General features: G+C 41.5%; 4 protein-coding genes across 13 annotated transcripts in view; 2 read left to right on the plus strand and 2 right to left on the minus strand.

The window, feature by feature from the left end:
* LOC111861735 overlaps window positions 1-3,705 on the plus strand; it is a 22,170-nt gene extending 18,465 nt beyond the window's left edge. For all 10 annotated transcript variants that reach the window (XM_023846555.2, XM_023846554.2, XM_023846557.2 and 7 more), the window contains 3 exons: window positions 237-278; window positions 1,464-1,574; window positions 3,471-3,705. In XM_023846555.2, coding sequence (XP_023702323.1) covers window positions 237-278; window positions 1,464-1,574; window positions 3,471-3,566 — 249 coding nt within the window. In that variant the 3' untranslated portion in view covers window positions 3,567-3,705. The remainder of the gene's footprint in view (window positions 1-236; window positions 279-1,463; window positions 1,575-3,470) is intronic.
* Window positions 3,706-20,214: 16,509 nt separating this feature from the next.
* Window positions 20,215-83,423, plus strand: LOC111861736 (myophilin). Its single transcript, XM_023846563.1, has 4 exons — window positions 20,215-20,369; window positions 77,224-77,360; window positions 79,076-79,280; window positions 82,503-83,423. Exons 1-4 carry the CDS (start codon window positions 20,316-20,318, stop codon window positions 82,671-82,673), a joined length of 567 nt encoding a protein of 188 aa, XP_023702331.1. The 5' UTR covers window positions 20,215-20,315; the 3' UTR covers window positions 82,674-83,423.
* An 8,465-nt stretch (window positions 83,424-91,888) lies between these two features.
* Window positions 91,889-108,007, minus strand: LOC111861728 (pentatricopeptide repeat-containing protein 2, mitochondrial). The gene is made up of 8 exons (XM_023846530.2): window positions 107,855-108,007; window positions 106,955-107,186; window positions 102,654-102,756; window positions 100,335-100,529; window positions 97,116-97,304; window positions 96,023-96,133; window positions 92,488-92,595; window positions 91,889-92,186 (listed from the first exon to the last, which is right to left on the minus strand). Exons 1-8 carry the CDS (start codon window positions 107,943-107,945, stop codon window positions 92,034-92,036), a joined length of 1,182 nt encoding a protein of 393 aa, XP_023702298.1. The 5' UTR covers window positions 107,946-108,007; the 3' UTR covers window positions 91,889-92,033.
* A 17,444-nt stretch (window positions 108,008-125,451) lies between these two features.
* LOC111861729 (zwei Ig domain protein zig-8) overlaps window positions 125,452-127,345 on the minus strand; it is a 290,427-nt gene continuing 288,533 nt past the window's right edge. The window contains exon 6 of the mRNA XM_023846531.2: window positions 125,452-126,720. Within this exon, the coding sequence (XP_023702299.1) occupies window positions 126,620-126,720 (101 nt within the window). The 3' untranslated portion in view covers window positions 125,452-126,619. The remainder of the gene's footprint in view (window positions 126,721-127,345) is intronic.

The raw sequence follows: 127,345 nt of genomic DNA on the forward strand, positions 1-127,345 counted from the left end.
ACGTTACTCAGCAACAGCTGCGTATATTTGCTATTAAAAATGTGTGATCTAGCAGCAGATGTTATTTCATTGTTTGTTTCTAAGTCATTGCCTAGAAATGGGTCTGTAGTTTACAGTATTATATAGATAATGTAAATCAAAGCCTTTGCTTATACTGTATGTGACGTTCCTTATATTTAGTTATATTCTGAACTGTGGAGATCTACTGTATGAAGATGCAGTTCTCATGTTTTCAGGCTCCCGAAAGTTGGCTGCAGCATCAGTATGGCAGTAGCAAGGTAAGTAATCTTTTGATTGAATGTTTTAAAATATATTCATTTTGTGTCTTAGCTTGATCACTTAGAAATGCTGTGTAAATTGCTCATCTTTCCCTTAGCACTCAAAAATTTTGTATTTTTGCTTGTCTCTTAGTGACTGATATCTGATAGAGAGTTAAGCCTAGTCTGATTTTTAGAGCATTCATAAGGTTTGACATTTAAATTCCAGGACTGAGTCCATTTANGCACTTAGAAATGCTGTGTAAATTGCTCATCTGTCCCTTAGCACTCAAAAATTTTGTATTTTATGCTTGTCTCTTAGTGACTGATATCTGATAGAGAGTTAAGCCTCGTCTGATTTTTAGGGCATTCATAAGGTTTGACATTTAAATTCCAGGACTGAGTCCATTTACATGCATTAAAAAGCATGTATGAACATGTTTCAGCATGTTGTGTTCCTGTTCAAGGTCAATCACTTTTGTCTTGTCACTCATGCACGGTTGTGTTTAAGTTTTTGTACCGTGCAGGTTGTTGTGACACGTGATAGTGATGGAGTGAAGAGTGAACATTAATTTTTGTTCAAGATGGGCAAAACAGCTACTGAAACTTTCCAGCTGATGAAACAGGCATAGGATGACAGTGCTGTCTCTCAGACATGTGTTTTTTAATGGTAAGATTTTGGGACAGGAATGAAAATCTTGAAGATGGCAAATGCAGTGGATGACCATCAGCTGTTCAAACACCTGATATGATCAAACATTTTGGGAATTGATTCAAGCGATCATCAAATGACTTTGAATGAAAGAAAAGGAACTCAAAGTTCGCAGAATCTTAATGGAACATCTCGGAAAACAGAAGATATGCACTAGGTTGTTCTGCAATGTTTGACTGATGAATAGAAGGATCTGAGAGTACAAACTGGTCAAGAGCTTATTCAGTCTGGGTGATCAATCTTGCTTGTCTCAATTGTAATGGATGATGAGAACTGGTTTTGTAGTTTTCTTTGGTCTGTCCACATAAATGTTGGAATTATTCACTGAAGTAAAGCGTACCCATCTCCCTCTAAATCCGTACCTTTTCACCATACAAATTATCATCAGTAATACTGATATGACAATCATGTTAATCTCTGAGACAGAAGCAGTGTAGCATAGAACTGCAGACCACTGATTTGTTTAAGAAGAAAGATATGTTTGGTCCTTCCAGGCTCTTCGTAATTGGCCACATTATGCAGTTCTGGTAGATGGAGGGGATATCACAGGATCTCATGTAACTTATGTTGTTCAGAAACAGCTGGAGCTTATGAAGAACACTGAAGTAAGTATGTCGTACCTGTGGGATGTGTTACGTCTGCAGCATACACTGCACTTCTTTGATAGTAATTTAAAGTATTTGCTGAAAGGTACATTAATTACTACTGTTCAGAGCTTTTTTTGGAAATTGTAAGAAGAGAACAGAGAAGGACTCCATGGTTTTTAGTCTGCAAGCGAACTATACCAACAGAGTGACTGCCGCTTGTCAATGAAGTTAGTGCCAACTTTAGTGGATAGCGGGTGTCGCGTGGTGAGCGCAACGAATCCCCATGGCCATTAATTTCAGTTTTCTAGACTGGAGCTGCTGTTTCCTTGAAATAGCTCAATTATCCTCATGAGGCTGAGTGGATCCCATTCCAGACTCACTACTTATCAGAAAATCTAGTAGCGCTGGTGATTGAACCCAGACCTCTGGATCCTTAGCCAGAAACTCTAACCACTAGACCACAGAGTTGGTCAATAAATAACCTTGGTTTATATTCATGAGACCTTGTGTTGAAATTTCAGCCTGTAAACCACTCATTTGTCTTGTTTGTTTATTATTGTTGTTTCCCACTGTCCTTCCAGACAAGTACTGAACCCTGACCACATCCAGTGCAGTTCATTATTCATAATATTGGTATAATTTGGCACTTCTAATTTGTGCAGCTAAATGATTGTTATTACACAGATGAAAAGAGTATTGTTTGGAGCAGTGATAAGGAAACTTCAGTCCCTAAACTAGGGGTCTGATTTATGGCAGTAATTGCGGCCTCCATAGTGTAGAGGTAACATTCCCACCTCATGACTCGTAGTATGCGGGTTCAAATACCCGGCGGAGGTCGTAGAATTTTTAAGGGCGGAAAAATTCAGGGAACAAGTCCTCCGGGAAGGACTTTAAGCCGTGGGTCCCGTGTCGTAGCTTTACGGCACATAAAAGAACCTCATATCTCCAAAGGAGGTCACTGAGCCAAATTACGGACGTTTCCCGCCCAACAGCAGTCTCTTAATACCTCCAGTAGATGGGGGAAGCATTATAGATACCTCTCAGCTAGTAGAGCCATTCTCGCTGGCTGGGCGGGACTGATGGTAAGCACCAATACCGGTAGGATATAGAGACTGGTAGAAATCATAGAGGGAAGCACAGTGGACCAATACAGGTCTAGTTAGTTAGTTATTGGAGAGGGTGGGTTTCCCCATGCACTTAGACCTGTCTAAGAAGTTTTATAGGTTTCGGTTGTAGGACTGTTGCTGGGATGCAGCAGAAGCAGTGGTGATCAGCCAGTGATGCTTACCTGAACTGGTTTAATGTTGAGAGGTATGAAGGAAGATGGAAAGGAATTCATATAAAGTTTTATAAGAATATGGCAGGCATAGCTTTGACATACAGTAGAGAAACCTGGACGTTGGCATTAAGAGGTATGAGAAGAAAGATTGGTAGAGACGTGTGTTTAGAAATTCTGGCAGGAATGTCAGTTCAAAGCCAAAACAGAATGGTAAGGATAATACCTGGAAACAGGAATGTACAGTATGCATAAAACACTCCAAAATTACAAAAGAAGTAGTTTACCATTTTAGTAGAACTGGAAAATATCACATTCTAAACAAGGTTTTTAAAAATGCTGCAAGATGGAGAGCTGAACAGGAATTCTAATGATGTAGTGGGTCAATGTTCTTGTATTTTGAAGATGCTGTTGATGTATGTGTTTTTTAAGCTCTATATTAGTTTTCTCCAGTCTCCTTTTCTATACTTCGTTGCTGTTATGTCCAAATATTCTCATCCCTTTGTTGTCAAACACCATTAGGCTGTGATTTCTCTTAGGTAAAACACCCAAGTTTTATACCCATGCAAAGCAAAAGCTAGTAGATGTGTATGCATATTTGGTTAACATTTTGCTAATAGGACGTTGTTTTTGAACAGGTTCGACATCATGAAACGAAAGAGAAATTTGAATACTTTGATGGGGCACAATACATTCCACGAGAAAGGTTAAGAATTCTCTACCCAAAGGACTGAACATCAGTGAACATGAATACTTGCAGTATTTCAGTTTTGTAGAATGTAAGAATTATTGTTTCATGGTGTGACAATGAAATTTGAAAATAAAAATGTATTTTACACATTGAGAAATGCTTAATTAAATTGATTATTTTTATGAACACCTATTTGTGTTAAATATTTTATAGCATGGAATATTCTTCATTTTGTTGCAATTGATATGTTTTTAATGCTGTCAGTGTCAGTTTTATTTGCATGTGTCGTCACTGCCAGACTGGGTTTCTCCAGTGCTTTCGGTATAGACAGACAAGAAAAATGGTTATCTAATTTGTGCATAATAACAATTTTCTTTTAATATGGAACAGCATGCAGTGAAATATAATTTGAGGCATCAGCCCACCCACCGGATTTCTGGGGAAAAAAATAAAATTGAAGCAAAAGAAATATTGTGAGTATTAATAATAAAAATTAAAGAGTATGTGGACATTATTCTTATATTCCAAATACTGTAGGGCGACCAGTAAAAATAGTATTACTTTAAATGTAAGTTTGTAAGCAGATTTCCTCCCCCGCCCCTCACGGAAAAATTCATGGTGGCACAGACTATTTGAGCTATACATTGCATCATATTTATACTGAACTTGATTCTGTATATTAAAAAAAAGTCATTTTAGGACAAAATGTAGACCAGTATACATATATAACATGTAAAAACAAGAAATTCTGGGAATAACTAACCACCTACTTTCCTGTGATACAACACGGACCGCATATAAAACGATGCGCACAACTCTTCTACTGGTTTCGTTGCATGCAGACTGATGGGAGGGATTTTTGAAGTATGACAATGAGATGGGCTCAAGTGCCACAATATACAAATCAGGTTTCATAAAGACTGGTTGAGGCATTCAAAATTTAATGTGCGGGATGCACAGCACGGTGATCTAATGAAACTACTTTTATTTTTTTTTTTTTTTCAAAATAAGGAAACTAGGTCAAAAAACTGAATCTGTATGGTGGAAGTATGCAGGCTGTAAGTAATTATATTGGCAATTACTGCTTTGGCGTTACGCCCTTCTTTCTCTCCGTTCTCAGTTTATTACGAGAGTTGCCATCTTACGCTGGTAGGAAGCCAGTTGTGTTCATATTCATACTTGCAAAACAGCAGATCTGAAAGAGGTAAATTTGTCTCATGCCACAGAATAGGGAGTGCTAGCAGTGTGTTCTATGGAGAATCTTATACAGATATGAAAAAGCAACCTATGTTTGCAAAAAAGAAGAAGAACCAGTAAACTTATAGAGATATTGGGTCCAGTAATTGAGGCTAGCTCTTTCTAAGGGACCCAACAGAATAGGTGTTTTCCATCACCTGAGGATGGAAACAGATCCAGTTTCCGAAACGTCGTGTTTTTCTTAGTTATCTTAAAATCCAGGACGATGGATAAAGTCCGAAAACCCAATATCTCTGTGTGTTATACACCATCGTCAGAATCCTATAGTAACTACAGTAAACTTATGTTTAATTAAAAGTTAAGTTTTATGTCTGCCAGTTATTTCATAAGTTTCATATTTGTAACAGTTACTTTTTATTTTTTGAAAAGAAAGGTGCTTGCGGTTGGGTGTTCCAGAAAGAAAACACTGGAAGACATGACTTTTCGGAATTCCCCTCGCCCCCCGTATGGACGAGACATGACGAAATATTCATTAAAATTCTTAGTCCTGCAACGTTTGTCACAGAATTCGTGCAGTGATTATTTGATGTGCTCTTAAAACTTAATGTGATCCTACAGATGAAGTGGCAGCGAATTTCCAGATTAAGTTTAACGGGTTCCGATTTTAGAAAATCTGCTTGCCATTGAATACTGGATGAACAATTTCAGCCCGTAGATTCGGAAGCATGTATTAAAAGAGAAGGCTTTCTGCTGACTCTCAATCAGGTTTCACATCCTCACAGGTATACAGTGCGGTAAGAAACTGTACATCTTTGAGTCAACGGAAACGGAAATAGATTACGCTTCCTGCTTATAAATAACCCCCTCCCCGTGCACTTTGTCACGAAAATATTGATGTATGGAAGTACAAAGAAAGGGAAACATTTTGTGAACATATGTGGCTATTCGTGGAATCCTTTGATTACAATTTTATCTTAAGCTTTCAAAATTAGAACCGCCGAGGACTACGCCATGAAGGCTTATGGAGGAGTGGATTTTTTCTTGACCTCGGCACTAGCTTGATGTGAGTGGTCAGCTTCAGGCCCCGGGGAAAGAGCTCCCGGTACTCATTGGATAGGAGGTTGGGTGGACTCCAGAGCCAGTCGGGACGACGTGGAGAAGAGATAATTCTTGACCCTACCGGGACTCGGACGCCTACCCCTCGGTCGTCCAGCCCGTAGCCAGTCGCTATACCGAATACGCTATCCCGGCTCCTTTTGCCTTGAGGATAATTCGCACTATACAATATGTAAGCGGGTTTTCATCAATTTCGTAGTAAAATTGTATGTTTAGTCTGTGACATCCACCGAACATCCTTAGCGTTGCTGTTACCAAGGTCAGTTCTTTCCTTATACGCCAAATTGAGGATGTCATGTGTTACGAGGTGTTCGAGAGGGGATCGCCCTTTTCGATCCTCGAAATCAGTTATTTGTGGTATCTGGTCTGTTGTTAAGAAGCTAACCGCCCTACATTGGACCCATTCGTATATGTTAATGTTCTGCTTAAATGTAGCATGCTGTGTTCAAGCCATCAAAAGGACAACTGTTTCTACTCATGTGGTCCAGTGACTGGCTCCTGCTTTTCTCGATGCTTCTATGAAACAGTTTAATGCTGATACCGTTTATTCACTTTTTACCAACATATAACTTTTCTTAATCTGAAGTGTAATAATTTGTGAATAGATATTGCTTAATATACGCATGTGCCCAACGAAAGTTACAATCACGGTAAAAGTTACAGTACGTACAGCAGAATCTTGTTCCTGGCATCTAACCAAAAGCCTGGTTGTATTTCATCATAGTGCCTAACCAACCCAGACACAACATAACAGTACTGGTTGCCACGCATTTGCAGGTACAGAGTTTAATTGCCACTAAACCTGGGTCATTCTATTTATTTTGTCATTGGTGTATTAGAAGAATTGTAGCTGGTATTTTTCTCCTCTCCACAACTTCTGTTTACTGTCATATAATTCTGTTACCTTTCAAATTCTCTTTATTTTCACACGAAGATTCAAATTGAGAAGTCTGTTCCCAAATGTTCTATCAAATTACTGACTAGAACATTCTTCTGGGGTATTGCATTCTGTGTCGGTATTTCTCTGTGCTTATGTTTCGTGTGTTTGTTTTAACCTGTTAGCTAAATTTCGTTAGACTCGACGTGTAGATTACGTCATTCTGTTCTTCACTAAAAGGTTTCCGTGGAATTCCATGTCGATCTGTATAACGCCGGAAGACTGCACAACAGAAATCCTCTTCTACTATAATGCAGACTCCACCTTCATGCGGCTCACCCAGTTATCACAAATGGGTGTTCCGCGAAAGGAATTATAACGGTATACTCATTATGTCTGGGACAATATCTGGTTTGGAGAAGTGCGATATTTCTAGTTGCAAAAGACTGGAGTTATACCGTATATAGAAAAGCGTATTGTGCTTTCTTGATTTTTGTCTAGTTTATATTTCACCTTTCATAAAATTGGGTTTCAAATTTGTTTTTCATGCTGATTGTTTTGATTAAATATAACAGTTGATTTGACGCTAAGCTAGGGATATAACGTCATTTTCTTTCAAATGGCCATATTGCCACACTATCCCTCTTGCACACCACATTACGAATAGCATTGTTTAAGAAAGCAGTTTTCTGGGATGTGGCGCCATGTAGATATTGTGTTAACCGAAGTTTCGGAGGAAAACGCCTCCATTTTCAGGGTCGAAGAAAAAAAGATCCGCGAACGAGGAACCAGCGTGAGTAGGTGCTAACAGACTAACTAGTCTGAAGATGGAGGCGATACGTTACTCCGAATCGTCGGTTAATAAAATAGCTACACGGCGCCACATCCCAGAAGACTGCTTTCTTCTTAGTCACCGCCGCGAAAACCTCAAATCTTAAATATCATTTTTATTCACTTACTTTACGACGCTGTATTAGTTGCATATCGCCCGACGCCAGCTTGATATATATGTGTGTGTGCGTGTATGTCTGTATGTTTGTTCTCATAGGAGACGTACTTAACAGTGTTTGGCATGATGTTAATCGTGAAGTAGTCTCGGCGCATCATTCGACAACACATGCATATCTTCTGCATTGTAAAAGTCAGTGGTGTATTCTCTTGCGCTCACAAGGACACCGACCTCGGCGAAAACGTTGAAATAATGCAGTACCTAGTACAGAGCCGGGATAGCACTGGACGACCAAGATGTCGTAGTTCAAGTCCCGGTCGGGGCAATAATTTTCTTTTTCCAAGTCGTCCAGACTGGCTCTGGGGGTCCACCCAACCTCCTATCCAATGGGTACTGGGGGCTCTTTCCCCGGGGGTAAAGCGGCAGGGGCGTGAAGCTGACCACTCATCTCCAACTAATGCCGAGGTCAAGAAAATGTGGATCTATATATCCACTCCCCCATACGCCTTCATAGCGTAGTGCTTAATTAGTTAAGCGCAGGAACAACTTTACCTTACCTAGCACGACTTATAATTTTCAGTTGTTCTCCTGTGACGTCATGTTTTGAGTGGTTATTTGAATGAACGTGAAGGTCTGATAAATGATATATACAAGTTACAGTGAAAAAGTATGTTCCCACATGTGGTAGAAGGTTTTCGGTGGTTACGAAATCTGTTCATGTTCCCTCTCACACAGCAAGGACTGTTAACAAAGCAGTACGAGGAATTAGCTGACATTTCAACGATCAGAGCGCTGAAAGATACATACACAAACGTTCTTCAGATTATGTGTGACTTGCAGCTTTCGCGGCTACTGCATTCAAGGGTGCCTTCTCGGGTGACCAGCCTTGTCAATATGGCTTTAGTATCCGAAGTTTCTCAGACTGCCCCGTCTCCAGCAGGCAAGCACGAAGTGGCTGCCGGCTGTCCCAGCGGGGACCAGCCAAGAGCCATTCTGCTGAATGCCGCTGACATCACAAGAGTCCCTGACGATGGAGGTGACAACAATATTCGAAACGTCGGGTACCGTCCATATCCACACAACTGGGCAGCCGAGAACACTTCTTTGTGTTTTCTTATTATTTGGAGGGTGTGTCTGAAAGAAGGGGTTCAGTGCATTCAAGTATTCACTGTCATGAAGCTGCGTCTGTTTTCATCAGCATGTGTGTGGGACGCGACGTTGTCAAGATATGCAGTAGCAACGATGAAATACAGAACAGGCTTAATGCACAACGTGACATGAGGATGTGGTTTCCAAAATTACACCCGACTTGAAGACCCTTGTGTCCAGGAAGTAGGTTCACCCGTCGCCTCAGATAAGTCCAACATAACTGTTTCCAAAATGTGTGATGGATTAATTCACCTTTCTGTATAAAGGGTTGTTAAAAATAAATATTTCCAAACATATGCTTTTGTTTCGAGCGTTCCACGAAAATACTAATACTATTTTTTCCTGTGGCGCTACAGCCCCAATTTGGGCCTAGTCCTACCTCCATGAAACTCTCCGTTTCACTTCTGTTTACTAGATCTTACACAGACGGTAGGACTCCTTGGGCGAGTGATCAGCTCGTCGTAAGGCCTCTACCTGTAGACAAACACAGAAAAACGCACACAGACATCCATTCCCTGAGTGGGATTCGAACCCATGATCCTGGCTTCCGAGCGAGCGAAGACAGTGCATGCCTTAACCGCTCGGCTACCGTGACCGGCACTAATACTATACTATAATAAAATATTTAATTACAAAGGGAATTCCGCAGCTGTAAATTACTTGAACTCCAGTAGTTTAAATATAACATCGAATTGAGGCTGCAGTAATATCCGACATGGTTACATAAGAGAGGCTGTTATAAATGTAGTATATCATATATCAACCATAAACGTAGTTCGGTATCTCAAGATGAAATATTGTTATGTGAAGGATGTGGAATAAAGCGGCTGTGACAGTTCATTATGCTTCCCCACCCCCACCCCAAAATTGATGGACTGGAATAATCTGAGAAAGAATCATGACTTTTCAGGGCATGCGCAGGTAGCTGTTCGTATTCACAAATGGCTTGAACCACCAGCCTTGGTGTCAGACAAAAGATGCCGGTTGTCGTGCAATTAATTGATTAGGTTTATCGGATTCAGGTGAAGTGCATATACCGGCAATAAAGTTGGGACTGGGCTCCATACGTTGGATGACCTTGTGAAGTAGGTAATCTCAAGTACTCGCCTCCTGACTGATAAAGTAGCGGGTGACTGGATATTCAGTTCTGGTAGAAAAACGATGACTCCGCCCAGGATCGGTTGACGGCAAATGCCTTCAGCGGCCCATTGCTCTATCGATGCGGAATAAACCGTAATGCTGCAAGAAAGGTGCCTTCTGTTGGTCTTCAGCACAAACAGCACTGGGAGTGCAAGATTTTTCTCTTCTCCACAGCGTCCAGACCCGCTCTGGGAACCACCCAGCCTCCTATCCAATGGGTACGAGTGGGGGGTGGGGGTTAGCGTGTAGCTGACCACTCACCTCCGTTTAGTTTCGAGGCCAAGAAAGAGTGAAGCTCTACCTACATTCCTCCATATGTCTTAATGACATAGTGTTAAACTAATTAAGCACTGGACAACTTTACCTTTACCTGTACGAGTTAAATTCTGATCACAGTGGCAGCACGGTCTAAGGCATGAAATAACTTCGCCCGCTGAAGCACTAGAATCGTGGGTTGGAATCCCACTAGAGGTATGGATTTCTGTCCGCGAGTCTTCTGGTTTGTATTTTCCTGCGTAAGTAGCGGCCTTGCGACAGGGCTGATCACCCGTCCAAGGAGTCCTACAAACCACTACCTATAAGATCCATAGTTACTGATTAATTCTGATGGAAAACAGGCCAGAGGACCTGAAAGGCAGAAGAAGAATTAAATATAGATTGACTAAGAATGATATTATACAAAGGTCGGGTAGAATGTAGTGGCAACACCTCTATAGTTCTGAAATGACTTTATTACCTGAGGTAAACACACTTACATTCCTTCAATATAATCTCCCCCCATGTGTACCACCTTCTGCCAAATTTGTGGAAGGCGTCGTACACCATCAGCGCGTCCACTTCTGTTGATGTCCAGTAGTGACCGCCCTACAGCACGAATAATCTCCTCTCTTGCGTTGTAACGTGTCCCTCGCAGTGGTTCTTTCATTTTGGCAAAGAGATCATAATCGCACGGACTCATATTGAGTGAGTATGGCGGATGTTGCAGTATCTCCCATCGCCAGCGGCGAAGGAGATCCTTGGCAGCGTCAGCAGTATGAGCCCTTGCATTGTCATCAAAGACGATGGGGTTCGTTGCCAACAAGTGTCGTCGCTTTCTCCTGAGTGCTGGACGAAGATGATTATGCAGGAAATTGCAGTATTAGGCAGCGTTTACTGTCTGTCGTTGTGGTACATGTGGTACAGTATCACTCCAACAGTGTCATATCCCACAATGAACATCGCCTTCACATTACTCTGTGTAGGGCGCACTTTCTTCGGACGAGAAGAGCCAGGATGCTTCCATCATTCGATTGTCGCTTCAAGTGCGGTTTGTATGAGCGAGCCCAAGTTTTGTCCAGAGTGATGATCCTTCCAAGGAAGTCGTCACCTTCCCTTTGGTACTGGTCCAACAAGTCCCGTGCAATTGCATAACGTTGCCATTGTTGCACCTCGGACATTGTATGGGGTACCCAACGCGCTGCAGTTTTGCGGTATCCAAGATTATCGTGCAGAATTTGGAGCACGGTTTTGAGACATACGCCTACCTCAGCAGCTAACTCCCGCGCAGCCCATCGACGATCGACATCCAGCAAAGAAGCAAGAAGCTCAATTGTGTGGTTGTCAACATGGCGTCGTCCGAAATGGCATCCTTCCCTTCACGGAACAATTTCACCCATCGTGCCACTGTGCGATATGGCAAAGCAGCATCACCACATGCTTCTCGCAGTCCCTGATAACAGTTTTGTGCACTACGACCTCGTGCAACTTCAATTTTTATCCAGGAGCGTTGTTCTTGTTTCGTAAACATGTTGTTAGGGTGCTTGAACTGGGCTCCTGCACTTCAAGACGATGCACAATGCAACTCAATGAAACACAACCAGAGCCACTCACTGCACTACTTCAACTGAACTTCTGCTATCAGCTACAGACGGCGCTATTGCCACCTGACGCACATCTTTCATGTTAGAGCAGTGTTGCCACTACATTTTATCCAAACCTTGTATTATATTTCAGCATTGCACTGGGGCACCATTTTATATTGTAAAGTATTCCGTTTGCAATGCAACAAAGTCAGCACTTTCTTAAAAGACACTAAAATATATTTAATTAACTAAAAAGTGTTTATTAAATATTGACATTTGTCCAAGATATGTGCCATCATCTTCAGAGTCGAAGAGTAAGCCACAAGGTGGGTTTACTTGCTTCTTGCTTGGCTTCATCTCTGACCCGGAACCAAAACAATGGTGAACTTCTACCAGGCTGCATCGTCCCACATCTTAGAAGCCTGCACTCTTCATAATGTGTGACCGCCTCTGTGGTCTAGTGGTCAGAGTTCCTGGCTACTGAACCAGAGGTCCGGGTTCGATTCCCGGTGATACTAGATTTTCTGAGAGGTAGTGTTTCTGGAACGGGGTCCACTCAAACTCGTGAGGATAATTGAGGAGCTATTTCAAGGAAATAGCGGCTCCGGTCTAGAAAACCGAGATTAACGGCCGTGGGGATCCGTTGCGCTGACCACGCGACACTCTCTATCCTCTGGAGTTGGTGGCGTTCTCTCGGTCGGTATAGTTCACTTGCTGACTACAGGCCACGGAGTTTTGTTGTTGTTGTTGTTGTTCAAGATATGTAATTTTGAAATCATCCAAGCGTGTGACAAATACGTTTGATCCCAGCTAAGATAAAAACGCGAATCCCTGCAAGTCGTTTGTATAAAGTTGGCGTCGCTCTTCTCCCTGAATAATTAAAATTCGAAGCAGACGCGCCAGTACAAATACTTGCATCTGAATGGTCTGTTTACACTAACCCATGACGTCATTTAGATATCCTGGTCCATTCGCACTCCGTCGCAGAACGGCTTTCAACCGAAAAGACGACTGAAATCTAGCACACCAAAACAGTAAATCTGTTCCAAAAGTCATCCATGTCACTGCTCTCTATAAGACGAGGTACGACCCATTAGTATCAAACATTCAGGCTTCTTTCGCCAGAATACTCGACAATTTCCACCCCCAAAAGCACTGTGTTGCATTCGGTAAATTGTAATTAAATGCAAAAAATACAAAAACCATAAAATATGCTTAATTTCAATATCCAAGTTCCCTGAATAAGAATATTCATAAGTCAAAATCGTAACCAATAAATAAATTAATTCTTTCCTCCGTTGCCTTTAGTCCACAAGCGAACTATACCGACCGAGCGAACGCTGCCTGTCGGCGAAGTTAGTGCCACCTTCTGTGGATAGAGGGTGTCGCATGGTCAGCGCAACGAATCCCCATGGCCGTTAATCTCTGTTTTGTAGACCGGAAAATAAATGAATAATTATCCTAATTAAACATCAGTACACTTGGAGCCGTTGCAGTCTGTCGATGAAAATAATTACTTTCTTACCTTCAGTCCTCTCCCCCTTCCATCCTTTACTTTATCCCTTTCGTACATTTATATTCTACTTTCTTCCGTATACATTTTCCGGCCCTTTTATTTTTTGGTCTTGTCATTCCTCACTTCCTTCTTCTTTCTCCTTTACATTAGAAGAGTTTTGGCAAAACTGCCCAAAACATACAGAAGAAAATGTTGGTCGTGCTACGTACTTAATAATGTCGACGTTTTCCGCGAGATCCTCGCAAGGAAACATATCGAATCGGCTTTTATAAATTACAGTTCAATTTCTCAGAGGACACACAACGAACTGTAGGAAAAATGAGTGCGCATCATTCTAATATTCATTAAAGCCCCGTAAATATACTTTGTGCCGGTCACGGTAGCTGAGCGGTCTAAGGCATACACTGTCTTCGCTTGCTCGGAAGCCGGGATCGTGGGTTCGGATCTCACACAAGGTATGGATGCTTGGTGTGCGTATGCGTCTTTTATGCGTTTGTGTTGTCCTGTGTCCAGGCAGAGGCCTTGCGACGGGCTGATCACCTGTCCAAGGAGTTCAACCGTCTGTAAAAGTGATCGACGAAACTGAGAAATCAGCCCTATGCTCCAAAAGTGGGAGCGAAAAGGAAGAAAAAAATACTTTGTGGACAAAATGTAGAATTTTTAATGTATAATAAAATATATGGCAAAAGCTGCATTTAGCAAGAAGAAGAATCTTTTTACCAGCAAATTGGACTTAAATTTGAGAAAGAAACTGGCGAAATGCTACATTTGGAGCATCGCTTTCTATGGGGCTGAAACTTGGACACTTAGGGCAGTAGATCAGAAACACCTGGAAAGCTTCGAAATGTGGTGTTGGAGAAGGATGGAGAAGATCAGTTGGACCGATTATGTGAGAAATGAAGAAGTGTAGAGTCAGTGAGCAGAGGAATATCCTACACGAAATAAGAAAACGGAAGGCTAATTGGATTGGTCATATCTTACGCAGAAACTGCCTTCTAAAAGACGTTATTTAAGAAAAGATAGAAGGGCAGATAGAAGTGACCAGAAGACGGGGAAGAAGACGTAAGAAGATGCTGGATGACCTTGGGGACAGAAGAGGATATTTTCATTTGAAGGAGAAAGCTCTAGATCGCATCAAGTGGAGGAACTGTTTTGGAAGAGACTGTGGACCTGTCGTCTTGACAGATTACGGATGAATGAATGAATGAATAAAATATATGGGCCTATAGGTAAGTTAAATACAGGACATACAATAACCAGTTTAAACAATTAAAACACACTAGGACACTACTTATTTTCGAAATAGGTCGAAGCAGTAAACGTTCCAGATTTTGGGAGGAGCCAAGTTGTGTTGACATTTGTTAAAGTTTTGTACATATGCCTTTTATATCTGTTGAGAGGTGAGGCACGTAGCATGCGCAGACGTGAGCTTTCTTGAACTAGTCGTGGAGTTAGAGTTTAGAGTGTTACATGCTAGGACTGTGACATCCCAGCAGGCAGTACTTCTCAGTCACCGGTGTGAGGACCTCCATAACCATTGGGTTTCATGTGGAAGAAATGTCACTGACAAAAATTTAAGTTCAGTTCGTTGAAGTTTTGATTGCTTAAAACGATGAAGAACAGGAATAACGAATGTAGCTGAACTGGTTATAAATCAGTGAACCAAACTTACCTCTGGAAACGTGAAGGACTGAAGGTCGCAATAACGTATTACGAGAAGGCCGGATTAGGACCTTGTCCCGTAAGATCTACGGCAATTACGTAACCCGTGTTTTAATGGGTCACAGTAGAGAATGAGTCTGAGCTGTTGTTGGCTGTCTCACACTTTACATAAAGGTGACGTAACGTTGTCATCTGACGTCACGAATGACTCATCAGTAGCCATGGTCGCCGTGGTCATGAAGGTTGTTCGTTTGTAGTTATAATAGAGTTTTTCATATTGCAAGCGCATCCTAGGATTGAATTGGAAGTGTCCATACGTAAGAATATCATCTGACACACATTAATTTCTTCAGCAATACAGGAAATTACGTGAGGAGAATAAAGAACAATTAATTGAATACGTATACAATGTAACCAGGCCTACGAGCCGAGTCTCACTTCGTAGCAGTCTTCCCTTGCCCCGATAGCATTTGTGCGGGATGTGTTACTTCCCGTATCAGAGGGCCACAGTGACGGTTTCCGTTTACAATAATTCTTGCTGTCAGTGGGTCCAGCATGCAACCCAGTAATCACAAATACAGCTTGCAAAATTAAAAATAGCAATTTTAATTTTTATCTTCACTTTGCATGAACTGCAGTTTAATTAATGCACAAGGCCACGCCATAGCTCAAGCGGTTAGTCGCTGGCTTACCACCGCGGCGGCCTTGGTTCGATCCCGGGTCTGGTGAAGTGGGATTTGTGATGGACAAAGTGGTGTTGCAGCAGGTTTTCTCCGAGTACTTCGGTTTCCCCTGCCAGTCTTCATTCCACCAATTGCTCCACAATCACCCTCGCCTGTCATCTAGAGCTGGTACAATAGGCCAGAAATGGCCGCAGTACAAGGGACTTAGTCCCACCCCACTAGTAATAAAAATAATGAATGCACAACGAGTAAATAGGTAATATCTTAGCCAGAAAATTCCCCTATTTAGTCCCCAAAACTATGGAACGGATTTCGGTTAATTCTGGTATTTCAGATTCTATCAGAAACGTCGGCTGAGTTTGATTTTAATTCATATCGGTCAAGCATGGTCCCTACTTTATACTGCGGAGGTATAAACATGTATGGGTTTTCTCTACGCTGTTCATTGTACACATTCTGAAATTATATTCGACAAATCTCAGACGGAATGTGTACTTGCGTAGCACATCTTCCCAAAATGAAAATAATGGTATTTAATGGCTACTGTCAATAACACGTAACAACGGCAATTTCTACCATATTCATAGTTCCGAGCAAGTTCTGATTCTGTGCCGTCTGTACGTGTAGCCAGTATGAAACTAAATTACATTTAGTTGTTAGATTTTAAAGTTACACTAGATGAATATGGCATACTATACTACTCAAGATTTGTAGGAAAGGCAAGCTGCCGTTGGGAAAGCGGTCTTCATGAGCTCTGCCCAGAACCGCGTGTGGCGTTCTGAAATTCGCCTATTGTTGGATGTGTTGACAGCCATGTTTATACGTGGGGAGTTGTGTCACCTCCAGATTCATCAACTTATCGACTGATTTATAAGACTAGATTGGCGACCACAAGGTTTTAAACCCTGACTGTTCTACATAAATGTTAGAATATACAACTATAATTTTGCCTGTGGTTCTGTATAGGTGTGAAACTTGGTCTCTGACATTAAGGGAGGAACATAGACTGAGGGTGTCTGAGAACAGAATGTCGAGGAGAATATTTGGACCGAAGAGAGATGAAGTGACAGGAGGTTGAAGAAAACTGCATAATGAGGAGCTTCATAACTTGTACTCTTCTCCAAGTATAATTAGAATGATCAAATCAAGGAGGATGAGGTAGGCAGATTATGTAGCACGAATGGGGGAGACGAGGAATATGTATATGTAACCGCTCCACTGTCACTCACTAATTTAAGTATAATTAGAATGATCAGTAACAAAAGTTAATTGCAGGTAACAAGTAATACCCAAGCCAGTGGGACATAGTCACATTCTTGTTTTCAGGAATGGACTTATTCAAAATCTTGATGTTACACAGGAAGCACCCCCTATGGCTTTTCTGAGAAATTTTGTTTGCTAGTAGCACGGCGACAAACTTTGAGAATTCGATCACTGACAGGTCCTGCACGTCGTAACTTAAAAGTAGGCGGTTTTGAAACCCACGCCAAGCAGGTTATCTGTCAGGCTCAAAGTCCCAAATTGCAGCTAGGTGATTGTAGATCCAGAAATTGTGTGAACCCCCAGTTCTCAAAATTACCCAATCAGTGGAATTAAGCGGGAGGGACTTAGCAGAGGACCTGACGTCCAGGGGACCTCAGTGTTTTCAGACAAAGAGTCACAAGTTAGTTGCCAAACAGTCGCCAAGGCAGTCGCCAAGTGAGTGGCCTGCTACTCGTGAACAATTTAGAAACAAAATCTGTGTTTTTCGCTGTTCTGGAGATCCCCAAATTCAGAGTGCTAAAGTGTAAACTGTGCTAATAACGTCCGTTATACCAGGACTGAGCTAAGGACCTATATCCTATATAAGCATCCTTTGTATTGACTGTGTGTGCCTCAGGTGAAGGAAAGTGTTGATCCCAATAAATGGTCACGGTGTTTAAGTGCAAAGTAGCACTGAACCAACTGCTCCCCTCCCCATCCTAAGCGAGGCCCTAGGAACGGTCTGAGAAGGATCCCAGCTCTACCCACAGCTGAACTAGTTGACTATCACCTTCACCCCCTTTCCAAAATAAATCTAAGACTATTGTAAGCCGACACCACTGGAGCTTACTGGCTCCCAACCTAAGAAGAAGAAGAAAGGAGAGGAGCGACGAACAACGCGTGACTAACCAACCAACAAGGGGGGNAGTGAAGGTGAGGGAAGAACGGTTACAGAGTGAAGAGGTGGAGCCCAACGTAAGGGCTGGACGGTTATATATAGGATATTGGTGGGAAAGCCAGAAGGAAAGAGACCACTGGGAAGACCAAGGCGTAGGTGGGTGGACAATATTAAAATGGATAGGATGGGATGTTATGGATTGGATTGATCTGGCTCAGGATAGGGACCAGTGGAGGGCTCTTGTGAACACGGTAATGAACTTTCGAGTTCCATAAAATGCTGGGAATTTCTTGAGTAGCTGCAGAATTGGCGGCTACTCCAGAAGGGCTCAGCTCCATGAGTAAGTAAGTAAGTGTATTTAATGTTGTGTATCAGCCTTATACTGTATATATGATTAGCCATTTTTGAGAAACTTGGTGTAGTTTGATTTAAGCTTCACTACGAAGAAGGGGTGATACTGGACCGAAAATAAATTCATGCTTCTATAATCCAAGTTCGCTCGCTGCTTCCTTCGTGTGCAGTTGCAGTAATAGTTACGTGTTATGGAACAGTGAGTGTGGCCCTGATACTATTACACATCTGCGTGAGGTAACTGGTCGGTAGGCTGTAGTGACTAGACTACTGGGAGGACGGCGGGTTTCGATTCCCGTCAGAGGCAGCATCCAGACCAGCACTGGGATCCACCTATCCTCATATCCAGAGGACGCTGGAAGCTCTTTACCCTGAGAGTTTAGGGGGCTGAAGTTGACCATTCACCTCTAACAAGTGGCGAGTTTAAGAAGTATACCTTCACTTTCCCACACGTGACGTGACGTGACGCTTAATTACGTACAGGGATAGCTTTACCTTATGTCGGAATCTGCATCTCAATTTCGCGTATTTCGAGAAGTGTCCAAAAACCGCGGAATGCCTTAGGTTCAGTTTATCACAGAGATACTATTTGTGAGCCCCAGGATTCGAGATCTGGTGACTCATTTTGAAAGTCTGCGTGTCTGTTGCCAGTTTCTCCATGCTCTACTCTGAAATGTACTTATTACCATTTCACATAATGCTGTATCACTCATCCAGTCTACTTGTTATCAGTTCATATATTCACGACCCGGATTACAGGCCATGAGAACCAGCTACTCGAACTATTGGACCCACATGCTAATGCAAGAAAATTGAAGAAAAAGTGGCTAAAAGGCTTAAGAAATTAAATGGATGAGAACTGCCGCTGGGCAGTCTCTGCCTTCAAGACATAAGATGATATATCACATTTACTTGTTACTTCCTTTACGGTTAAGTAGATTGTAAATTGGCAATAATAATAATAATAATAATAATAATAATAATAATAATAATAATAATAATAATAATAATAATATATTCACGAAGGTTCCCGTCCTCCCTCAAAAATATATTTGCAGGTATGTCTCTGTTTTACGCTCAAGGTCGGAACATACCATGCATTGCCAGATGTATGATTTATTACTCTTATTTTTTACAACTTCGGCGGTAAGTGTCAGTGGCGTGCCGGCACGGATTACTTACCTCTCTGCATGTACACTAAAGGAAGGTAAGACCTGTTACCACTCAGAAGTCAACATACGTACATATCTATTAGGCTGCGAAATAATATTCCCATTTCGATCACGCGATTTATTATTCCAATCATGCACACCGTCAGACGCATGCGCCACCCGGCCCTGTGATGCCAGCAGTGAGCGACCAAAGGATGTCTTTATGCAAAGTTGCTAACCCAGAATTCGCCTAGGCAGTGGGATATTTTATGCGGCCTTGAGATAAGCAAAACTTTTGCATCGTTGCTGAGATTGAGATGGCTAAGTCCACATTTTGAAATGTCTCGTATTTTTTTTTTACCAGATTATCGATAATACGAAGCCTCAGATTTATATTTTTGTGCGAAAATTAACCATAGTAGAAAACCATAATTTTAATGACTAAAAAGGAACCAACTTGTTTACTACATTATTGTCCTACTATATAAGTTAAATTTACATAAATCGCATAGACTAGATGAATACTATTTGCGGCGATGTGTTGGAGGTTGCTGCAAAGTATGTGGTGTGATGTATCAGAATTCAACAATATTTGCAGAGACAGTCTTAGCAAAATTAACAGATAAAAAAGTATATCGTAAATTGTTTCACCATTACCAAATTTTATTCTGTATGAATAGTTTCTGATCAGTAGTATCTGGAATCATCTTCAGTACGTGTAAATAACATTTAAGTTTATGACTAAATTCCAATGTGTAAGTTCTTTTTGTTCGTCTTGTGTTAACCTCTCCTTACCATATACGTTTCACCCTGCTGTTATGGCAACATCGCCATGACATCATTTCCTACCAATGAGACTTCGATATAGTGATCACGTGGTTTTAGATCGAAAACTCAATACCTTGAAAGTACTTCGGCTACGGCTGGGTTTAGTCAACTGTCACTGTCGCTGTGAACGTGCTTGGAAGTAGTTGTTGCATCTACGAAGGCTGTATTGTACTGGGCGTACTGAGGACAACAATGGCAAACAACAGAGCAACAAAATCTGGTTTCGCTGCTGAGGCACAGAGGAAGGTAAGGTGCTACAGAGTTCCGAAGATTAAATTATCTTTGTGTCCGGGCATATGTTGACCTCGGTGTAAGTGGCCAGGACAAGGGTTCTTGGCGCCAAATTCAAATTGGTCGACCGCCCAACGAGTGAGCAGCATACACTCACAAAGGAAATTTCAGGCAACGCCACCACGTAATGAATTGCACTGTTTTTAAAGGAATGAGCATTTGGAAGCTATGGTAACTTTTCGTAATTTAGTTAACATCAACTGTAGCTCTGCCACATCATAACTGTAGCGCTTCTTGCATATTGAATTATTAGCTCCAGAATGTTCGATAATTTATCATAGTCCTACTTCGACAACGTTGGTGATCAGTAATTTATTCATAAGATGCACATGCTGTAATTGCAGAGGGTAATTTTTAACGTTCTACATTCAGTTTCTCATCCAGTGAAATGCGTTAGTCAGTATGTAACGTAAATACTTGTACATAGTATTCTGACGGAGTTAAACAGAGTGGCACGCATCTAAATGGATAACTGTATATGAACAGGAAAGAAAGTATTTACCGGTAGTTACTTGTTGTTCCCTCCAAACTTCTTCTTTAGGAGGAAGTGATGAAATTGTTTAGGAATGTGTCAGAACTGATATATTAAGACATCCGTTCTGTTGAAAAGCAATGCATCCTGGTATGTTATGCAATACGGGGGCTGGGGCTTTGAAATTACGAAGAAGGAATGCACGAACACACACAGTCGGTGTGGTTATAGTCTGGTACAATACTTCGGAATGCCACAAATTCTGCGGTATAGAAGAATGACGTCGATTCTGTAGGATCATAAGAACTTGGAGAGCGAAACATTTGCAAGTGAATAAAATTTGTTTTTTGCCTGTAAGGAGGAGCATTGTTGCTATGGATGTGCAAGTTTGCAAGATGTGCAGTAACCAAAGGTACAAGTGGGAATATTATTACAAAGTTAATTGTGTTATTAACGTTACACACAGTTCCACTTCACAGATATATTGGGTTTTCGGACTTTATCCATCGTCCTGGTTTTTAAGATAACTAAGAAAAACACGACGTTTCGGAAACTGGATCTGTTTCCGTCCTCAGGTGAGGAGGCTAGCTCTTTCTAAGGGACCCAACAGAATAGGTATTTTCCCTCACCTGAGGACGGAAACAGATCCAGTTTCCGAAACGTCGTGTTTTTTCTTAGTTATCTTAAAAACCAGGACGATGGATAAAGTCCGAAAACCCAATATCTCTGTGTGTTATACACCATCGTCAGAATCCTTTAGTAACTACAATTCCACTTACATGTCATTTGACAGTAAATAATTATTATCTTAAGCAAAATATAGAGATTATTGATGTCAGCAGTGAACGCTTTGAAGCGTACCGGTAGGAAATTTGTTATACCTTCAGTGACATCGCGTTTTCAAGCAGCAGCTGGATCAGTGAGTTTTGGCAAAATTAATTTGGGTGCCAAGTTCCGGGTATGGTCTAGTAGGCAATATAAGGCAGTTGGAAGTCTGAATAAAGATAGTGTAGTTTCGTAATTCTCTGATAGGCCTCCATTTTTATGTTTCTTTGGTTTTTGTCATTGTAACATGACCATTTTGAAATTGGACACATAGATTGGACAGAAAAGTGAATAAACAATTTTTAGAGTAGATGGTTTATTGAGGATAATATTGAATTAGTGCAAAGAGGTGTATGAATTTCTTTGCATTACATTTATAACGATGAAAACAAAAATGTGACATGTGTTAGTGTTGATAAATGCAGTATGAGACATCAACACACATCCTGTGTATGATGATATGAAATGTGTTTACTAAGCAGGTTGGAGTGTACAGGGAGTGGGGGGCCTCTTAGCTTTTGTAGTGTAGTGTGATTCCCTTCCCAAAATCTTTGCATTACTTTGAACTTCATTATATGCTGTGGTTGTGAAGGTCACAAAAGGGAATGAACTTTATAACTTGAAATGTGAGGTGTGCCTGGTTAATTGAAATTGAGAGCAGTAGAGTCAGCAAAATGTGGCTTACATTAAGTGAAAGAATAAGCTCAAGCAGTTAGTCGCTGGCTTCCCATTGCGGCGGCCCGGGTTCGATCTCGGGGTCTACTCAAGTGGGATTTGTGGTGGACAAAGTGGCGCTGGGGCAGGTTTTCTTCGAGTACTGCGGTCTCCCCTGCCAATCTTCATTCCACCAATTGCTCCACAATCACCCTCACCTATCATCTGGGGCTGCTACAGTAGGCCAGAAGTGGCCGCAGTACAAGGGACTTAGTCCCACCCCACTAGCAACAAAAAAAAAGTGAAAGAACAGATTGATTAACTGCTGCAGGTGATTTTTTCTTCCAAAATAAGATGTTACTTATCTTAACTTTTATGGAAGCGAAAGAACCATTACTGTGTTCGTAAGAGACTGCCAGTAGACTGTATCTAGAGCCGTATGAATCCAGGGCACAGCCTCACATCCTGTTTCTGAGAGATCCCTTTTGATATGCTATCCCTTTTATGTGTGGGTCTTGCAAATGGTCTCTTCTCTTTAGGCTCTCTGACCGAAGTTATGTATGCATTTCTTCTGATCTTCCCAGCATGCAACATGCTTCACTCATCTCAGCCTCTTGATTTTGTTACCCTAATAACAACTACAGCCGGTCACAGTAGCCGAGCGGTCTAAGGCATGCGCTGTCTTCGCTCTCTCGGAAGCCAGGATCGTGGGTTCGAATACCACTCAGGGCATGGATGTTTGTGTGCGTTTTTCTGTGTTTGTCTACAGGTAGAGGCCTTGCGACGAGCTGATCACCCGCACAAGGAGTCCTACCGTATGTGTAAGATCTAGTAAACCGAAGTGAAACGGAGAAGTTCATGGAGGTAGGCCTAGGCCCAAATTGGGGTTGTAGCGCCACAGGAAAAAATAACAACTACAAATAAGGATCGTTATTTTTAATTTATTTGCCCTCCTTGTTAGTTGTTCCTGATAATAACGGCAACTCTTCTCTGAATTTAACATGTCTTATATCAAAATAAAGTTAATTTTACAGTATTTTCTTTAGAGGTTAACAGTCATTTGCTTATAAACTTATACTTAAGCCAATTAAGACTGTTTTTACCGATGCCATAGAGTTTTCAAGATATAAGAATGGATTATTTAAAAAAAAATTGCAATTTTTGGTATTACCATTTGGTAATTACCATTACCATTTTTCAGTTTAGATTTCTTTCTCCCCCAAAATCCTAGGGGGCAGGGGCAGATGGCTTGGCTTTCCTTCCCAGCCAGCAACCATGTATAACGGTTTATTTCTTACGACCATCTGTTGTCCTGTTAATTAACATATAGCTAACAAAACTTTGGTATTGTAACCATTTCAACTCCAGTTGTAGTTTTAGTTGAGTCTTTGTATTCCAGTGAAGCTTCCACTTCATTAGACGTACAGTTTCCAGTTTAGTCGTACAGAATATCACATTTTGAATGCATCTAATGATGTCTGCCATAATTTAATGCTGTGGTATGTAACTTGGTGAGGTAACGTCGAAGGTTTTGTCTATGTGTTGAATAAGCACAATTCATCACTCACATTCAGAAGTCAGAATATAAGGGCTGGAATGCATCTCTTTTAGAGCCTCCTCCAGCCTTTAATACTGTCCTTGTAAGGTTTTACATAATCGGAACGTTCACGAATTATGTTTGAAAGTCCGCAGGTATTTACGCTGCAATTGCGTCGGTTATCTTGTGATAGCTGATAACTGAACCAACGTTGAAGCAGAAACGATTTATGTCCAGCCACGATGGGCATGTAACTTGACGGCCTGGCTCTTTCTCCACCCAGGGAGACGCCAGCTGAATGCACTGCAACTGAAAGCGCATGTTGTTTTGTATGCTGGTGCTGTTTATGGGCCCTTAAGGGCCGCGATAATAAATTGCCTAATGTATTTGGACTTCCACCTGTTCGTGTTTGATGGGTGATAGTTTTCAGTAATGTCTCTGATGAGACATGCGTGTGTTCGGAACTGTGCCGTCAGAAGGCTCCAAATTAATTCCCTCTTGTAACGGAGAACGGAGGAAGCGTGATAAAGGCGTGGAAGGAATAAATCAAGGAAGGAAGGAAGGAAAGAAAGAAAGAAAGAAACAAGTGGCGGGAATGTAATATTACGAAAGGAAAGGCCCTTGTTGAATTTCAACGAGCTTTCGTCCAGTACGGCTCTGGGGCCCACCCATCCTTCTGTTCATTCGGTATCGGGGGCTCTTATCCCGGGGGTAGAGCTGCCGGGGCGTGAAGCTGACCACTCACCTCCAGCTAGTGTCGAGGTCCAGAAAACTTCGATCTATACATCCACTGCTTCATACGTCTTAATGGCGCAGTGGTTAATTGATTAGCACAGGGACAAATTTACCTTTTCCATTTGGTACCAATGATTATCCTTAGCCACTTAAATTTACATCAAGTTCGTAACATCCACATTTATGTTTTGACCAGTCTTCGTTTTGGTCTTAACTGTTTGCCTCTTTGAAGAGGCCACCACCAAAATTCTGGATTTCGTGTTTCCTTCACGCTTATCCAGGCACCCCCTTCTTGTTTCATCTTAGGCCCCCCATACACATACAGTTTGGCCTGCCGATCGACCTGCAGGTAGAACTGACGGACTGACGGGTTTCCTAGAGTCCAAACGATTGGCCGGCCGGCCGCACCACACACATCAGTTTTGCCTTTCAGCCTTGAACTGTGCAGGCCGAACGGGAGGCCAAACTGTGTGTGTATGGAGGGCCTTAGCCATTGTAGGCAGGCTCCATAAGTTATATTTACGTAATATTCCCCATCTCCCCTTTAATTTCTTTCGCCTGTAACAAATAGCAACTTTTGTTGTGAGAATTGTATGTTTTTATTTTTCCTCGTTCTTAGGGTGCGATATTCATGGAATATTCTTGGGGGTAAAGGGCGGCCGGCGCGTAGGGCTGACAACCTTGCCGCCATCTATGAGCCATTGTCTAGAAAATGTGGGAACCTCAACATTTCACAACCCTATGGACCTCTACGGCCTGTTAGAGGGATACCTTTACTTACTTTTTTTTATTTACTTTACTTAGGGTGGGATCCCTTGGTACTTACGCCTTTAAATGACTCATTATACCAGTTGTTGGTGATATATGAGAGACATGGACCATTTTGTGGGCTGAGAGGCAGGGTAAACTGGGAGAAAACTTGTCCTAGTGCCACTTTACTCACCGCCAGTCCCTGGGACTGGATGTGAGCCGCCGCGGTGAGAAGGGGGTGACTAACTGCCTCAGCTATGACGCTGCCAGTTGGTACGTTGCTGTCCACGAATAACGAGAACAGATCAGCCTTCCGAGTGATGGTTTCTATATTCAGGAGGTAACCGTTTCGAATCTCGGCCAGGTCATGTGCTGTTGTGACTGAGGATTAACGTGATTTTTCTGTCGCTCAGGCCAGTGATCGATTCAAGAAGGGTGAGATGAGCAGGGCGTCTGGCAGACATGCGAGAGATGAAAACGCATAAGGAAATTTAGCAGGAAACCTGAAGGTTTTTGATAGGAGGACAGTATTAAAACGGTCCTTCAAAATAAAATGGATGTGGGTTTAAAATGGATCTTATGGTATGGATTGGATTGATCTGGCTCAGGATAGGGACCAGTGGAGGGCTCTTGTGAATACGGCAATGAACCTTCGGGTTCCGTAAAATGCTGGGTAATTCATGAGTAGCCGCAGAATTGGCGGCTCCTCCAGAAGTTCTCAGATCTATAATTAATTAATTAATTAATATGGACCATTGGCGGGCTCTTGTGAACACTGAATTTTCGGGTTCCATAAAACGCAGGACAGTTTCTTGCCCTGCTTAGAGGATATTTCATTCTCAAGGATGACTGGTCAGTGAAGTTGTTTTATCAAGCGCTTTGGCGACAGGGTGCCTGAGATGGAGGCAGTTGCCTGCTTTCGTTGAGGAGTGCCAGTTGCCCCTCCACTCCCTCACGAAACAAATCGCTGCCCGTCTGGTGTGAGTTGCTTGCCTTCGAACACCCTCGGCTACCTAGAGTACGTACAGCAACTGCGAAAAGAGAGAGCGCACAATTGGATGCCTCCCGGACAGGCGTAGCAGTAGCTCTTTTGATTTGCGCTTGGGAGATATCGGATTTAAATCCCGACGTTGCACTGGCCTTCCTGTCACTTTTTCTTTTAAAGGATTTATGTATTCCCTCCAAACATCCTGAGTTTATCCCTTAATAGTAGGTCACCCCAACTTCCTACATCCTTCTCAGTTAAGTTATAATTGAAGAGATATGTTTTCTGGAATATAACACTGTTTAGTAGCACTTGCTTGCTACCTGTTTCGTGCTGGTTTCTTGCTTGATGTATACTTCGACTCTGAAGATGGAGGAGACGAGTTTCTCCGGAACGTCCGTGGAATTTCAACAGTTTACACTGCGCTATATCTTCATGACCACATCCGTGAGAATCTCAAATCGTACAAAAGTTGTTTTGATTGTCGGTAGTAATAAAACAAAGTCTTATGGCAGAGTGTTCGTAGTAGTAGACCTCCCCAAGATTTCGCTTCCATTACGCGCCACAAAACATATACCTTCATTTTTCAAGGGAGTTGGAGGCCGAGTAATGCCATTGCCAAAAATTAGGATAGGTTAAAGTGTATTTCTTCAGTTTCGAGCATGACTTCTTCGTCTGTTGTGTTGACAGTCAACTAAAACCAGTTCAATTGAATCGGTATTAACAAATTATCAGTTTTAATTTCTCAACTGACTTTAAACCTGTAGTAGGCCGGATGTAATCTGCAGACTGCTTTGTGTCCATGCTAGGAACACTTCTGGTAGGTTCAGAGCTGTGTTCATAGATTGTCGATTTAAGCTAAGCTGCAGTCGTCGTGCCTGACTGAGAATCTGCAACTTACCGATGATTTATGAAGCAGAGTAAACCGAGGGATCATGATCGGAAGATGCGCGAATGCACAGAGATGGCCACTGTAAGCACAGACAAGTACTCGTATGAGCTGTACCAGTTGAAAACCAGTTTACCTCTACACATAGCTGTAAAGGTAAAGCTTTCATGCCATCGACTGTGGACTGGATGGGAGTACACACTATCCTTGGCCTACATAGTAATGGTATCATGTTTTATGACCTTGTCATATATGGAAGAAATTTGAAAATAAAGCAGCCAGACTTGTTCGGAAAATACGTTTAAAGTTTACATTCCATGTCCATATGGTTGAGGTCGCCCATTCACTGAAATGTGTAGTGCCGCTGGAAAATACACGCAAGTAAAATTTTCTACAGAGCTTCAAAGGACAAAACCTTTCTTCAGAGTCTGGTCAGAGATGAAAAACACGTAGCACATTATGGGATTTATGATGGTTGCATGCACATATTTGCATGAATTGAATTGTGACACATTCGGCCATTATAGCGAAAGTGTATGCGGAAATATTTCTTATGTAGGAGAAAATTGACGTGGATTGGTGTATGGTTTTACGATCTTCTCATCTGTACTGGTTATTCGCGACAGCACTTTGGACAAATCAGAGCCAGGCTTATAAACTAAACATAAACGAATTAAAGCGTGAGTTTTGATGGTGGCATTTCCTCCACACCAGATATTGTAATGGTTATACCGCCATGCCTCGGGTTCCCGAAACCCCACTCGTGGCAGGGTATAATATTTCGTGTGAGGCGAAGCAGACGTAAGGGTGCTACACCTCAACTGTAGATGGACGGATGTGCCCGTTTCGGTGTGGGGGAGGTACAGTTAGGATCGTAAGAAGGACCCTATTCGAAGGAGTTTGTTGCTTTCCTCCGATACACACTACAATACTTCCCTCGATGTGATAAAAAGAAACTCCGTGGCCTGTAGTCGCAAGCGAACTATACCGACCGAGTGATCGTCGCTTGTCTTCGAGGTTAGTGCCAACTTTTGCGGAGAGATGGTGTCACGTGGTTAGTGCAACGGATCCCCACGGTCGTTAATCTCGGTTTTCTAGACCAGAGCCGCTGTCTCCTTGAAATAGCCCCTCAGTTATCCTCACGAGGCTGAGTGGACCCCGATCTAGACTCACTACTTCTCAGAAAATCTGTTAGCGCCGGGAATCGAACCCGGGATCTCTGGCTCTGTAGCCAGGAACTCTGACCACTAGACCACAGAGGCGGTCTCCTCAGTGTGATCAGGGTGCATTTGTTAAAGATAATTCTTCCTGGAAACTATTTCGAAAGTAACTAAACATTTTTCATTACCTCGCATTTCTCTCCAGATGATGCCAATGGTTTTCCTGTCTCTTCACGCCAATTTCGGTATAGTACTTCGGCTAGGTCACGATCCCTTACTTCCAAATCCTTTTCAATTCTTCTTACAACTCGACGCTGTATAGCTTAGGTACTGACAGCATCCTAACCCCCCTTCAAACGCACCATGGCGTTTATTAGGCTGTTAACGCAACCTTTTTTTACACTGTTAAAATCCTTGTTGTACGAGTATATATTGTGACATGTCTGTTGGCAACGGTTAGACATGTCACAATATGTACTTACGAATTATTGCATTTTTTGGCATTTTGTGTCAACGCCCATTTGTACCATAAATTTTGTTTTGCATGTTGCTGTTGAGGCCATATAAACCTCAATATTCCATCTAACGGTGACTGTGGCAGCTGTAATCACGGTTTCTGTAGCGAGTCACTGAAGTGTGAAACAGTGATTAATGAAACTGATCATTGAGGCCTGCAGATACTGACTCGGAGGTTGATCCACGACTTTGCCTTATATGGCCGCCGATTACTGTTCTGGCTGCTTGGTGACTCATTGCTCACGCGGTCCACTGACATATAACCAAATAAATAAAAGCTAGTTTTCTAATACAGAGACAAGTTGTTCGTGTATGCCATATTCGGAACAGACTTGCAGCTGTTGCTGTACTGGATGCAGCCAATTGCCTCATTTTCCTTTCAGACCTGTTGTGTGTAGAACGGGCTACGGGCTGGACGGCCGGGGTTCGATTCCCGGTAGGGGCCAGACATTTTCTCTACTCCACAGCGGCCAAACTGGCTCTGGGGCTCACTCAGCTTTCAGTGGGGGGTCTCTCCCCCGGGGGTAAAGCGGTCGGGGCGTGAAGCTGACTACTCACCACAATCTAGTGCTGAGGTCAGGTACGGTGGAGGTATACCTCAGCTCCTCAGCAAGTCTTCATGGTTTGGTGCTTAATTAAGCACACTGACAACTTTACCTGTATTCCAGTTTCCCTTGCCCGCAACCAAGAGCCATTGCAGCCAGTGAAGTTCGTGACTGGACGATGTGGGGTATCTTTCTCGTCACGTTTATACCGGTTTTGTGGCCTGTCCGGTCCTGTGTCCACAGAGAACTGAAGTGGCCGTAACGTGAATGTGGTCACTCGCATCTGTGTGCGGCCGAGACCTACGGCATATGAAACCATGTGACCAGGGGGTAAAGGTAAAGTTGTCCCTGTGCTTGACTAATTAAGCACCACACCATGAAGGAGTATGGGGCAGTAGATGTATAGATCTAAATTTTCTTAACCTCGGTACCGACTGGAGGTGAGTCGTCAGCTTCACGCCCAGGCAGCTTTACCCCCGGAGAAACAGCCCTCGTACCCATTGGATAGGAGGTTGGGTGGACCCCAGAGCCGGTCTGGACGATGTGGAGAAGAAAAAATTCTTGACCATACTGGGACTCGAACTCCTACCTCTCGGTCGTCCAGCCCGTAGCCAGTCCCTATACCGACTACGCTATCCCGGTACCATGTGTCCAGGTGGGGAAGTAAAGCGGCCGGAACTTGAATCTGATTGGACACCTCCATGTGCTGCCGACATGTACTGTGTCTGAAGCGTTGTCTGTCTGTTGCCTCATGCCTTTATCCTGCTTACGCGCTGGGACATTTTTCTTGCCCGAGTTACTTTACGAAGCTTTCGTTTTAATGCATAAAATGGAGGCATGACTGCAGAGAGGGGGACTTATCTCGCAAATTATTAATAGGAGTTCCAAGAATTAAGCATTGGAAGTGTGGGCTAATGGTTAAGAACCTCATCGTAGGCAATATGGTTTCGGGTAACAGTCATTCTTGTTCTGGGCCCTGCCGGACCTATCATCACGACTCGAACAATGCCGATCGGCCGGATAATTTGCTGCTGGTCTTCGCCAGTACAGTCATTCCTGGTTTTGGGTCCCATTGGGACCTATGACCATATTTTAGGCTACTTTCCTTATTTTATAAAAATGAAAGTAGGCTTATGAGATCGCCTTCCTGTCTATGTATCCCTGCTATTAGCTTTTGAATGCCTGAACCAATTCTGATGAAATGTGGTATGTTTATCGTGACACCTAACCCCATTCCAGCGGTGTAATCCATAAATTTCTCCCATCAGCAGTAACACCATTACAACCTCCCAAATTTCTGAGGCAAAACCTTAATGCTGCTTGAACGTCTGTACCAATCTTCATGAAACTTGTGTATGGTATGCTACCTGAACCCATCTTAACGGTGCACTTCATAATGCCCTTCCATGAGTAATATCAGCATTGCAGAGATTCAGATTTCAGAGGTAATAGCCTTAATATTACTCGAATGCTTGAACCGAGCTTCATGAGACTTTGTATATATGTATATCATGCCGTCTGAGACCTTCCGAACGGCTTACGTAAGAAATCCTCTAATTTGTAGCCCCAACGCTACAGCCTCTCAGATTGTCGAGGTAATAACCTTAATATTACTTAAATGCCGAAACCAATCTTCATGAAACTTGGTACGTATATCACGTCATCTGAAGCTATCTCGACCGTGTACTTCATAAGCCAGTCCCATCAGTAATACCCATAGTGCAGCCTCTCAAATTGTGTTATTTTATTGTATTAATTGCGCATACACACCGAAGTTTTTTCTTGCGTATCGTAAAAATGACAGTGGAAGAAAAATAGACGATAAGTTCTTCCCAGAACTTGTTTTCTTTCCAAGAAATGGGGCCTCCTTTTCGACGAGAGTGTCTGACTACTGCTGGTCACTCCCCCTCTAATGTGGGTGACTCGAGAGGGCAGTCACTAACTTGCCCTCTGTCCATACACACACACACACACACACACACACACACATATATTCGACCCGACTCCAGCTAATGACTCTCGGTCGATCGGGTAAATTGCTGCTGGTTCTCGACAGCACAGGCGTTCTTGGTTTCAACTCATGACCATATTTTACTGTCTTACGGCTCGCTGCGGCAGTGTCGCTTAGGGCCTCCAGTTCGACCTGCACAGTTGAAGACTGAAAGGCAAAACTGACGTGTGTGGTGCGGCCGGTCAATCGTTTGGAATGTTGGCCTGTGGGAAATGGTCAGTCCGTCAGTTCCACCTGCAGGACCGTAGCACGTGACGTGTGTGACTCAACACTATAGGCAGGAAGACCGTGATTGTGGCATGAAGCCTGCCGCTTTATCTGCGCGTGTATGGGGAGGAAAGGGAGGGGGTAAACTGTCAGAGTTTTGCCTGTAAGGTCGATCGGAAGGCCAAACTGTGTGTGTATCGGGGGCCTTAGTTTCGATCCGTTGAAGCTGTAAGACTTGCAGTTCTCATGCCAGTGACTATGAAGAGCGCTGTCGTTTGAGATGTGACGCCATGTAATCTGGTAGGAGGAACGTGAGGCTGCTATCTTCAGGGATGAAGAGTAAGCCGAGTATGAGAGCAGATCCTGAAGCTTGAGGCAGTACATTGACCTGAAACGTCTGTAAACTTCACGCGGCGCCACGTCCTGGAAGATGGTGTTTCTCAGTCACTTTATCTGAGACGGTCCATCATGTAGAATAGTAGTTTATAATATAGTTATACTGTACAAATGGCAAAGGCCATAACTTTTATTTGCAACGAAATGTGAGGACACGGATATTTATGCTAGTGTTCAGGATAGTATCTTTGCTGTTTATTAGTTTTGTGAAGAATATAGCTGTGTAGTAAATCTCCGGTTGTGTTGGTCTGCTGTTGGTTAGCTGTCACTGTGTCAGCATTAAGACCCATGAGAATATGCAAAATGGCCAAGAACCCAGCTGGAAACTGCACTCCCAGTTGTAGCTTGGAGGGACGACTGAAGCTGAGGGGGCAGGCTTCTTTTTTTATTTTGTAGTTGCTTGAGACATATGCTACAAGCCGGAAGGTCGCGGGTTCAAGTCCCGATGAGGTAATTGGATTTTCTTTTGCAATTGATCTGATCCTTCCAGCCGCACTATGGGCCCGGGTTCGGCTAAGCCTCTAACAGAAATGAGTATCAGGAACATTCTTGGGGGTAAAGGGCAGCCGGCGCGTAAGGCTGACAACCTTGCCGCCATCTATGAGCCGATTGTCCAGAAAATGAGGGAACCTGAATATCTTACAACCCTATGGGCCTCCACGGCCTGTTACAGGGATACCTTTACTTACTTTACATTAATATAAATATAAGCATTTCTTTCTGATCTTTGTGACGAAGGCGTATTACATTAATTTTTAATATGAACTTCAGGGTTTAATGGAACGTGGATAATTGTATGGCTGTATGAGCAGCATTAATTTCCGGGATAGCTCAGTCAGTATAGCGACTGGCTAATGGCTGGACGACCTAGCGGTCGGAGTTCGAGTCCCGGTAGTGTCAAGAATTTTCACTTCTCCATGTCGTCCAGACCGGCTCTGGGGTCCACCCAACCTCCTATCTAATGGTTACCGGGAGTTCTTTCCCCGGGGGTAAAGCGGCCGGGGCGTGAAGCTGACCACTCATCTCCAACTAGTGCAGAGGTCAAGAAAACGTGGATCTATATATATATATATGGTCCCCCATACGCCTTCATGGCGCAGTGCTTAATTAGTTAAGTACAGGGACAACTTTACGTTTTACCTTATGAGCAGCAGTAAGTAACTCAAGAAAGTTCTATTTCATAGAATTTGTAACAGAAGTTTTTGGACTGTAGAAGAAAATTCTGCTAATGGCAGGGAACCTTCGTAACAAGGCCGAGGAAGTTCTAATGAATTCTCTGTAACTCCACAGTACACTGTGTGCTCAGGATCGGTTTTCTGAATTACCTGAGAGCAAAGTCCATGCCTCCTAACGTCCTTCATGGGTGAGTGAGTAACATTCCTACAGATACGAGAAGATCCACCAATTACTGTTGAGTGTCTCATCCTCATCTCTTCCAGCGGAAGAAGCAAATGGGGAGCGAAGTATGCGAATGATTCCTGTATTCTGAACACGGTGTCTGCATCACTGTCAGCCTCTTGGCACAGAGAAATGCCTTCAGCAAAATGCAGCTCACGAGGCTCACATGGCCAGCTTTCCTAAGCGTCCCTCAGGCGGTATTCACGAACTCAAACTAAAAAAAAATGTTTTAGAAACATTTACTTCTAAACAGCGTCTCGACGGATCTGAATATATATTTTTTTCGTTTCAGATAAGTCGCCGTTTAGCACAGATACTTCTAGAAGAAAAATATTCCACTTACGGACTTCCCAAGTCACAAGTCTGTTTGTACACATTGTTGAAGTCGGTATTGCGAGAGGCTACACGCTGAACTGGGGTTCGATTACCGGTAGGAGTAAGGGAATTTTCTCTTCTCCACATCCTCCATACGGGCTCTGGATCCCATCCATCCTACACAGTGGGTACCTAGGGTCCTTTCCTATGCGGTAACTGCAGGGTTGTGAAGCTGACCACTCAGCTGTACCTCCACTCCCCCATACCTCTGCATGACGTAGTGCTTAATTAATTAAGCACAAGGAAAATATTTACCTTTGTATAACATTGTTACTGGGCCGTACACATTTCCTTCTTCCCGCCCCTTCCTCTTTTGTTCCATCCCCCACTTTTTATAATTTTGCGTTTTACAGTAGCTGCACTTACATTGTCTGGCACTTACCGTACCGACGGGTGGTCTCCTTGTTTCTCGCGTGCTTCTGTTCGCAGTTCAGTGAGCACAGCACGGGACAGAAAACGAGGAATGCCAAGCATTTGGTGTTTTCGTTTCCGTTTATTACGGGCACTCTTAATGCCAATTGTTGCTACGTTTTCGGGACCGGAAATTTACGATAATTACTGGCGTATTTTAATCCAGGTTCCGTTTTAAACGGGTTGTACCCTATTAGAAGGAGCCGGTATAGCGACGGACTTTGGGCTGGACGGTCGGTGTTCGAGTACCGATAGGGTCAAGAATTTTTTCTTCTCCATGTCCAGACCGGCTCTGGGGTTCACCCAACCTCCAATCCGATGGGTACCGCGGGCTCTTTCCCCCTGGTAAAGCGGCTTGGGCGTGAAGCTGACCACTTGCCTCCGGCTAGTGCCGAGGTCAAGAAAATATGGCTCTATATATCCACTCCCCCATACGCCTTCATGGCGTAGTGCTTAATTAGTTAAGCACAGGGAGAACTTAGCCTTTACTATATTGGAAACTATACAGACGGAATACATTACGTTGAAAATCGCAGAATATACGTAAGCGCGGGCAGAATTAAGCTGCTTGAGAGGCGCTGTTTTTTTTTTCTTCAGAAATTCAGGTCTTCATAGTACAGAATCAGTGCCCTTGGGGCTTTTCGTTGGTGTTTCATACAACTTGGCATGTATCTCTTAATAATATTGGAATGTTTTCCTTATACCAGCATTTTTGTTAATTCAAAACTTAGGTTTAATAGAAAATTTTGTTCATTAAAATGTAAATTTGCCGGTCACGGTAGCCGAGCGGTCTAAGGCATGCACTGTCTTCGCTCGCTCGGAAGCCGGGATCGTGGGTTTGCATCCCACTCTGCGTTTTTCTGTTTGTATACAGGTAAGAGGTCTTGCGACGAGCTGATCACCCGCCCAAGGAGTCCTACCGAATGTCTAAGATCTAGTAAAACCGAAGTGAACGGAGAGTTTCATGGAGGTAGGCCTAGGCCCAAATGAGGGCTGTAGCGCCGATGAAAAAAAAACGTAAATTTTGCTGTCACTTGGTTTGCTGCCTCAACCGGGTTTTGCTCTTTTTAACCGCTCCGGGGTGCTCTCCACTGGCCTAAGTTAAAGCCAGATAAAGTACGTGTTTTGTGCGGGTTACTCTACGGCACTGGAGGTATCTAGATTCTGTAACGTGAACATATAGGATGACTGACGAACTGGAAGGAACTGGCCAGGAGAGACTGAGAAAAACCACAGAAAACCGCAGTCAAGATGACGGCTGTCCCATCTGAGATTCGAACAGAGCACCTCTATAATACGAGTAGCTACAGTTACCATTACGGGAACTCGCTCGGTTCTTGTGCCCTTTAAGATAAGTGTTAAATACTGAGAAAGCAGTAACTAGTGTTTGTGCACTGTATTTTTGAAAATGTCATTTAGCATTGCGGCTTCTCAGGAAAGCAAATTAATTGTGTACACTGACCGTCATCAATTTAATGTATTCGTCTTGTTTTATACCTGGTGGTCATGCCTCTACCTCATTTTCACCCGTTTCTCTTGTTCCTGCGTGATGCATTGCTGGGTTTGTAGCGCACACACTCAGCTACTCTGGTATTCACGACTGTAAACACATCAAACAATTCAAATATGAAGTTACCTACTTACTTGTTTGTAATGGAAATTACCTCAACCCGACATAATGCTTATATGACAGGGTGTCCTAGAGTTGGATGGTGGCATTTCGCAAAGATGCCGTCCGAGGTTATACTCTATGACACAGTCTCCGGGGCCTCTGTCTGTTAGTTCTCAAGGCTGTATTGAACCGAAGCGTGAGGACAGAATTGTTCGTCAAACAGTGTGATTGTTGATTTTAGTGTTTAAATTGTTTGAGATAAGACTTTTTAATGTCTGGCAAACATAATTTGTTGATATGTATTTGCCTGATAGTGGCCGACAGTGGCCGAAACATGTAGCAAAGCCAGAGCTATACGCTGACTTTGATGTTTTACTATTTGCTGTGTTGTGACGGTTCATTAAAGAGCTGTATATTGTAGCACAGCAGGATGCATGAAATTAGGATCATCATTCTTTCATTGGTAGTTTGTCTTGAATATCAGCCCACAACATCCGTTTCACATTTAACCCCACAAATGCAAGCGCCGAGCATTTCTGCCTTTACAAGAAATGCTGTATCTCGCAGAATTTGGTGTCTTTTGGCACTTTATCGGAACTGCATAGTTAAGAACCATTTTGATGGAATTGTTTCTCCATATTTAAAGTTTTCAGGGAGTTTCTGTATGCAGCGTATTACTCATTTGTATTTCTGAACTTGCAGCGCTTTGATTTGGCAGTATAGGTGCATACATGAACCGAATCTTGGCTTACGTATGTTTGTCATCGGTTAATCATGATTGCGGATGCTGCCACTAGGTAGAAGTGTCTCTCGTAGGTGTACCCCCTACGAATACTGAAATTAGATCGGCAAAGTACGCATTCTTAGGATCAAACTTAGTGCTGTGTATTGATTCCAGAAGTGACTGCCCTGCAGCTGCCGCATCCCGTGCTTCTCCCACGGATAAAAAGATAAATCCCCTTATCTGAACATCATAGGTTCATTTCCGGTCCATCGCCACCCGAACATCAAATTCTCCATCATCATAATCACTCGGGGCAGGTACAATAGGCCGATCAGTGGCTGCCGTGCCGAGTGGACCCAGTTGGACTCCACCCTCCACTAAGCGAATTACCCTTCCACACAGCAACTCACCCTTCCCGATTAAGCATCTTAGTAGTATTTGGTGAAATATACAAATTATATGCAATTTTAAATTGCTTCTCTTTTGCCAGGACTCCAGAAACATTGTCGCCCACCCTTTGTAGGCTAATTCCGAAACGTCGGCAAATATCGATGGCTAGTGATAGGTCGATTTACTCTCTAATGTTTCAATATCCGTTTATTGTTTCGTAGGTCCAAATGTTATCCTCCGAACTGTGTTCTCAAACATCCTGAAACCGTTTTCTTCACACAAGGCGAGACGAATAAATAATCCTGATGTGATACTTAGCGTGGGGCACTATACTACAAGCCGGAAGGTCGCGGGCTCGAGTCCCAATTAGGTGGCCATTTTTTCAATTTATCTATTCCTTCCGTACAATGAGACAGTACATCAGCTATTCGTAGACTTCAAGAAAGCCTATGTTTCAGTTAGGAGGGAAGTATTGTACAATATTCTGATAGAGTTTGGGATACGCATGAAACTAGTTAGGCTGATTAAAATGTGTTTAAACGAAACGGATAGTAAAGTCTGCAGTCTGCATTCTGCAGCCACCTGCTTGCGTTGGCTCCTCGCGGATTTTTCTACCCTGAAGATGGAGGCGATACATTCCTCCGAATCGCCACATCCCAGAAGATGCCATTCTTCATAGTCACCGCTGTGAAAACCTCAAATCGTACAATTTGTATTCGCCTTCTCTTTTAACATTAAGGCATACAGAAGTTAAAGCGTTGTGAAATTTACCTTAATATAACAAGTGCAGAAAATTCCCATTGGCATTATCGATGATAGGATAGGACAGGACAGGATGCCATACTTGCTTTGGAAAACAGCCATACAAGCAAATCGAATCTTCAGCGTCGCTAATTTCTTGGCACACAGATTGTGCTTTAGACTGCCCCATCTAATGATGTTAGGTCAGGAAATTTTGAAGACTACTCCGCACATCTGTGACCTATCCTTCTTTCGGATGACTAACGGAGCATATTGTGCCGATCACAGTGGCCGCGCGGTCTGAGGCATGAACCGCCTTCTCCTCCTCGAACACTGGGGTCGTGAGTTCGAATCTCACTCGAGGCATGGATGTCTTTGTGTGTTTATTCCGTGTTCATGTTGTTCTGTGTGTAGATAACGGGCTTGCGACGGGCTGATCCCCCATCCAAGGATTCCTACCGACTGTGTGTAGGATTAGGGAGCTGAAAAAGCGACCCAGTTCCACAAGGGCTCTAGAGCCCAGTACACACAGTTCTGACGATTGATAATAGGGGCTTATTATTAAATCAGAGAAGCTACATCTGGACAAACAATTAAAAACCTGGTGATAATTTATTTTCATCACCAGGGCCCGGATTTTGATGACATGTCATCTTTTTTTTTCCTTGTATCCTATGCGATGCTCTTAAATATATAAATCTCGGATATGAGCTGCTGGTTACAGAAATGTAGATTTTGGTAAATTTTTTGACTTTTAAAGGTATTTTTTGTCATTTTTGGCCATTTTAGGGAATTTTTCTTCATATGTTTTCTGAAATGTGTATAACATGGAAGCGAAGTGTTCTTTCTCTTCTCCTTTAGGTCATTTTTCTGGATTTTTTCGGTCATATTATAGGTCATTTTTAAAAATATTTTCAGGTCATCAAAATCCGGGTCCTGCATATTGCATTTTTGGGTCATATTTTAGGTAATTTTATAAGGTTGTTTCGGTCATATTATAGGTCATTTTTAAAAATATTTTCAGGTCATCAAAATCCGGGCCCTCTTCATCACAATTGCCTCGCAGCCATTCATAAAGTTCAGACCGATTATCTGGTTTATCTTTATTCAAGGCCTGCAACAGTCCCGGCAGACTATACCGCGCACTGTGCAGAATGCTGTGGTGCCTTGTCACACAGCTCGTGAGGCTCTAATACCTGGGGTCATCGCATTAAGAGCAGTGAATGGCCCAACCAAGGAGCACTTTCACTTTTTACAAGCTTCTAGAACGGCCCATGTGTTCGTCTTGCACTCTTCCGTCTGCGGTAAACTTGCCACGCAACCTTGAAAGGGAAGTGTGGGTGGCTCACTTTCAAATTGGCTTTTCTCATTCTCAGTTTTCCTGTAGTACGTAACATCGTATTTTGGCTGTTTTCGGTAACAGTGAGACGTCATGTATGTAAGTGGTTGTTGCAGTAAAAAAAGTAAGTAAAGGTATCCCTGTAACAGGCCGTGGAGGCCCATAAGGTTGTGAGATCTTGAGGTTCCCACAATTTCTAGACAATCGGCTCATAGATGGCGGCAAGGTTGTCAGTCTTACGCGCCAGCGTGCACCTGTACTTAGATCTGTCGTATGTTTTCATGGTATTATAGTGCTCAATGGAGCACATAGATAACATAGTTGCTAGTTAGTGGTTCTGGGCCTACATACGGGGCTGAGAGCGGCAAGTGTCAGAACTGTGAAGCTTAAAAGTCATGAAGTTCCCATCAATAAGATGTCTGTATAACCCCGTATCATGTTTGTAGTTTTTATTTATTTATTACTTTCTCTTGATTTTGTCCTTTTATTTGAGATTGGCATGCTGTGTTAAGAAAATTAATATTTCAGTTATATTTGGGCTTCCTGTAGCGGGGGAGGGGGCGTGGGCCTTCAGCTCGGAGTCCGGGCGAGGCCACGCCTCCTCAGTCCGTACCTGCGCCCCTGCCAAATGATATAGGCCTATACCTGTTTTGGAGACAGACTATTAAGGCTTTGACCTACATTCTTGTGACCAGACACGAGATAATGTTTTTGACTAGCGTCAGTGAAATACTGACATGCATGAAATCTTACATAGCCAGACTTTTCCATGCTTACTTCGTCTGATACTACTCACAGTGCTCTTAACCTCCGCACCAGATGAGGCGAGCGGTCATGTTGACGCCCTGGCCGCTCTGCCTCTGGGGAAAGAGCCTCTGGTATCCTGGATGGAGCTCAGAGCCGGTCTGGACGCTGCCCGGAAACGAATCGTATAAAAGGTAAAATTATCTCTATGCGTAACTAATTAAGCACTATGCCATGAAGGCGTATGGGGGAGTGGATGTATAGATCCATATATTCTTTATCTTGGCACTAGTTGGAGGTGAGTGGTCAGCTTCACGCCCCGGCCACTTTACCCCGGAGAAAGAGCCCCGGTACCCATTGGATAGGCTGTGTGGGCGCCAGAACCGGTCTGGACGACGGCAGAGGGGAAAAGTCTCACCCTTACCGGGACTCGAACTCCCACCCCTCCGCCGTCCAACTCTTAGCTAGTCACTGTACTGACTGCGCTATCCCGGCTTCCCTTTCACCGTATAATGTATCTAATTAGGACCGGTCTGTAAGCTACAGATGAAGTTGGAATCACTGCTCTGTTGATGATGGCAGCTGCGGTGGTTCAGCCATGTTGAATTCTCGCCAGAAGGCTGAGAGGGGTGCGAGGAAAGGTGCTTGTGGCTCTCAACGTGTTGCAGGTTACATTTGAGGTTCTCACAGAAGTGATTATGAAGAGAGAACCCTCTTCCGGGATGTAACATCGTCTAGTCCGGTAGAAGTTCGCCTACGTTTCGGAGGAACGTACTGTCACATCTTCGGGGTCGAAAAGTAAGCCAGGCAGGAAGCCGACAAGAAGCAGGCAGCAAAGCAAAGCGCTTCACTACCAGGTTCAGTCTTTCAACATATATACATTAAAATTTATGTAGCTGAGTCAGTATAGTAACCGGACAAGGCTGGACACCCAGGTTCGATTTCCGACAGGCCAGAAATGTTTCTTTTTCCAACTGAGGATCGGTGCAGTCGTTACCGGGCGTTGTGTCCTCTCCGAACATCGAAGTCTTTCTATACGGAAGGTCTTGGCCTTGAGATCTAGCCGAATATTTTGTGATTTTCTTCAGTCCCATCAGACACATTGAAGAATATGTTACAGTAAGCCACGCCCATTTCCGCGTCCTTTCCGATACATTGGTAATCCTATCATTTTTTTATTGCTAGTGGGGTGGGACTAAGTCCCTTGCACTGCAGCCATTTCTGGCCTATTGTACCAGCTCCAGATGATAGGTGGGGGTGATTGTGGAGCAATTGGTGGAATGAAGATTGGCAGGGGAAACCGAAGTACTCGGAGAAAACCTGCCCCAGCTCCACTTTATCCACCACAAATCCCATTTGGCCATAATCCTATCATTACGCGTCAGGTGATCAGTGCAGATGGTGAAACATTGCCAGATAAATCAACCACTGAGTCTCTTTACTTGAACTTGCTTCACGCTGGGCCCAATCGAAGTTGAGCGATCATGCATTTGTCAACAGATGTTGAAGGACGGGCAAGTGTTCTCCTGACGTTTTGCATGCAGCATGTTCAGATATCAACTGCGACAGGAAGCTTGCTGGTTCGGAAACCACATATGGTCTGATAAAAGAGCTTAGTGATCGTGGCATTAAATAATTATCACTGCTGTTGTAAAATTCACGTCAACTTCCACAAGGGAAGTACCGTAGCTACTCGCTACTCATGACCATTTTTTTTTTCCGGAGTGAAGACAGACCGGAGAACTTCTCGACACAAGGACTGTGTTTCAGAAATTGTTAGTTCCCTAGTTCACATTATCAGGAAATACGTTCTTTTACAATTGTAGGCATCACTCGCTCATTCACTCATGGAGACGAGACCTTCTTGAGAAGCCGCCAGTTGTGCAGCTACTCAAGAACTTCCCAGCATTTTATGGAACCCAGGGTTCTGTATCGTGTTTACAAGAGTCCTCCACTGGTCCCTATCCTGAGCCAGATCAATCCAATCCATTTTAATGCTGTCCAGCCACCTACGTCTTTGTCTTCCCAGTGGTCTCTTGCATTCTTGCTTTCCCACCAGTATTCTACTCGTATATGTATTCCTCTTCCCCATTCGTGCTACATTCCCTGCCCATCTCATCCTCCTTGACTTGATTATTCTATATACTTGGAGAAGAGTACAAGTTATGAAGCTTCTCATTATGCAGTTTTCTCCAACCTCCTGTCACTTCATCTCTCTTCGGTCCAAATATTCTCCTCAACACCCTGTTCTCAAACATCCTCAGTCTATGTTCCTCCCTTAATGTCAGAGACCAAGTTTCACACCCATGCAGAACCACGGGTAAAATTATAGTTTTGTATATTCTAATTTTTGGTTTTAGACAGCAGATAAAAAAAAAGTAAATCTATCCCCGTACCAGGCCGTGAAGGCCCATATGGTTGTGAGATGTTGAGGGCCCCACATTATCTAGACAATCGGCTCAAAGATGGCGGTAAGGTTGTCAGCCTTACGCGCCAGCCGCGCTTTACTCCCCACGAAAATTATTTAATTAATTCCTGGTACTCATTTCTGTTAGAGGCTGAGTCAACCCCAGGGCCATAGTGCGGCCGGAAGGATTACGTCAACTGCAAAAAATCGAGTGACCTCATCGGGACTTGAACCCGCGACCTTCTGGTTTGTAGCATAGGCCCACAACCAACTACGCCACCGCGTGCCCCTTTAGACAGCAGATAGGCATAGTAAATTAAAATTAAGCACGCTAAGGACTTAGAAACCAGTAGCAGTTTAGTTACGTATGCGATTATGATTACAGTAAGTATCTAGGCCTCTACTATGTTCGAGAACGTAGAAATTAATAAGGGCCAAATTTGTATTGACACTGAACACATCCTCGACATGAATCGAATCCGTGTGTTGCTAATAAGGAAAGTATTGGTGGCATGTGGCGCCGGGATAGTTCAGTCGGTATAGCGCTTGGCTACGGACTGGACGGTTGAGGGGTCGGAGTTCGAGTCCTGGTAGGGGCACGATTTTTATCCTCTTCACGTCAAGACTAACTCTGGGGCCNTTGTTCGCGGATGATGCCGGTCCGTGTGTTGCTAATAAGGAAAGTATTGGTGGCATGTGGCGCCGGGATAGTTCAGTCGGTATAGCGCTTGGCTACGGACTGGACGGTTGAGGGGTCGGAGTTCGAGTCCTGGTAGGGGCACGATTTTTATCCTCTTCACGTCAAGACTAACTCTGGGGCCACCCAGCTTTCCATCTAATTGGTACTGGGGGTGAAGCGGCCGGGACATGAAGCCGACCACAACTCCAACTGGTGTCGAGGTCAAGATTTCGTGGGTCTGTACATCCGCTTCTTCCTACATCTTTATAGCGTAGTGCTTAGTTAGTTAAGCACAGGGACAGCTTTACATTTACTTTACTGGTGGCATGTGGTGGTACTCGTTCACAAGTTGTACGATCCATTCTCCACTGGCGCTGATAACATTCATAGACACATCCGAGAGATCTCGACAAGAGTAGGCACGGTGTATGCGGTCGCATTTCTCCGTATAGCTGATTTCATAACGGCGATTTCAGTAATTTTTATTGTTAGTGGGGTGGGACTAAGTCCCTTGTACTGCGGCCACTTCAGGCCTATTGTACCAGCCCCAGATGATAGGTGAGGGTGATTGTGGAGCAATTGTTGGAATGAAGATTGGCAGGGGAAACCGAAGTACTCGGAGAAAACCTGTCCCAGAGCCAATTTGTCCACCACAAATCCCACTTGACCAGACCCATAATCGAACCCGGGCCGCCGTGGTGGGAAGCCAGCGACTAACCGCTTGAGCTATGGCGCGGCCGTGATCTCATTAACCACTAACACTGGGTGCTGGAGTGCTAGAATTGGATGTAAGACATCGGTTCCGGTGCATGCCACTGAGAACACATTAACTGGCGAACGGAAATAATTAGCCAAGAGGAATGACTGGGGGCGTTACGAGGAGAATTAATTCAGCAAGTGCGTGTATTCGGCCCCCATAAAACACAATTTCGTCTGCTTTTGAAAACATTTAGAATGGGTAAAATCGTTTTAGTTGTGGTTACGAAACATGGCCACTTACGTCGGCGGAAGGTCACAAAGTTATGTGTTTGGAAACAGAATGCTTAGGATAACATTCGGATGTAACAAGGATGAACTACGAGGGCAGTTTAGGCTTTTGAAGAACTAAAAATTGTACGGATTATATAGGTCACCTGGTTCCTAAGGGTGAATAAATTGAGCTTGGAAATTTTCTCGCAATAAAAGAGACAAGAAAATACAAAAAGGGGTTTGGTTGGGGAAAGACGCCTTGTAAAGTTACCACTTGAAGCCCAAGAGATAGATGGTAGAATATTATTAAGTAACAACTCGAGCACTGCCAAATTTTATGTTAGGGGGTTAAGTATAATTTCTTGACGCATCCAATTCAGTTTGGCTCAAAATCTGAATATTACAGGCATCTTATATGAAGACCCACGTGGATGTCTGCCTGGCTCTCAAGCTTAACTCATCGAATCTTTATGGTCAAACATAAAGTTGTCCTTGTGCTTAACTAATTAAGCACTATGATCTGAAGGCGTATGGAGGAGTGGATGTACAGTTTCACATATTCTTGACCTCGGCACTAGATGGAGGTGAGTTCGAATATTTGAATATATTGGAGAGCAAAAAGAAACAGAAGTTGTGGAGAAGAGTAAAGCATAATTTATGCTCATTACACTTTTCCAATAAGGCTTACGGTTTTCGAGATATTTAATCAAAATGACTTTTGTTATGCTCTGTCATCCATAACTCGAGGGATCTGTTTTACCGATTTTGATCAGGTTTTGTTAGAAGTACGTACTTGGAGGTGCACCCCGCCTGTTTAATGTTATTTGAAAGGTGAGTATGCGAAAATCTGGAGACAGTTACAGACCTAAGACGCCAGAATTGCTCCTCAATGCACACATTACCGAACTTATAACAGCATTTCCTGCGCACCAAATGTAATAGTTGTGCCGTCTCGATTTGTCTTTTTGAATTTCTGTTCCTAGTGGCTTTTCCTTCATAGCCAAATGTAATGGCATGGTGATAAGAACTTGCAGAATACGAAGAAGCAGAGAAATTCCCAAAATTTGTACACACTTTTGATCCGGGCAGTGAATGATGTCATGACACCTGCTCACGTGGCAAATAATCGACTCAGTATTCCTATATTTTGTGTGCTTATACAGTTTCCTTTTTAATAAAAGTGGAAGGCTGAACTCCACTTCTCAAGTATCATGCAGTTCAGACACGACGGCGCCCTTCCAATTTCTCTTTGTCTGCAGCCTTTTGACAGAATTCCTGCAACAAGTTTGTGGAGGATAAGCAAACAGCTCCATTGCTATCACAGTCAGAGTGCATGAGATAATGGAGGAACAAGGGATTCGTTGTTCGCCGTTACAGAAAATTTTATTATTCAAAGAGAATATGCTCTTACGAAGGTCCAGGTAAACCATATGGGACACATCAGCTGTTGGCCTACGCTGATGATGTGAATGTACTGGGAACGCCTCTGGTCTAGTGGTCAGAGTTCCTGGCTACAGATCCAGATGTCCGGGTTCGATTCCCGGCTCTACGGGATTTTTTCTGAGAAGTAGTGGGTCTGGAACGGTGTCCACTCAGCCTCGTGAGGATAGCTGAGGAGCTGTTCAAGGAAATAGCGGCTATCGTCGAGAAAACCGAAATTAACGACCGCGGGGGATCCCTTGCGCTGACCACGCGACACTCTCTATCTGCTAAAGTTGGCACTAACTTCTCCGACAAGCGTCGGTCGCTCGATCGGTATAGTTCGCTTGCGGAGAAAAATCAAGGAGTTTGCCTTTTTGTTTTTTTTATGATAAAGAAAAAAGCAGAAACTTTAATTGACACAAATAAGGAGGTTGGTCTAGAAGTAAACGGGGAGAGAATTAAGTACACAGTGTGTCCAGGTTCTGTTAGGACTGTGTTCATTAAAAATACAAGACGTGAATTATTTTCAGAATTTCACTCTTTTTATTCGAAATAGTCTCCTTCTGAATCAGTACATAGCTGGAATCGATTGAAAAGTTTTAGAAAACAGTCACTGTACTCCTTCTATGGAATCGCGTTTAAAACTGCGGTACATTCTCTTTGGATGTCCTGGATGGTGTCGTGACGGTCTCCTTTCGTTGCCAACTTAACTTTTGGGAACAACCAGAAATCTGCTGGTGCCAAATTCGCCGAATACGGAGGAAGATCAAGGACTGTGATCCATTTTCTGGCCAAAAAATCGCGCATGATCTTAGATTTGTGGGGTGGGGCATTGTCGTGGAGGAGCGACCAGGAACTTTGCTCTCGATATTCACGTCGAATTCGAAGAATTCTCGCCCACAAACGATTGAGGGCTCCGAGATAATAATCAGAATTCACTGTTTGACCTTCTGGCAGAAATTCCTTGTGAATGATTCCTTTGGAATCGAAGAAAATGGTTAGCAGTGTCTTTACTCGACTCTTTTGCATGCACATTTTCTATGGGCTCAACCACGCTGCACTCTGCCGCTTTGTGAGAGGCTCAAGTTGAAAACACAATGTCTCGTCACCAGTAACAATCGATTTTGTAAATTTTGTATCACTTTGGGTCGACCGTAACATGTCTTTGCAGTGTTCCACTCTGGCATGTTTTTCATCGCCTGACAGCGCGTGTGATACAAACCGCACACAGACCTTCCGTTTGCCCAAATCCTCAGTCAAAATTTGATGCACAATACTTTTTGGTATTCGCAAAATTGATGAGTTGCAGAAACACATCTGTCTGATGCAAGGATTTCGGTCACTTTTTTCACATTTTCTTCAGTGCGACTTGTTCTCGGCTTTGATGCACGTGGAGCGTCTTCAGTGTCCTGCCTGCCGTCACGAAATACAGCATACCATCGAAAAATGTTCCAGCGACTCAAACAGTTACTACCGAACACACTTTTCATCATTTCGTACGCTTCTCTGGTTGTTTTGCCTAACTTCAAACAAAATTTGATGTTGGCTCTCTGTTCAGCCGCCATTTTCCGACGAGCGTCAGAACAGTACAGTTACATTCAAGGTCAGAACATATGATGCAGCGATGCTTGCGCTTTGAAATTATAGACAGCCACAGCTGAAAATTTCAAGAATCTTAACGCCTCAACTCGCCAACAGGTGACATTGCAGGGCAAAATTTAAAAAAATTGAGTCCTAACGGATCCTGGACACACCGTCTATGTGTTGCAGTCTCGTCACCAAAATGCAGGGCAAAATCACGACATAAAGATAGCTGACGGATCGTTTGAAAATGTGGCACAGTCCAGATATTTGGGAACGACGAATCAAAATTTGATTCAGGTTGAAATTAAGAGGAGATAGAATTTTGACAGTGCTTGCTACCATTCAGTCCAGAACCTTTTCTCTTCTCCACTTGTGTCTAAAAACGTAAAAATTAGAATATAAAAAACTATAATTTTGCTTGCGGTTCTGTATGGGTGTGAACCTTTATCTCTGACATTAAGGGAGGAACATAGACTGAGGATGTTTGGGAGCAGGGTGCTTAACAGGACGTTGGAGAAAACTACATGTAGAGGGGCTTCATAACCTGTACGCTTCGCCAAGTGTAATTAGAATGCTCAAGTGAACGGGGATGAAATGGGCAAGGCATGTAGCACGAATGGGGAGATAAGGAATGCATATAGGATATTGTTGGGAAAGCCAGAAGGAAATAGACCACTAGGAAGACCAAAACGTAGGTGGGTTCATAATATTAAAATGGATCTTAGAGCGATCGGATGACGTAATGGTAATGAACCTTCGGGTTCCATGAAATGTTGGGAACTTGTTGAGTAGCTGCACAGCTGGCACAACTTGTCAAGAAGGCTCAGCTCCATGAAGTTAGTTAGTTAGTTAGTTAGTTAGTTAGATATTGTCATGGATTGGATGACAATATTGAAATGAACCTTATGGGGATGTTGTGAAGATGTAAAACGGGTTGAAGTGGTTCAGGCCCAGACGAAATCGGCAAACCTTCTGGTTTCGTAACAACAGAGAACATCTTAATTGACCGATAAGTATGCTTGTATATCGTGAGTAGACTTAGCCCACGTCATCTTCAGACGCAGTGCTGACGTCGAATAGACAAGAAGCTACAGCTCACAAAGAAGAAAAGCGGCGCCCGGCATTGTTAACTACCGTTATCTCTGGTATTACTGTGATATATATAAAACTATGATATAACTGTCATATTGAGGTATGATGTTTTTTTATCAGTATGAAATAGCCATGATACTTGTATGCTTATGCTTAGATATTATTGCCAACGTAAAAATAAAGTTAAGATTTTCATGGAAATGCAAGTTTTTACACCCATTTCATAGTGCACGCAGTTCACTGTTTTCATTTACTGTGCCTTCAGTTTTATAAGAGACACTGGAGTTGAGACTACTCCACGTTATTTGTAACACGTGTCATGATGTCTCGAGTGTAACGTAGAGGCCAAATTAATCACCTGTCATTGCTGTTTCATATGTTTTGGTACCTCTGTAACTAGTATGCATGTTTAAAACATTTGTTGAGGTACGTCGTACTCTGGGCAGCCGGACTTTACCGGGAGACTTGTGTCTTAAACGAGATTTAGTTTCGATGTGTGTTGAAAATACTGTATAACTTACTCTAACGATGACCCAACATCCTGCTTACTCTCTGATGACATAGCCTCACAGACGTTTTAGACGCGCTGTATGCAAATTTTCAGCCAGCTAACAGTTTTACTCGTAAGTACAGTTCCCTCCCGTCAGTCTCTGAGGCCCCGCGGCCATTTCATTAAAAGTAACTTCCTGCCTTTCTGTAAAGAAACGTTGTGCATGTAAAATATAGAATATTTTTCAGATTCCAAACGAACTGATGGTGATAAGTACGTAGATCTCTTGAGAATCTGAAGGAGGCGTGTACTTCTGAGTACTAATGATTAGCAATGTGCTTGTTCATAGCCTATATTTAGCGATGAGCTCTGATGTATCCATACATGTGACAGGAGGCTTTTCCGCTTAGCACATCTGCCTATTATTCTGACCGTTGGAGGACTGAATTATCTGCTTATCTGCTGGTTTTTTCCTTTATCCAGGTAAATGTCGATAGAGTCTTAACCCTTTATCGCACAATGGCTAATACGTGTATATGTACCACCTACTTTAACATTATAAAGAAACCATACATTTTGTCCGCAGTGTCTTTAAGTGTTTTGTAGAATTCTCAGAACGAACGGCAATTCTTTTTAACCGTTAGGTCTCTGTAATGTAGCGACATTGTTTCCTGTGAGGTAGGAGCTGTATATTTAAATATTCAGAACATATTCGTGTTCAGAGGATTAACGAGGGCAGCTTATTTCCCATGGCCGTCTGTCTGACATTCGTCTTCGTAAACTAGATTGCAAAGAATCACGCCGTAGTTTCCGCCTGAGCGATTTAACCGTTTCCATCCCAGTTTCTTCTTCCGATGTCATGAATTATGGGATGTGGCTTGTTCATCATCATCATCATCATCATCATCATCATCATCATCATCAGTAATCTGTCAAGACGACAGGTCCACAGTCTTTTCCAAAACAGTTCCTCCACTTGATGCGATCTAGAGCTTTCTCCTTCAAATGAGAATATCCTCTTCTGTCCCCAAGGTCATCCAGCATCTTCTTACGTCTTCTTCCTCGTCTTCTGGTCACTTCTATCCGCCCCTCTGTCTTTCCTTCAATAACTTCTTTTAGAAGGCAGTTACCGCGTAAGATATCACCAATCCAATTAGCCTTCCGTTTTCCTATTTCGTGTAGGATATTCCTCTCCTCACTGACTCTAAATAACACTTCTTCCGCGAGGATTTGATACTTATACTAGGAGAAATCCCTGTTCTTTGCCCGGAATATGGTTATTTTCCTGATCACTGTCACAATATACGTATACAGCTAAAATTTTGAAGAAGGAATAGCGCTTACTTCGTGTATTTATATTGCTGTCTGGTCATCATAATATTTGGTTCCTAAGTAAACAGTTCCCTATCGTTGGCATCGGGACTTGGATGAATACTCTGTTATCACGTCTGTGTAAAACATAACCATCGGCTTAAGCAGTCGGTACTTCATCCGTAACTCATTATATAACAAGTAATATATTCACGCGTGTTTTTTGATAAAGAAAATGTGGCAATATATAATAAGGCCTCTCGTCCACTGGAAGCGGAAAGCTGCGGAAAGTTGCGATGAGGAGTTCGTCCGAACACGCACGGAAACGGACGAACGATCCTAACAGCTTGCATCAGGTTAGAGTGCGTCCATTGGTAGCAGCACTATTCGTCCGTGAACGCGCGTATACTTGCGAACTGCGAAATATCCAGATTGGTTTGGATTTTTCGGACGAAGAGCTGCGTTCACCACCTACGAACTGATACTGTTCAACCGAGAAATCTGTCGAGTAGTGTTCCTGACATTGCGGACGCCTGTATTGAGACAGGCACTGATAATATTACAACACAAAGTGAATATAATGATGCATTTTCTACTCCAGATTTTCAATCAGATATCGAGAATGATGCACCTGTAAATACGTCTCCGGCACAAAAAGAGCATTTCAAAAGTCCGCTAAAAAGAGGAAAGAAAAGAATTAATTACGATGACAAATTCTTCGAAATAGAATCTAAAAAGTTGAGCTATTTCGAAAAGAGCTCTCAAATGAAGCAGGATAGTGACTATCAATTTCTGATGAGCTTGCCTGAAGAAAGACAGCTGCGATTACGCATGAAATTGATGGATGTTTTACTGCAGGAACAGGAGGATCGAAACAGCAGCGTGATGTCCACGTCAAATGTTTCGCCTCTATCCCTTGAATCGACACGCAGTTCCCATAATAGTTCCACAGCAATGAATTTGTAACAGACAAGAACAGTGCCGCTGTGTATCATAGTAATTTCGATCCTTTGTAGAAACAACGGTTTGTATGTAATCACTAAGAAGCAAGAATAATATAACATCGATGTAATATTTTGTTTTCTCAAACTCTTATCAAATCCTTAACTTAACGTTACAGCTAGGCGTTCTTCAGGTGAAATAGTTTCTCGGAAGTTACTGTACTTCTTCAACTGATATACTTTGCTTAATGTGTATTCAAATGTATCTTGCTTCATGCGAAAATAACCAAAATACTGTGACTCGTCCTCTTGTGAATCACTCCATATATGAGAAAATTCATCAAACGTTTGTCTTTTTGGTAAAATTCCACTAATCCACTCTTTTCTCCTATTCTGTGCTCGTCACCTAGCCAGTAAAGGAGTATCAAACGCGTACAGATCACATAAATCTTCAGACAGCGCCATGACAGAACGCGAATGGCATCGGCCGAACACGCAGCCAAAGGACGCGCAGTGAACGCACGAATTCGGACGAACAGATTCGCACAGATTCGGCCGAATCCCAGTTCGCAGGTTTCCGCTTCCAATGGACGACTAGCCTAATGTAAATGTACACAAGAACCATAGACTTCCAATAAATAAAGGCACTACATCATTGACCTCATAACGGGAGTCTGATATACATATACCCACAGGGGCCGGACTGCACACATTTCCTGTAAATTTAGGGGCCACTTCCGAAAACTAGGAGCCAGAATGACAAAGCAATATACTTGGTCGAAAAATTTTCTCTCTCTCTCTTTTTTTGTTTTGGTAAACCAAAGGGCAAATTAAACGTACGTAAAGTACCTGTTACGCTCGAGGAAGACCAGTGGCGCCAAAACGAGGAGAGGGGGAATGATGATAGGATGTATAAATTAAAAGGAAGGAGAAAGTAATGTGGGAGAAAGGAGGGAAGGAGATAGCGAAATAAAGGAATAGAAGAACAGATACGAGGGATATTTTAACGTGAAGGACAGGGGGACGAAAGGAAGGGGGGAGAGGAGTGATGATAGGACGGACAAATAAAAGGGACGGGGAAGTAACGTGGAAGCAAACAGGGACGAAGATAAATATGACACAAGGGATATAAGGAAGGAAGAAATGAATTATTTTGCCATTTATCTTCGACGAGTTATGTGTTTGTTAGTAATAATACTCGTATAATAGAACATTTTAAATGCCACCATGGAAAAAGTTAGGCGCCATGCGACCTGGCGTCCGGAATGCGTCCAGGCTTGTAGAGGGGGATATTTCCGTATGCAATAAATTTCCCGCAGATATGTGCAATTTGTAAACCGTTTCCTGTATTTTAAAAAAAGACATTGGCTTTCGAACATCATTCACAGGGAACTGTTTTTATCGCGATATTAAGCACTAATATAAACCTGAAGTATACGCTTGAATGTAGTGAAATGCGTCATCATCATCATCAGTATTTAAGCATAAAGATCAGAAGATATTAAAGTGTATTTGTGTTTAAAAAAATACGACTGAGGATAGGAACCGCCTCAACGAACTCTACGTCCACACCGCCGTAGCAGCTTCGGCTGTCATATTCACTCACTCACTCACTCACGGAGCGGAGCCCTTCTTGAGAAGCCGCCAATTGTGCAGCTACTCAAGAATTTCCCAGCATTTTATGTAACCCGAAGATTCATTACCATGTTCACAAGAGCCCTCCCTTTGTCCCTATCCTGAGCCAGATCAATCCAATCCTTACCATCCCATTCTATCCCTCTAAGATTTATTTTAATATTGTCCACCCATCTACGTCTTGGTCTTCCCGGTAGTTTTTCCCTTCCGGCTTTCCCACCAATATCCTATATGCATACCTCTTTTCCCCAATCGTGCTACATTCCCTGCCCACCTCATCCTCGACTTGATCATTTTAATTATGCTTGGAGAAGAGTACAGGTTATGAAGCTTTTCACTATGCAGTTTTCTACAACCTCCTCTCACGTCATCTCTCTTTAGTCCAAATATTCTCAACGCCCTGTTCTCAGACACCCTCAGTCTATGTTCCTCCCTTAATGTCAGAGACCAAGTTTCACACTCATGCAGAAACACAGGCAAAATTATAGTTTTATATATTCTAATTTTTATGTTTTCGGACAGCAGACGTGAAGACGAAAGTTTCTGTACTGAATGGTAGCAAGCATTACCCGAGTTCAGTCTCCTCTTTAATTTCCTCCTCAATCAGGTTTTGATTTGTTATCGTCGTTTCCAAATCTGAACTGTGTCACATTTTCAAAACATCTGTTTCCTATCTTTATTTCATGATTTTGCCCAGCATTTTGGTGACGAGACAGCAACGTGTACTTAGTTTTCTTTGTATTTACTTCTAGACCAACGTCCTCACTAGCGTCAATTAGTTTGTGTGTTTCTCTTTATGGTATCTGTATTATCACCCAGTAGATTCACATCATCACCATAGACCAACACCAGATGTGTCCCATTAAATTTCAGTCCCACCTGGTTTTCCTGGACCTTCTTAATGGCATATTCTAAAGCAAAGTTGAAAAGGAGTGGCGATAAAGGATCTCCTTGTTTTAGACCATTCTGGAGAGGAAATTTATCAGACAAATGTTTACCTACGCGGACTTTACTATACGTTTCGTTTATACACATTTTAATCAGCCTGACTAGTTTCATGGGTACCTCAAACTCTTATCAGAATATTGTACAATACTTCCCTCCTAACTGAATCGTAGGCTTTCTTGAAGTCTATTAATAGCTGATGAACTGTCTCATTGTACTCCCATTAGTTGGTTGAGGGGCTTTGTTACAAGCCGGAAGGTCGCGGAGTTCCAGTCCCGATGAGGTCATTGGATTTTTTTCAGTTGACCTAATCCTTCCAGCCGCACTAGGCCCTGGTGTTTACTCAGCCTCTGACAGAAATGAGTACCAGGAACTAATTAAATAATTTTCCTGGGGAGTGAAGCGCGGCCGGCGCATAAGGCTGACAACCTTACCGCAATCTTTGAGCCGATTGTCTAGATAATGTAGGACCCTCGACGTCTCACAACCCTATGGGCCTTCACGGCCTGTTACAGGGATAGCTTTACCTTTTACTTCTATCTGACGAATGCAAGATATCTGATCAGTAGTTGACCTGTTACGTCGAAACCCACACTGATGATCCACAATAATTTCATCTGTACCATACGGACTTAACCTTGAGAGAAGAATATTGGATAACATTTTCTGTGAAGTTGATAGCAGTGATATCCCTCGACAATTAATACAGACAGTTTTAATACCCTTCTTGTGAACTGGTACAATAATAGACTCATTAAAATTGTCCCCATGCTTAACTAACTAAGCACTGCACCATGAAAACTTTTGGGGAGTGGATGTATAGACCCACATTTTCTCGACCTCGGCACTAGTTGGAGGTGAGTGGTCAGCTTCACGCCCAGGCCGTTTTCCTCCTGGGAAAGAGCCCCCGGTACCCTTTGTATAGGTAGGTTGGGTGGACCCCAAAGCCGGTCTGGACGATTGGAGAAGTGAAAATTCTTTACCCTACCGGGGCTCGAACACAGATCTCACGGTCGTCCATCCCATAGCCAGTCGCTATACCGAGTACCCTATCCCGGCTCCTAAACTGACCAGTCTAGCGAATGTCGCACCGAGAATGTGGTGAAGAAAACCCCTGCCTGTTCAAAAAGATCTGCGGTAGGGCTGTTTGCTTGCCTTCTTCTGTTGAAAATAGTACAGTAACGTTACTGGTTACGTAATTATGTCAATGACGACGTAACCTCAGGAATGTTTTAGACACAGCGTATATGCTTGGAATGGCCTGCAGTATATTTCGTAATATGTCTGGGTGTTTGTGTTCGGTCGTGGCAGGAAACAGGAAACCGACAAATAGTGACAGGAAAGTTAACACGCACTCACGCGCATGCGTATTAGGTAGGAGAACGCAGTGAATCGCGGACACACCAGGGGCCCAGCGGGATTCGAATATGTGATTCTAGTGTTCGAGCTGTCCAAGTCACACACAAAATCGCATGTTAGTACATTTATTTGGTAACATACATTTGTTGAATAGATAGGAATAACCATTAACTGCGTAGAAGTGACATGAGGTTTCCTTTACCTGTTTTCCCAAACACCAAGTAGATTTAAAAGAGTGCTGTTTTGTGGGAAATATTTCGTTCGTAGCATGGGAAAGGTTAATGAAATGGGATGCGCTTGCCGCACGTATGTCTTGCGTCAGCCAGTGAACTCTTAAGCCTGAACCTATTTTCTTGTGTCAGATGGGACGGAGGTACTCGTACGTATGAGGCAGTTTTGTGCTGTCTTGAATTAGATTTGTTTCCCCTTGGCACTACAGCCCCAGTGAGCCTAGGCCTACCTCCATGAACTTCTCCGTTCACTTCGGTTTACTAGATCTTAGACATACGTTAAGACTCCTTGGGCGTGTGATCAGCTCGTCGCAAGGCCTCTACCTGTAGACAAACACAGAAAAACGCACACAAACATCCATGTCCTGAGTGGGATTCGAACCCACGATCCCGGCTTCCGAGCGAGCGAAGACAGTGCATGTCTTAGACCGCTCGGCTACTGTGACCGGCCTTGAATTAGTTTGGTAGTGGAAATATGGAAATATTGTAATTTAGAGGCTTTTCGTATTTATGAGTTTATGCTGGGGTTGCATACTTGGGCGAAACTTTTTCTCCGCTGTCAACATTTTCCATACCCGCGCCTTTCTCTCGCAGTGCCCAGAATTACTTGTAACTATTCTCAGTATGTTAAGGCAAGCGCTCTTATGTTTCCTCTGAACCGGTTTTAGAACTAGCAGATTTTTATATTGTTTGACATCCTCGTTAGTTACAACCACAACATTTTCTTTCGTAGAAATAACTTTGGAACAATAAGTATTTTAATTGACGATCGTACGTCTGCCGTTATGTACGGAATATTTATTGTATTTGTACACATATGATTTCGTTACGTAATGTCGGTCTGCAAGAAACTAAGTAGGACGGCAAGCGAGAGAGAAGGCAAGTTTGCAAACTGGCTACTCCCCCATTTGTCGATATTCACCAACTGCCGGTTCGAACGTGACAACAAGGTTTGCCGGCACACTGAAGTTCGTAAAAGCCAAAAGGAAATTAAACATTCTGATATTTGAGACTTTGGATGAGGTTCACCAATAATTGCAGCAGAGGTGACACTTTATTAACATTTCCGCCAGAAGCCAAATTCATGATGATGATGTTGATATTGGTATAGCAAGAACGGAATAACAATCACATCTTCATTACTAATTAGCAATTTACTGAGATGCTGCACATTAAGCTTTAAATCCCTCGTTATGGCGGGGTTTGGTTCTCATTGTACAATTTTATATAAATCGATTAAAATTAATACTAATTAAAAGTGTTGCATTTCTGTTTTTTTTTTTGGCATAGTAGGGTGTGGAGTCTAGTTGGGTCCACTCGGCACGTCGGCCACTGATTGGCCTATTGTACCTACCCCGGGTAATTATTATGATAGTGAATTTGGTGGAATGAAGATTGGCAAAGGAAACCAAAGTACTCGGAAAAAATCTGCCCTAGCGCCACTTTGTCCACCACAAATCCCACTTGACCAAACCTGGGATCGAACCCGGGCCGCCGCGGTGGGAAACCAGCGACTAACCGCTTGAGCTATGGCGCGGTGTACCGTAAGCGTACTGACTAGTATTCTCGGCTAGAATGATTGTATGTAAGATCACATGGATATAGGTTTCGGGGAAATAGGACATTGAGAACATTCAGGCACGAAAAAAAATAAGAGTAGAACGGGGGAAAATTGGCCTACCAGAAGTTTTCATAATTTGTACGCTTCACCGGATTGTATTATAATCAAACCAAGGAGTATATTGGCAGAATACGTAGCACGCAGGGAGATACGATAAATGCACACTAAATTTTGGTACCTAAATTTGAAGAGAAGAAATTCTGAGCTCTAGAAACGATTATATTCTGCGAATATATAAATGGACAATAACGGATTTCAAGAGCAATGGACTGATTCTTGATAGCTATGAGATCGAGCGATATAACCGATTGTGGCAGTTTTCGAGGGATGCTGTTCAGATTGCCCTACAACTAGTGATGGAGCTGTGTGTGACGTAACGACAAGGGGTCGTGTTCAACAGCAGGGAGGTCGCTATACAAGTATCATGGAGGTGCTCAGGTCGATTGAGAAATCGATTGTATACACAGTGATAAGGCTACTGATTGAACAACCAGGTTTCGATTTCTGGCAGGGTGGGGCATTGCCACGAGTTCAGTGGTCCTCACAGCCTCCTGTGCAGGGAATACTGGGGGTAAAGTGACCAGGGTCATGAAGCTGACCATCCAGCTTCGTGTCCTGCTGCGATTAGGAATGTGTGGAGTTTTAGGCTTACGAGTATTTCCACCGTCTCTTACGACTTCATGGCGTGGCTCTTAATTGGTCAGAGGTACGCAGTTCTTATTTACGTGCTGAGTTCAGCAGCCTGTGGTCAAACAGAGTCAGCATGAATACAAACAACAGCAATATGGCAACACAAACAGGATATGACAAAAGAAACAACAAAAAAAAAACACGAATCAGGTTAGACTTTTTAACATTGAAACATGAATTCCTAAAAATATTTGTAAATTTGCAGACTGCATTTCAGGTTGAAACACATGTAGCCCAAGGGCAATGAGTAGAAGAGCAAGTGAAAATGTTGAGGTTACCAATATTCCCAGTAGGAACCCGAAGGCCTACTATTTCGATGACAAAGGGACAACGTTTAGTGCCACTAAAATATCTATTACGATCAAAGCACAACAATAATAATAATAAGATCCTTTTGTCTATATATGGCTCTACAGCCATTTGTTGGGACCTCGGCGCTTTTTCAGTTTCTTAATCTTTTTCACAGTCGGTAAGACTCCTTGGACGGGGGATCAGCCAGTCGCAAGGCCTCTACCTACGCACAGAATGAACACACACATACATCTATGCCTCAGATGGGATTGCAACCCACGATCCCAGTGTTTCAGCGGGAGGGTGGCCTCTGTGATCGACAATAACAATCCATACCACCATTAATTTCTTTGCTGCTCTGAATAAGTCTCGGGAGCAACTAACGGGGCCTACTCTTGTTTGTGGGAGAGCGATGAGGCCGGGTTCTCGATACTGCAGCCTCGGATCGGGCTATTGTACCATCCCTGCTGATATATGAACACACATCTTCGATGGAGTGGTGATTATGATTAGCGGGGGGAAAACAAACCGCTTTGAGTGGAAAAAAAGATGCATTATTGCTATTTGGCCCACCACAAATCCCACATGGACAGCCAAGGGCCTCTACGGTGGCGAGCCAACCGTTAGGCGTCAACACGTTTGTTGGTGTTAGCATTGTGTCTTAGTTCTGTGGGTTATGGGCCCAACAGTATCATGTTCGGGTTGTGCCCCCGTAAAATTAGGAAAGCAGGCTCCCAGGGTGCCCCGACTTCAGTTCAGCCCCTATTAGGATGTCACCAGTGAGACTGGCGCGCACTGAGACACGCCCTCCCGCAGCTGCGAACCGATATCTGTGTAATTGATTCACTGTTCGTGCCATGAAACTCGCTGTTCCAGACGTACGTTCCCTTAGACGGTGAAAGTGGTCCTGTATATCTAGGAATTGAAGGGTAACACTAGAAACGATACGTACTAGTACAGGCCGTCTAGCTTGCCACAGTCTCGCGTTATGTTCCATTACTCCGAAATTCCAGCAGAACTGTAGCAGTTGTATTGTTACACACAGTTACAATTTGTCTTCCATATAAGTTTTTTATTTTTTATTTTACACCTGACTTCTGTAAAGGTGAAGGTAAAATTGTCCCTATGCTTAATTATTTGATAACCACGCCATGAATACGTGTGGGGGAGTGGAGGTATAGCTCCACCCTTTTTGACCTTGCTTGGAAATTCTTGAATAGCTGCAGAATTGGCGGTTCCTAAAGAAGGGCTCAGCTCCATAGGTAAGAGGAATGAAAAGTATAAAAATACAACTACCTTCATAGGCTGGGCAGGTTTCAAAAAAGTTTCTATTTTTTTTTTCCTGGAAAATTGGCTCATGAATCCAAATAATTAAATACAGCGACAAGCATTCCCCAATTACTGTGGACGTGAGTGACAAGATGCCCAATAAAAATTCCCCACCTCAATGCTGACATAACCTTCACGTGGTACACCCCACTTTCTTAAATTACGCTGTTGTAGCAACAGGCACATTATATCCGGTGCGGAGAACATGTCACTACCAAAATCTAGATAACGCTGAAGTTCAATTTATAACTAATGTATTAGCAGGCGTCAAGTGTAGGAACCGGCATAGCGACGAGCTACAGGCTGGACGCAGGGGTTCGAGAAAGCTGTTTCCCCACTCCACACTCTACAGACCGACGTATCTGGGGCCCAGCAGGCCTCCTATACAATGGTTACCGCGGGCTCTCTCACCTGGGATAAAGCGTCCGGGACGTGAAGCTAACCACTCACCTCCATCTAGTGCAGCAGCCGCCGTTCCCTTTCTCTTATACGGTTTCTTGTTCCTGTTTTTGCCGTTGCGCTTCTTGCTTATGTGTTTATACAGATGATTTAACCCGTTCACCACTCTTATTGGGGTAAAGAAATCAAAACGGAAGAGATGTGACGCGAGATGCGGGAAATGTTTACAAACGTTCAGTTGGCGCGTGTGTGTCTGAGTAACGACAAAATGGACATTGAACAAGGAGGATATGAGGATATGAAATTGATTCATTTGGCGTATGGTAGGCTGCAGTGGGCTGGCTCTTGTGAACCAGTAATCAATTTTCGGTTTGCAGAAGAGATGGATAATATCGTAACCAGATGAGCTACTGTCATCGTAATGGCTGTTGCATTGAGTTATATGCAGATGATGCACTATGCACCAGTGCTACGAACTTTAGCCCAGTAAATGTGAAGAAATGAGATTAAATTTGTAGGGGTTCTGATTTATGCAATGCTGAGTTCATTGTCGTCTTCATATTCTTAAAAGTAGGATTCGTTCCGAGTGTAGCAATGCAGGCAACTGGTTGTGCTTGAAGAATTGATATTAGGAACAGGTTTAGTTTGATATTAATGCTATGTTAGGTCATGGTTTACATAATGCATCTGTAATAAGGAAAAGTGATTGTATGTAGCAAGGATATCCAGTTTTGGAATGTCTATATGTTCCTGCTGCCTCCTTATTTCGCAACTGTTTTCAAATTGAGACGTCTCGGAAAGGGCTTGAGGCGAGTGACGCTCAGTGGTGGTTTAATTTAACCTCTTTTTCTCTCATTATCGAGTTATTTCGTCGTGCTCTTGGTATGTCAGTACGCGGCCACAACTGACCACTCTCACGGCTAATTCGAACGCTCGGAAAATGGTTGCGATGAAGCAATTTGGCTTAGCAGTAATGCGCGTGCCCAGCCTTTGGGATTTAAATCTCTTTCCTCTGGTCTTCCACACTAATGTAATTAACTTGAAACAGCCCACGGCGTTCTTGCTCCAGAAAATATTCATCTGGCATCCTACTCGACATGACGTGGCCAGCGAAGTTGGACTGTACTGGTAACATTCTGCTTTATGATTTCGAAACGAAGTTATAGGGAATTTAACGAGTCGTCGCGGGGGCTGGCCTTGCAAATGTGGTCCGACAAGCTACAGATGCCAGTGTTTACAAACTTTTAAAATGAGAACTATGTGCGTTTAGAAATCACAATTTTGGTAACTTGGGTGTATACCAGAGTTGGAAGTTCTTGCCAAAGGCAGTGCTGAATGTTTCGTTGTTGTACTTCTGCTCATGAAATTAAAAATGCAAGTCGTTCACAATACTCAGTTATCCTGTTTTTGCTTTTCTTCTTCCTTTGACGGATTAAGCCCGCTGGTCTGTTGCGAGAAGATACCGCCTTTGTGGTCTAGTGGTCAGAGTTCCTGGCTACAGATCCAGAGGTCCGGGTTCGATTCTCGGCGCCACCAGATTTTCTGAGAAGTGGTGGGTCTGGAACGGGGTCCGCTTAGCCTCGTGAGGATAATTGAGGAGCTGTTTCAAGGAAAGAGCGGCTCCGATATAGAAACCCGAGACTAACGGCCGTGGGGATCCGTTGCGCAGACCACGTGACATCCCTCTATCCGCTAAAGTTGGCACTAACTTCGCCGAGAAGCGGCGGTCGCTCGGTCGGTATAGTTCGCTTGCGGACTACAGGCCACGGAGTTTTTTTTTTTGGGTCTGCTTTGAGAATTAACCCGGAAACCATGGATCGTACAGACAGATGGTAGGACCTTTTGAATAGGGCACCCTACACATAACAACACAAAAAAACACAAATCTGCGTTTATGCCTCCAATGGTATTCGAACCCTCGATCCCAGTGTTCGTGCCTTAGGCCGCGCAGCCAGTATGGTTTCATTGAAATATAATATTCTTATCCTCTGGTAGGAATTGAGGCTCTCTCAGCGATGGTTATGAAGAGTTCTGACTCCTTGTGTTTAGCGCCGTGTAGTTCGGGGAAAGTCAGCGTTTCGAAGGCCAGAAGATGAAAGTTTTCTTGCGCTTCTGCCGGGGGTTTCAACTTTGCATATTCGAATAGATGTGACAGGTTAGATATTTGTTCCCAAAGACAGAAAATTGTGTAGGCGTTATTGAAACATACTTGATATTATGGTTGGACAGGCAGTGTGGTGGTGTGCTGGATGAAGAACGCATGTAAATTGTTGGTGTGAAACCGCCCGCAAAGATACAACTTCGAATAATTTTTCAACTTGTGGAACGCGCTTCCACCAAATGTTAGGAGGATCAAAGAAGAGAGAATCAAATGGCCGTGGCTTATAGCCTGCTTAGGACAAACGAGGAATTCGTTCAAAATTTTAGTTCTGAAACCCGAAGAGGTACGTGTAATTTGTGCTATCTAGGCATAAACAAATTAGGAATAATATTAAAATTGAAGATTTGAGGATGCTGATTGGATTAATCTGGTTCAGAATAGGGTCTAGTGGCGGGTTGTCATGAATTCGACGGACTTCCGAATTTACTGATTATCTGAGCTGTTTTTGGCTTCTCAGTGGAGTTAGTTGGGCACGTATCAGCGGGTTTCCAGGTGTGGCGCATGGTGTCAGTGAAGTGAAACTCGGGTCCCTAGCTTCTGAGAATCAGTAACGGTCGTTTAAATATGCGCACCTGCACACGGAGGAGGAAGTTGATTTACTGCAAGGATGTGCACGTTAGCGTTTTCTGGACATGGTGGGTGTGTGTGGCCAGCAGGTTGCTGACTGAAGTAGTATGGTTTAAGACAGTAAAGCAAGCTAGCTCTGACATACCGGTTGGCAATGGCATTTCCTCCACACGAGATGTAATCGTTAAATACAGTGATTCGGTCGCCCTAGCCTCTCTCAGGCTGTAACGCCTTCAGTTGGTGGGGCCAGATTCCACTGGCAGCATGTGTACATTCTGCATGAGAGGTGAACAGCCTGGGGATTCGTTGTGCTGACCACGCGACACCCTCTATCCGCTAAAGTTGGCACTAACTTCGCCGACAAGCTACAGTCGCTCGGTCGGTATAGTTCGCTTGCGGAGTTTGTTTTGTTTTTAGTAATTGAAGTTGGTTACATTCATTGTCATTTGTTTGATAAATTTAGTTTTATTCAGAGCCATCAAGTTAAATTGAAGGTTGTTATATTGTTTCTTGATAAAATAATATTGCGTGTGTTCATATTTCATGCCCGTCTCAACTAAATGCGTGACCCAGACGTGCAGAAAGTTGTGGACGTCCGCTTTATGTCAGTTCGTATGCAATCCTCGTACACCTAGCTATACCTGGCTCCCTGAAATCTTTGGTCGACTCGGTAACGAACGTCAGAGGAAACAGTTTCCATTCTTAAGCCTTACAATGCCTTGAAGTAGATGTATTGTTTTGGTATTACCAGTGAAACGTCCTGCCTTCTTTCTTGCAGCTTTACCCTAACCTTTTCAGGTTCTTGCAGGTGAATATTAATGAAATAAAATCTTTTGCTGGAACACTCACCATGCTAAGAGCTAATGATGACAAGCGTCCGTGAGATTGAGTGGGGATCGAGCGGTGGCCGAGTTAGGGCCGGTTCGGTAACGGGTTGGGGAACCACTCAAACGACACCTAAATAGTATGGGAGGGTGTCAACTACCCCGGTATATGCGTTTCTGGAGAGTTTGCATACTGCATTGGCCACTGGACCTTGTCCTGAGCTAAATGAAATCAACCAACATTCTCATGTTTGTCAGATCAATATAATATTATCTTCCCATATACGTATTGTTCTCGAGTGGTTTCTTCCATTCGGGTTCTTCGGCGAAACGGATTTATGATTTTCACTTCTGTTCTTGCTGCATATTCCCTCAGTCTCGTGTTTGATTTCATCGTTCAAATAATACGTATTTGATGAGGAATACGAGTTATGAAGTCATCGTGCAAGTTTTTTTTTTTTTTGTGTTTTGTTGTATATACAGCGCGTCGATAAATGTTTGAAACGAAGGTTGAAGAGGCCTGCAACATCTGTGTCTTGTAGTACGTAAAAACGTTCTGTACGACAAACTTTTTATTTTGGGGGGAGACGAAGTTCATTTTGGCTCTTATCGCGTGTATCGAACGTACATGGACGAAAATGATATAAAACCGGCAACGTTTAACATAAACCCCCAGTATCAAGTTTAATACAGATCCGTCAGCAGATGAAACTTTGGTACTGCCAAATGGACAGATCCGGTGCACCCATTATGTGTTCAGTTTTATTTAATTTGTGCAGGGGACGCATGAAAGTGAAACTTCCTCGCTCTAACAAATCCTCCAGCGAATATAAGACAAGCAAATGTAGGGTAGAGCAGTCGAGGTAGCGACTAGCTACGGGCTGGACGACCGAGGGGTCGGAGTTCCAGTCCCGATGGGGTCAAGAATTTTCTCTTCTTCACGTCGTTCAGACAGGCTGTGTGGTCCACCCAACCTCCTATCCGATGGGTACCGGGGGTAAAGCGGCCTGGGTGTGAAGCTGACCACTCACCTCCAGCTAGTGCCGAGGTCAAGAAAATGTGGATCTACATACGCATTCATAGGGTAGTGCTTAATTAGTTAAGCACAGGGACAACGTTCTGTACCTTTAAATGGAGGGTAGGACTGGTTGGCCTCGACCGTTTTATTGTTCATTCTGGGATACTGTGAGGTCCAGTGTATACCAGCGGCAACGGTACAATCATCCGAAAACAATGTTCCTGTTTCTGTCGTGTGCACTGCACACAAGTAGGACCTTCCTTCGTTAGACGTTTTCGCGCGTTTGTGAAAGTTGAACTTCCAGTGTGAGCTTCACTGTGTGTGTATAGAGCAGTCACTCCTTTGAATAGCAAGATGCGAAGAATGGCGTCTCGTACCTTATCCATTATGCAGTTTCAGTCTCCAAGTATGCTACAGCTTGTAATGTACAGAAGGTGCATAAGAAATTAAACGTGGGGTTTCAGTTCTCGGCAAGGTGTACTGAATGCTTCGAAGGAGCAGCACTTCCTGCTTCTCCATGTTCTGAGGGCAGCTGCGACTGTTTTCAAGACGTATGGTGTTCCTTGTAAAGTTGACAGCTGGTCTACTTTTATGTAACCGTAAGATTAATCATTCTAATCCGAACTTCATGCTCACGTGCTGCACATTGTCACGAACCCGGACTCATAGTCGTTAAATCTGGTGCATGGAGGAGTTGCCAGTATTGTACCCAAACATACTGTGTTCAGTTTTGAGTTTCGATTTGTTTGATATGTTGACACTCGCAAGTAACAAGTGCAATTGACTGGACGTAAAACACATTAAGACTCAAAAATGAGAATTCAGTTCAGAATTACTGGGTTTTTGGACTTTTCCCATCGTCCGGTATTGTAGAAAGTAGAAAACACGACGTTTCGGAAACTGGATCTGTTTCCGTCCTCAAGTGGGGGTGGGGAACAACTACTCAGTTGGGTCCCACAGAAAGAGCTAACCTCAATCAATGTGAAGACTGTACCCACAGGTCAGGGGTTAGATACTGGTTGTCCATTATCTGCGTGTGTTAGTTACGGCATATTGTGTTCAAGCATCCTGTTGCGTTAATGTATCTTTTGTACAAATATATTTCGGTCTTAAATGCAACTTACTGTTATTATGTACAGGGGATGGATAAAAGTATGGAAACACCCAACAAAAAACACATTACCGTGACTAATATGGAGTAGGACAACCTCTGGCTTGCAGAACTGCTTGCAGTCTTCTTCGTATGATTTGCAAGGGAATCTTGTACCATTCTTCCTGCAAAACATTGGCGGGAAGTTTTGTTATCGATGATGGAGGTGGATAGCGCGCACGCAGATTGCTCTCCAAAACAGACCACAAAGGCTCAATAATATTGATATCTGGCGATTGTGGGGGCCATGGCAGACGTGACACTTCATCTTCGTGCTAAGAAAACCAGTCCTGGACGATGTGAGCTATGTGAACACATGCATTGTCTTCTTGGTGAATGGCATCGCCATTGGGGAACAAAGTTTGCACCATGGGATGGACCTGGTCGCCCAAAATGGTCACATAGTCGTTGACAGTGAAGTGACCTTGCAGGGTAATGATGAGTCCGACAGAATGCCACAATATGTCTGCCTATACCATGATCAAACACCCGCCATGTTTCACTTTTGGCAGCAAACAATCTGGATCGTAAGTTTGGGATGGCGTTCTCCAGACGTAAACTCGGCCAGAAGTCGGAAACAGTGTGAAGGTGGACTCATCCGACCAAATGACCGTCTTCCATTGCTCCATATTCCAGGTTTTATGACTTTGGCACCACACTCTCCTCTTAGTGGCATTTTGATCACTGATGAATGGCTTTGGAATTGCAGCTCGTCCAGAAATACCCTGCTCGTGAAGTTCCCTTCGTACTGTTTTGGTGCTGACAGGGTTTGTGAGCGTGACATTCAGTTCAGCAGTCACTTTTGCAGCTGTAGTCTTCTTATTTTTCGTGACAATCCTACGCAATGTTCGTCTGTCTCAATCACTCAACACACATTTCCGTCCACGCTGGTGTTTATCGGATGCGGTTTTTCCAGTCCTCCTGTGTGTGGTCATAATCTTGGATACTGTGCCTCATGAAACACCAAAAACCTCGGCTACCTTGGTTACGGAAGCACCCACCATGCAGGCTCCAACAATTTGCCCGCTTTCGAATTCTGTTAGCTCTGACACGATGCACTAAAAATTGCACAGAACGCTGTCTCGACAACAAATGAAGCTTGCAACGTATTTCGGAGGTTGTACAGGTAGGGGTGTTGGGCAGATAAGACAGCGTGACCTACAAACGTCGCTAAAATAAACACTTCAATTCAGGCATACATTTCACGAGGTGTTTCCATATTTTTGTCCATCCCCTGCATAATCCTTCCAGCCGCACTGTGGCCCTGGGGTCGACTGAGCCTCTAACAGAAATGAGTACCATGAATTAATTAAATAATTTTGCTTGGGAGTAAAGCGCGGCCGGCGCGTAATGCTGACAACCTTACCGCCATCTTTGAGCCGATTGTCTAGATAATGTGGAAGCCTCGACGTCTCACAACGCTATGGGCCTCCACGGCCTGTTACATGGATACCTTTACTTTCTCTATGATATCTAGGAGCATACGAGTACATAACAACACTGATAATAACACAACATCGATATCCTTACGAACGGCACAAATAATACGCATAATGTCGACGCCACAAATGGAATGCAGCTCAAATCCAACAACGAGAAATATTCTCAAGCAAATATCTTTTAAATGAATGGGCGACGACCACAATGGAAATTACATTAAGATGTTAATTAATTTCAATTTTAACTCCAAGCTTAATTTATTTTGATTAGGAAATATCGCGTTCACACGCAATATATAACTTTGACATACAGTGCAAGAATGTTAGCAAAATAGACAACACGTGATGATGGCCATGTACGGCCGAAACATGTAGTGAGGAAGAAGGGTGACAAGATAATAAGTTTCATTTAAGACAGTAGTTGCTGTATGTCATGTAAGTAATTGGAACGGTTGTTAGAAACAAATAGCCGCCGCCTAGCTGTTGAAATACGTGGAACTCAAGATTCTCTACTGTGGTCGCACAAGACCCGGCCCCTGGTACGCATCCCGTTTATTTAAAATCAATTTTAATATTATCCTCCCATATATGGCTGGGTTTCCCAAGTGGTTTCTTCCTTTCAAGATTACCGAGTATAATTTTGTATTCAGTCTCATAGCTTCCATTCATGCTGCATGCCTTTCCCCTCGTTGTGTAAGTTTGTCCAAAATTATAAATACCAAATAAAAAATAAGTAAGAAATGCATGTTACCAAAACTACTAGATCATTGGACTAGTAAACGAATCATGTTTAATTAACAAGAAGAAATAAGCAGCAGTGCCAAAAGCAGTTCGTCCCTGCCTTGTTTGTTGCATATAATACATTGGCAGGCTGTGGGCACGTGACGCTACTGAGCAACAGGCAACAGACGTGATGGCAGAACGGGAAAGTGTTTGTGCGTTGTAGTCGCAGTAGCGGCTGTGTGCAAACCATAGAGGAATGCAGTGTCATCCTTATGCACGAGTAGAATGTAGGCCATAGTTTTATGTCATGGTCATGCAGTTTGACGTTCAGTCTGTATTAATTTCTGTGAAAACAGAAACGTGTGTGGTGTACAATTTGTTTATGTCATTTTTAACGGTAACTAATCAACACCACGGATCTGTGTCCCTCTTCAGCAGGTAATAGTCGCTAAGCTAGTCATGAAGTTCTCGGCATTATATGCATCAAACTGGTTCATTACCGTGTTCATAAGATGCAGCCACTTGTCCCTGCGCTGAGCCTGATGGAATCCTTGGAGGTCACAATGTAGCTTTTCATAGCAATGCTGCTTTTTATGGTATCTGATCGCCGCCAAGCTGGAGGACCACTCCATGTCGGCTTTCCGCTAATGCTTATTTATTATATTTATTCATGGTTTATGTATCGGTGCTCACAGTGGCTCAGACTAATTTCATGTAGCCTGTTTTGTAGTGCATTTAACGACATTGCCACAAGCCCGCGCTGTACAAGACCAGACCAGATGACAGTGAATAAGGGACCGGAATGGACGTGAAAGGAAGCGATTGTGGCCTGATTTAAGGTTCTGTCTCGGCATTTGTCTTGAAAGGCTGAAGGAAAAAAACGAAGGAACTCAGTCAGGGTAGAAAGTGTGCCGGCCAATATTTGAACAGGGCACCTCTGAATACAAACCAGAAGTGTATATGTTGTTGTTATTATTATGACTCTACAGCCCTTTGTTCGGCCTTCGCATTTTCAGTTTCTTGATCCTGTTCACAATCGGTAGGACTCCTTGGACGGGGGATCAGCCCCTTGCAATGCCTCTACTATTAGTTCCTCGAAACTCTAGTCGTGGTAGAGGGGTGATGCTATCTCTCGCGGGGGATCAGTCTTATCAGCTTACATCAGCATGGGTACTACCAGTTTGGAATGTAGCATCTTGGAGTGTGGTCAGGTGTATAGTACGTTATGTTGCTTGTTAGTTGGTACCAGTCATAGCGATTGTATTACGTGGAGTTCGTGTCACTATCATGGCACACCGACAATCGCATGGAACAATTCATAGTGAGTCCAGGGAAGTAATAGCTAATGTTTTCCGCTCGGGGAATAGCTATGAACGTCACCACAGCAAGCGTACAGCTTCGCGTGCTCCACAGCAGCGTTTACCTTTCCGCGCGGCTAAAGTTGCGAGGCACTAACTATACTTACACACAGAACAACACAAACACAGAATAAGTACACACAATACAGACATCCATGCCTTGAATGAGATTCGAACTCACGATCCCAGTGTTCGAACACAGTTCATGCCTTAGACCGCACGGCCATTGTGATCGGCAGAAGCATGTATGTAGTGCCGATATTCAGAACAGTCACAGCTATCCACGTCTGCCGTGTTGACAGGGGACCCATTCAACTGCACGTTAAACAAACCAACCGAAAAGTTTAAATCTTAACTTTAAGGAAGATATGTTCGTGACGATATCATACTGATACAGTTATTGACTTTGTGGACATTATTCCTCATCCTGTTAGTCCGGAGATACGGACCAACTCTATCGATTGGGCACAACTGAATCCGCCCACGTGTCTCTGGTAGCTGATTCCATCAGTCAGCCAAACTTGGACATCACCCATCTTGCAGCAGAAATAAAAAAAAACTACAACTCCGTCCAGTGTAGATTATGTGGAAAAGTTGTATTTTTGTTTCGGTACTACATAGAATTTCTCTTTTTGGTTTTAGCTTCTGTTTTGATAGTACTCTGATTTTATAGACTCTAGCCACAGGCGCAAGGCCTCATGTGTATGTTTTTTAATATCTGTCTTAACTCCCGCCGATATGGCATATATGCTGGAGTTGCATATAAAACTGTAAATATTAGGTGTCCACAAGGAACCAGACTCTTGACAGCTGACTGTGTAGAATGCCGACATATTAAATTGTAAATATAGTTGGCGTATACTACTGATTTAACTGCGCTGGCGAGGGCCAGAATAAATTGTAAATCGCAGACCCGTCTTCTCGTCGGAGAGGGCGCACCACACGAACAAACCCGCAACTGTCTGACAGTAACAAAAATCTGGTCTTGGGCCCCGGATGCGTCTTGGCACAAAGGCAGACTGGCCGATTGGTCGTCGGTCGTAACGTAACTTAGACTTTGATTTTAGTGCTGATGTCCGGAGATGAGGACTAGCTTTATTGATTGGACTCAACTGAGTAGGCTTTTACCTGAGGTCGGAAACAGAATTCAGTCTTCGAAACGTAAAAAAAAACAAAAAAAACAGGACGATGGATAATGTCCAAAAAATAATAATTGTGTTAATACACCATCGTCACAACTTTTTAGAGCTAGCATTTTATCCAGTAACGGAGGCAGAGTCCAGTCTTCAAAATGTTTTAAATTAAACATGGGCAATGGATGCTGCCCCAAAATCCAGTAATTGTATTAAACTTTTAACTGAACTAAATTTTCTGCACACTTGTACTGACGGTGCTCGGGAGCAGGCATGAAGGCGGGGTTGGGGAGTCTTTATGTGTTGTGTCCCACCACACACACACGCCCCGCTTGTGGATGGTATCTACTTTAGAGTGTGTAATATAAATTTGTCGGAACACACTCAGCTTCCCAGCGAGTGCGGTGTACGTACGGGCGAGTTCTGAGACGCAGGTGCAATCCGATAGTTGTGGCGATACTGTAGAGACGTTCACCTTATGCAGAGAAGAGGCTCAGCACGGGTTGCGGATATCCATTTCGCCATTTGCTAATGCAGATTGTCACCCAAAGTAGACGACTCTTCATGATTCGCGGACCGGTAGAATAACGCTGGGGTTTCCGAGAACCGACATCCTTAGTATAGTGTGCAGGGCATATTATAGTTCTCAAAATAAAAAATACATGTGTACGAAAAGCCAGTATAAAAATTTGTAAAATAAATGTTACTACTGCTACTGATGCACTCACCTCCAAAAAGTGTCGAGGTCAAGAAAATGTGGATCTACACACCCACTCCCCCATACGCATTCAGGGCGTAGTGCGTAATTAGTTAAGCACAAGGACAACCTTACCTTTTTACTACTGATGCAATAACAATAACGACAACAATAATTGCTACTCCTGCTGGTCAGACCACAAACCCGGCGTTCCATGGTGTGGCACGAGTTTTGTTGTCGGACGGCTCCTAAGTGTAGCAGGGGGCGGTGGTAGCAATGCTTATAAGAGCCTGTACCAGTACTTTAAAATTGTGTAACAGCATTGTGTTTAGGTGACCACCTGTGTCGTCTTGTGGTCAGAGTTCCTGGCTACAGATCCAGAGGTCCCGGGTTCGATTCCCGGCGCTACCATTGCGGACAACAGGCCACGGATTTTGTTTTGTTTTTGGTGTGTTTAGATGTCTTCGTATCGTAATATCCGTGGTTCGGAAAACTCTGGTACCGGCTTTGGTGTGGTCCCAAGGGTGTCGGATCTGAGAGGTTCGACCTGCGTCATAATAATAATAGTAATAATAATAGGTGGTGGTGATGATGATGGAACTACCGAGACTACCTGTTATCACATACTGTTTACCCATAATCCAACAAGAAAAGGTAAGATAAACGTGGAAGTTTTTCTGTGCTTAATCATTGAAACACCACGCCACGAAGACATATGGGGAATTGAAGTTACAGCTCCACCATTCTTAGCCTCAGCACTAGGTGGGTGGTCAGGTTCATGTTCCGGTCGCTTTACCTTTGGAGAAAGAGCCCCCAGTACCCATTAGATAAGGAGGCAGGGTGGGCTCCAGAGCCGATTTGAACGCTAGGGAGTAGAGAAAAATCTCTTGCCCCTGCCGGAAATCAAACCCAGCCTTCCAGCCCGTAGCCCGTCTCTATACCGACTGAGCTATCCCGGCCCCTACAAGAAAAGCCATGCTTAACTATATATGACAATTAACTGTTCATTCCTGATACAACTGTCCACCGACTGCAATGGAAGAATATTCCAAGCGCCTCTTGAGATGCCCTGTATGTAATTCAATTACTTCCTTGTGGCCTTTGCCCGATGCTTGATAGGACGGGAGATAAGGTCAGTGGAGAGGAAGAGCAGCTTCGATATGCAGTGTATATAGTTCTGCTGGGAAACATTAACCATGTTAACGATTCGGCTACGGACAGCTTTACTTTGAAGTCTATTTTGAACTATTATAATGCTCGTTTGAAGTCCAACGAGAAGTAGCATTTGTTATAGGAATTGTGTTACTCTTTGCTGGTTGAATGCAGTTAAATTGTAGTATTAAGTGATGTCTTAGCTCTAGAGCACGTGAACCTCCTAGGCAACCATGCATACAGGTCTTTATGAATATATAATTTTTAGACACAGTGTAAGGACCATAAATGCAATCTGGTATCGAGTGACGATGTTGAGGCCGTTTTGGGGGGCGGGACGTGACAGGTTGCTATCTCTGGATGGACCTTGATGAACCAGGAAAGAATATCTAATTGTTTTTGTGACTGGGCACATACACAGTTTATTCCCTCAGGAAACAAAATGGTTTTTAGTACCGTGAAACCTCACTAATTAAATTCGCGATAATTCGGACACCGGATTTTTTTTTGCGCATTACGGCCCTGATGATGACGTTGCCGCGACCTGAAATATTTTAAGACTAATGTCGAAACTTATTTTTCATTTTATGACAAATTTTATTTTATGATAGGCAATCTAAGTTTCAAAATAAAGTTGTATTGCCTAAAAAGGCACTTGAAGCCCATTTTGTATGTTTCCTGAACATATTGTCACTTGCCAATGGCTGCGTGACTAATAATAAAGGGATTTGGATTTGATTTATTGACACTTGTACAACCTTCTAATCGCAGTAACTCACAAATGACTGCCTAAGACTCGTTCCATTGTGACTGGACTACGACTGATTTTATTATGATCAGAACAGCCTCTTATATAGCATATCTGTATCCAAGAAAATGTGTGTTGATCACTCGTATCTGCGGAAACATGTTCCATACCGAGCTGGTTTTCAAGAATCAATCTCTACGGAAACGTGTTTGCCACTCGTTTCCTAGCAATGGGTCTACATGTCACAATATTTTCAGTAGCACTTCTGTAATTCGGACTTTCATTAATTTGGACAATGGATCGCACCCAGTTAGTCAAAATTAGTGAGGTCTTACTGTATTCCATCTCACTCCCCTTTCTTACTTTTATCTCCTTCCCTCCTTTCTCTAATATTCCTTTCCCTTTTCTTGTACTAAACCACACAATCGTTTTTTCTTTATCGTCCATTTCCACCCCATCCATGCAGGTACAGGAAACAAACAGTGAAATAAAAGACGTGTGCAACGCTATTTGAGCACCCCCACCCCTAGATTTGCGCCCTCTGCGCCAACTGGCAGTAAAATGTCGCAGGAAGAGTTGTTACGCTCGGATAGCCAAAACTTAACTATGTCCATTAATTATTTAGATTACCATTGCCTCTGCCAGTGTGATTGGCATTCCGAAGGTAGCGGTACCCGATTCGAATCCTGACTGGTAAACAAAAACTTGTTTTATATTCTTTCTCTTTTTCTGTCACTTTCCTTAAAGGGAGATTAAGGACAGCCATGAAGTCCAGTCACGACAATCGGTCTCAGAGCTTGACCTAAATACGAAGCAGGGGCTACCAGCCGCAACTCCATGTTTGATACAGGTTAATAAGAAACGAGTAGTAAGTTGTTTTGATGATGGTTGTAAGTCGCAGGCGACTTTGTTTAAATTTACTTCTAAAATAGCCAACCGTCCAAGACAATGCAGAAAATGTTGTTCATTTCTGAACCGCACAAGATAAAATGTCTTTTCTAAGCGACACACCAGAAATAAGGATAAAAGGCAAAGGTAAAGTTAGCCCTGTGCCTAATTAAGCATTACGCCATGTGGACGTGTAGGGGAATGGATGTATAGCACCTCCATTCTTGACCTCGACACTATATGGAGGTGAGTGGTCAGAATCATGCCCCAACCGCTTTACCCCCGGGTAAACAGCCCTCGGTATCCATTGCATAGGAGACTGAGTGGGGCCCAGAGACGGTTTGGTCATTATGGAGAAGAGCGACATCTCTTGCCCCTGCTGGGAATCGAGTCCCAGCCATCCAGCCTATTGCCTGCCGGCATACCGACAGCTGGCCAGGTCCCCAGGGTATTACGGTAAAACTCCAACGCATTCTAGCCCTCGAGATCAGATGGTAGTGAGAGGGATGAACTCAACACCCCAATTACGTGATCCTCTGGGGAGAATGAGCTAATGATGCCTGTTGGATAAGAGCTCTCAAGATGTGGTAACTAAAATGAAATTGCCACCTCTGGAATCGAACTCTAGTCGTTCAGCCTGAAGAATCGGCCTATTGATAGATCTTTCATGTCACGTTTCTGAGTAGTTTTTATTCTTAAATTAGCATTCTTGAACTGTGTTGAAAGACTGCAGATGACCAGTGAAAGTGGTTGATTGGTGGCAAGGCCGATAACCAGATGGGGTTCAGCAGAAAGTTAAGTTCCTGAGGCGATCTGTTCTTGCAACACATGGCGTAGGTTTTGGCAGCAGACAAGAGAGCCACATGGTAAGAGCTGTAAGCTGCTGCTCTTAGTGGATAAATGCGAATGTAAATCTTGATAATTTCCTTAAGTTGGTTATTTAAGGAGGAGGATTATGAAGCCTCTTCTAATTTAGTGCAAGTCTTGCATTCATTGATGGACGCACACACATGCGCGCACGCACGCACATAATACATTTTGGTATTTTAGCCCATCTCAATGCACATTATTATTAATTCTCCACTGTTTCGATGGGGAATTTATCCCTTGCATGTTTAACTTTTAAGTACACCAGTATATGTAGATATCCAGGCTCCCAGAAAATTCTCCTTTCCTCCATCTTTTTCACTCATCCTGTTTGCACATAAACAGTAACGAGCCAGGATAGCTGAGTCGGTACACCAACTAGGATACAGGCTGGATGACCGATGAATCGAGGTTCGATTCCTGGTAGGTGCAAAATATTTTCTCTTCTCCGCAGGTAGCTTCATGGCCCACCAAGCCTTGTATCCAGTAGCCTCCACAGTCCCTGGGTGTAAAACGATTGGGGTGTAAAGCTGACAGCTCCATCTAGTGTCAAGGTTAAGAATGGTGGAGCTGTACCTCCGGCTCCCGCATTGGGCATAGTGGTTAAGTAGTTAGGTACAGGAATAATTTTGTCCTATTTCTAACATTGTTACATTACACTGATTTAATTGAATTAATTATTTTAAACCTCGTGCCTGCCGTAGCTAGTTTAGTGTTTTTCTTTCACACATATGGTTCATAGGATTGACAGAATTAAAAAGGTGAGGTCCTTGTGTTTGATTGAATACCACACCATGAAGATGTGTGAGGGAGTGGATGTATAGCTGCATGCATTTTTAACTTTGACAATAAATTGAACTGAATGGATAGATATGCCCTGGCTGCTTTCCCCCAGTAAGCAGCTACCAGTACCCATCAGATAGGAGGCTAGGTGAGCCCCAGAGGCAGTCAGGATGCAATGGAAAACTGTCCTGCTTGTGCTGATTCATCACTTGCCCAGTCTGTACCCTAGTCATTGTACTGAATGACCTAACCTAGCACACCACTTGCAGAATTATTTTGCTTGAATAATACATCTTCTGTATGGATGTTCAATCTGTAGTTACAGTGAAGGTATCAGCCAATATTTGGCTAGTTATCTAATCAGCATTTAGTGAAGTGGAAACCAAACCATTCAGAGTAATATGGGAGTGAACCAATATCAGTGAAATTTTGTGGAATCTGGTAATCAGTTCACCTTAACTGAGACATTCTGGCAGAGAGAATCATTTGGAATGTTTCATGTCTATGCTGTCTGAGTCATTTTGGGGAAAGTTAGTATTAAAATTATTACTACAATATACAGATTGTCCACATTGTGTTTGGCGATTCATAGTGTCATATTTTCATAACTGTGATATGCAGTTGAATGAAGCAAAAGTGAAAATGAGAACACATTTTAGAATTTGTGTTAGTAAATTTCCACATATGCACCCCTTGTAATGTGGGAGGTATGAAGACAGCAATGATAATTTCTGTTTTTGCTAAAACATATTAAAACATTTCTGATCTAATAATGTGAATAGCTGCCTTAATTATGTGCATAAATATGCACAGAATGAAGGCATCTGTGTACCCCCAGAAGCGATATGAAGGGTCTTAGGAGACTGCAAACTTTTCATTCAGAGCAGTTTGTACAAATTTCCTAAAGAGGTACATTCTTGTTATAAAATGTCAACTTCTGGTTTTTGAGAAACAAAGCGTCAATCATATGAAAAGTAAATGCTTTTTGTTACAGTAGCCTCAGAAGAAAAAGAATGTTTGGTCTTAGAATTGTTTTGATATTTGCCACATTGCTAGATATGCTCATGTCTCAGTTTCTTTTCATTCAGTTATGTCTCATAGTTAAGATATTGTAACACAGTGAAATACAAAAGGTATTTTATGGCTACCCTGTAAATATTTTGAAAATATACTTTAATGCTTCAGCTGTGAACATTGTGGATTAGCGATGGATTCTTCTACTGTTTAACTATGTCTTTTGTACTTGATGGGTCATATATTGTCAAATGAACTCTGAAGGTGATCATGAATGCACAGAGCATAAGATTCAGGAAAAGAGCAGTCATGGCCTATTTCTGGGCACCAGACCAGTGTTTACCTTGGAAAATTGAATCAGATCACACTTAAGATTAGCTAGAAACCCAGCTGGGATGTGAACTAGGTTCTTCTCAGATGCAAATCTAGAGTGTTACAGTGATATATTGGGTTTTCGGACTTTATCCATCGTCCTGGTTTTTAAGATAACTAATAAAAACACGACGTTTCGGAAACTGGATCTGTTTCCGTCCTATTCCCAACAGAATAGGTGTTTTGCTTCACCTGAGGATGGAAACAGATCCAGTTTCCGAAACGTGGTGTTTTTATTAGTTATCCTAAAAACCAGGACGATGGGTAAAGTCCGAAAACCCAATATATCAGTGTGTTATACACCATCGTCAGAATCCTATAGTAACTACTTGGAGTGTTACAGCTTCATTAGCTGTTCATTATAAGGTTTGGTTTTGAATGTGTAAGTATGAATGCAACATAAATTAGGCAAGAACTGAGGAATTGTGAGCGTGGCCTATTTCAAAGTATTGCTGATGTGGAATTTGCATGGGAGACAGTGGGAGAAAATACTAACAACAGGGAATCCATATTCAAAATCCAATTATCTGGAAGGGGTTCTTTTTTAACTGCCACTCTGCGATAGAGGCACCACAAGTTTGAAAATGCTGTTCTGCTGACAAAAGTGATAGATAATTCTTGCTCTCATTGTTGAACTTCAGACATGTTTTGGGTAAAGGAAATATTAATGCATGTTTTTAATTGTTGAATTTACATGTTTTACAATTTTTCTTGGCTAAGGGAACCAAAATCAGGAAAGCCTTTGGTCTGTAATAGGTTCCATACTGTACATATTTACAGTGTTTTTATGATGACCCTGACATGTAGCTTGGTATAGAGACTGGGCACATTGGTGTAGTAGTAATATCTACACTCACATTCAGGTGGGCTATGGTTCGAATCTCTCGGGTTGCTGGTTGTTCTTAAGCTTTTGTGGGGGAAATTTGCAAGTGACTTGAAATGTGTTACAGCTACCTTGTTCCAAACCCTCAGCAACTCTCAGCATTCATGATGATGGCTTTAAAACTTTAAAACAACATTGTTAAACAATTACAATAGTAAACAGTTCTTGCTTGTATATGCCATGTAGATTCAGTATGAATTAATATTATTTTCCTAATTTCAGATAAACAGCAAATACAGTGAAGAGCTGGCTCAAGAATCGCTGGAATGGATAAAGGCCATCACCCAGGAGGACTTCAGTGTTTCGGGTGACATGGATAATTTTTATGAGATCCTCAAGGATGGCACCTTGCTTTGCAGGTTGGCAAAAATAAAACTGCTCAAAGGCAGTGTGTTCCATAACTTTTTTTTCTGCAGAGGTGTTCTTATTTTAAACAAATCCTGATAAATCCACAGGCCAACAAAAAGCATACATTATAAATTAAATTTGGTCACACCTGTATATATTAGCTGAAAATTAAAGGAATGTAGTCAAAGATGCTGAAGTGTGGTGTAATCAGACTGAATACTTTCGGTTTGAAGTGAAGATCATTGTGCCTTGCTCACTTTGCAAGCTAAAATATAAATAATTACTTTGGTGTGAAGGTTTTAATATGGGCTACCATCCCTGCCTTCCCCCCTACATTGCTGTAGGTCCATTTGTACACATCAACTGATGGCTGATTTTGTGTTCTTTCATGAGATGGATGAATGGCGCCAGCAATATGTGGCTGAAGAAATTTACAGCATAATACATGTTTCTCAGTTTTGTTTTAGTAGCACTAATGAACAAAACACAAATGACGCTTTCAATATAGATATGTCTGTTGCTTGTTAGATTTGCAAAGGAGAACCGTCACAAGATTTAAGTGACTGATTCTGTATTACGATCTTGGATGTGACAGTGAAGAATATTATTCAGCAGCTGAGTCTTTTGAATCTTCTTTCTTTTTCACCTGCTCATTCAGCAAGTATGCAGCCAACTGAAATATCTCTTCTCAGTTGAAATTTCCACATTTATGTGAACTGTTCTTGGAAGTAATAATGCATTGAGGCTGATGTTGCATTTTTGTTTTCGGTTTTGCAACTTTGATTTTATGGTATGTCAGCACAGCAGCAACTCAGACAGAAGGAAAGTAATGGTTCTAGCATGGTACAATAGACCAGAAGTGGCCACAGTACAAGGGACTTAGTCCCACCCCACTAGCAATAAAAAAATTGGTTCTAGCAACAGTGTAATAACAGTTAGGGTACCAGTGTTCTAAGGGTCTGCACACAGCTCTGAAGGTCTTAATGGCACAAAGCAGCCATCCATGAGTTTAAGGTAGCCTAATATTGATGATAGCCTCAAAATTCTTTCCAGCCCGAGCTTTGGCTTCTTGCTGATCACTGCATAAGTCTGTAGTTCAGTGCCATTCATCTTCATTCATTCTGTGCCTTCCTCTCAGCACTTTGTATGTGTGTGTGAAAGAATGCATTGCTGTCATCAAGTATATTATCAACCTAAAATTGCTCTTTCTGTCTCTTTGAGTTTAGTTATGTATATCTTATTTTATTGTATGAGGACATCTACTACATCCTAGGTGATGATCACTGTTATGGATTCCTCGAAGAAAATAAAATGAATGAATCCAGGAGTTCTGCTGAATTTCTCACTCCTATTTATACTCCTTGTTGGGAACTGAATACTGATCTTCATAGAGATATCATGTTCATTTAACTAATTTTACACAACATTGATAAAAGTTTCACATAAAAGTTGTAGTTGTTTTGACTAGATTTCTTAAAGAGACACCATTTTTAAGGTTGGATGGAGCTGTCTAAGCTTTGCTTAAAACAGGGATAATATTGGACTGATGGGAAGTTATATACTCCAGAAAGCTTTTTTGGAAGAGAACTTTGATAACTATATTTCTGTTACTTATTTTAATTTATTCCTCTTCACTAGTGCTAATAGAATTATTTCTGTTGGTACCATTATTGTGGATGTGCCTTCCAACAAAATATGAAGCTAATCATAATATGTGGTATTTCAGGCTAGTGAACTGCATCAAACCAGGATCAGCGAAGAAAATTAATCAAAGCACTATGGCATTTAAGTGTATGGAAAACATCAACGTATTCCTTGAAGCAGCCAGAGACCTAGGTGTTCCACCTCAAGAAACCTTTCAGACTGTTGATTTGTGGGAAAGACAAAATCTTAACTCTGTTGTCATTTGTCTGCAGTCTCTTGGTAGGAAGGTGAGTAACAGAACTGCTTTTGCATGTGTCTTGGGACAACTGGGAAAGTGACTTTGATGTCAGCGGTGCAGGTTTTATATGCATGTTTTAAGGATAATATGGCATATGAATTGGTAATATCCAGCATTCATTTTTCAAAGTAAATAATTAGAAACACTATTTATATTGAAATGCCATAAATATTATTAAAATATGAAGGGGACATGCTGTATAGCATTAGGCAAGCAGTTAAAATAATGGTAAGAATATTCTGATACATGATATGTATACAGTGGCCGTCTTGTAGTGCACTCAATTTGCACCACAAGTTTGAAAATGCTGTTCTGCTGACAAAAGTGATAGATAATTCTTGCTCTCATTGTTGAACTTCAGACATGTTTTGGGTAAAGGAAATATTAATGCATGTTTTTAATTGTTGAATTTACATGTTTTACAATTTTTCTTGGCTAAGGGAACCAAAATCAGGAAAGCCTTTGGTCTGTAATAGGTTCCATACTGTACATATTTACAGTGTTTTTATGATGATCCTGACATGTAGCTTGGTATAGAGAGTGAAAATCAGTGCAACAGGACGCTAAAATACAACATTATGAATAATATTCTGATACTTTTTATAGCAGATCTCAGACATTCATGTTGATTCCAATGGGAAACTTATGTCCAGCCTGTATGATTTCATCCTCTGCATGGCTGTTGCATAAATTGAATTGAGTGTCTGTAGTTTCAGCTGCTGCAGACTCAATGCCACAGCTAACTGGCACCACAATACCTGTACTCATCTTTTATATGCAGTTTGAATTTCATTTTTTGTTATATATACTAGATAGATATAGATACATAGAAGTCTTGTCATTCTACAGCCAAACAGTAGGGATGGTGGATTCTGCTGCTCAGATAATATCCTTAATTTCTTATACCTTTATTTACATCATGTGTACTTTGGACCTGAACTTTATCTTTATTTCTGTGAAGAAATTAGATTGTGATATCTGGAATTTGGAGAAGGAACAATGTTGTATGAGGTGGTAATACTCTTAGTCATTGATTATGTGATGTAAAACTGACTGACATTCCAGTTCTAAATTCTGATATATTTTTTTTTTTCATTTTTCATTTTTCCTGTTTCTTTTTGAAACTGTGAGTGAAGTAATTTCACAGGTATACCTGAATTTCTATAGTTCCATTCCAGAAAACACACATAAATTAGGGGCTCTGTGTAGTCTGTGTTGAAAGTGAATAAGTAACAGTTTCTTTTATAAACAACAATGAATATAACATGTTTTTGTTCTTTATGTTGCGGACTCTATCTCACAACAAAAGGGACAAAAGTCTGTTGTATTGATGGTTTTATATATTAAATTGTTATTTAGTGTCCTATGTCACAGTAGAAGGCTGAATTTGAGGATTGTGTTCCTGAAGAGATATTTTTTAACAGAGTACTCATATTTATGATCCATATCAGAAATTTGTGTTACATGTATGTGTTACTTTATTACTAAGTAGCGTATACTTCTAGGAAATGTAATACAGAAAAATGTCCATGGTTGGAGGACAAATTGTAGACCAAGTAGATTGTTTTTCAATTCTACATTAAACAGTCTTTAGAGGTACAGTGAAACCTCATTAATTCAGACTAATAGGGGGATAGGGTAGCCTGAATTAGTGAAAAGTATGAATTATGGAATATAGTTATGTTAGTACGTTCAAGTTAATAAAAATAAGAAAATATGGGCACAGTCCAACAAATGTTAACTTAAATGGTATTAGGACACAAATACTATATGATGAAAAGAAAAAGGAAGATTTTATGAAAATGTTTATATTGAAAACAAAATTTAAATTAAACATGGAATATTGTATTGGTTTCAGTATAAATCAGATGCCATAGATGTATTTTAATGCTTATCAAAGCCAACAGGAAGTGGGAAATTGCATCATTAAACTCTAGCGTAGGAAACTTTTCTGTTCTGCATAAATAAGATATTTACATTAAAAAATATGGCTTTGTAGACAGTAGAGGGTTCAGGTTAGTGAGGTTTTAGTGTATAAGCAAATTTATGGAACCACAAAAACTTGAAATTCACGTTTCTGTGTCGACTGGAAATACTGTATTTAATAATGAATTTTTATATTTTATTTTCTGTAAGATGGGTATTTACCGTAATGCTTTGGAGAGACACTTGTGCTTAAATGAAGGTGGTAGAAGGTCGAGGAAAGTTAATTGGAGGAAGTGTAGGGACTTCCCCTGATATATAGGCAATCAGTAGGATCTCTGAGTTCGATGAAATTTAACTTTCTTGTTGTTAACAGCAGCTGCTTTACATATCTGTTTTTTTTTTTTGCAATCAACCTAAAAATGAAGTACAGAATACTTTTCTGGAGTAATTCATCGAACAGCAAAAAGATATTTACATAGCAGAGGACAATTGTTAGAAGCATGATGGGTGTAAAACCTAAAAATTCATGTAGAGGATTGTTAAAGAGATCAGAGTTCTTGCCTTTCCCATGAGAATACATATTTTCATCAAGAGCTTCACTGTAAATGACCAAGAATATTCTCAGACTAATTCAGCTGTCCATAGTGTTGACACAAAGAACATGCACCATCTTTATAGACCAGTGGCCATCCTCTCGTGTTCTACAAGAAAGAGTGCATACTATGCTGCATCAACATTTTCAACAATCTTCTGTCTAATCTCAGAAGTCGTATGAATGAAGAGTCACAATTGAGAGGAGCAATGTTGAAGAATTTATGTTGTCTGAAAATGATTAATAATTTCCTCAAAGATTTTTACAAATAGCATATGTGGAGAGTGCTGATGTATGTGTATGGATCTGTTTGAAACATTTGAATGCATTATATGAATCGTCTGTGTATTTTTTGTATGAAAGCTTTAGTTGTACTGTACATAAGTGTTATGTTTTTATGTCTTATTCCACATCCTGCAGTAATTTTTGACTAACTTTGGGTCCAAGGACTGTACATATGTGCAGGAAGGCTTTATGTAAATCGAGGAATTTCTAAGAATGGCAGCTACATTTTTACAGAAATGTGTAAGGTTATATTTGCATTGGTTCAGCATCAGATCTTTGTTGCTGATATAAACAGAAGTTTTGAGAACCATTGGCTTATCATTATGTGTTAAGCTGGCAGTTGAAAGCAGAGGGCTTACCAAGACAGTTATTTCAGATGTAAATTCAGGGTCCGATTTCTGTTTTCAGGCGGGTAATTATGGAAAGCCTAGCATTGGTCCGAAGGAAGCTGAGAAGAATGTTCGTAACTTCTCTGAAGAACAGATGCGCGCAGGTCAAGGTGTGATAAGTCTTCAGTATGGCAGCAACAAGGGGGCCAACCAAAGTGGCATCAACTTTGGCAATACCCGACATATGTAAATGCCAGTTTGTCCTTACCAGCCAGACTATTGGGTGTTGCTTTCTGTGCATCAGTGACCTGTGTTTATTGCAACTGGGCACAAACTATGCAGTTCCATGATATTACTTTGTGTTGTTAAATGCAACGATCCTGATGCATGGTGAGTGAGGTTCAGCCAATGGTCTGGCTAACAGAATGAAATGAAGATAGACTCTGTTGGAAATAGGACAGAATGAAGTGGTACTGATATTTATGATGTAAGAATGCACAAAAGTTTTCTTGTGCCAATAAATAAACATGTTAGTGAAGTGAGCAAAAAGAGAATATACTTGCAATATTAAGATATTTAATAACTAAATAGTCTTAGTATTTTTAAAAGTTTTTTGCCAGTTCTAAGGGAGAGAATCCCTTCCCTGTACTATTCATCAAGCCACCATAATGTTTTCCATTCCTTACAATTCGCAGACATTCCTTGAAAATTGGGTGGGTTGATTTATTAGTATTTGTCTTCACTTTGTGCCAGTGGCCAACTTATATAGCTATTTTACAGTGTATAGTCTATCTTTGTAAGGTCTCTCTACCTACCTGTGAAAACTGAACATTATTTTAAGTAAAACTGTTGAAATTGTAGAGACCATAAGAATGTTGAAAATTTAAAAAATACACGTATTTTACTATGAATGTAAGTTGAAATATAGATCTCTTCATATAACTTTTTTCTTGAACTGTATAATTTATGTAACTGGAAAATAAATACTAATTTTACTATTTTCCTTCAATTTATTTTTACCCAGAGAGACGTGAAAGCAAGGTCTGATTTCATTCATATCTCCCTACATCCTTAAGGAGACATTCTGTGTATAACATGTACAGCCCTTTGCAATGTTCTAGGTACGTACAGTAACACAGTCTTTTAACACTAGTTTTATTATGTCTTGTGTTAGAACAGAAATTTAGAGTCTCATGGTGATCAAGGAATGCTTTGAGTGGATATCACACTGATTTATCTAAACAGGGTAGCTCACTGGCCTTGCACTCAGAATGTGCATGATTTAAATTTTGGTTTGATTATGGTGTTAAGGTTTCAATAGCCTTCCTAGATAAATGACAGGATCAGCATACCAATCTGCATTGTGCTACATACTTCCTTCTGTTTCACAGCTTATGGTGTTACCAAATATTGCTGTCCTTTCGCTTGCTGATGTCACTGGTAGGCACTGTGAGTAGACATTGTAAACTCACTTTCATTTCATTTTACTTCTGGTTTTAGTAGCAACAGTTACGATCTTGCTTTTAAAAGTTTTAAAGACAATGCAGAAAGACTGCTGCCAAACTTTACATCTTGGGTCCCAGAACTGCATAGAGCTCCATTTTGCTTGGACAGACTATTTTGGCATTAGATCTCACATCATGTCCTCAGGCCTTGACAATATCCAAAACAAGGAGCTGTTTCACCTTTTCTCCCATCTGCCCATATACAATAATATGTGGTCAGTTAACTATCTCCTATCTGCCTGGAGAGAAGGTATGGTTATCCCAATTTTGAAGCCTGGTCGACATCACTATGCCAAAACTAGTTTCAGGCCTCTCTGCCAAACTGGTTATATCTGTAAAATCATGGAGCATAAGGTAAACTGTTTATTTATTAAAAGGGAAGAGTTTGTTTTAATTGTAGTTAGTCACTTTATATGGGGTATGCGGTAGCGTAGTGTTTAAGGTACTATGCCACAAGCTGGAAGGTCACGGGTTCAAGTCCTGATGAGGTCATTGGATTTTTTCAATTGACCTAATGCTTCCGGCTGCACTAGGCCCTGGGGTTTACTCAGCCTCTAACAGAAATGAGTATCAGGAATTAATTAAATAATTTTCCTGGGGAGTGAAGCGTGGCCAGCGCGTAAGGCTGACAAACTTACCGCCATCTTTGAGCCGATTGTCAAGGTAATGTGGGACCCTTAATGTCTCACAACCCTATGGGCCTTCACGGCCTGTTACAGGGATAGCTTTACTTTTTTACTTTTAGTCAGTTTATATAAACAAGGCACCTCCAGAATTCCAAAACACCATTTCCTTGTCTGACATTAGCTATATTTTTTCTTAACAAGTAATATGAAAATTATGGATATTGACAAATCATGTAATTCCTTCTGCTGAACGTATCTGGTAAGTACACCCAGTTTTGTTTTATTTAGAGACTGAAATAGAAATCTGAAGGTATTTGTAACTACACTGATCTACCGAAAGATATATCAGTAACATTAATTACTTAATTCAGTGATTCTCATGCAAAAGGTTATGATCATGTTCAGTTTTATGCAAACATTTTGATACAATTTTACATATGTAAAGTAAATCAATCATTGAATAAATACTATGTATTTAATTAATACTAAGCTTATTTGATTTGTGTTTGCAAGGGAGGGGATGAAATACCAGTATTGAAGAGAAACTTGATACCAGCTTAAACCAGGTACCTACCAAGTTCTAATTTTAGTAAAAAGGGCCATTACCTATTGGAGTAATCCTTTTACTGGCTGAGTAGGTGACCAAGACTAGTTCTAACATGCCCAACTGAGTAGGAACCCTTTCCCATTTTACACTTGATATAGAAGCAGATCTAGCTTCGAATAATTTTAAATATAGCTAAGGCAGTGGACAATGCCCAACATAATTTTATAATTAGTTAAGAGTATGTCATATTGCAGTGGTATAAGCACGAAGTCAAATACAGAAATTAACAGCGATGATGATGATGATTAGAAGAATTCGATTCTTTATTTATTTACATGCTGAGCTAAACAGCCAATGGTCAATTACATAATAATTAATATTATAACAATTACAACAGTAATGACAATAAGAAAAACAACATGGCTGTAGTTTGTAACATTATAGCAATTCTTTAAGGAGTTGGGAGAGCTCAGTCAGTTCTCCACAATGTCAAGAGCCACTTTGGGGCCCACCTAGCATTCTATCCAATGGGTACCGGGGATAAAGCGGCCGGAGCTTGAAGCTGACAACTAATCTCAATTTAGTGTCAAGGTTAAGAATGGTGGAGCTACATCTTTATTCCTCCATATTTCTTCATGGTACAGTGCTCAATTAGACAAAGGGACAACTTTGCATTCTTTTACAGCAATCCTTTAAAGAGTTGTGAAGGTACCAATGTTGAACCCTTTGCCAGAAAATGGATATCTTGAGAAATAAATTCAAATATTCAACAGCCTGCCCACAAAAATCTTCAGCAATTGCCCTGCCATAGCCTATGGCCACCGCCTCGCCCCTCGTCTCATGCAAATGTTATCATCATAGCTTGTATATCTTGTTGCTTAAGTTCACGAGGGGGTGGAGCTTTTCGATGACATATACTGTCAGCTACTGACAATATTATCTGGTGAACCAAGAGTAAAGTAATGAATAATAAACTTATTAGGATCTGAGACAGCGTAGTTAGTACAGGGACTGGCTATAGGCTGGACGACCGAAGGGTAGGAGTTCGAGTCCCGGTAGGGTCAAGAATTTTCTCTTCTCCACATAGTCAAGACCGGCTCTGGGGCCCACCCAGCCTCCTATCCAGTGGGTATTGGGGCCTCTTTTCCCGGAGGTAAAGCGGCAAGGGCGTGAAGCTGACCACTCACCTCCAACTAGTGCCGAGGTCAAGAAAATTCGGACCTATATATCTGCTCCCCCACGCGCCTTCATTGCTTAGTGCTTAGTTAAGCACAGGGACAACTCTACCTTTTTAATAAACTTATTAATAAATAATTTAGTAAGCAAATAAATAGTAAAATGTAGGTAAGTAAAAACGAAGAAGTATGTGTAAATAAATAATTACATAAATGTATATAAATACATATGTAAATAAATAAATAAACTGCAAACAACAAAAAAATACATTAACTATTTTCAGATAGGTGTACGATCGCATAAGGTATAATATTTCGGTTCATTCTGCAGGGAAATACTACTTACGTATTTAGTTTCGAGACACGAAAATTAGGAAGTGAGGAAAAATGAAAAATAATATAAAATAAATTAATAATTTTAATAACATTGCTTAATAGGCATTCACAGTGAATAACAGCAGCATACGTAAATACTAATGATAATAGTACAGAACATCTCCGATAGGATACCGCATGACAGAAGTGCAGGATCAAATTCATAATCACTCTCTGACATCTCTGACCAGTAGGTACCGGGACGTGCTCGCTTGTGCGCGTGTCAAGTGGAGAGAACAGTGTAATAGTTGTAGCGTACTTCACAGACGTGTTAAATATTAAAGTTAATTGTTTTAAACTAGTCAATGAAACATATTTTTCCAGCATTTCAGGGAAAGTAACTGGTGATGTGAATACGATGGATAATGTAGCCTGCGGACAGGGAAAGATACGGCAGTCGGCATGGTAGAATAGTTAAATGGGACAATGAAAAATTATGAAAATTGTCTTTTTTTCCCGCGTTTGGCGGCAAAATGTCAAGTTACATGTTGCAGTCGTAAACGTTTTCATTCGTAGACATGTAACTTTTGTTTTGTCTTGAGTGATTTCTGGAAATACTTGATAGATTGTTTAATCGAGCGATTTTCTATTTTACACAATTTTCTTCTGTCTGATATTATTGTGTTTTACAAATTGGGGCAGAAGCATTCTTTAGAAAGTAGCGAGATCTGCATACATAAAAAAAAAGAACCTATCACATTGCATTTAAAGCAGAAGTGCATCTACTGTGAGGAACGAAAGCTTGAAGATAAGTTTAATGTTAAGTTGTTCACGAAATGAAGGCTTGCAATTGCATGGAGTGTGAAGTAAGTGAAGTGATGAAAGACGAGAATCAAAGAGTATAGTGAAACATTAGAAATACATGTATCTGCCTTTTGAAAATAATTATGCAAGTCTCTAAGGAAAATGTATTTCCGGTTAGCGCGAAAGAGCAGTGAAACTACAGAATGCAGATTCGGTAATGTGATGGAAGTGAAATAATCAGTGTAGTAAGTGCTATAAAATGATGTTCAGAAATCCTTTAGTGTTTTAAGAATTAGTGCTAAGTTTGAACTTCAAGAAACACTACTGCCAGCTTCAACATCGATAATACCAGCTACAACGTCAGCACCAACTATGAGCTTCATTATCGACGTCAACAGTACAGCAAGGTGTCACATATAAGGTAAGTGGTCATATTTCTCCCTGCTGTTTTTCAGTCTATAAGGATCGCTGGCAGAATAATTAGGAAATGGATGTAAGATTTCTGTGAGGTACGTCAGGCAATTGATATAGAGTTAGTACAGTGCCAGTGAATGAGGCCGCAATGGTAAGTTGGTGCTCCGGCAGACTTTGTGAAACTGGACACCCCTGAGGTTCAGATGTGGCTGACAGAAGCCGCATTTGGACAGGTCGCTGAAAGAAACTTCAAATTGGCCGTTGAACAAAACAACGCTCCTGAGCAGACAAATTACACCTTCGTATGTATATATTACTACCTTAAATGCAACATTTAATATATCATATTACTACGTGTGGTTCGGCCGTCATGAGGCAGTATATGTTCTTATTTTGTGTCATATGGCTACACTCGATGTCAGTTTTTTAAATTATTTGTTCATAAAATAATTAAAGTGGCCGCGCCATAGCTCAAGCGGCTAGTCGCTGGATTCCCACCGAGGCGGTGGGTTCGAGCTCGGATCTGGTCAAGAGGAATCTGGACAAAGTGGCGCTGGGGCAGGTTTTCTCCGAGTACTTCGGTTTCCGTTGTCAATCTTCATTCCAACAAATTCTCCATCATCATAATCACCCCGGGCCAATCAGTGGCCGACGTACCGAGTGGACCCAGCTGAACTCCACCCCCACTATGCGAATTAAAAAGAAATAATTTAAATTTCTTTAAAAGCTAATTAAGAGCCGGGATAGCGACTGGCTACAGGCTGGAAGACCGAGGGGTCGGAGTTCGAGTCCCGGTAGGATCAAGAATTTTCACTTCTCCATGTCATCCAGACCTGCTCTGAGGTCCATCGAGTCTCCTAGCCATTGGGTATCGGGGGGGCTCTTTCGCTCAAGGGGTAAAGCGGCCGGGGGGTGAAGCTGACCACTCACTTCCAACTAGTGCCGAGGTCAAGAAAATGTGAGCCTATACATCCACTCCCCCATACGTCTTCATGACGTAGTGCTTAATTAGTTAGGCACAGGGACAATTTTACCTTTAAAAGTTAATTAAAATGTACCTGTTAGAATTCTCTTGCACTGCATAGAGTGCCTCGGCGTTGATCTCCACACATGGACAACGAACCCAACAGGGACAAGCCACCACAAAGCACGTAACAGACAATTATAAACTCTGCATAGAGAGCACAGTTATAATAACACATAACATTCACGTCGTGGAACCGAATGCAGCGCAACCGAATTTTAACAGATATATTTCAATAAAACTCTTAATTAGCTCTACGAACAAATAACTTTGAAGATTAACATCAAATATAGTCGTGTGACACAAACTAGATCATACACTGAACCAATTTTAGCAGAAATCACACGTACCTGATGACAGCCATATAGGGCTGAAACATGTCGTAGTAACATAAGATAAAAGACAATAAATGTTGCATTTAAAACGGTAATATATATATAAAAAGACAATATTAATGCAACAGGGTGCTGAAGTACAACAAAGTACTGTAACACAGGCAACATTTTTGTAATTGCATCGCTTTGATCACCACTTGAGGAATTTTTACTTAGCAAACTATGAACATTTTACAAAACATCTCTATAAATCCGTTTTATTGATGTGTGTTGCACAGTGACAATTCTGTTTTGTCAAGGATTTGTTTTCAGTAGTGGAAGACTTGTAGCTTTGAGGCCAGCCTTTGTGTAAAGAGCAGCCTCTTCTTCACAGAACTGATAAATCCGGGAGTAGAGTTTAAACTTTGAAATATGTTGTCCATTTTTCAAGTGATTAAGTGGTGTAACACTCTAAACCTACTTACTTTCACTTAGCTTAAGATTGTTACCTTCCTGTGAAAAAATATGGTAAAATTCCTTTATTACCCATATGATGGATTTACAAGTTATACTACTTAATTAATTGTTGTATGCAATTGTTCCTACTTTCAATATTATTTTGTATTTGTACACCAGTTACAATGGGAGCATGCGGTAGTGTAGTGGTTAAGGTACTATGATACAGGTTGGAAGGTCGCGGGTTCAAATACCGATGATATTGGATTTTTTTCAATTGACCTAATCATTCTGGCCGCACTATGGCCCCTGGGGTTCACTCAGCCTCCAACAGAAATGAGTACCATGAATCAAATAAATAATTTTCCTGGGGAGTAAAGCGCGGCCAGCGCATAAGGCTGACAACCTTACCACCATCTTTGAGCCTATTCTCTAGATAATGTGGGACCCTCAACGTGTCACAACCCTATGGGTCTTCATGGCCTGTTACAGGGATAGCTTTACTTTTACTTTACTTTTACACCAGATGGAGGCGCATCTACAACATAAATGATTTAGCTTCTATGGTGAATCACAGTCTCCACATTCACATACACAGAGATAAAGCACTTAATGAATTGCTTGTAGGAACACCAAGAACACTCATTCATCATCACTGTCCTGTCAAAACTTGGCTAGTTTTTATTATCAGCCACAGATGGTGAGCAGAATGTCTCGGAGCTCTTCACATTCTTGCCACGTTAGGTTTGTGTTGAGATGGGGAGAAACTTTGCATCGTTTGGACATGAGTAGAAATTTCTGAAAATGTTGCAGGATACCGCATGAGCTAACAGTGTCAATATGCATTGGTTTCTTTTGAAAGCCATGCCTTTTAAAGTTATGAAGAAAACTGACCATGAAACGAAATGTGAATTGTTTATGACCTAGAAACAAGTCAGGGTTCATGGCTCTTAGTAAACTATAGCATTTCTTTGGAAAAGGTCAGGCATGCAAGATGTCAGGATGATTATCATTATCTTAATGATCTGTGACCAGTGTCTCCTCAGACATGGTGTGAATCGTACTGCTTTGTACCAGACTTCTTCAAAGTCAATGTAGGGACATCATTCAAATGTACCCAATGAATACACGGGTATTGTCCTCTTGTAGCTGCTTTTCTGTGTTGTTACTAGTGGTTACTTTATTGTAGGTGCTTTGCACAGTTTGTTACTTCCATATGTGAGCACTAGGCAGGTTAATTAATGATGGAAAAACAACATTGTAAGCCATGATTTAATCAATAATGCTATGTTCCTTGAACATAAAGATAATATGGAAATTATGGGCAACTTAACAGTTCTTGCATGAAAACTGTAAGACAGGAAAAATATACTTAATATAAAATTTGTTTCATTTTTACAATGCAAATTTTGTTTGAAACACTAATTGCTCCAGTAAATAGTGTTATGCACCCATTCTACAATGCTTAGATTTCAAGTGATGCAAAACTGTCATGATGCTGGTAAAACCAATACAGTTGACTTCTATGGTGACAAAGATGTTTTTGCAGGACAACTCAGCAGTACCCCAAATCATGATTCAGTGATGAGGTTCATTTTCATGAGTGGCCACATGAACGAGCAGAATAAGTATGCATGTTGAAGAATTCCTTCCATTTCTCCAAAGAAATGGTACAAATTTTGGAGAAAAATTTTGTCAACAGGAATGGGCTCAGCCACAGATTGCAAATGTACTACTGGATGTGCATGATGAGCATTTTGATGATAGTGTCTAATCATTTTCCCAAAAGGTTCAGATATGGGTGACCCTGGCCATCATACTCTCCAGATGTTAACTTGCATGTTTATTTCTTATGGGGGCATCCTGAAAGATAAACTTTACAAAAACAATCTTTACACAATCACAGAAGTTTAGTAGCAGTGATCACTGTCAGTGAAAAACTCTAGCTGCAGCTTGTGATATTTCCAGTGTCACCTGTGGATGGAGGACATGCTGAAAATGTGTTTGTGTGGCTGTTAGTCTCCCAAGACTACTAACAGACACAAAATACAGTGATGTTTGCTGCATAGCTTTGTAATTATATGCCATTACAACAGAAGAGTCTTTTTAGATAGACCCTTAAAACAGACCATTTGTGCATGTCAACAAGATGGACAAGTTAGGACAGTGGTTCTCAACCTTTGTGAGACTGCGGCCTGGTAATTTTTTTTTTGTAAGATGAGGGCCTGGTATCAGGCCATGGCCTCGTGGTTGAGAAACACTAAGTTAGGAGACAAATATCTCGGTAACAATAGTCAGGACTCAATTTATTTATTCATGAAAGTAATTTGACATGTTTAATTTATTGTATGATACAAGATAATGATTCTGCTGAAAGTCTAATATTCCTATAAAAATTAATAATCATTGCATCACAGAGTGAAGACCAGGTCAATACATATCTTTCAAACCAGGACGTGCATATGTCCTTGCACGGCCATGGTCTTGTCTACTAAAGCTAGCTGCCAGAAATCTCTGATTCCTCTCCTGAGCTGAATTTCTGAATGTTTCTGCAATCTGCATGCATAACTGTTCATCCAAACCCTGTAAACAAAACATATGATCATAAGTTCAGACACTCATGAACCTGCATCTTTCTTTACTCTTGATGTCCATTTATTGCACACTGAAGTCTGTCACTGACAGTAAATACAACTACACTGAGGCATATAAATTACATTTTATATATTTCGTTTGATAAAGAAGCAACTGAAAAACATTTTGAAGATTAACAGTCCATAATCACACAGTATCAGTATCTGTCAATGCAATCAGCGGTACTTAATAATCAATGTCAGAGGCTCAAGGATTTCATCTTTCATGTACACTGTTATTGTGAAATTACCTCATCAGTGATGTGCCCTCCCTCACTTAGCCGTTTTACTATCTGCTGAAACTCGTAAATGGTTTCTTTATTTCCAGTCTTATCTGCAGAAGCTCTTAGTTTCTGGATCTGTAAATACATCAATCAGAATATTAATACTAAAGTCTCTTCTTTTATCAACTCTAGGATCTCTCCTATGTACAAAACATTTTAAATCACTACAGAACTCTTTTTTCATAGAGCTCTTCCCTGAGGGTAATGTAATTAAAAAGAAAACGAAGGTCTTACAGCAATTCATTTAGACAATGCGGGGCATAGGCAGGTCAGAAGTCACTCTCAACTTCACTTTATACACACCGTTTTCACAGCAAACCACTGATAGAATCTTATTGGTATAACAATCATATCTGATGCACAGGAAATGCAATTACTTAAACCTAGAAGGCTCAGCCTGGTATTGTGGAAGTTTTGTTATAAAACATCTGGTTCAGTTGCTAGCAGAGTTACAGATTGTGCACCATCTATGACTGGCTCTAAAATATGGTGTGTTATCCTAATATGTTACAAACACATGCAAATAGTAGCAGTCCAGAAATAATTAGTGCAATATGCTTGCATAATTCATCACTAAAACCTACCTGGCAAGAAGAACTTGGGTTTCAGACAATTTTATTTGGTTGCATGAGGTAAACCATAGTCTGGTGTGCTCCTTAGAGAAATAAAAAATGAATGTAATGCCACTGTGTACTACTGTGAAGTTGGACGACCTAGTAGGTATATGTTTTTGCTTATTTTTATTACTATTCAAAGTCAAAGATGCATGGGGCTGGTAGTAGGATTTTAATGTGGAGTGGGGGCAATGGTATTAGTATTATAAAATCAATGCTTGCCTGAGTGAACTGTGTATATGTACAATGCGTAGCCAAAAACATAATCTCTGTTAGTGTGAAATGCTTTAACCTGAATCACGTTCAAGAGCAAACTGGATATGCAATCTGGTCTTAACACATTAAAGACCGGTCGCATGATATCATGATTTTAGGACATGTTAGGTTGCAACACACCATACCTTGCTCTTTTGCTGCGCAGCTGCATGGGTAGTAAGCAATAAAACTCTGGAATTTTTGCTTAGTATTCAGTAACATGACCTAGCTGTTTTCTTAACCAAATAAAAATGCTTTGCCTGTCTTCAAGTTGTATGTATCAGCCAGTAGTTAGTGGTGGAGTATGGATCAAGGACAAATTCTTCTCAGATGAGCTAGCTTATGTGCCTTGTGAGATGCGTAGTGATGGTGACTCAGACAGCGGCAGCGACAGAGGACAACAAAGATTTGTGGCCACAGACAGTAAAAGTGACAGTAGCTCCGACAAAAATGGGGGGACAGTAAAAAATATAAAAAAATCACAAAAATCTAAACCCAGATTCAAAATTGAAATACAAAGCATTTCTGATTAATGTGGCAAAGGCCTGGGCTACAGACCAGATGGTGGTGGCAGAACCAGAGTCAGACACAGACTTAGTGTGACCGGGCCCATCAACTCCCACCCCACGCAGGCCTCATGTGGAACCCCCCAGGGTGACTCTCGGGTGATATGCTGAAACATACCCTCGTGAAAATTGTGAAGAGTGAACATTCCAAGGGGAAGCATCCTTCTAGGCAATGTCGTGTTTGCACAGTTCACAGAAAAAGGAGTATGACTGCCTATATTTGCATGTTTTGTGTAATGCCACTTCACAAAGGGGAATGTTTCCAGAAATATCACACTCTCAAGCACTTCTAGGAGCACTGGTAAGTGTTCTCCAAAGATTTTAGTTCACAAAATTAATTAGGAGATTTTATATTAATTTTTAAAGTGAACAGTGAACAAGTTAGGACAGTAGGTTTAATAATTCCGGTCCCCAGGGTGATTTAAATATTTAAATTGCTGGTCCACGTTGTGTTAACATCTGAACATCTAAATGTCCTAAACAACAAACTGCACATGAAATGAATCACTTCAGTCACTTTTGTGACCACAAAATGCACTATATATCATTTGAAATGTTCAGCATCTGTAGGGCAATCTCAGGTTAAAATGTTAAATATTTTTATTCATTTCATTTAGCAATAAACTGTCCATATTTTACAATACTCTTAACAGTTGTTACAGCATGATAAAATAAGCCAATGAAAAGAGCTCCTGCAGTTGAAAGGCAATCTGGCAATATATCCTTTCGAAGATGAAGGCTGTGCATCCCTGATCTGGATATATATATATTGTGGCGTATTTGCTCAATGCAGGAACTGTTGAGCCACAGAGGCCTTGGGGCATGCATGCAACAGGAGAGTTGTGGATTGTATTGGCATGTTACTAGGTGACAACTCTGTGAATGCTTGGATAGCGCAACAGGAAGTGCAAGTGACGTCACATATCCCCACTCATCCCGTCACTACGTGACACTCAGTAAACACCCATCCATACTAGGCTGTGACATCACGCAGCAGTGGCAGCTATCACGTAACTGATTTCTATGGAGTCTGTTGCTGGGCAATAGCTCAGTAAACACATTGCAAGAATACAGGCTGTTTCCTGTGTGGTCAGTGTGGAAGCTACATAATGAGAGTATTCGTCAGTGTTGTGGCAGTTATGAGTAGCTCAGAGTGGTGGAAGCAAGCAAAGTGGAACCAGGAACAGAGAAGGTCACTTCTGAGGATGTCGAGTGTGATTTAGAACACCTTATGCGTGTGACGGTGTGTGCAACAGAGGATTATGAGGTGCATGTAAATCAGCGACTGCCCTGTATCTGAGTGTAATCAAGAGAGTGCATGATGTAACCAAGCTGTTAATAAATCCAATCATCCGACCTAGAACCCGTCACTTCATCATGCGTACCCCCCTACATGTGATAATATATATACATAAAATGTGGTTTAGATTAAGCCTAAATGTATCTTTGAAGCGATGGGGTATTCCTCTGTCTTACTCTATGTAGGAAGTTCACTTTCGATCAAGAGATTTACTAATATTTACTTTGGCAGGCATTACTACTACATATATTGATAAATTGTAATTTTGGTGCATGTTGGATAAACTGAATATCCACTATAATGAAAATCCAATCTTGAAGTTGGGGAAAACATTACATTTACACATTTTGATTAATTTAATATTGAGAATTCTCAAGAAAATGCAAGTCCAAAGTGATCAGGAAGGTATTTCACCAGGTACAGAAGAGACAGTTAATTTTAACATACAGCTTGCATTTTCTTAGACGAGTGGTCAGTAGCAGTGGTACAAAAATGGGAAAGCAAACAGGAAGTATGATGTTGCCAAGATATACATACAGCAAAACACATTTCAACTTGTTCTCCATTTATAAAACATACTTCCTACTGAAACAATTTTAAAGGTAGTATAGCATGATTTCAACATGTGGTAGAATTACTGTCGATTGTTATTGTGCTAGGTTAGGCAGGGGCCATGAAGATCAGTGAGATCATACTTGAAAGCATTAGTCACAACAATTTTAATTACTAAAAATCATCTATTTCTAAATGTGCAGCAGTTTCTTTACCACTTCTTCACTGAAAGTTTGTTTCTTTTGAGATGGAACATCAACATCAAGAACGCTTCGAAGGATAGGAAGAGCATCTTCTGGTCGTCCTATATCAGCTAAGGCTGCCACCTGAAACAGGAGCTCAGTCAGTGAAGTTGCTCTGATTGTGAACAATACCCATTACTTTTCATCATGTCCAACATGTCTGGGGATCACTCAGCTTTCAAAAGTTACTTGCAGTTGACTCTTTTTTTCTAATTTTTTGATATGTGAAATCAGCCAAGAAATTATTGTCTATATTTAGCAAGCACTATAAGAAAAAGTTTTGACAAGATTCTTGACTTTTTTTTATACGAGGAAAGCATTAACACATTTTGGGGAATGCAAGGACACTCTCATGGACCATTTCTGCTTTAGGATTTTGAAAATTGATGCCCAGTATAATATAAAGCTTCATCTTCACATAGTACATCTGTATTACACACAAGCCAATGGAAACCAAGCAATAGTGATAACAAAGTATACTGTGGAGGGAATGCTAGTAAAAAAAGTAAAGTAAAGCTAACCCTGTACCAGGCCGTGAAGGCCCATAGGGTTGTGAGACGAGGGTCCCACATTATCTAGACAATCAGCTCAAAGATGGCAGTGAGGATGTCAGACTTACGCGCCGGCTGCGCTTTACTCCCCAGGAAAATTATTATTTAATTCCTGGTACTCATTTCTGTTAGAGGCTGAGTAAACCCCAGGGCCTAGTGTGGCTGGAAGGATTAAGTCAACTGAAAAAATCCAATGACCTCATCGGAATTTGAACCTGCGACCTTTCGGCTTGTAGCGTAGCACCTCAACCACTACGCTACCGCGTGCCCCGGGAATGCTATTACAAATATACAGATTGTTCATCAGAATCCTGTTAATCAGAAGGTGGTTTCCTTGGTATATTGATAGTCATATATACCAATAATCGATACAGCTGAGCCAACTTTGAACAATCAGCTGATCAGTCTTTAATATTTTTACTTCTTTGTTACTCATACTCTTTAGCCAAGTTAGACAATAAATACATTTTAAATTTATATTGACAAGGGAAGTCAAGTGTTACTATCACATGTACCTTTAGATTTCTGACAGTAACATAATTTTGTTGATGCATGCCAGAAATTATTTCAAATGCTATATGTGGTGCATTTTGATTTAGTGCCAGACCTGCAGCAAATGTTATAGCCCTCCGCATAGGTATATGGCCAATTTCCTTCAGTTCTTTCCACAGGTCCATTCCATATTTAAAACTGTCTGCAGTATTCTGAAAGAGAACAATGGGAAGTCAAAAATATCAAATACATAAAATACAAATTCAATATACACAATAACATTTATTTCACTTATTTTATATCTACCAATATGATCCTGAAAACAAAGTATTTATTCCTTTATGTTTTTTTGGCAAATATTACATTCAAATTATCCACCCACAGCAAAAATATATATATTGTAACGTGTTTTGCTACCGAAGATGCCGTTCAGATTGTTAATTGGTTTATTTAACAACCTACAAGTCGTAGCTACAAATACTTATAACACTGTTATGGGTATACACACTTTACAAACCCTGCACAATAATCTCTTCACACTATCTTCAATAGTCTTCACTTATTCATAGTACAACACGGGAGTTATACAAGTGTCACCATATTACACACTCCCAATACCTTCTCACACTATCACCTCTAATCACACGTTCCAGTCTTCTTTCCGCGACTGCTATACTTCAATTGTCTTCTATCTGGCTTCACAATCCACACTCGCTACAACTGAAGTCGGCGACTGCTAGACTCCAACTGTCTGCTTAGGCATTCCAGTTCTCTTATAAATCTTCAGCTGGATAGTGGAAAACGCACTTCGCTTCCCTGTTACGTAATCGCTGTGTTTACAGGTGTTGCTGGGCAATGCTGCCGAGAGTTGTTTATTGCTGCATGGCAACCAGCGTGCTTTGGCTCGGCACGGCACAGAGAAATAGTACTTTCCTTACTGTTGCGTAACTTGGCAATTGATTGTTTATCAAGGGTCTGTCTTCGTAGTAACTTGTTCCACCTCCCATTGCCCAGCAACGGTTAGACATGTCACAATATATATATATATATATATATAGAGAGAGAGAGAAATAAGGCAAGTTAAATTGTCCCTGTGCTTAACTAATTAAGCACTATGCCATGAATACATATGAGGGAGTGGATGTATAGATCCACATCTTCATGATGTTGGAACTGGTTGGAGGTGAGTGGTCAGCTTCACAGACTGGCTGCTTTACCCCAGGGAAAGAGCTCTCAGTTCCACAGGATATGATGCTGTGTAGGCCCCAAAGCCAGTCTGGATAATGAACAGAGAAAAATCTTGTCCCTGTGGGGACTTGAACTCCAACCCCTTGGCTGTCCAGCCTGCAGCCAGCTGCTATACAAACTGCACTATCCTGGTTCTATATAGAAACAGATGTTAAGGAAAATATATAGAGCTAGGAGAGATAACATGAAGGGTCACACGAGGGTTGGAACTTTAATAGTGGCAACTATTTATTTACAACTGATACAAAATAGATGCATCTTTCAGTTTTACTGTCCTTCAGTGTAGTCACAAGCATTGTGGAAGTCGTAGGATACCTTTAGCAGCACCTGTTGTATTGATAGTTCGAAGGGAGCAGTCTACTGCCTGCTGGAACAGTTATGAAGCGAATGCCACGAAGTGGTTCCTTCGTCTTAGGAATCAAGTTGAAGTCATAACGGCTTAAGTCCAAAGAGTATGGTGGATGGTACAGCACTTCCCAGCCCCACTGATCGAACAAATCAGCCACAGCTTGTGCTGCATGTGGCCGAGCACTGTCCTGCAAAATCATGGGTGGGTTCTGCAGAAAGTGTTGCCGCTTCTTTCTCAAAGCTGGTCACAGGTTGTGTTCCAAAAATGAACAGTAATATTGTGTATTGACGGTCTGTTGTCAGGGAACAGTATGCGTTAGGATAACACCATCACAGTCGTACACGAGAATCACCATAACTTTCACATTGCTGGGTTCTGACAAACTTTTGATTTTCGTGGTGACCCATAATGACACCATTCGTTCGATTGGTGTTTCATTTGTGGCTCGTATGATTTGGCCCATGTTTCATCCAGTGTAATGATACAGCATAAGAAAGCCTCTCCTTCACGCTCATAGCGCTCCAAGTGGTTTAGAGCAGCGCCGTATCATAGCCATTTCTGCATTTACGCCAAATCATGTGGAACCTATCGTGATGCAATTTTTCTCGTGCCCAGACGTTCCTTCAGAATGTGAAGCACAGTCGTATGCGCTAATCCTGTCTCTCGGGCCAGCTCATGAATCGTATGGCATCGATCACTCTCCAGTAACGCGGAAAGAGCAGACACTTCTTCTTCACTGACACTACGATGACCTTGCCGATGCATGTCTGCCACATTTTGGCGTCCCTCATTGAAGGATTTTACTCACCTTGCCACTGTTCTGTAAGGCCTCTGGCACATTCAATCATTATCCAACTCTGTCGTTCCCATTTCGAAAACATCGTGACAACACTACATTAGACCGCCAGCTAACACGAGGCTCTGTTCTTCTCGTCATTGCACATGCGTGTGATGTGGGATGGGAGAGTTCATTTGCTCTGAGGTAAGGTAGGTATATGACTAACGTGTGGTATAAGCAACATTATTTGGTTCTGTTGCATGGCGTCTCTACAGCAGTGTTGCCACTATTAAAGTTCCAACCCTCGCATATAATGAGAACTTTCATGCCTTCTACTGGCCATACTGCATTGTTGGTAAAATGAAGGAGGTTAAGGTGGGCTAGGAAGACAAAGAATTCACATTTAATTTTTGTGAGGAAACCTGTTGGAAAATGACCACTTTAAAGCCCCAGAAACAGGTTGTGAAAATGTGGAATGGGCTTAGCTGGCTCAAAACTGTGCCCAGTGGCAGAACAGCACATATTCACAGTAGATTCTGTCAAACTTGTTCTATCTTACATGGCATCCTTAATGGTAATTGTCAAATTGCATGTATCCCTTAAGGGCCCACCCCTTGTACATTCATTCATTTATCCCTTAAGGTCATAAGGTGAATGTCATTACAGATCAGATATCATTTACAACTATATCCCCTGAATGAAGCATTTGCGAGATCACTCTAAAGATGTCAATATGTCCAAGATTTAATTTAGGGTTGCTAGCACTGATGGGGGGAAAACAGACTATTGCAGGATTTCACTGTAGACATCTCTAGAAAAATAGCAGCAACATGTGAGATGTAACATGTTGCTTTTAGATATACTCACCAACTTGAAACATGCTGCAAATGTCAGAATAACAACATTCTTTGGATACTTCGCTTCCTGATGTTGCCTTTGTTTTATAATTTCAAAAACATCTAAGATATCTTGATATTTTCCATTTTCAAACAAAAGATCCATAAGAATTTGGTAGGTACCCAGCTGGGCAAAGAAGTCTTCCAGATCAGGGTCCTTAAACACCTGAAAGATACATGAATACCAGAAAGCTCAACCACATCATTCTATTACCTACCAACTCAAATTTCATCTCTACTCTCAAGTTGTCCATTTCAGGACTGTGTAATCTCACTCTCTCATGCCAAAGTTACTATGTTCTTAAACTATAAAAGTCCCATAGCTATTGTCATCACACTAAATAATGCATTTTCTCACTTAAATAGCTCAGTCATTAAGTGACTGTGATTTACAAATGACAGAGATTCAATTCCCAGCAGATGCAGGGACCTTTTCTTTCCACAACCACACCCAAACTGACTATAAAGCTCATTCAGCTGCCTATTTAATGGGTACTGCAGCTCCCTTTCCATAGGGGTAAAGCGGCTGGGGCCGGAAGCTTATCACTCACATGCATCTCTGTAGAGGCAAATAACTTTATAAAAAAAAAAAACAAACAAATTCCATGGCCTCTATCCAACAAGGGAACTATACTGACCGAGGGACTGCCGCTTGTCGACGAGGTTAGTGCCAACTTTAGTGGATAGAGGGTGACGCGGGGTCAGCGCAAGGGATCCCCATGGCCGTTAATCTCGGTTTTCTAGACCTCAGCTGCTATTTCCTTGATTATCTATAGTTTTAAATATAACCTCATCTATACCACATATTTCAGCATTTAGCAGCTCAAAAAGAAATGACAAGAACAAATAAGCTGTTAAAATAACAGGAACAAAGATCTGCAAAGTACATATATTTGTTTCAGGATGGTAGTAACAATCTGAATGCTGGCAGTTATCAAAATAAAACCACTCCACCATTAACCCCCAGTTCAAAAAGTCATGGACAATGTGAGCAACATAAACAGGTACACCATCCAATTGAAGAATAAGATTGTTGTTGCTGAGATATTGAATTGCATAATTTTTCAGCACATCTAGGAATAAACTGCTTGTAATGATGTCCTTATCAAAGGAAAACAGGGCCATGATTGTTTTATGTGTTAGCACACACTGTACATTCACTTTAGGATTATCCTGTTCATATCCTAAATGTTCTCTGGAAGGCTCATGACACAGTCATGCCAACTAACATGTCCAGAGATGTGTGAAATTTTGCATCATCAGTGAAGAAAATATGACTTTAAAATTACCGTATTCCAAAATCTGGGTGCATGTGTGTCGCAGACTGCGATCTAACCTACTTACCACAGGTTATAAACTTCTAGACTATCTTTATTTGTATGGGTTTAAATGTTGATTCTTCTGAAGAATTCTGTGGAAAGTTATTTGCAGCATTTGTGACTCTGCACTTGTTTGGGAGATTGACTTCTTCAGGCCCCATGCAAAAGTTTGTCACACATGATCCATGTCTTCACCGCATCTCATAGACTGCCCAGTAGAATGTCTTCTTACCACACTACCAGTTTCTCAAAATTGCTTCTACAATCTCCCAGCGCTCGTTATGAGGTGGTTTCACACCATAATCATGTCTAAATTCATGTTAAACTTGAATAATGGATTCAAATTTTGTGTTCCAGAACATGGTCTGTGCTTTTTATTGGGCAGGAGACACTATACTGGTTGCACAGAACACACAATCAAAGTGACTGTCCATGAACTAAAGTTGGGATGTGTGTGCAACTTATTTCAGTTAAACTGTATGAGTTTACAATTATACTGCAAGTACAAATATAATCAGATTTGTTTTGATTCCTGAGTTGCACGTGTTTGAAATCTGGTATTCTTTTTGGTAGACTCTGTATCATAAATCTCATCTTCACACAGTATGCCCAATTTCAAAAATAAGGTTCTGCTAACAAGAGACCCCTAATTATAATAATTTCATCTAGGGTGGAGAAAATGGTACTGCGCAATTTCAGAAAAATGTATCCTGATGGTAAACATTCAAGACTTTAGGGAACATGTGACAATTTTCTAATAAAGAATGTCTTTTCCTTCTAAATGTATTTATACCAACACTAAACAGAAATTCCTCAGCTCCCAGTACTTGCTGACCTACATGACAGCACACACAAGCAAAACTTATGGCTGAGGCTGACTGACAGAATAAAAAATGAGAATTGGGGCCAAGAAAAAATGAAAATTCCCTTCATCTAATTGTTACTCATCCATGTTCATGTTTATAACTTACCTCAAGGGCTTCATCAGGCTTATTCAGAAAGTAGTACATCCTCATGACCACTGGGCCAAAAACGTAACTTCCAAACCTAACCTCTTTGTTTTGCTGATTAAACCTAAAAGTATTAAACATTTCCTCATGAAAATCACTGAAGAATTTTTCTACTGCATAAATTAAAGCTTAATTCCTAAAAATCAGTATGCTTCATTTTATTTCACAACTACATTATGAAAATTCTTACAGCTAATTCTGTATGTGCTCTTATACCTAGGATGTTTCCGCAGTGCCATGAAATTCGATATGTAACTTATTCATAGTAGTTAGAAGATTATGCAATCATTTAATTCCAGTCTGGTAATATGTCAGTTGGGTTGTTTACTATGGGACCCTGCATTTTGAATCTAAATCCTTGAAGGACCTGATATCTGGAACAGGATTTTACTGCTGAGATTCAGGGCTCCACATATAGGTTATTTCTGATTTAATTTTGGCCAGTGACCATTTATCATCTTACAGTAAACTTTAATCAGCTCATTGATTGCCAATCACATTCAAAGTAATTGGCCTAAAACTTCTTTATGAACCTTTGCAAAAGGTTTCTGAAATATTCAGCATAAACTGAAGTACAGAAGTGATGACAACACTATAGCTGATGAGGCTTCTGCAAATACTACAAACAAAAGTGACCTGTGATTTCTGGATCATGATGGTACAGAGTGGGGCGCAGAAACTTCCTTTTTTTGATGGCGAATAAAAGAAAAATTATTGCTGATAGACAAAATTTATGTTTAGCCAATGAAGGAACATACTTCAAAGTTTTAAATCATGTAGTTTTAAACAAAATATCTTGAAGGTGGTGGCCACCATTCTCTATGCACTGATGCAACCATTTTCTGAAGTTCCCCTCTGCATGTTCCAACATGTGCACGGGAATTTGGGCTACTTCCTGCCGAATAACATTCTTCAGCTGAAGCAGGTTTGTGGGGCGATGTTTAAAAACCTCTGCCTTGAAGTATCCCCATAAAAAAAATCACAGGGCGTTAGATCAGGTGAGTGCGCTGCCCACGGGATGTCACCTTGAAGCGAGATGAGTCGTCCGGGGAACTTTGCCCTCTAAACTGTCATCGAAGCTTGGGCTGTGTGGGCTGTGGCACCATCCTGTAGGAACCAGACATTTCCTAGATGCATTTCTTCAAGAGCTGGTTCGAAAAAGTTTTTAATCATGTCCACATACGCTGTGAATTGACAGTAACTGCATGATTGTCTTCTTCAAAAAAATAAGGGCCAATAACTCTAACTCTCGACAACGCACACCATACTGTCACCTTATCACTGCGTAGTGGCCTCTCATGCTCTCCGGGATTGTTACCACTCCAACAGCGCATATTCTGCTTGTTGACATATCTAGTTAGGTGAAAATGTGCCTCATCACTAAAGAAAACAAGTTGGTCAGGGGGTAAAGTTTCAAATAACGTTTCACACACCGTTATCTGGTTCTGGAAATCACATGGTGACAATTCTTGCACAACAACCATCTTATAGGGATGGAAATTAAGATGTTCGTGAAGAACTTGGCGCATTGAATGATTGGCTATGTCTAGGGCGACTGCATGTTTGCGAGCGGAGCGTCTTGGAGATCTCAAAATTGACTGTCGAACTGCCTCCACATTTTCTGGCGTCGTAACGGTCCGTTGTCATCCTGATGACTTTTCACCACACTCCCAGTTGTCCTAAAGTTCTCTAACCACAAAACATCGATTTCCGGTCGGGAACCAGACCTCTGGGCTTAATTCCGAAGTGACTACGGAACACACGCTGCACCGCCACATAGAAATGGTTGTTCGAAAAATAGGCTTCGACAGCAAACGCACGCTGCTCACTTGTCCACCTCATGTTTCCTACTGGGGGGTATTAGACAGAAACTTCCGCGACTGCTGCGTTCGCCGAGCCTATCCCCACTTTTCTGTGACCTCCCCTCCCTTCACAATTCATCTTCACAAAAAGGAAGTTTCTGCACCCCACCCTGTACAAATAAGCATCAATATAGTAAACCTACTGCTGATAAAACTGCTAGTGTCTTTATTTCTAAAAATTATGCACCACTGAGTCATAATTACATAAATGTGTATGGTCATCAAAGAGGTCATGAAATGATGTTCAGATTTGGTTAGTGGGGGGTGGAGTCAAACTGGGTCCACTCAGCACAGCACCCAATGATTGGTGTATTGTACCTGCCCTGGGTGATTATGATGATGGAGAATTTGGTAGAATGAAGATTGGCAGGGGAAACCGAAGTACTCAGAGAAAACCCGCTCCAGTGCCACTTTGTCCACCACAAATCCCACTTGACCAGACCCGGGATCAAACCTGGGCTGCCGCGGTGGGAAGCCAGCGACTAACCGCTTGAGCTATGGCGTGGCCATGTTCAGTTACAGCCTGCACCTGTGATCTTTTGATGTTTCCATATGGTCAACCAGGCTGGGGCAAAAAGTAATGTAAAACTGAAGGCAACAAAGAAGTCAGTCTTGAATAAAACTGTTGCAGTTCAGCACACAAAAAAAATTGTCTTTCAAGAAGAATTTTCATATGTTCACTAGGTGAAATAACTTTTCCAACAGTAATTTATCAATCAACTCACTTACATGTAAGCTTGAAGATATTATTCAGAGGCAGAAATCAAGGTCTGTGTACAGACCAATTAAGAGTCCTGTGTCGTGGTCACAAACTTAACCTCATGGCTGATAGGATCACAATATTACTACTGACTTATCAAGGCAGTACATGAAAAATGTCATAATGTTACCAAAATGCAATGGCTACCATTAAGAAATATGGAAAACCTGTGTACTTCCAATTTTAAACCAACGTGGATGGATACAATATCTGCTTTTAATCCTGGTAACATTCCTAGTAACTGGCTTGAGACTGTATGACATTTTTCAATTTCAAATTGAAGACCCTTAAAAATGATTTATTCAAAAAAGATATGACTGTCAAAGTTATTACATATGTTTAAACCATAAAATTATAAACATACACATCCAACAATATAACGCACGCAGCCACAAGAGTAGAACACATCATAAGACACAATATACACACAACATTAGAAACATAAGAAGAACGACCCCCATGTGGATGATCAATAACACACATGAATTTAAAATATGATGTACGAAGGGGGACCCAAAAATAACCGGAAACGACCTGTTGCGCGCGCATGCTTTGTAGTTACGAGTTGTGCTGCTAGGTGGTGTTAGCTGGGGGCTTTACCGTTTCTCACAGTGTTGTCGCTTGCAGATTTCTTATACTTTTTCTTCTACCCTGAAGATGGGGGCGATACGTTCCTCCGAAACGTCGGTTAACACCACATATACACGGTGCCAAATCCCAGAAGACTGCTTTCTTCAAATTTAATATTATTTGTAAATGGACATATAAAGGCAAGCAGTGAAATAGTCGACACCTGAAGATAGCAGCATTGAGCAGCCTCCGTAGTCTAGAGGTAACGTTCCCACCTCATGACTTGTGGTACGCGGGTTCAAACCCGGCGGAGGTCGTCGAATTTTTAAGGGCAGAAAAATTCAGGGAACAAGTCCTCCGGGAGGGACTTTAAGCCATGTGTCCCATGTCGTAGCTTTACGGCACGTAAAAGAACCTCATATCTCCAAAGGAGGTCACTGAGCCAAATTTAAGGACGTTTCCCGCCCAACAGTAGTTTCTAATGCCTCTGATAGATGGGGGAAGCATTATAGATACCACCAAGCTAGTGGAGGCCAAACTCGCTGGCTCGGTTGGGACTGATGGTACGCACCAATATCGGTAGGGCATAGAGACTGGTAGAATATCATAGAGGGAAGCACAATGGACCAATACTGGTCTAAGTGCATGCGGAAACCCACCCTCTCTACTAATTAACTAACTAACTAACTAACTAACTAACTAACTAACTAGCAGCATACTGCCAAAACATGTAGTGTAGAAGTTGTAAATGAGATTGTATGCACTTGAAGACTGTTAATACATACACATTATGAATATGAATCAGTGCAAGAGGATGCTAAAATACAACATAAAAATAGAGGATTTCCACACTGTCGTATGTTAATGATGCTTGAGAATAATGCAAAATTCAGAATGCTGGCAATATTATATTTCAGCATCCTGTTACACTCACACAATATATATGNATGCTGGGCTTGTTTTATTTCTGCTTGCCTGCAGAGTTTTCCCATTGAATCTTGATGATGGTGGTAGTAGGTTTCTCTGAAACAACAGCAACCTTTACTTCACTGCATAGTATTCTAACTTACCTCTTCATCATTCTATAAACTAAATTTAAGTCATCAGCTGTATCTTCAGCCAGATGAATCATGTTTTTGAGATCTTCTGTGAAAATCATATTTGATGAATCTGGATCTGAAAACTCCAACATTTTGGTCCTAAATTTATCAGCCAGGTTGACAAATTGTATTTTTGTTCTGTCCCTCATTACACTGTAGTTGTCCAACCCTAAAGCGGCTGGTGCAAACAGAAAACGGATGCCTGGAAAGAATAACATGAACTGTTTTGATATAAAAATCATAGTCATTCATCATTATTACGAGAAGTTAAGAAAATATATCTTTCAGATCAGAAACTTATGTCTTCCCGTCTCCTAGATGTACAAAAATATAATTTCACCTGAAATAATATTTTGGTGGTAAATTCAGTGATATGACAGACAGAGTCATAGTGCAAATGGGAGAAACTCACAGAAGCTTTTGGTTAGAAATCCTTATAATTTAAAACATTATAATGGACCTCAAAGAAACAGGGTATGAAGGTGGCTCTGCATTGGGCTTGATGCAAATTCCTGTGCACATGGTAATGAACATTCGTAGCTTCAAAAAGGCCGGGAGTTTATTCACTAGCTGCGAGACTATTGGCTTCCAATGAAGAAATCTTCCCCCTGGAGTTAAATAGCACCTACAGTCACATGAATTTCAGAAAGTAATTCACACTCTCTATTTTAACTGTTCTAACTACCATTATATTTATATGGACAGATGTTTTACTAAAATACTGATCTGAATGACTGTGTAATGACCAATTTATTTGTCTCCTGGAGTCACATGCCATGGAGAGGTTAGGTTAACAAACTATGGTACATTAATTATGATTTCTTCTAAGTTTATCATGCAGAAGTGGCTGGGACTGAAACAATGTACTACCTTCATATCCATTTCTAATATGGGATAACCCACCGCCGCAGATCCGTGTTAACAAAAATCCTTCCTGCACCGCACATACAAACTTCGCCATTATATTGTATTCAGTCACAGAGTGTAAGTAGCGGTAAACAGTAAGTAGTGATGTAGTGATAGGCAGGGAACGGCAGGGAACATGGAATATTCAACGTGCAACATTTTCGAATACTTACAGTGATTGCTACCAGAGGACAGGTTAGGCGTTAATTCGGTGCACCCTTCACTATGAGGTTAGTCCTGACGTAAGTGAAATTTGAGGTTCTCACGACGATGACTATGAAAATTAGTATTATCTTCTGGGTTGTGACGCTTAGTCTGGCAGAAGATTACAAATGTGCGCTTGTCTGGTTCCTCGACCCTGAAAATGAAGGCAGTACCTTCCTCTGAAACGTATGGTAAACTCCTACCGGAAAGATAAAAGCTAACACTCTTAAATTTCCTTTACTTTATATTTAGATTGGCCGCTATCTCTTTTTTACTTCTCTGTCATCAGTTTTGCATCAGTTATGACAAGTAACAGCCAACTGCTATTATTATAAATATATTCGAGACAGGTCTGTCAGTACAGACTACCAGTTCGCCTAACAATGACGCTGTAGCCACTATAGTGCATTAGATCGTGACAGAGCTCAGTGAAGCTCTATCACAAGAAGACAGAATAATGGTCATTACAAAAATGTTACTAATTTTAATGCAACAAATTGGCTGCTAAAATTCATAGGCCGCTCAGGGTCATAGCATTTAATGCAAATGGCATTTGGAGGCAGCGCTATGAGCTCAGTAAACAGCTGCAAAACATGCATATAGATGTGGCTCTTCTCTCAGAGACACATTTCAAACCCCATGATAGATTCTGTATTCCAAATTATCACTTTTATCGTACTGACCACTTCCCAGGAAGAAAAGGCATTCCCCACAACCATGCAGACCTGCCTCCGCTTGTTTCAATAGAAGCCACAGGGGTTTGCATACCGATTGGTAATAGCAAAGTACTACTTTCAGCAGTCTATAAGTACCCAGGCCACACCTGGGTTGATGCAGACATCACTGAGCTCTTAAGCTTTAGACATGTGCCGATATTGGCAGGAAATCTGAATGCTAAACATCCATTTTAGAATAGTGTTTTTTCAAACCTTTCAGACTGTTGAAATGACTGCATATAAATTAGTTTGGAGTTTCAGGACCACAATGTTCCACTCATTACTCTCCTACGGGAAATAGTGACGTCATCGATATTTTTGTGGCCAAGAATATCCGGCTGTCAGAAGTCATTGTCTCTGATATTCTGGACTCAGATCACCTACCAATCGTTTTCCACTTGCTAGATCATGTTAGAACTAGGAATCTTTCGGAGCCGGTTGACAAATTCACAGATTGGAAGCGGTTTCAAAGATTGGCCTCTGAAATAATTTCACCTAGAATCCAAATTAATTAGGAAGAAGAAGCCGATAAAGAGGCCTACGATATTACTGCCTCTATAACTTCGGCGTAGAGGCTATCGACAAGCAAAATTACACTCTCGGACTTTAATAAGGATATACCTGGTCTGGAAAGTTTGCTAAAACATAAGCGGAGAATAAGGAAACTGTGGCAAGTAACTCGGGATCCAGCATGTAAAACGGCACTCAATTGGGTCGCCAAAACCATCGGACGGATGACCCGTAGAAAGGCACTAGAACTGTGGGAAACAAAAGTAGGGAACTGTGAGGTTATACCTCAAGCTCTGTAGCCTATTGCGATATCGCTTATGAAAAGGAATAGACAAAAGGCACCAACTTCTGTTCATGGACCGTTAGGAATAACATATCACCCTGATGAGAAAGCCAACGTGATAGCGGATTGTTTAGAAAACCAGTTCATATCTCATGACCCATGTGACGAAAGCCATGTGAGACAGGTGCAGACTACAGTCCAAGCTCTGCTTGCATCTGTAGAAGGCACTCCGTTGGGGAAAGTATGACCTTGTGACATACATAAATTAACAAATACATTAAAATTGCCGAAGGCTTGTTGACTTGATGGTATTCCAAATGAATGCCTTAGGCATCTTCCAAGAAGACGACTGGTACATCTGACACATTTAATCAATCACTGCCTTCGACCGTCCCATTTTCCAAAGCCTTGGAAGGAAGCAAATGTTATAACGTTACCGAATGTCGGTAAGGACCCAAAATTTCCTCAAAATTTACGCCCGATTAGTCTCTTGTCTACAACAGGCAAGCTGTTCGAAAAAGTTATTCTGAAAATAGTCCAAAGGCACATTGAAGAAAAATGCCTGATTAATGCAAGCCAGTTTGGTTTCCGTGCTCGTCATAACACGACACTTCTCTATACGAGGCTTGCGGACCACGCAATCTTAAATTTCAACAATTACAGCTGCTGTATTCTTGGATATTGAAAAAGCTTTTGATACAACATGACACGTTGGCTTGCTATATAAATTATCTATATTACAATTATCAATAAGTCTAATCAAGCTTAATAGCGCTTTCCTTTCTCAGAGAAAATTCAGAGTTTCAGTCGAAGGTAAAATGTCTACGCCAAGAGATATACAAGCAGGAGTGCCACAGGGTTCTGTTCTCTCCCCCACACTGTACAGTGTATATAAAAGGACACGCCCCAAACACCTGGTGTCTATCCAAATCTCTTTGCTGACGACACCTGTATACATGCGACAGACCGCAAAGAGCATTGTGTTCTCAGAAAGCTGCAGCGAGGTCTCAGTGATATTGAGACGTGGTGTGAGCGCTGGAACATACAAATCAATCAAGATAAACCTCAGGCAATCTACTTTTGTCATAGACTTAGGCCCCCTTTCAGACTCATACTGAATGTGCAGAATATCTCCTTTGCCAATCATGTAAAATACCTGGGCGTAATCTTCGAGAAGATGACTACTTGGGGACTTCACATAGAGATGATTGAAGCTAAAGTCTTCAGAACATTTATTTCAATCTGCTCCCTATTCGAAAGTGAGCGTTTAAACGCAAACATTAAACTAATCGTCAAAAAGGCACTGATCAGATCTGTAATGACTTATGCTTGTCCCGCCTGGGAATTAGCGACAGACACATTTTTTTTCTTTGGTACTACAGCCCCAGTGGGCCTAGTCCTACCTCCATGAACTTCTTCGTTCACTTCGGTTTTTCTAGATCTTACACATTCGGTAGGACTCCTTGGGCGGGTGATCAGCTCGTCGCAAGGCCTCTACTTGTACACAAACACGGAAAACGCACAAACACAAACTAAGCATCCATGCCTTGAGTGGAATTCGAACACACGATCCCGGTTTCCAAGCGAACGAAGACAGTACGTACATGCCTTAGACCGCTCGGCTACCGTGACCGGCTAGCGACAGACACCTACCTCCTAAAATTGCGGCGCATGCAAAATAAGGCTTTGCGTACCATTGGAAATTTTCCAAGGTGCACATCGGTCCGCGACTTGCACACAGCTTTCAGCCTTCCATGTGTATACGATTATGTAACAAAATTGAACAGGCGACAAACAGAAGTCATACAAAATCATGAGAATGAACATGTTCGCGGTATAGGATAAGGTGAAGCCAGACGCAAAAAATATAAGAGGCTTAAACTTGGCGGTGGTTAAGCTTCCGCTCGTTCAAATGACTTAGTTGTCGTTGAAGCATAAGATATGTAAGTTAGGCATGATCTGCTCTGTAAAGCCTGTACTGACAAAGGACTTGAGTGTAGTGCAAAAACAAGAATTTTCAATAACATGTTATACGTGCGAAATATACACTTGACGAAAGGCCAAGTGTATTCATAAGAGATAAACCCAACTTCTCGTCAGAGGGGAGGTAACATAAGGACTATTACCGCAAGAGTTCAATTGGAAAAAAATCTCAGGTCGTGGGTCTCAAGGGGCCTGACGTCAAGACGAATTGATTGGCATTAAACCGTCAGTTGTGCTGTAACTATGACTTGACCTTAACTTTATGAGTCAGACGGAGACATTACCTTCGTGGAGGCGGGGTCGAGTACCTACACCGTGACCCTGTCAGTTGTAGGAGGCAACGAAAAGGGAAGTCTCAAATCCATGACAGTAAAATATGGTCGCGAGTCCCAAGGGACTCGGACCCGAGAAAGACTGTGCTGGCGAGGACCAGCAGCATATACAAAAGACAGACCCGTCCTCTCGTCAGAGAGGGCGCCAAACAAAACAAGACCGTAACTGTCAAACAGCAATAAATATCTGGGCATGAGTCCCAGACTAGGGTTCGATACACGGAATTACTGACTTGATCGTCAGTCGCAATGTGATTTTGACTTTGAGTTTGATGAGTCAGACACTACGCTACCTTCGCTGTAGCCCTGCGAGTTGTAGCAGGCGACGAAAAGGGTAGTCTCGAATCTGAGACAGTAAAATATGTTCAAAGTCTCACGGGACTTTGACCCGAGAATGATTGCCCTGGCGAGTGCTAGCAGTAATTGTAAACGACAGACCCATCCTCTCGTCAAAAAGCGCCACACATCAACAAACCCGCAACTGTCTGACTAATAAAAATCTGGTCATAAGCCACAGATGGATGCTTTATTCCAAGACAGACTGGCTGACTGGCCGTCGCTAGTAATATAAGATTCAGACTGAGATGAGTCAATTTAGACTTAGAGCTGTGAGAAGTGAGAAGTTGGTAGCTGAGGCCGGGGACAGTTCGGGAACCCAGAGGAAGGGGAACGTCTGCAGTTGAAGCCGCTACCAAGCAACTCCTCATGAAGACTTAGAGAACTTTATGTGTGCTGTAGTTACTGTGATCTTTGGAGTGTGTAGCTAAGTCAGAGTGTCGTAGTTATTTGCAATTAAGAGTGTAAGTTTCCAGCAAAATTCCTATTGCTAATCCAAGCCCCATCTATATTCACGCTCAATCACGTAACAATATCAGAATAAATCTTAAAGAAGTAGGGCGTGGGCTGACTTCATCTGGCTGAGGACGCTGATTATTGGCAGGTTCTTATGAACACGGTAATGAACCGTCGGGTTCCATAGGGCGTAAAAAGCCGGAACTTTCTTGGCAAGCTCCGCAAATTGTAGCTTCTTAAGAGGACTCTGCTCCATGGAGTTTTTAATTAGTAGCTACACGTAGTTATGACATTAAGGTGTAGCCGTGTGTAGAGGTTAGGTGTAGGCTATGACTTCATACACTCAGCACGCGATAATGAAAATTAGAATGTCACCAAAGAGTTTACGTTTCTTGCCACGATAGGAAGTCAGAATAATGCTAATGTGTTTCAGAATTCTTCATCTCTTAAAACATTCTTAAGAGTCTTCCTGTTTCAACCGTTTCCATAGAAACAGAGAATTAGAAGTATATAATATCGTTTAGTCTTAAATTTAAGAAGCCGAGATAGCGTAGACGGTATAGAGACTGGCTATGGGCTGGCCGACGGAGGTGTCGGATTTTGAGTCCCGGGAGGATCAAGAATTTTCTCTTGTCCACGTCATCCAGACCGGCTCTGGGGTCCATCCAACCTCCTATCCAATGGGTACTGGGGGCTCTTTCCCCGGGGGTAAAGCGGCAGGGTCGTGAAGCTGACCGCTCTCTTCCAGCTAGTGACGACATCAAGAAAATATGGACCAATACACCTACTCTCCCATACGCCTTCGTGGCGTTGTAATTAGTTAAGCACAGGGACAATTCAAGAAGTTTTAAATTTATGTTTAATTCACATTTCACTATATAGCAAATTTTAATAAGCTATTCCGCTCAGATATGCTTTTTCGTCACGTAGTATATGGGGAACTAATTACCACTGAAGCCGGTCACGGTAGCCGAGCGGTCTAAGGCATGTACTGTCTTCGCTCGCATGGAAACCGGGATCGTGGGTTCGAATCCCATTCAGGGCATGGATGTTTAGTTTGTGTGTGTGCGTTTTTCTGTGTTTGTGTACAGGTAGAGGCCTTGCGGCGAGCTGATCACCTGCCCAAGGAGTCCTACCGAATGTGTAAGATCTAGAAAAACCTAAGTGAACGGAAGTTCATGGAGGTAGGCCTAGGCCCACTGGGGTGTAGTGCCAATGAAAAAAAAATTACCACTGAGCAGGCAGAACATAGGAATACCTGCTACATGAAGAATGCCTGTGTGACGTAATGCAGGACAGGGCGAGAGTACAGGGAAGTCACAGTGACTGCATTGCCTAGCGCACGGATAAGTGTAAATTATTAGTATGTATTTTCCGTACACATACCAAATATTAATTATAACGATGTTAAAATTTGTATGTGAATGTCTGTATGTTTCAACATTAATATGTCGTCATCAATGTGTTTGTCGCGTGTAACGCAAATAATATCCAGAGTGTACTGGATTTAGTTTACAAGTAACCGAAATTGTAAAATTACGTAACTCAAAATGGATTCACTTTAAGGAATTACACATGGCATTGAAATGATTGTGTCTACAGAACACAGGATTTATCGGAGCTGAACAAAAGAAGTTTAAAGCTAAAATTATGCTCTATAATTTGCTGGTTTAGATTTTGTTCTGACGTGCATTTCTTTAGCGTGGCCGAAGACTTGCATAGCTGAAAAGTATACAACAGTTTTTTTTTATTGTGGGTGGGACAGGACTGAGTCCACTTGATACGTCGGCCACTAATTGGCCTATTGCATCAGCCCCGGATGAGAGATGATGAATGTGAAGCAGTCGATGGAAAGAGAATTGGAAGGGAAAACCGAAGTACTGCGAGGAAACCTGCCTTAGTGACACTTCGTCAACCACAAATCCCATATGTCATGGCCTGGACTCGAAAACGAGTCGCCGCGGTGGGAAGCCGGGGACTAAACACCTGATATAGGGCACGGCCTATGCAACAGGTTACACAAGATAATATTAATGTCTTTTATGTTAGAACTCTGATACGTTGTGATGGTTGTTTAATTTGGTGTTATGGTAAATTGTCAACGTTTATTAATATTAGCGGGTAAGACGCCGTCCCTTACTTTCCTGACCAACTGAAACTCTGTAATTTTCGTAGGCCGTATCAGTGGCCGATCTGCTAATTAGCGTTAGTGAATTTGAACTAGCATAAAAAAGGCGCATAGTAAGTTCTCATACCGGTGTCGAGGGTGTGGTATTGAAGTCAGAGACGCGGGAGGGGCCGTGCCACATGGGATTGTGCCATCCGCACAGGAAATATTCTTCACAAGTTCTGCTTACGGATAAGCAAATCGAACTGAAATATGAATATCTATGGCTTTCTCTAGGCTACGTCAATAAAATTTTAATTCTGGTTTACAGTTCTATTAAACATTAGACCCATATTTGAGCTGATATAACCACTAGGATATGGGCTTTGATCCCCTGATTTCCACAGCGTTCAGACCGCTCTAGGTCCAACCTAGCTCTCCCCTCCAAGGAAAAGCGACAGGGGCATGAACCTGACACCATCATCTAGTACTGAGGTTAAGAATTCGTGGAACTATACCTCCACTTCCACACACGTTTTCATAGTGTGGTGCGTAGCTAAGCTCAGGGACAACTTTCCCTTTGCCATAAACTAGTTCATCGAATATATCATGACATAGAGGCTGTTGTAACCTTAGAAGATGCTCTTGTCCCCACTTGAACATTCTGCTGTAATTTAACAGTGTAATGTAACACGACTGCACAAACGTGTAAAGTGTTACTGTATCATTCGCCTCTGTTAGGTTCATGTAGCGCTGCATACACACTAGTGTAGGTCTTTATACGAAACATCAAAGAAGGTTAAGTTACACCAATTTTGCCTGTGTGGACGGCTTTCCTTTTCAATTGAACACTACTCTTTGAAGAGAGACACTCTAAGAGAATTCTTTCCTATTTATATTTGATAAATTCTTTTTAAATATCAGTAGGTAAATAATGAAATGGAGTAGAACAGTGTAATTACTTCTAATTTGACTGAATTGTACAAAGGCAAATATCTGCTGTAGGATCGGAAACTTTGCAGGTTGCATAAAATGGCAGGCGTTGGAAGAAATAGCTGAAAGCGCTGGAGACAACAGTTGAGCGCAAGGAAAGGACAAGATTGTTTGCATTTTTTGAAAAGAGAAAATGGAAGATATGGGAAGGCTAAGGAACTTGAAAGAGTGAGCATGCTCTTTTGCATTGAAAATAATTTATATAAATTATAAATATTAATTTCAATATAATTTGTAAGCTCGCCCTATTATGATCACGATGGATCGCAAACAGGAACCACTTTGAAGAAAGCCGTCCGAAACGTCGGTTAACACAATTTCTACACGGCGCCACATCCCAGAAGACGGCTTTCTTTATAGTCACCGCCGTGAAAACCTCAAATCTTACACGAACCACTTTCCTTCGAATGCTCACTTTGTTGATACACGTGAACACTGAGCTTCGTAATATGTATATATATATGATGTAACACGTAATGTGTTACATTACTCTGTTACGTTACAGAAGAATGTTCAGTTGTGGACATCTTTCTCATAAATGTAGCAGGGAATACTAGTAATAAGAGTGTGAATAGGATCGCTTAAAAGAACACATAAACATTATTTCGAGCCTGAGCAATATGACAATATTACTGCGGAAACCCCGTTGGAATTCAGATGGGAAATAATTTCTTTCGCATTTTCTTCATCTCTTAGCATCTTCCTCCATTTTTTATCCCTTTTGGTATCCTTAACACATTTCTTCGTTAAAGCACTGAGTTAAGTTACTTCTTCAAAGCATCAGGTAGCACAGATTCTAACATGGAGCTGCCACCTGTGTAAGTATGTCAGAACTACACGCTTCCCTGGAGACCCCTTGACATTGATATAACAAATAGGCAGCCATTAACCATATCCTCATTATGAAAATGTGTCGTAAAAATAGAGCTCAGATTGTATGAATTGTATCACAGCTGTTCTGCATTGTTTGTTAAATGAATCAATCCTTCTCATCTGTAGGAGCATATTTTACTCTTATGAAAAACTCCGTGGCATATAGTCCGCAAGCGAACTATACCGACCGCTGCTTGTGAGAAGTTAGTGCCAACTTTAGCAGATAGAGGGTGTCAAGTGGTCAGCGCAACGAATCCCCAAGGCCGTTAATCTCAGTCTTCTAGACCGGAGCCGCTGTTTCCTTGAAATAGCCACTCAGTTATCCTTACGAGGCTGAATGAATCCCGTTCTAGACCCACTAATTATCACAAAATCTGGTAGTGCCTGGAATTGAACCCGGGACCTCTGAATCTGTAGCCAAGAACTCTGACCACTAGACCATACTCATTTAGAAAAGTAAGATGACAAAATATGATAAATGGGAAAGAGATGGAAACAAGATAATATCTTCCCAGTTAGCTGAAGATGTTAGGAAAACCACGGAAGACCTCTGCAGAGTAGTTGATGTTGGGGTTGAGAATCCATGCTGGTACCTGATGTGCAAGTCATTAAACTGGAGTGTGCTGGAGCGTGGTTCCTTTGGTTTATCAGTTTTTCAGCCTATAAAGACGTCACTCTGCTAGTCCTGTTCCGTCGTACAACGCCGAGAGGTTCAGACAAGGCCTGCAGATAAACTGGGGCCTCAATCGGCCGGGTCTTCCCAGTTCCAGGCGTACTCCAGTATTCTTGAACAGTTCTGTCTGCATTCCCCTCAGTATACGTGTAGCCTATATTTTCCTTCTGAATCATGAAGTGTTATGCAGTTTCACTGATGGATGGTTGTGGATAGTGAAGAACCCTCCCTCATCACTGCGTTATGTTGTGAGAAGCAGTGTCTGATGGTAGCTCTTAGAGGGCTTACTCCGCTTCATACAACGTCACGCAGCTGTAACGAATTTATCCACCGAGACAAAAGCAAAAGTAACAGCGGCACGTCTAATGAAGTTAGCTGCAAATTAATTGTTCAGCCAACAAGGTATACTAAGATTATAGTATGAGTGATGTCTGTAGGTGACTTTCAAGCCCTTCTGGCCTGAAATTGGGCTTTGTAAGTCAATGCTTTTCAGGATAGGAGCAAAAAGAGAGGCCGGGTGTGAATTTAGAACAGAAATTACATGGTAAATTTAACCAAAAGTTTTCTTAGTTGAACCACAAGTCCTGCAGAGGTCTATGATATTGGGAAGTGCTGCTGCTGATCAGTTATTGTCGGTAAAGGTGCTGACGTTTCTCGCAGGTAGGGTCCATGAGGAGCGCACTTTCGTCACTTAGAAGGTCCATCAGTGTGGCATTTATGATGACAAGGCGGAACTCGTGTTATGTTCTTCTTCTGCTCGTGTACGAACCTGTCAGCCGCCATACTGCCTATTGTGGTGATGTAATAACATAAAGAAATGATTCAGTAGTGTTAGACGAGATTACAGTGTATTGTATTAGGTTCCCAAAAGTGGCACGAAATTTCTTTATAGACTGGTGTCACATATGATTGTAATTCTCCAGTGTGGTGGAGAGGTCGAATACCTCCACCGTAGCCCCGCGAGTCGTAGGAGGCGACGAAAATAGAACCCAGTGCCTGGGGGTATAACTGGGCCACACTGTTCCCGGGGGACATGAATATGGGGACCAGGCCCTGCAGGTTGGGAAAGTCTCGAATTTGAGTCGGTAAAATATGATCACGAGTCCCGCGGGAGTGGGATTGAAAATGACTGCGCTGACGAGGACCAGAAGCAATTGTAAACTATAGACCCGTCCTCTCGTCAGAGAGGATGTTACATAAGGACTATGAAAGCAAGTATTCAGTTAAAAATAATTGTCATGCGTCTCAAGGGGCTTATCGCCAAGACGAATTGATCGGCGGTGAACCGCCAGTCGTCAAGTAATTCTGGTTTCCAGAGTGCTGAAAATAATCTCTTAGATCGATGCGATAATCCGAGGAAGTAGTACGTTATTCACAGGGAATGAAGTACAATAAGGAAGTCATATAAGAACGAAACGAAGAGTGTGAAATAACAGTTTGAAAGTTAGGAACGTCATGTGGGCAAGATGTAACAGAGTCGACTTGACCGCCACAGAAATATTCACTCGTGCAGGGCGACTTCCCAAGTTATTCAGCTGATCCGTGCTTCTGATTGTTGTCCCTTTAAGTTCGTGCAGTAGGAGAAAGACTGCAGTCGTGGCAGTAGATTTCAGAAAGACGCCAAGCTTTGCACCTTTGGAATTTAGTTTCAAACTGATGAATTTATACGAACTGTTTTCCCAATGGTGGGTATGCTGAGCGCAACGGGAAAAGAAAGGTAACGTAGGTAACTGAATTGTTTGTGCCCTGCCTTCATAACTTCAGCGGTGTATTGTTGTCAAATGCAGAACTTGGCAATTACATTTAGTCGGGTTCTGTATCAGGCTATTTAGATGTGACTGCAGACCGGAAGGACTTCTGAAAAAACTTCAGCATGACACTGCAGATATTCTTATTCATTCATTCATTCATTTATTGATCTGTAATCTGTCAAGACGACAGGTCCAGAGTCTCTTCCAAAACAGTTTCTCCACTTGATGCGACCTAGAGCTTTCTCCTTCAAATGAAAATATCCTCTTCTGTCCCAAGGTCATCCAGCGTCTTCTTACGTCTTCTTCCTCGTCTTCTGGTCACTTCTATCCGCCCCGATATCTTTCCTTCAATAAATTCTTTTAGAAGGCAGTTACCGCGTAAGATATGACCAATCCAATTAGCCTTCCGTTTTCTTATTTCGTGTAGGATATTCCTCTGCTCACTGACTAAATAACACTTCTTCATTTCTCACATAATCGGTCCAACTGATCTTCTCCATCCTTCTCCAACACCACATTTCGAAGCTTTCCAGGTGTTTTTGATATATTCTTATATAGGCCTAAATTATTTGTGATGATTGAATATAGAACTATAAGGTTTATTTTGGACTCTATCCATCGTCTGGTATATATAAGGCAAAAAACCACATCGTTTCGGAGACTGGATCTGTCTCCGTCCTCAGGTGGATCACTGGTCCAGTGATTGAGACTAACTCTTTTTAACGGGCCCATCAATCTGAGGACGGAGACAGATCCAGTCTCCGAAACGATGTGTTTTTTGTCTTATATATACAAGACGATGGATAAAGTCCAAAAAAACCTTATAGTTCTGTACAGCATACACCACGGCCAGAATCCTTTAAAGTCTATTTGATTGAGTGCAATTTATAGATATATCAAAGTAGATAACAATAACATTATTAAAGTTCAATTAAACACGATTTGTGGACCTGTGAGCGTTGTTACAAATTAAACCTAATCTGGAGTGGACCCCGACCGATTTTCCCATTCAGCATGTTGGCTTAAGTAGTAATGTTTATGGCTTGTGTTTTGGAGGTGACCAGTTCAAACATCGACAGCCGCAACGATTATCTTGAGGGTTTTGTAGTTTTTCTTAGCCACTCCAGACAATTTTCGCTGTAGTGGAATATACCTATAGCAATTCCAAGAGAATTTCCCTTCATATTCCTCCATTATTCACTATCATAGAATCATTCGATAATATAGAATCTAAGTGATTGACAGCTTCATTAAATAAAATACAAACAAATTTGGCTTTACCTTATTTAGTTATGTATATATCATAGCAAATTACAAGAGTAAATACGTGTGGTAGGACTGAAGAACTTGCATTATCGTTTCCATTCGAGTTCCTTAAGATTACAATACAATGCGTGAAAAGGCACAGCCAATAAATGGTGGTATCATTAATAACATCCGGACAACGTCCTAGGACGGACTAAACTTTTGCAAGGGCCGTCGATTGCCTATCATGATCTATTTTTAGGATTACTGTGAAAGGCAAACTCAGAAGGATGGAACAAGGGTCGTGGCCTGTTCCAATTTGCTTCCAGAGAGTGAGGAAAATTGAAGAAAGCAGTCTTCTGGGATTTGGCACCGTGTATATGTGGTGTTAACCGACGTTTCGGAGGAACGTATCGCCTCCATCTTCAGGGTAGAAGAAAAAATATATAAGAAATCTGCAAGCAAAGAGACCGTGAGAACCGGTAAAAGCAGACTGCTTTCTTCATAGTCACCGCCGTGAAAGCCTCAAATCTTACATAGTGAGGAAAATTGTTAAAAGCCTCAGTTGCGGTAGATGTATGCATTTTTACTAAAAAATATTGTATCCTGCAACTCTTCAGTACTTACTTCAGTGGTGATCATTACGCTGAGTGTAGGATTCAGTCACATGGTCATTAGCCCATGGGTTCAGGACGCTAACCCACGAACTGAATTACATTGCTCTGTGAGACCGGTAGCAGTGGATATATGTGCAACAGGAAATTAGGCCTTATGAATTATGTACAGAAGGTCTTAGTTTAAACATCTGAGGCTTGAGTAATGGAAAACGGCTTTGATTATTTTTATTTATACAAGAATACCATGGAACGAATATAATGTTAGGACGGAATTAGAATCACTGGAAAAAAAAATCTGTAGTTTACAATTTCCGAGATAGGAGTCCTGGAAAACTGTTCTGACTGCTTTCAATCAGCTGGAATCAGAATGAGAAAGATGGGAAAGAGAAACGGCAAAAAGGAGAGAGAGAGAGAGAGAAACTTGAATTTAAAATATATTTGGAAGGAGAAATAGAAGGCTAAAAACCTGTTAAGTAGATTATGAAATGCCTAGTACCCGAAGAGATTATTCAGAATGTAGGTATGACTGTTGCAGCTTTCTCTCCCCTATAGCAGAAATAACACTGAAATATGTTTCACTGAACGAAGGGAAGCAAGTGAAAGATATTAGTCTTTGGTTTCCCACCGCGGCGGTCCCTGTTCGAGCCCGGGTCTGGTAGTGTGAAATTTGTGATGAGCAAAGTGGCGCTGGGGCAGGTTTCCTCTGATTACTTCGGTTTCCCCTGCCAATTTTCATTCCACCATTTTCTCCGCAAACACCATCATTTATCATCTGGGGCTGGTACAATAGGCCAGTAGTGGTCGCAGTACCAAGTGGACTCAGTCTCACAGCACTAATAATAATAATAATAATAATAATAATAATAATAATAATAAATTGAAAGGTTTTGTTGAAGTCAAGAGTCAGTATTTTATTTTTATTTTTAACAAAATAATGAAGCCACTACGAAAGATCTGTCACTTATTTATTAACAATATACGCGGAAGTTTTGAATTTTCCATTTCTTGCAGTGTGACTTATAATAAGGATGTCAGAGTGAACAATTGGAGCTCACCAATTTCCGGACAATGGCTGGGTGAACTTCTCTTCTAGAGTACACATCTTTCCAGCTGAGACTTTCTGTGGCAGTAAATGTTTACATATTTTAAATGTAGAAATAAAATTCTCATTGTATCCTCACTGGAACTGCCTTTGGATCAGGTGACATGTTGTATATGCCTTAAGTATGGAACACTTCCTTTCAGGATTTTACCCTTTCTCAGTTCCACAGCTGTCCAATCAGGTTGTCGCTAGTAGCAACTAGATGTTCTGTAATACATCGCTTTAGGTCTAGCACAGGAGTTGCTGACTTTCTCTGACCAACCGTCAACGGGAAGAATTTTATAATTTAAGCGGACACTGTATGAGAGCACCGAGGAATATAAGGATTTAAATAATCAGAGCACGGACAGCTTTGCATTACGGTGAACCACAGTGGTTTGTGTAGGAAATACTTGGAAGTAACATACTCGTACATATTTGTAGAACTGGTCACGTGGACAAACAACAAGAATACGGAGACTTCAGTTTAGACAGATAAGGATGGAAGACTCTTTAAAAAAATGTAAAATATATGTCTGGAAAAGTCATAGGATTTATTTCGTATTGTAAGACGCAGGAATCCGAACGAATATTATGCTGGTTCACATTTCCCGTTGTGGTGAGCAGATTTGCAGTCCTGGCAGTCCTTTCGTGGCCACAGAATGCTCAAGCATCACAATTCTATACAAAGCATTTTACATCTCTTAACGAAGCAAATATATGAGATCATCAAAAAGAGCGGAACTGATATCTTCTTCAGACATGATTATTTGACCTAAATAATCATCGAGTGTGTTCGTATCAGCAGTAAATCCTGGTAACAAAAATGCAATTGGTTAGTTACGCTTCATTCTCCTTCACGACGAGAAGGTATCCAGCCGCATGAGAACTCGTTTCGTGAAAATTATAATAGAAAGTCAATAGAAAGTCCGTCGAGTGTAACAATTTGTAGGGTCACTTCTTTATCACTTCTGCCTTACATGTTTCGGTTTAATAAANCATTATTTTATACAGAAAATTTCTTTGTTTAAAAGAATGAAACTTGCCAGGAAAGTGAGAAACCTTTCCCATCGAAGTTGACAATTTTCTATCTGAATTTTAGGTAACGTACGTTAATTTTTATATACATATACGCATATCTGATCATATAATCCTGATTTAAAAATAAGTGGTTAATATTTTAACGAAAAAAATATTTTAGAACAAAAATATATATAACGAATTTTATAATAGAATAATAATTTTCTCTTAATTTTTATGTATCGCCGAACAAATCTCACCATTTCAACAACTATACAATAATGAATCATAGATACTTTTTAGGTTGATAGAGCATCATTAACAAATGTAATATATAATTCAGCAGATGTTAACAAGAGGATGGTCCATTTAAGCGATACTTACTGCGGGGTGACCGTTTAACGAAATTAGGCCTGTGTGCAAACTGGGAGTAGAATTTCTATCATATTCTTTATGACCAACACACAAATCAAAAGAAGTCTAAGAGTTTAATTTCCTAGCATATGACATATCTGAAGCATGTTCTTATGTAACTGAACAGTTTTTCACTTAAATGACACGTGTTGTAAGATTTTTGCAGTCGTTCACGCTAGCGGAATTGTTACACTTGAATCTTACGCTGTAATGCTCGAGGTGTAAGTGTTATTCGGAATTACTGCAAGTACACTAAAGAAATATTCCATTCTAAGATCAGACGGTTTGTTAAAATAATCAAATTGATCGTGTTCCATATAAATTATGTAAATTATGCTTGCTGTTATATAATGCCCTTGTTGAACGGGCAACTTTATTTTGTTTACAAAACTGTTCTGCCAATTTTGAGCGTATTTCAGAACGATTTTACAGTACACTGTTTTCCATACTAGTCTCCGGAAGAAAGTCAGTGTCATCATAACTAAAGTTTTTGCTGCGTACGACCTATATAATGTTTGAGATAAAGTGTAAGATTAATATGTTCAGAGTTTCTTCAATCCTGTCAGCCTCAAGGTGAAAGTATTTTGCGGGTTAGGAAGTGAAAAAGTAGATATGTGCTCAGTTGAGGATAAATAATAAGGTCCTAAAATTGTATAAATAAAACAAAAAACAAATATTTGGGTATTTTGAATTGTTTCGTTTTTGGTCCGTTACACTATCAATCACAATGTTAATAGAAAGTCCGTCGAGTGTAACAATTTGTAGGTCACGACAGTGTTTTCTTAATTGCACTAAGTGCCTCTGATGATGGTTGTGTCTAACCGAAACATGTAAGGCAGAAGTGATAAAGAAGTGACCTACAAATTGTTACACTCGACGGACTTTCTATTAACATTGTGAAATATTTGGGTATTATTTCTTGATTTCTTCGACAAAGAGGCTTCCGTAGAAATAAATAGGAGATTAAAATATACTTACGAAACTCCGGGGCAAGAACATTGAATAGATTTATAACCTTTTTGACGAATTTTCAGACGTTTTTTGATAATCTAGGGATGCTTTAACTCCAGAGCGCGGCTGTATACACAGAGATTTTCTGAACAAATTGCGCAGGTAACGCTCTGTGTATGGACAGATGTAGCATCAATCCAAGCCTATCCAAACTTGTTCCAGAGTCTAGCTGCGGTACTGAAAGTAGGTTTAGAATGGGTTAGAAGTATAATGATTTCCAGTGACATCTTCATATTGGAGAATTTTACTAACGTTCGTTTGTTCATTCCAGTTACTGTTGAAACCGGGCAAAAGTAATGGGCGCTCTGCATAAAGACTTACTGCTCTCATTTCATGCGTAACTCGTCAATCATTATATGCGCAAAATTATTCCGAAATATGTCCAGAGGGAAATGAAACACACTTCATAACTATTACATTTTCTCGCCGTAAGTTTTAAGGTTTCAGCGATATTTAGACAAAAGGTTTTTTATGCTGTATCATCTCATAACTTGCGAACCACTGGGCTGATTTTGATTAAATTTTACATTGAAGGCCCTCGACCATCCTCGTCCTCTGTTTTAGGCTATTCATGAAAGAGCATTGAGAGTTCATATCCACGACTTGAGAATCTAGAGGCAATAAGAAGAGGAACTGGCCCGGAATCGTTATGCATATGCACATCTGCTAGCTTATTGAAATAATCGGGATTACTTTCTTTGAGTTCCCTCAGCAAAGATGCATGATTATGATTTTGTTTATCCCATAACAAAATAACCCCATGCCGGCGAAGTTAGTGCCAACTTTTGTGGATAGAAAGTGTCATTTGGTCAGGGCAATGGATCCCCATGGCCATCAATCTTGGTTTTCTAGACCGGAGCCGCTATTTCATCGAAAAAGCTCCTCAGTTATTCTCACGAGGCTGAGTGAACCCCGTTCCAGACCCACTAATTCTCAGAAAATCTTTTAGAGCCAAGAATCGAACCCGGAACCTCTGAATTTTTAGGCAGGAACTCTGAGCACTAGATCACAGAGGCGGTATAAGACATGTCACAACAAAAAGCAAGCAATTTTTACGTCGATATATAACTTTCTTTTTGATACGAGAACTGCGGGAAATATTTCTGTCCGGATCAGGCCTGCAGATTTCTCAAAAGTTTGCTCGTAATAATACAAAGTTTTACCGTAACATATTAAATCTTCAATACTAACCTCTGGATCCTCATTATATTTTACTAGACATTGGCTCCGACGGACTTTAACCACAGACTTCTCCACTACGGTTCATGTCGTGTGATGGAACAACATGTGTTGAGACTCTATGCATCCAATCAACGTAGGTGATTCTGTAATAGACTTAAAAGAAAATGTTCTGAAAGAATGACGCTGCTGCATTGAGAGCAGTGCGTCATTGCTTCTTGGATCATTATTGCCAAATTCGTTTCGTACTTGAATATGCTTTCTCTGCCTCTTTTGAAGATAATGCATCCTTACCTGAACGGAGCCTTTGGCTCCTCAGAGCTTCCTGACATTCTGGTAAAGTCGTAGACGAATCAAAGAGGCAGTCAGAGGGAAAGGTGATATAATCCATGTCAAATAGCTGACAGACTACAGTTAGAGACAAAGCAAACTGTGGTGAAAACGAACGAAATGGCCTAGTTTTTCCTGTCTAATGCAACTTCCTGAACGTGTATGGAAACAATCACGCAAATAGTAATCTTATAAAGGGAAGAAGGTGAGAAACAAAGAAATCCCTTGTGTCTCTGGATGTATAGTCCTCTAGAGTTATTCCCAGTTTTAATATGGATATGGCGTGCGTAGCGGCCCGTCAATATGTTTATATACGGCAATATATTGTCAAACTAATATTAATCAGAAAGTTCTCATATAACGAGATGATAAACCTATACATACAGGACCTACCCATTTATAATGACCAGTTCTTTTCTGGAGGGTATAAAGACCAAACAAAATGGCAGCTTGAAACATAGTATTGAGTCTCCACTCTGCTTCCTGTGGTTCTACTGCTCATATTTTGTTCACAATATAAATATTTTAATTGTTTGTAATAGTAGCTTGTACAATGCTCAACACGTTGAAACGACATCAGAAGAAACATGGTAAAACGATTAGAACTGTTGGTATTCAGGAACCGATGAGCGTGACGACGACGCTGAGGAGGAACACGCTGACGGGGTACTGCAGTCTCAGCTGTCCGCCGTACTGAATTGCAGCAGGATGTTCACCTGAAACAGGTCGAGAACACGTATTGCTTGGCATCATAATTCTGGAGTTGAGGAGAAGTGAGAAACAAGAGAAATGAATCATATATAGAAGCATGAGTAAATGAAGAAATATTTTATTTTGTTGATTTGTACAGATGTTTGGTAACATTAGAGCGACTCCTTGTTACCCCCAAATTAAATGTATGAAGTTATCCCGCTCTTCTAATGTCAACTATTCCATTACCAGGCCCGGATTTTGATGACATGTCATCTTTTTATCCTTGTATCCTATGCGATGCTCTTAAATATATAAATATTGGATATTAGCTGCTGGTTACAGAAATGTAAATTTTATACGTAATTATTTGTCATTTTTTGACATTTTTAGGTTTAAGGTAATTTTTTGGTAAATGTTTGGTCTTTTAAGGGTATTTCTTGTCTTTTTTGCCATTTTAGGGAATTTCTCTTCATATGTTTTCTGAAATGTGAATAACATGGAAGCGAAGTGTTCTTTTTTCTCCTTTAGGCCATTTTTTTGGATTTTTTCTGTCATTTTTTAAATATTTTCAGGTCATCAAAATCCGGGCCCTCCATATTACATTTCTGGGTTATATTTTACGTCATTTTCTGGATTTTTTCTGTCATT

The sequence above is a fragment of the Cryptotermes secundus genome, unplaced genomic scaffold (genome assembly GCF_002891405.2).
Source record: "Cryptotermes secundus unplaced genomic scaffold, Csec_1.0 scaffold309, whole genome shotgun sequence".
Taxonomy (NCBI): domain Eukaryota; kingdom Metazoa; phylum Arthropoda; class Insecta; order Blattodea; family Kalotermitidae; genus Cryptotermes; species Cryptotermes secundus.

Coding starts and splice junctions, on each gene's coding strand:
- LOC111861736 (XM_023846563.1), top strand. CDS start 20,316: ATGGCAAACAACAGAGCAACAAAATCTGGTTTCGCTGCTGAGGCACAG. Junction 20,370..77,223: donor CTGCTGAGGCACAGAGGAAG/GTAAGGTGCTAC, acceptor TCCTAATTTCAG/ATAAACAGCAAATACAGTGA. Junction 79,281..82,502: donor TGCAGTCTCTTGGTAGGAAG/GTGAGTAACAGA, acceptor TTCTGTTTTCAG/GCGGGTAATTATGGAAAGCC.
- LOC111861728 (XM_023846530.2), bottom strand. CDS start 107,945: ATGGCGAAGTTTGTATGTGCGGTGCAGGAAGGATTTTTGTTAACACGG. Junction 96,134..97,115: donor TTACTGTCAGAAATCTAAAG/GTACATGTGATA, acceptor CTCCTGTTTCAG/GTGGCAGCCTTAGCTGATAT. Junction 92,596..96,022: donor AAACTTTCAGTGAAGAAGTG/GTAAAGAAACTG, acceptor ATGTATTTACAG/ATCCAGAAACTAAGAGCTTC.